The sequence below is a fragment of the Copadichromis virginalis genome, linkage group LG14, assembly GCF_057382275.1.
Source record: "Copadichromis virginalis isolate Kocher_CV1m ecotype Utaka linkage group LG14, C_Virginalis_male_GT1.1, whole genome shotgun sequence".
Lineage (NCBI taxonomy): Eukaryota > Metazoa > Chordata > Actinopteri > Cichliformes > Cichlidae > Copadichromis > Copadichromis virginalis.
The window spans coordinates 33,807,742-33,929,637 of record NC_140631.1 but is presented as its reverse complement, the minus strand read 5'-3'; the positions used below and the strand labels follow the sequence as shown (position 1 = coordinate 33,929,637).

Below are 121,896 nucleotides of genomic sequence, written 5' to 3'. Positions count from 1 at the left end.
TCTATGACTCTAACTTTGTCACCACAATGAGGTTATAACATTTGTGTTAAATGTGGATTAAATGCAATGAGGCTGTGTTTATTATGCATGTTTGTATCTGTATAACCTGTATAATCTGTATAATGGTTGTGTGGTAAAACCCCAGTAGATTGACAGTTTCTGAAATACAACCTTGAAGAGTTCAAAGTACCTTAAATCCCTGTTTGTCCACAATTCAGGCTTCAAATTCAGCTGGTTGTCTTGATAAATGGAGTGAGTTGCTGCCTCATTGTGAACAGCTGTACTTACATAACTGACTGTGAGTGTATATTGTTAGCATCGATGCTGTCTCTACAGACTCACAGAACTCTAAGTACTTTTTTTTTTACTATTAGTTCCCAGTACTGGAAAGGTCATCATGGCATTTCGGTTCAGACATTCATGTTTTAAGATTCTTAGTTTACAACTTTGGTCATCTCCTCCTTTTTTTTTTTTTTTTTCATGTAGCACCATCACCAGGCCAATTTTTTATCCATCCAAAATTTTGCAATATGACCTGACAAAATGTACAGCATTCAAATAAGTTACATTATTCAATTTTAGAACCAGGGCAGCACGGTGGCACGGTGGTTAGTGCTGTTGCCGCACAGCAAGACGGTCCTGAGTTCAATTCCACCATCAGGCCGGGGTCTTTCTGTGTGGAGTTTGCATGTTCTCCCCGTGTTTGCGTGGGTTCCCTCCGGGTACTCCGGCTTCCTCCCACCGTCCAAAGACATGCAGCTTGTGGGGATAGGTTAATTGATTAATCCAAATTGTCACTAGGTGTGAATGTTCGAATGAATGTGAGTGCAAATGGTTGTCTGTCCCTGTGTGTTGGCCCTGCGACAGACTGGCGACCTGTCCAGGGTGTACCCTGCCTCGCGCCCTATGACAGCTGGGATAGGCTCCAGCGCCCCCCGCGACCCTGAAAAGGATAAGCGGAAGCGAATGGATGGATGGAATTTTAGAACCAGAAGTACTAAAATCGTAAACAAAGAACATCACTAAATTAACACAGACACTGTGAGTGAATTAGCATTCTGATGGCACTTCTGTAAGAAGTACTGCTGTGCACAAGTGTGGTCTAACAAAGCTGCTAGCTGTAGAGTATTCCAAAGAACCTGGACTCATACAGTAACACATCTTTGAGTTGAAACAGCTAAGCAAACGGAAGTGAGAACGAATATTAAGCACATACAGATAACTTCATAAAACAAAAGTGGAGGCCATCTGTGTCTGCCTTCAAAGTCACTGCATGAAAGGACAGATGAATCAACAGCTTCATTGTACTTTAAATGTCACGCTTGATTAGGTTTTCTCTCTTCTGAACTGATCTTTTGAAACTTTCAGCACTCTAGCTTTATCACTGTTGTATAAATTTACATAAGGCCTGATTTTTATGCGACTAGAGCGATAATAAACATAAGCAATGTTTAGAAATGGCTGAGTGCACTTTTTGCTCATGAGTGACTAAAGCAGATGAAGGCAGCAATAATTGTACTAATAATTGTCACATTTCCTACTTCACCAACAACCCACTCATTATTTCCTTATTCATTAATTAGGGAAGGATTAATATAAATATAACAAAGCAAACTAAAATTGCTATTGAGATATTTAAATGGTTGCTTTAAATTTATTAACATAAAATATAATACCAAATATTGAATATTCCCCAATACCCTATCAGCATACTGTGTATTCAAATGGTTTGAGAGGATCTCTTGCACCTTCTTTAGCCTCTTTTCAAGTTTTAGAAAATCTAGTCTGTGACAGAAGACTTTTGAACCAGACTGGGTGAGTAAAATAAAGCAGGATAAAGAAGAAAAAAAGGTCCACGCGAGAAACATCCTGTGTTGGCATGGTAGGTTAAGCAAAGGGCTTTTACATGGAAGAGCAAAGCTGAATGCCATGCGATGCAAAAGTCAGTAGTGACCTTTCAGCACACATGATGGAAGGTGTATAGTCCAGAGAAGGGAGAGCCACAGGAGGGGGGCTGTCTATACTCAGATTTATGTGTGTTAGTAGTGCAGTATTTCCAGACTTTTCTTCTCTTATTAAATACTATATATCTGCAGAGCTATGCCACTCTGACTTACCCACACCTCACGAAATGGTTACATTTCATGCAGAGATGAACGTGAACAGGTGGCCATTTTTCTCTACATTCTGTGCCTGAAAGATAAACGAGGGTTAAAGCATGTGGGAGGAAATCTGACTAGTTCATTACACCATGCTTCAGGAGCAGTTGCTGTACCGAAGCACCTGCACATGGAGATGCTTTGCACTTTTTATTTCATGACTGGCTATGCTTGCACCATTTCAAAGCAGTAATATTATAACACACTGCCTGAATATCGAATAACTCAGGCAGGGTCACTACCCTTGGAATTGGAGATGCTTTACAGGTGCCACTGTTAGGATGGAAAAATTTAAAGGCAAAATTAGTCCAAGGGCATATACACTAACTCTATATGAAGTACCAGTGAAACCACAGGTCATATTTATTGATTCAAGTGCAGTATACAAATATATTATGGTCTGGCTCACAGGATTGCACCTTTCTGACTAATCCTGCAGGCATGTCACACCCCCGTGCAGGGTGTGATGCTCATACAGTTTCTGGAGCTAGTGGCGAAATCGCATATAATCCAGAACTCCTACTCTTATTTCACTTAACAAAATAAGCTTCTTAGAGTTAACGTTGTTGCTAAACCCGTGACTATCGACAGAGCTGCTGTCAGATTTGCTCAGACCCTTGTAACCTTTTAACAAATGCGTGCAAAACACTACACATTGATCATCCATGTCATTAGGACTTCAGTCTATACTGTATGTGAATAAATACAATTTTGAAAAGAGAGTTCCTCCAAGCACAATTTCTTTTATAGCAGGAGCTTTTTGAGCTACAATCTGGTTGGTTTTGAGCTGCTTGAGACTTCAAATATGGGACAGGAAACTGTATAATTTAAATGTGATGTGTGATTTTTGAAAGATGAAAATCAGGTCAAATCTGCACTTTGACTGAGCCATTGCACCACTTAGATTTTTTCTTTTTCACCCACGCTGTTGTAAAATTGCTTTTACAACAGCGTGGTTACAATCACCAATCAACTTCACCTGTCAGACAGATGGCCTCATATTTGTACCTAGAAAACGTTGGCATATAGAGTGACCCAGGCCATGTAACTGCAAATCAAGCCCAAATGATCAATCCTGTATCACGATACTTCACAGTTGGTTTGTGCTGGTATACCAGTTTATGCCAAATGTATTGTTGTGCGTTTTGGTCAAACAGTTTTCTTCTCTATCCACAGGACCCGGTCCCAAAAGTTTTATAGTTTCTTCAGATGAAACTTTGCAAACCTGAGTTGGGCTCCTTGTTCTTTTAGAGAGAAGAAGCTTTTTCCCGACAAATTTTTCAAACACACCACAGCTGTTCAGTTTTTTTTTCTAATTGTACTGTCATGAACTTTAAAATTCAAACTGAGGCAGAGCTGTAGCTAGTGGATTTTTTGCAGTTTCTCTGAGAACTGCACTGTCTGACCACTGGGTGAATTTGCTGGAACAGCAACTTCATTAAGATTGACAACTGTCTTGAATTTATTTCACTGGTGAATAATCTTTCTCAGTGTAGAATGATGGACTTGGGCCTGTCTAATATTTACCATCTTCATTCTCATGGATATAATTAACGCTGTACTCAGTTTTCCACATGACTGCATAGAATCCTGTGAAAACTTTCTTTTTCACATGACTGCAGGAAAACAAACCTCTGTTTTGCTTTGCTGCTTTGCATGATTCACAGTTCAAAATAATGCTTATTTATTTTATACAGCACTTTTGAGGAGCCCCTTGAGAAGCTAATCCTCTGTCTCAAAGAAAGGATTTTACCTCTTTTCTCTTTGAAGCCACCTTCTCTTTACTCCAACTTTCTTTTGATTGGCAGCCCTTGACAAACAGAAGACCTGAACAGCAGGTGGGTGGGACTGCCAGGCTCACAGCTAGGGATCTGTCCCTGGGATGACATTGTGCAGAGCCAAGAGTAGGAAAACCTGTGAGAAGCTGAGCCATTGGAGCAGGTGGGAGCTGAAGGTTTTGGTTCACAGTGATGAATTTAAGATTATAAGAGGGAAAATAAAGAGAGCAAGAAAGGCCATTTTAGAGATTTACTCTTGTTAGTTTGCAACTTATAATATTTTAGTGGTTTACAATCTAAAATATATGGGAACCAATGCACATTACACTGTACTGGAGTACTTGGGTGTTACTGGGCTATCGTGAGGAACATTGTAGATTACATATTTTTTTTGTATGTTTACCTTTTGCCCCAGCTGTTTGCTCCATGTTAATGCATTAAGCTTTGAAGATATACACCCTATGATGAAATTGTAGATACAAACACTCAAAAACACATGCACGCTTACCTCCTTATACTCCACTTACCTCTTGGACAGCGAATACCATCTCCCCCCACAAAGCAGACAACACGGTGTCCCATACTGCAGCCTGAACAGAGACAGCGGGTGTGTTGTTCCCCTGCCAATAAAACTGATTAACTCAGAGTGATAGTCTCGGTCTCCACTGCACAAACACACGTGTATGGCATTCCTATTTTTCTTTATTTCCTTTCTTTTATCCATTTGTTTATGTTGAGTGGTTATTTACTGTAATTGGCTGATTTTTTCCCCATCACATATATCATTAATTGCAATTTTGGGGTCATATATGCTTCTGTTTTGCATTGTTGCTTGATATTATTTTACTGTTTTTGTGTCCTTGCTACTGTGCCTTCCATCCATCTTTTGTGTAAGACAAATTTCCCTGCAAGGACAATAAAGCTTATTTGATATAATCTAATCTTCTCTTAGAGCAGGCAGCTGGCGGATGAGAAGCATTCGGAAATATTTTAATAGCTATCAGTAGCTCGACACATGACAGCATACTATTTATTTTACTGTTGGATCAGCTATAAAACCACTCTTGCATAACTGATGGTTAAGAGCTGGTAAGATTTTGACTTTCAACACTTGTCCTTGGCCTGCCTTTTACTGCACCTGCCTGTTTCCTGGCACATATGCACAAGTTCAACATCTCCTCTACCACCCGCTCTCTCTTTTTTTCAAGAGGCCCATCTCAGGCTCAGTATTGTAATTTGACACTGAATTTATCTTGAGAAATTGCCCAGGCTCAATCATATTATCCTTACTGTGCAGAGCTGAATTATACATATACATAAAAATAATTCATTTGCCAGACACGCCAACATTCATTATTATTTTGATTGTCTTATTCTAAATGGACAAGCAAACAGATGACTTCTGCTAAGGAACACTTTCTGAATGCATAATAATGCGTATATAATCAAATTCATTTAGATGGAGTCAGTAAAGCCTGAATAAGAGACACCTATGATGCATCTGTATATATGCATATATAAATTCCAGTCCTTATAACATGTAACATTAATTTCTGGCTGTCTATGTCTGAAACAGAAAGAGAGAGGGAGTGAAAGAGATGTGCATGGTCGCACTTTAAGGAAAGAAACATTAAGAAATCATGAGTTACCATATTAATAAATCTCCTTGCCCTCTCAACCTGACCTTTTCGCTGGCTGTAATTTTGTTAAAAGATTCAGTTTGGCAGATATTACATTTGTGTCATTAATGTGACCTGCAAGCATAAATTACTTGCAAGTCATCCTGTAAATCACTAGAAAAGAGGGGTCAGTTAATAACTCACAAAAAAGGAAGGAACACAAACATTATAGTAAGTTTTTTGTTATAGAAATAAAAAAAATATATATAATACAAAGTGACTCTACAGCCAACTTTACTGATAGAAAACAACTTCAGTGTTATACATGACAAATAAGCTATTTTAACTAATATGTTCAAGGTCGAAAAGCTACAATGCAACAACTTAAATATGGGTGTTATGTTTAAGAGCAGATGGCTCCCAAGGCTTTATTTTAACTCACTGCAACTGGCAAAAAAAAAAGTATTGTAACTATGTAAGAAGAATCACTGCAGGCACTGTTGTTCTTCTGAAGGGATGGAAAACAGGCTGACAACAAATGAGAAAAGTGAGTGATGATAAAAGCCTCAGCAGACACGACTATGACAGAGATATGAGATGAGATGTAACTGCAGCAGCTCTTTCATCCGCTCCACTTTGGTGGCCCTGATGGGCACAGTGAATCCCAGGAAGAAAATTCAACACCCTCTCCAACCGGAACCCTTTATGGTTCACAAAAGCTTCTATTCAAATAAAGCTTTATGAATAATGTGGCCATGTGTCTTTACAAAGATATGAGAAGACAGTGAATTTTGTGACAAGCTAAACCTTCTGTTCAATGAACGGCTTAAAAGGGAGATATAAATATAAATAGGTGCAAAAAGAGAGTGTGAGATCAAGGCCATAGTTATAATATATATCACAGATTCCCTCAATATTCAGATGGGCTCGAGATAGTTCTGCTCCTCCTTAAATGTACTGAGAAAAGCAACAGCAAACCGCACATCATCAGAAATTATCATTGCTTGATGAGCATAATTATAATTATAATAATTGCCATTATCAGTGTTAATACAATGCATTGCAGCCCTATGGGATGACTGCCTAAATGGTTTTACTGGCTAGCTTTGTGTAAACATAAAATAGAATATTCCTATCTGTTGTTAATGAGTCACTTACAGTATAAATGCTATGGTTTTATATATATAAAAAACCTTTTTTTCCAAGAAATGTATGTAATGTATGGTAACGTTAAACATACTTTTTGTTATTCTTTGCAAAATTTTCACTATAATCTCAGCCACCAGGGGGCAGTCTTTTCCTAGCTGGTGTGTTATAGTGTTTTTCAGATATGCGCTGCTGCTTAACCTTTACGTATTTTCAGATACTCCCGTTTGGAAAATGGAAACAGGCTTTTCCATTTTCAGACTGTGGTGGAAATAATGTGTTCTTAACATCTTGCATGCTTAAAAATAGGTTACACCGATTCATCACGCCATCTTGTGATACAAAGAGATATTACATCAAAATACAGCTCAGCCCTCGTTCAACTTGAGCTGATACAGCCCCAAAACAATACATACATGCTTTGAATATTAAGTCATGGCAGCTGTTTCTTTACATTCTTTCAATAGCTTAAATCATTTTAAAATGTAATTTTTAAACCCAGGAATTTACAATATATATCTTTAATTGTGTAAATAAGTGTTGTAATGGATTTTAACCAAATGCTTTTGGCAAAATTGAGGCAATGAACCATCACCTGCCTCCAAACATCCAGATATTGATTTGTTTTCCCAGCATTGACTCCATGGCCATCTTTCTGCAATGTTTCTAGTTTTAAAGCTGATGTTTCAAGCAAGGTTTTGACTCAACTCTGTAGACTGTACAACTATTACCTCTGAGGATCCTAAATCATGTCGGTTTTTCCAGTAAAAACTGGATTTTTCTTCAGGGGAGGTTACAGTTTAGGATTACCCAAGGTGTTTTGGTTAAATTTCTTTTAAAAGGGTTTGAGTATGTAACTTCAGTAGTATCCTGTAAAATCATTGATGCAAGCTTAACATGGCATTGGAGAATGTCATCCATCTAGTTCAATGTTTTAGACAAGCCAAAAAAGCAAAATTCACCACCTGACAAAGTTGAACCTGGCCAGAATATTGCTGCTGACATACTATTCTCAATTACACAGAGGATTTCCCTCCCTCTGAGCACAGCACCATTTCACCATCACTCATCACTCCATGTGTGGGTGAGTCCCACTAGGAATTTAATTTGTTTCCTGCAAATAGGTTACAATTCATAGGTGTGTTAGAGGATGTCTGCTTGAGTTATTGCACTGTTTCAAATGCCTGAAGCCATTAGACTTTTCATGAACTTGCACCAGCCCGCTGTGCTATTAGGACGGTGTAAATTTAGCACCTTAGTGCAGAAAAGATCTGTAAAGAGAGGAACATCTTCTGTTTTACAGTGTGCATTTGAGAGATGGTAATGAGTTTTCCTTTATTAACATTTCAGATTTTCATTAGCCGAGCGTAATAAATATCGAGCCTTTCATAACCCACCGGTCTTCTAAAGCTTTTTTGGCCGTTACTAGTCACTCCGAATGTTTTGAGAATGAAACATTACAGCTAATTTTTCAAGTTGGCAAACAGCCAGTAGAGGAAAAGTTTAATTTTTCAACTGCATGCTCAAGGTCTTTCAAAGACCTTTAATAATAGTCAGCAAATTACTTAGTCCACCAATTAATTAGGAGATAGACAAAAAATGAAAATGAATTGGTTTTGATGTTGTTAAATAATACATTTATTCTTAATACCTTCTTTATGTTAGTATGGCAATGAAATTGTGTGCCTGTGTCTCTATGAGGAAGGAGAACACCTTGAGAAATAGATGATTATGAAAAAAACCCACAATGTAAATAGACAAGTTTAAAAATAAGATGTTTGTCTGTTGTCTGTGCACAGTAGGACTCTTTTAAAAAGTAAACATTTTAAGGGCACAAATTTTCACAATGCTTCTGAGAGAATTCACGCTGCTTTGTAGCTGCACAGAAGAGACTGCTCATATTGTAGTTTTGCCATCTTAGTCATAGCATTAATTAACCTTTAACAACCTCATCATTTATACATTGCCCAGTTAGACTAAATCCTGCAATAGGTCCCAAATGAAAGCAAAAAGCAAAATATTTTGAAATATTAATGCCTTTATGACAAAATAGAGCACATTGTACAACATTAGTGATCATTGTAAAAGACACCATTTCTCCAAAGAAACGATATGCTCCTCTATAAGGTATTAGATTAAGATATAAATATACACATATTCCCAAATTTGACAGCAACCATAACATGCAACTCAGTCATGAAAACACTCAAATATTAAATCACGGACACATGCTCGCATGGTCCTTCTTTATAACAGCTCAACATCAACATTACAAAAAAAACAAAACAAAACATTTACATCTGTGAACTGATAATTTTCCCATCACTCGACATACACACACTGTATATACATATAAAAGTATTCATACAGGCTAGTTTATGTGCTTAAATTCATTATAGTTCAGTTTTTCCACTTTTCAGTTCATCTTGACTTGCTGTGAAGTCATCCTTAAGCCATTTGTTGAAGACAGCAATGGGGTCAATGTTCCAGTGTTTATGAAAAGAGATGGGCACCTGGTGAGCTAGGAAGTCTCTGGCATAGTCCTCTGGGCGTGCCTGAAAGGTAAGATTAAGCATGGTAATTTATATTTGGAAGCTGTCTCAGGAGACGTAGGAGAAAAGGTATGAAAGCACGAGTTTCTGTTCAGATGCCTCCTGAAAATAGAGAAAGTAACACTTACGATGTCTAATTATAGGTCATGCATGCTTGTGGTGTAGCGACTCATTTGACATTTAACTTTTTCACGATTGTGAGAAATGACTTAAAGCCATTTTGGAATATCAGAGCAGCAAATGCACAGGTTTAAATGCACTTTTGGATGTGAAACAATCACCTCCCACCTGGAATCAGCAGGCCCTTTTGTTTTATGTCAGACTGCACAGCCTTTTGTCCCCTTCTCCCATGTACTAGAGCAATACATGTGATTTTGATTGGCTCTAGTAACACTGGAATCTCACAAGAAATGTGTGACCTACAAAGAGATGTGCTTATCTATGAATGCATGACATGCCACTCTATAGGCATATTTTATGCCCACTGTCTGTGGTGCCCTGTTGGCACCCTACCTGTATATAGGTATATATATGCCTGCTATACTCCCTCACATGGTGAATAAAAAAAAAAGACAGACTTAAGACTGGAAAGAAGAAAACTGCATGTAAAGACGAAACATGAGTTATTTATAGATTATGAAATGTACATGACGAGATTTTATAAGTATATGTTTATACTCCTGGGGATCTGAGCAGAAGAATACTTCACATCGGGCCTATACATAAGCTTTTGGCAGATTATATAAATATCATCTGTCAATGTACACACATGATGTACACGTTGAAGTGAAGAAGCAGTAGGAAATTAAGTGGTCTAAAAACCGATTTAACACAGTTACATAATCACACATGGTATTAGCAACATTTTAGAGCTTCTTCTTCTCAACCATAGCTATGTTTGGATAACATCAGGCAAACAGCAATGTCATGGAAATGAGATGATATGAAAATGATTTTGCAAGGATGAACGATTTCGCTTTCTTCCTTTTTTTGACTGTTTGACCTAAACACACGCATCTGTAATGATGCCCGACCGCAGAAGCACCAGTGCAATTGTACTCTGCCTTGTTTCTGAAGGTGTCACTAAAACATAACAGGAAGACAGCAAGTCAAAGGAAAAAAATCTCCTGTTATTCTTTTTGGAAAAAGGCTATCTAGCTGTTTTGGAGACTGCTATAAGTCTTCCAATTTTTTTCTGTCTTGCCACTTTCAGCAAAGCATTGCTGGATAAAAAAGATCAATATCCTGTGAAGTGTAAATATGTTCTTATCACTGAGAAGGGTGGACATACCCTAGAAATCCCACAGGACTGCTTCTACCCACAGTAAGTCCTATTCACATGTTAAGCGCTCTGCTTGTCACCCGTAGCTTTGTAGCTCACTACTGGTTGCTGGTGGACATTCCAGTCTTATGTATTTGACATGCCGTGACATATCAGTCAACAGTATCCTCAACCTCAGCTATTCTCTTCCTGTGTTTATGCCCCCATGCTGTCACCCAACCTGTCTGCGTAGCACCCCCTTCATTCAGGCGTATTGATGAGCATTGCACGTTTATATTAGTGATGCTGTAATTACCGGTTTCTGATTTGTAAGTACAGTCCACATCAATGCACCCATAATTACAACTAGGAATTTTCTAAGAGCTCAGCTTACCTAAATGAACCAGGAGAAAAGGATGGTAAATATGAGGTTCAGACTGCATCACACTTTCAGAAGTACAAACTCTAATGTGGATGGTTTCACCGTTCACTAGCTTGAAATTACAGAACCTGTGATAGAAAATTACTTTAGCATATGCAGTGCCTAATCAACCAGAAAAAAAAAAAAAAAAAAAAATCCTGCGTAGGTGTACAGGGCTTTTGAAAATCAGACATCAGCCAGTTCTCAGTCTGCCTGCAGATGATGAGGCTGAAACACCTAAAAAGAAATGTGGCTTCCTTTGCACGGTCTGTTCCTTAAAAGTCATCACATATCTCAATGTAAAATCTCCTTTATCGTTATACCTGAAGAGATTTTTCATTAAAGAAAAAAAGATTATTGACATAAAAAAAAATCCTTATATTCTTCACACAAAAAAGAATGTATTGTGAGAGTATGATTACAACCTGGTGGAAGAGAGGACTATGTGTGACAGGAAGTCCAAGAGCATTGAGGCACATGCCCAGCACCATGTCATCTGGCGCGTCATTGCTGTAGCACTTGCAGCCACTCTTAAGAAGTCGCACCACAGCTTCCCTGCTGAACACCATACTGCAGCAACGCATAAACATACAAAAAGGCACGTAAAAGACACACATAACACACTTATCTGAAGTGTAAATGATCAATTTAGAAGGAATTTTTTTTTGCCAGGAAATTATATATGCATGCCTTTCCACTATCATTTTAAGGTCCATTATGCGTGTTTCATTCAACTGAGGGGGAGGGCAATAGAATAGAGTAAAATTATGAGCTGAGAGCGAGATGGGTTTTTTCATATAAATTGGCTCTGCGTAACAATGATGCGACAATTCAATGAAAAGAGAAACAATTACAGATGACAAAATGAATATTAAGCTGACAGAAAAATCGCTCATTGCCACTCAGAATGGGTCTTTTTTTTTTAGATATTATTCTTCAGAAAACTGGCAGCTATAGTGTTGTGAAGTGTCACAGCAACTGAAGTGTTCCTAAATGGAGTTTCTCACACAGCTCACTCACAGCTCAAGAGGTATCTAAAGCACAGATTTTGCCAAATAGGTGAGATTTGTGCTGTCGAAATAAAAGTGAACTACCACTTTTGCTTTTTGCCCACTTTATGATCTTACATCTGATGTAAGCAAAATGGCACTAAAATCAGATTTTTAATTAAATTCTGGGTGTTTTTCTTTCACCTGCTTTAACAACTGATGGCCATTTGTGATTCAGTGGGGTTTTATTTCATATTTTTATTGAGTTCTTTTACTGCAATGCAGTCTCCAAACTCATTTCCCTTAGGGGAGCACCACACTTTTAAACTAAATTGAAAGGGTTTATCTGTAAATTACAGATTACGTTTTTTTTATTACACACTTTATAGTTCCTCTGCTGCCCCTGAATCTTCTATCATCATCATTCCCAGAGCATTTGAGCAGTGAAACTAACTCACCCACCACCTCCTGTTATGTAACTGTAGCCACCTTGGCTCAAGCCATAGCCGTATCGCTCCCCCAGACTCACTGGTTCAGAGGAGTCATAACAGCTCAGCAAGACTTGCAGTCTGGGAATGCTGGAGGAAGCACAGTTCAAACTAATCACACACTCATCATCATCATCATACGCACATTCTGGTGCCTACACACCTAAAAAACTATTCATCTAGAGGGAGAATTAACTGCGCTCCCTCAGGCTATTTTAAACACCCAGAGGCTTCCAAATGAAGAGGCAACGTGACAGAAAGTGAAGCCAGCTGGACATGAAGTTATATGCTGAGCTTTTTAGATGTTTGATAGGATGGTAATATCTCTAGAACTCATTTTTACAAAGTGACTTCATTCCGAGCGTCTCTCTCTTTCAACCTTTTCACAGCTAAGACAGAATCTGGTAGAAATTTTATGAATAAATGTCAGTCAAACAGTCAGCGTTTAGGCCACAAAAATCCCAAACAAACACATTTCCAAATGACAAGAACATACCTGATAAGTGTGTCATCATCCACAATGAGGAGCCACTTTGTGTCCGGCACAGCGCTGCTTAGAAATCTTTGAAGAATTGCAAATGTTTTTCCACAGTGGCCTGCAAATACAGACATGCTATCAACAGAATGGCCAGTATGACTTAATCACATATTGACCATCTGGTTTACAAAGATAAATGACCCTGTTAGGAAGAAAATCACAGTTGGTATAAACAGTTATTTATATGCACAGATGCCTTCATGCACACAAACGCAGGCACAAGGCAGTAGCAACAAAAATTATAGTCATTTATTATTCGGACTGGATTTGAAAGGAGTGAAGCTAACCAATAGTCACAGTTGTTAACTACAGAAAGAGCAATGTTTAACTTAGGAAAGCATACGAGACTTGATTTTCAAGCTACGTTTAGATAAAAAGTAACTAATTAGAGTTTTATTCTCTCGATAGGGGCCTTTTCAGAAGGTAAGAAAAATAAGCACGACCATAGGGCTTTTTATTTGTAGCTTTTGCTTGTAGTTCTGCATTAACTTGACAGCAGTGAGGACTGTTTGGGCAAACAAAGAGCAGCTCTGCATTCTGCTCAAAGACACCTCAAAAGTATGTTTGCTTTTACATATGCATGTCAGCAACTGCACAGGTCAAACAGGTGATCGCACATGTAAAGATCTGTTAAAAAAAATGATTCACCTCTTCAAGGTTTGGATTGCACAGCAATGAATAAAATCCTCTCTGGGCTTTTCAGTGCAAAGATATGTCCTACAAAGCTTTGTAAGCAAAAAAAAAGAAAGAAAAAAAGAAAGCCCTTGTCTACATTCTGACATCTCAAAGAAAAAACAAGGTATGTTTGGAATGATGAGCCCGGAGATCAAACTTTTACTCTGGCAAGTTTGACATGACGGCCAGATGGAACAAAATTTTCTGCCAACTCCTGAAAAAACAGTGATGTGGAAGTAAACAACAAATACAAAGAAACCAAAGAAATATGCCCATCAGAATCCAAATATGTGCACCATCAGGGCTGAGAGCTGAGACATGGAAATCTCTGGTGGCAAGCATCACAAAGAATACTGAGGCCTTACTGTTTTATTTATAAGGCACCCAAGGTGTTTTTGCTGGTATCTGAATATAGAATAAGAAGGGACACCTTGAACTGCTGACAGGAATAAAATCCAAAAACACGCTGATCTCTGGTAATCTTATATCTAGTCGTGGGAGTTTAGTGAAGATCAGGGTCGTGGATAGATAGTAGTTTTCTTCTTCATGTTTAATGCAGTCTTTAGAAGAAAAGAGCAAACAACCACAGCTACATTCATATGAACATAATACTACAGAAAGTTTTGCTTTGGCCCAGCTTTGACATTTTCTTTTTACCCAAGTATTTGTTCATACTCGGCCGTGAATCGTACTCGTACTTGCTTGATAAAGTTCCTATGCCACTTTTCCATTTCAAGGTCTTGCATCATTCTCTGCCTCACTTGCTCAGACTATATACATTTTTAAACTCAGCCTGTTGAGTGTATTTTTCCATTTTCAAAATAAATGTATACTGTAAAGATGTGGGTTTTCCACCAGACTTAATATTTCTTTGTGGTTTCAGACAGATGCATGATGAGCTAGACAGTTCTGAGTTGGGTGGATACTTGTGTTAGATTTGTATTGTTGATTGTCATTTATGCTTAGAAATATCTACTCATATATGCTTAGAGTTGTATAATCAATGTCATGTTGGTAGAGGTTTGATCCTTAGTAGTCTGTGGAGACTTTGTGTGCATTCCAAAGTGTTCTGGCATTCACACCCACACCCTGGGAGCATGGGAGAGGTCGTACCTTCTCTTATTGTTTTGTGGTAGGATAAACGTATCTATGTCTGTTTTAGGCTAAGTGCCTTTTGTTTAGAGGAACTGCTGGACTTCCAGACCAGCAGGTTTAGGGAAGTCTTTATGGGGTCACACTCTGACCCCACACACACACACACACACACACACACACACACACACACGGTACTCTTTGTTTGTATGTAGGCGTCATATGTTAATGAACCTATGTATATTCATGTGACCTCAATAAAAGAGCAGTGTTACGGGGGAGCGGGCGAGAGCAACTGGGGTCAAGCGAAGGGACGGCGTTTGTCCAGTTCTCTCCCGTGCACGAGAAACATAAAGAACTTTGCTTTTGCTGTGTAATTAAATTGTCTTCAACGTTCCAGCGAATTGGTTTAAGCTACAAACCTATCAACTTGTTTTTCAGGACAATGCGAATGAATTAATTTTATGTCAGATCTGTTTTTACATTGGACTCTTGACAATAATTCTGTCTGCCAGTCTGTGCCTCTTTCCTTGATAAATGTGACGGCTTATGCTGCATTTCATTTTCTTTGTGCACATGTAAATGCACGATATGGCTTTAAGATTTGCTCCGAGGACACAGGCAACAATGTTAGTGATGAACAGACTCTTGACATATCGATGCCTGACGATGATGAACTTCAAGGATGCTCTCAGCAATCATTAGCATAAAGTTTGAGGCCTTGGGAAAGAAGAAGAAAGAAATGAGCAAAAGAAATGGAAATTAATTTTTTATGTACCGATCATCTCCTCCTTTCCTTAAGACAGATATATTCCTTTTATGTCTCATTTCACTGCATTCTTATCTAATAACGTAATGGCCACTGTCCTCATATTGATAAGTACCCGACACTGTTGCATATTTCTAAATATAGATACTGTAAATCAGTGAGGGTTTTTTCTGTTGTCGTGGTTTGTGGCTGGGGCAATCTCATTTAAAGTCTTTTACTAGATCTTTTACATCACACTGCAGAAATCCAATCTATCGTACATCCTCCAGGATGTAAATCCTATTATTAGTTCTGTTTGACTGACATTATGCACTGACAGTAGCTTACGTATCTGGCTATTTACCAGAATCACTGAAGATGCCCCTGCCTTGATGATGGACCGTGGACTGCTGCCATCACAGAAGGCAAAATTGGAAGGGAAGGAGGCACTTTCTTTTAGATTACCTGGGAGAAAGACTTTGCCAACACTGCCCTTTTGTGGACAGCTTCAATTTCAGTTTTTTGTCAGAGCACAACCAGCTGCAGGCCTGTCTGGTTGGCTGTCTGCAGACTGTGAATGGCGTCTTACCCTTACCCCATGTTCTATTGTCTAGAGAGAAATGATCATGAAATATCAGTTCTGCTTTAGGCAATAATTAAACAAATGTTCTTTAACATAAATGATCTAAATCTTTAGGTAAGATCAGATCCACTAGACTAAGGAACACTTCCACACTCTGCAATTAATTATCCATTTTTATTTATTCTTGCTTGCCCACTAAAACTAAGTCAAACTGTAGCTTTAGACAACCATTTACGTGTTTGATTGGAAGCAGATGATACAAATCTGTTATAGCGGCCTTACAATTTAATGACAACTTTTCATGACCTTTTCTAGGCTAGTGTAGATGAAGTCTACGTGTATACTACAGTAGGCAGCACCTTAGTTTTTACCCCTCAACTGTAAATGGCTGATGGTGTATTTTATATCTTGATAACGTGATAATGAGGTGATGGAAGACTTTCAAATTCATCCAACAGAAGCAGCTACTAAAATCTTGGATGGGTTTTAATCTCAGTGGCCTTGATCAGAGGTCAGCTCGAGTTCAGACGTCAGCTTTACTGAAAAACACCTAGCATTTGTTCACATGTATACCATCAGTACATCTACTAGGAGGCTGTTGGGTAGCACTGGGCAGTATCTTTTTAACACTATCAACAGTGTATTTAGCCATATTTATATTTTAGACTTTATATAGTGATCATGTTCCCTTGGTCTGAATGAATTTAGATGTTGTTCTGACTGGACAACCAAAAAAACATTTCAGTCAATACAACATTAATAATACATGATATGCTACAGTGTCTATGGTAAGAAACCTCCTCATTGTGGATAGTGACAAGCAGCAAAAGAACAAGTAAACAAAAAAGTCAGTTTCCAGATTTAAATCACATCTCCATCAATGAATTCAACATGACTGAGTAATGTATGAGCATTTTTACACTTTCAATTACCCCTAAGCAAAGCAATCACTCTCCATATACATCAGGTAGTGGCATGTTTAACGATTTCTCTTGGATTTTACTGGTTCTAAATCGATGTGGTTTTACTGTTTCAAGGGAACTGAAAGAGGATTACTCTCACTATAGCGTGGCCCTACTCCAAACAGATGTGCATTAGCAATGCATAATAAGTTGCTGAGTGCACTGAGGGGGCCCATGGGACTCCACTGTCACCTTGTTTTACTCTTCACACATACAACCTCCAACTGTACACCAGTTATGTCACCTTAAGAACTTGTGCATTTAAGACTTTACTACTATGAGATGTATACTTCTGCACTTTCCCCATCCGCATTAGTAAATTTAACAAGATGCAGGTTTGTTTAGGTAAGAATTACATATTCTTCTTGCGGAGTTATTTTAAACCCCAATGCAAGTCACAGAACCAACAGAGGCGTCAGCATGATAGAAATCCAGAAATCCTTTAATCTGATTTGCATATACCGTTTTTTTTCTTCTGTTGAAGTTTGACTTTAAAAAAATCAAAATTATTTCGGTCTGAAGTCTGAGAGCATTGACAGTGCAGAAGAACTATTTGTTTAGTGTTTGAAAAGCAAAGGCTCTCATTTTGGATTTGTTTAAGAGCAAGAAGTGCGTGAGACCTGCCACTATCTACAACGAGGAGGTGGAGATGAGGCGGCTCTCAAGTATGGGGGTTGCATATCAACACCAAACTGCACTGATAAGAGAGTAACTTTGCCAGAGAAGGTTGGCTTTTATTCTTTGGAAGGCTCAGATCTGCATCATACTAGTACAAATTTACTAGCAAGTACCCAGTGGCAGTTTACATCTATACAGCGAGAGGTTGCAAGAGACATCCTTGTTAAAAGTGCTAAGCTGCCTGGAGACAGTGACTGAAGGGAGGCACGGGTCTACACCAGAGCTCTGAACAACAAGTTTTACCTACAGTGGAGTTAAACTGGCAACAGCCAATGCAGCATCTTTTTAAGGTACAGAACGCGGAGTCTTTCGTGTCACTGTGTTGCCGATGGCTATGAGGTAGAATAATTTTTTTGCCCAAAGCAGAGAGTTTGTACCGTTCTTGTAAACTACCCTGGATTGCTTGGTGCATTCTTCAGGTCTATGTACTGTATATTTGTGCACGTTTCCCATTACCACACCCAGTGTGATGCATTCCATAATTCTATAACATTACTATGATTACGTTACATCTGGACAGGTTCTGTCATTGCAGATGCAATGATGAATTAAATACAAATAAGTAAGTTTTTGTGCATGTATCTCTAAAAGTTACAAATAAATAAATCCTTGATATAAAAATGAAGGACCATAAATAAATTAGCTGAGATATCTTATTTTGCAAAAAAAACAAAAACAAAACAGACCTTATTGCTCACACAGAAATGAAGGACGCTTAAGGATGAAGGTAGATGCAAAGAGTATCAGACTAAGCCATATTGAAAATACTTATCATTTCAGTGCACACTACATTGCATTTCATTTATTTATTGTTCTCGGTAGAACAACAATAAATATATCCATCCATCCATGTGTAGACCAGCTCTGCATCATTTAGCTCAACAACATCCCCCAGTTCCTCCCTTAGTTGATCAGCTTGGTACGTTGTTGGATTAAAGACCCTCCAGGGGGATTGCAAGGTTTTCAGTCCACCTGAGGATGTATTTTTCTAGCAGAGAAACCAGGTCTGCCCCAGAGTCTCTTCCCAGTCAATCAAGTCTGGTGCACCCCCTGCGGGAGCCTCCTTTGAGCTTTGTTACTAAGTGTAGCCAGTTGTTGTTAACCGCTGAACATCATCTATGCTACTTATCCTATCCAAGCTCTAAATGTAGATGCAATTGAAACACGTAAACAGGAATTTGAAACAGCTGATGTTTCTCAGAAATGAAAAATTATGCTCAAAAACTGTATTCTTTTCATTTGTATGAAACTTATCAAAACTGGTGTTACAAGGTGCTTCCCAGAAACATAGAATAAACAAACAAACTAAATGATAAAGCATTTTACATATCAGTCGAAATAGGCCACACTCGAGTGTAACATCAAAATAAGAATGAGAATGAAGTGGTTCCATTGTAAAGAACAAATTAAAATTAACACACATAACCTAAAGGTTAAAAGAATAAGATGCAAGTAGGATATAAAATTTATGTTAAAATGTATATAAAAAGCCTAATGATACAAATGAGACTAGCAGTGGTTTAACAGAAGACACAGACAAGGCCAGCTAGAGATCTTCAGGCAGATCATTTTACAACTGAGGAGCCCTAGCAGCAAATGCTCAATCACCTTTTGCCTTGAAGCAGTTGGTGGGAATAGTTAATCGTGTCTGAGGATCTGCACCTGAACTAGTTAAGATGGGAACATCACTTTGAGTGTATATTCTGGGGCCAGGTGGTGAAGGACTTTAAAAGTAAAGTCCTTCACCAAAAGTAAAAAAAAGTAAAATCTTAAAATCAGTTCTAAAAGTAATGTCAGAAAGCTGCTGCAATCTGAAGTCTAATCTAACCAAGAGAAAATAAAGGCATGGATGACAATCGATGAGTTTCACTAAAATGCAGAAGTGATCATATTTCTTAGATGGCAGTAGCAGGACTGGATGATCTTGCTTATACATGTTTCTTGAGGGTGAGACTAGAATTAAAAAGCACAACCAGGTTTTCGACAGCTGGTTTTACATAAACTCGTAAAGGAAAAGGGGGGATTCATACTGGGATGAAGCTTGTGTGACACAACAATAAGAATGTGTTTAGATTTAGAAAATTTGGAAAATATTTCTTAATATCAGTTAATTTGTAAGACTGGACTGGGTTTTGATTTTATTAGAGTGATAGAACAATGTGTCACTGGCATAGCACTGGAAAAAAAAACAAATGGGCAGGTCCCAGTACAGACCCCTGAGGGTCTCCACAGTACAGAGTAAGCAGCAATGTGGTCACCGTAGAAAAATTCTGTCTGGTCATCGAAAAGTTTTCATTCCAGATACACCTGCTCAGTGCTTTGTCCCCTTGATCAAACTTTTATGGTTTACTGTGTCAGAATATTGCAGTTACGTCAAGTAACATCAGAGAAGAACAGTGACTGGTATCAGCAGTTCATCTGTTACCTTCCTAAGCACAAAATCTTTACTGTGGTGTCTGACTAAACTAAACCTGACAAAAAACTTTTAAAATGTTCAGATGTAATGCTTCTAGAAGCTGTAGACAATTGTCTATACAAGTTTTGTTGTAATACTTGTAATCGCTCTTTAAGTTTTTCAGTAAGAAGGATTGAGGCCCGATTTTTTGATGAGTGGTTGCACACGGGCTGTCTTTAAATACTCTGGAGAGTGGACAAAGGACAGAGAACTGTTAAATATTTAAAGTAGAAAACTGTTAAGTATTTAAAGGGGCAGTGACATCCAAAACTTCAATTAAGCATGTTGGACACAGGTAAGTAATTATACAGTACAGCAGGATGGATTTTACATGATGTATACCCATTTTCAAAAAAAATAAAAAAATAATGGGAAATGGGTATAGATCTTATAAACAGCACTTGTTCATGAATTAAATTGGAAAGGAGTGCGAGCACTGAAACTGCTACATCGGTGAAATGATTAAATAAACCAACTTTAGGAAACCACCAGCTTTAAAACAAATATTTGGAACAAACACTAGTCATAAAAAGGTGACCTAGTATTTAAGTCCTAGAGATGGTAGAAGTCACCGGGGGATTATTGATTAAAGTGGTCAGTAGGTTAGAAAATTATAGTTCTTGGTCAAGAGAAGCTCATATCAAACAGAAGGCACAAAGCCAGTTTTCTAAAAGAAAAATATGCCTTACAAAAGAAAAACTGCAGCACACTCCTGCTGCCAACTGAGAAGAGTTTTATTCATGTCACTGTTTTACAGTAAATTGATTTTTATGCTGAAAAGTTGAAATACCCACTGACAAAAGTACTCCAGCTCAATCTGGTTCCAGTTCTCCTTAAATGTTGGATTTGAATCACATCCCCTTCATGTGGTGGTGAAAGGTGTATAACTTTTGAGCCTAATTAGCCAGTTCAGCCTGGACCAATATACTAGGCCAGTAAGTGTATCTGCCGGTACAAGTGATGATTGGTGTGATGAAAAGTGAGGCTGTGAAAGGATAACTTACCCCTTTCAGTATTTGGAACACCTAAATTAATGGTTGGTATTGAAGGATCGGCATGATCGCTGTAGTACTCCAAAAATAAGGCGTCCTTTTCCCAAGTCTTCTTTATCACTGGCACTAGAGATAGAAGGAGAAAAATCAATACAGTGTTCAGAGTTTCACAACAAGCAGACCTCATGTTCTGTGCAATGTTTTCTGACCAAATGAAAACATTCTGATATTCTGTGTTTTTAAAGTAAATATTTTATTTAGGGAGATGAATCATTAAGGATAGTGAAATGATAAACAATGTTCCCTTTAATCCTTCGACTTTGTTCAGATTAGATTAATTCAGTATGTACCGACACTGTGCTCTTTTGTTACTTGGGGAAAAGCCTCTTTTGATTCTGGCTTGGATGACTGGCTTTCAATATTTGATTAGACATATGATTAGTTACACCAAAGTAAATCACAAAACTTTTCAAAGTAACTTGTAAAATAAAGGGTTTCTTTCCTTTACTTTTACATTTCAGAGCTTTGACTCTGGGGATTTTTGTCAGGCCTCAAAAATAATTTAACTTCATTGTGCTTAATGTCCAGTAGCACTGTGAAACCTGCAGCTTTTGGCAGTGGAAAGGTACTGCAGATAGCAGATTACTGGATCTGTATTTTTCCATTCTATTTATACCCTGCTATCACAGGTAGGATAAGGCACAGTAGCACCAAGTTGCTGACTTAATTCTTGGTGTCAAAGGTCAGCGTTTTCCTCTACATTTTATTACGATAGGACTCATGAATTTTTGGATATTTGAAAGTTTCTGGGCTGTTTAATTCACAGAGTATTAATGCAGAGAAACACAGGATACCCTGACATCTACAGCAGCATCAGCAGCTCAAGGCTGTGTTCATCTCTCATAAATCATCAAAAATGAATCAAAGTGGCATGTTTAAGATTAAAAGAATAAACCAAAAAACAAAAAAAGTTGTGTTCAGTGCCTGTACAGGTTCTGAACTGATAAGAAACATCAAGTACAATCAAGCTCGAAGTGCACATGTATCTTACATTACCACATTAAACAGCTAAAGCAAACAAGTATATTCCAAAAGCATCATTCAGGTCAGATATTGACTGCTTTAGACAATCATTAGGTTAAAAAGAAAACTTTGAACACAGAGTGAAGCAGCAAACACAACCTACACATTGCTGTTAAAAAAAGACAACTGTGGCTCTTGAGGATATAAAATGGCATTTTATCAGACAAATGCCACTTAAACTGAAGCACACCAGTACATTAAAACACAGTTAAAGCAGAGACTGTGTTACAAGATGGCATGAGGTTCTGTAGTTCTTAAGAAGTGCTGTAAATATTTCATTAAAAGCAAATGAAAAGATAGAGGTGAATAAATTGTGTATCACAGTAAAAAATACAGTATTATTATACAACACTATCTGCATGCCACATTTCAACTGGTTTTTAAGAAGGGTAACATCCATCCATCCATCCATCCATCCATCCGCTTTGTCCGGGGCCGGGTCGCGGGGGCAGCAGCCTAAGCAAAGAGGCCCAGACCTCCCTCTCCCCAGCCACCTCCTCCAGCTTATCCGGGGGAATACTAAGGCGTTCCCAGGCCAGCCGAGAGATATAATCTCTCCAGCGTGTCCTGGGTCTGCCCCGGGGCCTCCTCCCGGTGGGACATGCCTGGAACACCTCACCCAGGAGGCGCCCAGGGGGCATCCTTGTCAGATGCCCGAACCACCTCAGCTGGCTCCTTTCGATGTGGAGCAGCAGCTGCTCTACTCTGAGCCCCTCCCGGATGGCCGAACTTCTCACCCTAAGAAGGGTAACATGCTTTTCTTTAATGTTTTACTTCATTCTATGTTTTTGTCAACTCATGTTGACTTTTTATGTTTTGGAGAGAATGAAAGCTATAGAAAACAACAAAACTGACTTGGTGGTTCTGCATTTATTTCTGTTTCAAATCAGTGCAGAACCACAAAAACGTCCACGTAACAATAGAGCTACATACGGATTTCTTTTTGTGGTAGTACAGGCTAGTTCTAGGTGCAACCTTCTTGTTTAGAAATCAATTTTACAATCACGATTTCATTGAAAGCAAGCCACTTCAACAATCTCCAACAAAGCACAGTCCTTTGGAAAATATGTAAGAAAACCGTTCCCACTAAAGGTGGAAACAAACTTGTTTCTCCACCTGAGGCAAAAACACACCGTTGACTACAGCGGATGATGTGTGACCAAATGCCTGGACCTAAGATCAGAGGAGCATTAGGAGGAGCAAACAGTGAATGGAACTAAACTGGTTAAAAAAGCTCAACCCAAAACACAACATGCAAGTTAAATGATGCTAGTTATTGTTAAACTGAAGTGTTAAGCAGTCAGTTATACTTGTAGTTAATGTTTCTAGGAAGAACACTACCCAGGCTACTTTTGTGCTTACAACTGACTTATGCTGTGTTACTGCTATTGCACAACAATGTTGCTGTTGCTGACAACAAGTTTCAATAGGTTCACACTTCTAACTAGGCAATGTGTCATCAATGACAGTAGCTCATAATTGAAAATACCCGTCTTTTATTAACACTCAAAAATGGTGATTGTTGTTCAGTATTTTTTTGTTTATGTATTGCAAATTTTCTTGCAACATCGTAATATAGTTTTGAGGCTCTATTTTCTCACCCCTAATGAGAGTTCATCCTACAGTATTTTATTGTCTTCGTATTAGTATTTATTTATTTATTGTCATTGTCAAGAACAATGAAATTGCGTTTGGGGCTTCCATACAACCCAAAAAAAAGAAGAAAATAATAAATACCCCTTAAAACCCAAGTGTACATATTTAACCCAGTGTGACTCCAATGCAATAAGACAATCCTTAGCAATAATGTTCGCAGAAATTCAGACTACAGAAGATTAAAAAGCCTTCACACTGATTGACATCTTAAATTAAACGTGATACACTTTCATGTCTCTTGCTTTACGCAGCTAAGCTAACCTTTGATGTCTGAATCTAATATTCATTTTCATCTTGTCTGCATTTGAAACTGATAATAGCTGCTTGGCAAAGAAAATGTAATTAAGGTAATTAGTGGAATTACTTTTGAGTGACGCCCTTTACGTATGGTGTTCAATTTGTCTGATCCATCTAAAGTTAATTTGAAATTTGATCTATTGACTTAACCCGCAACAGTTTTATCAGTTTAAAAGTGGAGTACATTTACTATAGATAGCTTAATGTTAGGGAGTGCGTGCCAGTAAGTGGCATTGCTGGATGACTGAGCATTTGGAGCAATAAGGGAGACACAGAAAGAAGTATAGCTAAAGGTATTTTTATCAGTCTAGACATAGCAGTGATGGAAAGATTTACAGAAAGAGTTTGCTCATACAATCATATAGGTCAAAGGTAAAGCAAATCAATTATGAGATAGCAAGAGGACAAAAATGTGTGCTGTATAAAGGGAAAATGTTCATCATTTCTGGATTTGGTATGAGAGGGAATGACTCACCTCTTTCACTGTGAAACTTCTTGCATGTTTTCACAGCAACAAATATATCTTCTTTATTTACAGGCTCCCCCTTTGATAAAAATAGGAGACATGAGTCAAAGACAAAAGCACACATATCACATATAAGTAAACCTGAAGCTCGACATGTATTGCAGCTAAATAGCTGAAACTCAGTTTCCAGACTATATTAAATGTCCAAGTGATTAGTGGGAGTTCATATCTTCAAAGTGAAATTAGAATTGGATTTTTTCTTTCATATGGTCTAAGGTCATTTGTCCTTCTAGTTGCCTTAGGTTCTCCTTTTGAAACTAAAGACAGACACTATCTGATAACCGTGCAGCATATTTGAAGGGATGCAGGAATGAATTCAGTTTTCATTTGTAGCATCTGTAGTCTCGGAAATGAAAAAAACAACAACAAACCAACAAAAAAAAACACACATGATGGGAGAGACAGAAAGCAATGAAAGAAAAACGAACATCTAAATGCAATTTAGCAATTTCTTTCTCAAAAACAATTCACTAAATCACCTTCAGACAGAGTGCATTAAAAATGTATGCCACATTAAAACATCATCAGCTGCTGAACAAACTGTCACTTTTCCAACAATATTAATGAAACAAAATGCTACGTAATGTAAAGATCTCTTGTGCCGTGAAGCCTGAGCTACAAATACAAAATAAAAGACACACAAAGTACATTTAAATATTAACGGAGAAAAGAGATTCTTTGCTTTTTTACGTAATGCATAAAATGTCAGAAACGAGTGAAAAATGCTCGTCACAATCTGAGCAGAGCTAAAAGTGGCCTCTTCAAACGGACTTTGAGTGGTCCAAAACATAACTTAAAAAATACAGACACACATACACAGAAAAGGAAAAAATAGACCTCAAGGATGCTAAGATTTTGTTTATTCTGTGTCTCACGCCAGAATAAACAAGGCTTCGTTGTTATTCGTTGGCCTGTCTTACAAATTATTTTGAAAACGACTGTTGTAGGGTGAGAATTTGAACAATCTTCTGCCCTGAAATGTTTAGCATTTTGATAGAAACCGCTCTACAATAAGTTTAGTTATTGCCTAAAATAAAAACAACAGGCTTTGCTGTCGTTGCCACTTGGGTTGTAATCATTTTGCCCTCTTAAATCTGCCTCTCGAGGCTCCTGATTCTTTTGTCGACGCTGCAGCCGAGTGCTGCTCTTAAGCCACTTGCCAATTTGTCTCACAACTGTTTCGTTCACTGTCCGGTTACGATGCATCCCCTCCTGTTCTGTCTGAATGGAAACTTCTCCCTGAATACTTATTAAACCTGTGACCTTCACGTTTCTCTGCCGGCTGCTTGGCTTGTTGTCCTGTTTTCTGTTTAAATGAATGTCGTTTTATGAGGATAGAAGTTCCGTGGAGAGGGAGGTAATAACCACATGAATATAAATCTGACAGTTTGCACTGCAGCAAACATGTACTAGACTCAAGACCACAAATGCACATACACTATGTGATTTGAATAACAAATGAAAAGATCAGATTCAATTTTTGTTTTTTCCGTCAAAACCAGGAGGGAAAATCATGAAAAATTAAAATGGAAAAACTCAGAAATGGAACACTCTCAGCAGCAAGCTCTGGCATCTCAAATTCAACTCGCCTCACCTTCTCCACAAAACTCGAGTCGCATCTATCCCAAACAATCACTTCTTACTAGTATTACTGATCAATTTATGGTGTGCGTGGAACCAACTGCTGCAGGCTAAAGAATATCACACCCTTCTAATAAGTTCACAAACCAAACTTCTCTCAGCTTGAGCAAACATCATACACTGGAGATCCTGTGGAGAATTTTGCTTAGAATTCAGCATAGCATAGTCAGTTGCAGCAAATCTAACCAACACAAAAAAAAAATCTACCCCAGCAAGTATGATTAAGCTTCAGTAGGAATCCTACTGACCTTACTTACATTCTGACCGAATCAATTTTTTTTTTTCCCCATTAGTTACACCCACTCACTGGCTCCCACTCAGATACAACGAAAAATAAAAAAAAATGTCCTAATGGAAGCTTATAAAGAAAACTAAAACTGCTTTCGTGTTTTGCATGTTTCCCCAGTGCAAAATTTAGACGGTAGAAATATCTGCTACAGATTCATGACACAATAAATGTGCGTGATGATTTATGTTTCAATGACAAATACAGCAAATATTCAAATATAATGCAAGCGTTCAGGTTAAGACACAGCTTGAAAAAAGGCATTGCGATGTTTGACATTTGACAGTAAATACATAGAAAAATATTTAGATATAAAAAAATACAGAATAAAACATCTGATTTGAATTTGGAAACAAACTGAAAGGATGTTGCTTTGCAATTGGCTGATATCTTAAATTAATTTGGCAAAACAAATGAAAGACTTCCGTCTTTTCTGATTGCACAGTATGTGGTATAAAAGCAGTACTTCACCGTGAAATGCCAGCGTGGCTCGGATTCAACCTTGGGCAAGAGGGCCATCATACATCATTACATGACTGCCAATACCTCACAGTGAACCATCCTCTGTTTTGTGCTGTCATTTAATTTTGCTCCCTTTTCATTTCCTGGGAATTGAGGACAATCAAACTGATCCAAATACAGAGCAGATACTCACACACAGTGGAGGCTTTTTGCTCACAGTGGTTGCACAGTGGCTGGCCTGGGGAGAGTCCTCTGGCACAGTACACAGCTCAGGAACTGCAGTGAGATGTGGACCCTTCCCATTGTCCCAGATATACAAGGCAACCTAAAAAAATCCAGAATCATGTGGTCAAGCTTATGAGTTATGGACAGAATGCAATCCTTAAGACATTAATGACTGATTAAAAACATAAACATGTGCTGCTTTTTGTATTATTATTGTCTTATTTTATATTATAATAAAAAGAACAGTTTAGAAAATTCCAGGAGCATATTCACTATTTAAGCCGAATAACAAAAAAGATTAAGAAGAGGAGAGATTAGAGGAGACTTGAGAACTGGTGAGTATTACTGCATTTCTTCCTGAAGAAGAAAATCTGGGTTTCAAGTTAAATATTCTGCATGGAGAAGACAGAGATGTTGCAGAGTAAGAATGTGTCATGAGATGTGACAGCTAGTGCTGCCTGGAACTGTCTAAAGTAGCAGAAAAATACAGAAACTGTAAACTTACCAGCAATGAACTGCTGCAATTCATGCAGCATATTACATGTACAGTAATATTTAAAGCACACATTTCATTAAACAAAAAAAAAGAAAGAAAACTCAGAATTCTATTTTTTTTTTTATATATATATAAGGTAGGTAGAAGGTGTAATATTTCTACTCAACTGAAAGAGATCTAACGGCACCACCTTTTTCAGTCTGAGCCAGATAAGTCTGATGTTCTGTTTACTCAACAAAATCCCTAGACGCCTCTCTGGCTGAATTTCAGTGATAAAAAAAAAAAATAAGAGCCTCAATACAGCACCATGACAATTCTCCAAAGTAATGAGATTTCACTTCAAGGTTAGATGAATTTCATGCCTTGCTCTTTTTGTGCAAATAAATTATAATGGGCTGGCATTGACTTGAGAGTGAAAAAAGCTGTTAGAAAATGGTTGCAAACCAGTAGGCTCGTGATCTCACTCCATGCAAAACCGCATGACTTGCATAGTATCTTACCTCATGTTTAAGGTCAATAGTGAAGTCAGATTTAAGTGGCTCCCCTTTCACTTTCTTTGCAAGCCTAAAATAATAAATAAGATTTTGAAATCAAACACACAGCAAATAAATAATAAATGTATGTGTAAATATACGTGATAGTGATGTAACCTTATTTTCTGAAGCCTGTATGAAGAATTCAGTTTTACAGATTTATTGCACATACTCACCGAACAACTAGGGGGATGCTTAAGGCCCAAGAGGCAGCAAAGTCTGGATATTTAAAGATGGAGGGGTTCTCTGCAAAGGCATAATGATGGATGATGGTCGATTCCTCATCAAAGAGGGGCTTACCCAGAAACCACTCCTGATAAATAAGTTTAAGAGACACATTTCACTATGTCACACATAAAAAGTTTTTATTGTTTTTCCCCATTAAAATGCTGTGAAACGTCATAAAAAGAAAACTTTGCACTTGTGGCCTAATTTAATTTTCACACTGCACGTCAGAAAATCTTTGAAATTATTTCCAGTGAATAAGTTTGTTGCTAACTGGGGAAATAATAAGATTTCTTCACTGAACAAAGTTCAAAGATGACAGATATTGTAGCTACAAAGGCTGTGATCATGGTTCTTGACATATCTGGTGGAAAAAGAATAATCTGACAGTTTTAGAAAATCCCCCTAGAGCTGAAGTAGATCGAGTTAAAAGGAATTGTCCAACAGTTCAGTAAACATATTCATGCTTCTGATGTAGAATTGTTAGGAAGATCAACACCATCCTCTCATATCTGTACAGTAAAGTTAGCTGCCAGTTAGCTTATCTTAGCACCACCAGGCCTAAACCCCTGCTACAAATCCTGCCTTTCATAAAGGCTGAAAAAAGTCTTCATGAAGTTTCCACTTTTTTGTGTTGTTTTATGCTCACTGTGAACATTACTTGTTTAAAGGTGTTTCTAATATGTTATTTGAACCATTAATATCAATAAGACAGACCAAACTGGGATGTGTCTAAACCAGAACGTCAATGCTGTACTAGCTTAACCAACTCATGAGCCATCATAAATCACAAGTTACTGTAATGTGTGAGAAATATAAAGAAAATGACACATTTTGATTGGCTGTATTGCAAAAATATAATGAGAATTAAAATTCACTAAGATATCAACGGGGCTCACAAACCCAGGCCACAAAGTAAATGGCCTGGATTTGTATAGCGCTTTTCTAGTCCCCAAGGACCCCAAAGTGCTTCACACTACATTCAGTCATTCACCCATTCACACACACATTCACACACTGGCGATGGCAAGCTACATTGTAGCCACAGCTGCCCTGGTAATCTGGTTGATCACCTAATAAAAGGATTCAAGAGTATTTTGACTGCATGGTCAGTAGTAACCATGGCCATAAAAAGCATGAAAATATGCATCAGAGTAGCACTGACTATATTTCTTCTATTAGCATAATGGTGATAAAAAGACCCCAACCCAACCACGCCTTTCCAATGTGGGAGTCAACCATTAGGACTACTCCATGATTATGACCAATAAGACCATGATCATCAGGAATACATGTGGTGGGCAACATGTGTGGCAAAGCAATATTTCAAGGAATAAATATAATTTGGTGTTTCTCTCGTTTTGTGCATGAAAAATGTATTTTACGTTAACAAGTTTGCTAAATGGTTAGTTCTGAATTTTATTCAGTACATCAGCAGTGGAAATGTGGTGAAATTTAAATTCTAAGTAGTGTTTGTGAAGGTTGTGCTGTGAAAATGGAAATGTCTCTAAAATGACAAATATGACATTAACCTTCAGCAGAGTATGTGTGAAAACCCACTAGGTCATTGCATGTAAGCTTCACTAAAATCTGACCATCACTCAACAGTAGCAGGAGTAGCAGTCTTTGGGAATGGTAGATGGATGATAGAGTGGCTACAGTCTGTGTAATTAAACATTTGCTTTTCTTTATTCAAGCCCAGCAACCCGTGGTCACAGGCTAGTGCACTCTTAGCGGCGGTCACAGCCCTGGATATGATCCCAGTTGCATCAGGAAGGCCATCCAGTATAAAATCTGTGGCAAATCAACATGCGGATCCAGCCACTGAGACAACCTCAGTAAAGACAACCCTCAGTAAATAAGGGAGCAGCCAAAACGACCTTCTTCGCTTCTTTGTTCGATTTAGTTTATCAAATAAATCCACAAATTGCAACTACAGTATATCACAAGTTGCACTGTGTTTAATTACTGTCATGCTCTGGCACCTAACTGGTTGAAGTTAATTGGAAAGTGGCAACTCATTTTTGTGAGGAGCCTTCGCTGCTTAAAACACTCTGATATGAAATCCAATTTTGTGACTTAACATGAGGCTGACCCCACTAAGCTATAACACCTGAGAGAGAAGAGTTTGCCTTTGGGCATGTTGTAATGAATCAAGTCATCAGGACGTTGTATCTGTTGCTGGCTTTGCTTTAGAATGAATTTGCGAAGATGTGTTCAATAATGAAACCGATCCCCAAGTTGGAAGTGAAATCCCACGCAGGGTGGAAATTGCCTTTTATGACAATCCAAGGGCACAGCAAAGCAAACTTCTTACAAACAGCTTAAATTTCAAAAACAAATGTTAAAAATGTGCCACATTTGTGTTATTTAAATAATTCATAAATGAAGAACTGAAGGAGAAAGTTATTTTGCTGAGCTCAACTAAGAGAAATGACAATTCCAATGCATGAATTTCTGGAGTGCTCATTCAATATTTATACTTGGCATACTCCACCAACCCATATAGATGAAAAATAATTTCATGAGTGGAGGGACAGGCCTTAAATTAGGTCTACAGCTGAGACTGGAGTGACATATCTGACAGGTTACGCTGTGAGCTGGTGGTGCTCAGTGCAGCTCGACTGTTGCAAAGAAGCTGCAGCCAACCTGATACTGTATCTCATATAACTGAAGCAATGATCGGCTAAGCTGGAATGAAAACAGGAAGCTTTGGTCTCACTGATGAATTTCTTAAAAAGCAAGAGAGAAAGCAATGGGAGAGAAAAAGACAGATGTAGATTAGGAGAAAATATTTTCTGCTTACTTTATTTTTGTCAACTTTTGCAAGGACTTTGATGAGAGCAATCAACTTCACGTTTGTTTCTTCCTCAAGAAATACAATCCATGAAGAGTTTTTCCCAAAGGAATGTGATAAGCTGAGGACACACACGCAGACAGAAATATATAGAGTTAAATAATAAAAACATTTCACTTCAGTCTACTCTGAGGAGATATCTGAGGCTGAGGCTCCTGACCCAGTCAGATCAAAGCAGTCACAACATTTCCCCAGAGGACAGAAAGACAAAAAAACAACACAAGCACACTGAGTTCTTTCAGGGAGGAAAGCCTTTCTATATAATGGTCTGGGAATATTCTATGCTACAAGTCTATGCCATGGATGATGAGAACACATTTAGATGCTGTTACACACCTCCCTAAAACAATCATAAGACATATTTTTGATTTTTAAAAAGGCTCAGGCATCCAGACAACTGAAGCTAATGCCTTTATCATGCTGTTCATACCGCTGAATACCTGTTGTCACACCTACATGCACATTAAGAAGGTATTTATCATAAAATGAAGCAATAAATCACCGTTACTGTGTTAGTAATGGCTTTTACACAAATGTGGCAACAAAATGTCCTCAAAACAGAAAAATTTACCTTCAAAATTTCAAATTTACACAGTAGAAATTGACAGAAGACAGTGTTTCTCATATGCAGTCCTCAGCACAAAGCTGAGTTGTGTTAACTGTTTGTTAATCACACCCAATCATTACCAGTTTAGGGATACTTACTAAGGCAGCAGAGGAAGGATGCTCCAGTCGCCTTCATTTTCTGATAAACTGTGAAGGAGCAAAACCACCGGCTGTTTCTGTAAGAAACAACACAGAAACGACAGATAAGAATTTCCATTCCCTCCATCAGTAGATTTTTTTTCTATATAAAGTTTCATAAGACTGATGTCTCTTGTTATTTAACATGTTTCCTTTTTTATGTTTTAGCTGATTTCCTCCAAATCCTACACACTGTACAGTTGTGTAAAATTTCTTGAGATATCCCTCATTTCTTTATATTTTAGTTAGAAAACAATTCAGCAATTTGTCATCATGGAAATGCAGTATTTAAGGCAAAGACAGAGTTTGCATCATTCTAACGAGCTTGGAAGTCAATAGTTTGATTTGAGCACCTTTATTCTTTAACACAGCCTGAACTCTCTTAGACAGGCTTTCTTGAAATTTCTTTAGGTAGTCTTCAGGAACAGTTCTTCAGGCTTTTTGATGGACATTCAAAGCTCTTGTTTGGATATTGGCTGCCTTTTGTTCTATTCTCTTTTAAGATGATCCCACACTGCTTCAATAATAATGAGGTCTGGGCTCTGGGGAGGCCAGTCCATGATTGATAGGTTTCCATTGTGTAGTTTTGTTTTGTTTCTTTTGTGTGTGTGTGTGTGTGTGTGTGTGTGTGTGTGTGTGTGTGTGGGTACTATATTGGCAGCGTGTTGGGCATGTCATGCTGAAAAATTGTGTCAAAAAGTTGCCAATCACATGCTTTCCACATGGTATTGTATGGTGGATCGAAATTCCGTTTCTGTTTTTACAGTTTTTTGTGTTTATAATTATGATAATTCCAACAATTACAAACCCCATCACCACTGGATGAACTCCCAGATGCCCTTAGACTGATGAGGCTTCGGCAAACAGTAGATGGATCAACTGACGGGTCAGATTTAACTCTCAGGTCCCGTAAAAAGGTGTTTGGTGGATTTTTTCCTATTTTCTTAGGGGCATTCATTCATTTCAGGTACCATTCATCTGATGTAGTTCATTTTTTAGATCTTCCACTTCTTCTTTTGTCCTCACCTGTGCTTTTTTTTTTTTTCTTTTAAAAAAAGGCACACTACACTATATGCCAAATTTTTAGCTAATACCTTTTTCAGGATCACCTTATTGGCGCAAAAATACAAATTTTTTTCCTGTCAAATTGTATTATCTTTGGTATTTTTCATAGATTCAGCCAAAGAAATGGGAACAAATGTGTTTTTGGCACAGGCTGCAAGTAACAAAATGCCTAAAAATACTATTTCAAATTGGCTCTTTGCTAAGTTGTCTGTTATGTGTAGAAACAACATGAGTGGCTTTTTTTATGTCTAAATAATTCATAGGTCAGCATTAAGTGGATTAACGAAAGAAAAAAAAAAAAAAAAGGTCAGGTACAAGGAGTGGACTGAAAATAAATGAAAAAGCATCCAGTGTCCAAAGACAAACTTTGAATACCTTCAAAAAGCCCTGAGAACTCATGCTTAAGACCAATTACAAGAAAGTATAGCTCCTTAGACGCTAAACATGAAAAACTGAACTGTGCATGACCAGCTTTGCATAATACTGTACTGTGTACAATTCTGCAAATCAGACTGGTGTGTTTTACTGTTCTGCACAGCACAGCTACTGTTTACTATTAATTTCAGTAAATCAATAAGTAAAGAAGTCAATGATTTCACAAAAATATTGTCACTTTGATGAATGCATTTGTTAAACTACTCTGCTTATAATTGGGTTTTTCAAGTATCTGGGTTGTGTTGCACATTAAAACCTCTCATCATACTTTCATGAATCTGGATATGCTCATTAGAATATTCCAAATTAAATCATCATGCTGAAGTTTTCCCAACAACGATGGTGAGAAATCAGGATATCAGAACGCATGACATTTCTGTCTTTTGAGATGGTCACTGTATCAGATCAGTTGACTGTGGCATTAGAAAAAACATGACGAAAAAACTATAAAACTAAGTCCAGAGCTGCTGCTGCTGCTACTTCCTGTCCTTACACTAAAATATATACTTTGATAAGAAAGAAATAAACAAGAACAGGATATTTTAGGATGCGTACAGTGCCTACAATCCCTTCTAAATAAAAATTTCCTTTTGAGTGGCCAGAGCTGAGAAATTGTGTGAGGATTGTCTGAGAGAGCCAAGGTTTCATTTCACACTGTGAGGAAAACAAAGCAGCAGAGCGTAAGACCCTGTGGTTCATTACAGCATGGTCCACTCATCATGCAGGAAGTCAGGGAGAACAGTCTCCTCTGAGTCGTTCTGTCTAGCGGCAGCATGTTTGATTTAGCTGATGAGGCCGACACTGTGTATACATATTAATCCTTATTAGTCAGCTGAGGTTTATTATCTCTAACCATATTACACACGTTTACTCTTAAAACGATCACACGTCTGACGTCTGCCATGTTTTATTAAACTGTTCTCTACTTGACATTTACACTATTGCTGTTCCATGAAAAAATAAAGGGGAAAAATAAAATCAAAGACGCATCATCTTCAGATAATAATGCAAATTCACAACGAGGGCTTTTTCTTCGAAGAGCTATCGAAATTCTTTTGATAAAAGAGGCATTCAAGGAGACCAGACAGATAGTTTTATAGCAGTTGGGTGCGAGCTGCAAACTGCTAATCAAAAGATAAGAGCCAGTCCTCACGAGGACATGAACAGGACACTGATTGCTTGCTGACTGGGAAGATAATGGGGGTCAGTGGGACCTGGCTGTAAAACAGTCATAGGAAGCTTTAACCAATAAGGGCTGGAGGAGAGAAAAAAGATCCAGAAGCCACCTGTAAAAATAAGGACTGCAGTTGAAAAGAAAACCCATTTTTCATACAAACAAATTTTCATCACTGTGGCTTCTTATACGCATGAATTGCTATTACAGTGATGAACAGGAAAGCATTAAAAACATGCATATTGCAATACTGCTGGTAAAGGTTTTAGTTTAATCGCATTTTGCTGTAGTCTCAGCGCGTCTCTGTGGATATAAGCATTGGCTAAATGACAAAAACACTATAAATGTAATGTGAATTTTCCCAGAAGGCAGAATGTCAGACTGTAGGAACATGGGCTGTGAACCGACACAGAATGCACAAGTTCCTGTGTGTAAATCAGTGCAACACAACCTTTAGGAGTCCAATGAGGAAAAAACAGAAATATCAGAAAGTTTCCAGTTAACTGACCCTGAAACTTCACATAATTAGAGAAACAGTGTGAGCTTTTAATTATTTAATTATCTAAAACAACATTTTGCCCACATCCAAACTTCATTACCAAAACTATCCAAGGTTATCTCTTTTCTGCATTGTCGTTGCTGCGTTTCTGTGATGTGCCTCGGAGGTGTGACTGTAGACATAGACAGCTGGTTATAACTTATGTTTGGCTTGGGATGATAGGCTGGCAGACAGTAATATCAATTGGAGTTTACATTTTATCCATGCTATTCGAACACCTTTTCTGCTTTTGTTTTGGCATATTTTTATTCTGACAGCAATTCAACAAAACAGGATCCTGCAAAACAGAAGCAGCTTGCACAAAAACTGGCACTTGATGATTTTAAGAGCTATTCTAAATGAAAATATTTTAATATGTTAACTGAAATTGGACCTCAGTAATAGAGGCTAGAGCTCTCTTGGTGATCATTTAGTAACTACTCATGGTGAGGGACAAATGTGCATTCCCTAACAGAAATGTGTATACTTTATCACTGGTTGAGGAAAGGGGTTCCTCCAGATTTCTTTTTTCAGGACATTGTGTTCTGTGTCCTGATTGGCTGTAGATCATTGTCTATCAATCTCGTGCTGTGTCTCCTGTACAGTACAGAATGCGTCCAGCTTGTCAAATTTACATAAATCTTCGATTGCTAGCAGTATGACTCTGAAGTGCTGTACTGTATGTTTGTAAGTTTCTCCCCAACAAACAACAATGTTGACGAAATGTTTTGCACCATCAAAGGCACCAGCCGGTGCCTTTGGTTTCATTCTATAATGCTGGACTTATTTTTCTACGATGGTTTGAACGTGAGCGTTTAAACAAGAGAGAAAAGTGTGAAAATGTTCATGCCTGTCTGAGAAAAGCATATAAAGTGTGTAGTGAAGGGTTTTAAAACCTTAAAACATCTATAATAATTGTAAAACATAAAGTTGGCTACTTTGCGAATTTCACCTATCGCGGGTTATTTTAGAACGTAATCCCCGCGATAAACGGGGGACCACTGTATAGTGCTTTTCTAATCTTACCTAGCACTCAAGCTACCTAGCACAGGTGAAACTGGTCTCAACGAGGTATATGATGCTGCACCGAAAAGCTCCTGCTTTATACAAACTAGAGATGGACCGATCCGATATTACGTATCGGTCCGATACTGACCTAAATTACTGGATCGGATATCGGAGAAAAATAAAAAATGTAATTCGATCCATTAAATATCACGAAAGCACCTCACAAAACTTGCAACACGCCGTAACTCACCTCAGAACGTTAGCACGTTGGAGCAGTATGCATCACGTGATAGAGCGGCTGTGGCATGCCGGACCTGTTGGTGGTCTGGATAGCATTTGGAGCTTCGCTAGCAACCCGGCATTTCATCTCCAACAAAGTTATCCCCGAGAGAAGTAAAGCAAGTGTGTAAGTCCATCTCTGAATGTTTGTAAAGCATTCCTGCGTTAAGCTTAACAAACGATATATGGAGCAACTGACTCTTCTTGCTGCTACTTCAATCATGAAACTGCTTAATGATCAGCTGATCGGCTTTTCTGTCGTGAGTCCATCTCTCTTGTTTGTTTTTGGCCCACTTTGCACCAGAAAGAGGAAACCAGCGGCTGAACAACAGCAGCACGTTTAAGCTTGATAAGCTGTTGTTAGAATTTATTTAATATTCATTTTGTACACCAGGAGCTGACGCCGGTCACTGTGCAGGGGCGGATCTAGCAAAGTTTAGCCAGGGGGGCCGATAGGGCATTAACAGCGAAAAGGGGGGCACAAAGACATACTTTTCTTTCTTATTCTCATTTAAAATGTCAAGCTGATGTAACCCACATAAAAATAAAAAGAACTGCACCTATAACTAAATCGGAATTTCAAATTCCAACCGGAGCGTGTCCATGAAGGCATCGTGACGCGTCGTGACGCACGCCACGCCGCGAGTCTGCACGTGCCTGTTGTGACCAATCACATTCGCGAGGCACCGATATATGCCTTCCGGGTTGTCGTCTCGAAAAGACGCGGGGGAGAGGCGTTAGCGGATGGAAGCAACAGGTACGTGGGGCGAGCGCTTTTTGCTGTCGTTGTTTTTTTTAGTAGGACACTGGTGAAGCAGGGAAGCCTCGAAGATCCAGGATGAAGTGTGCACATTTTAATGTTTTTGAATTAATTGTGGATTGCGTTCAACAGTATTTTGATACCGCCGCGGGTAGATGCGTGGGGGCTCGTATGTGACATCGCACGTAGTGAATGGTGAGTTGAGCCTGAATGTCTGTTTGTATTTGTAACCTGTATCAGTATGCCAGTGCTATCAGCTGATGGGATAGCTAAGGCTGAGGCCTACTACATTACTACTACTCTCACTTTACGTGGCTGTAGTTTTGTTATTTGAGATTGTTATTTATTTTAATTTATTACAATGGTTGGATATGTATTTGTTGTATATTGGTATTTTCTCATGAACTTTATTGTGTACACTGGAACTAAAGCTAGCTTGGGAAATTTAGATGAATTTTGCTAATAGTGGTCCTGTGATTATAGTGCAGGCTAGTGGTGCCCTGGAGAGACCACAGCGACACCACTACCTTGGATGGCGAGCTAGGCCCAACGAGCCAGAACCCCAGCTACAACTTCCTGCGGTCTGGTAGGAGGCTGCTGCGGCCTACACTCTCCCCCCCTGGTTTTCAGTCCCCCAAATCTTACTTTCGAGATCTCAGTCTTGGAATCTCAGTTCTGATCATCACACTTCCAATTTCAACCTGTTACAGACTGTCATACGCGTTGGACTTATATCAATTATGAAATAGCAACTTTATGGACATTGTCTGCCGGGGGTTGGAGGAGGTTGCTGCACCACTGTGCAGCGGATGCTTTACAAGCTTGAATTATGTTTTATCTTTTCCTGTCTGCAGATTTGTAAATATTGGTATTTGGTAATTGCACTTTATTTTCACTATAAATAATAACTGTAATCACAATATCTGTGGTTGTATGTTTATTGTACTTCACTCACCTCCTAGAGCCGAATCTGATATCTTCTGAATTAGCCCAACTACTCATAACCAACATAAATTATTTTAGCTTATGTACTTGCTACACTTTTAATAAATAATTATCTGACACCCAAAGTTTTAATTTGATGTAAAATGAATAGAAGTCAATTACTGTATATAGTAACTATTAAGTCTAATTTAAATACCCTAGTAAGCTATAGTACTGTTTCCTTTGGAAGGTACCATCTGTGCAGTCTGCAATTTTGTTGAAGAAAGATGTTGAATCTATTTAATATTTCTTGAAAAATAATTGATTTCTGTGCATTTTTTTTCACACTGCATCAAATTAAGGTTGATTACGTCGATTAAGCGTCATGAGGTGGAGCGTGAGGGGTGGTTCCCTATTTTTTATTTATTTATTTTTGTTGTTGCTGGGAGTTGGAACCCTATTAGTTAGGTTGCTTAATATTTACGCTAAGTACTCTTTAAAATACCAGAATAGGGAGGATGGTGTAGGTTTAAGTTTATTAGATTGATCAGTATTGCTGAACTATGAAATATTTTTTTTGCATACAGGTATAACAGAATAGCTTTAGTGTAGTTGTTGTTTTGAACTTGAGTATGAACTTATACAAAATGCAGCAAGATATTTTAAAAAAAACAGTTTTGTTGATTAAAAAACACTATATCGGATTCATATCGGTATCGGCAGATATCCAAATTTATGATATCGGTATCGGACATAAAAAAGTGGTATCGTGCCATCTCTAATACAAACTACTGGTGCTACAGTCACCAGTAGTTTGCAGTTAAGTTGGCATCTTTTATACAAACACTTGCAAGCACTACTGTCAAATGTGTGATGCAAACTGGAATTAGAGAATGTTCACCTTCAAAGTAAAACTTGCAATCTGAATTGTGTTGGCTGTAGTGGTATGACACAACTGTTACTCTGAAGGCCAGTCAAAGTGTGTTTATGTGGCACTCAGTGAATTAAAATGGTGAGTGTTTGCAGACAAGTCAGCGTCTTCCTAACAAACTACAGGGGACCGCAGCAATCCGCTAGTGACAAAAGAGATTTCTGGTGCAGCTCTTTGCAAACAATTTCCCCAGTGAGCAAAATTCCAACCTTCACTCGCTGCCAGTCAGTCAGGATATACACTTACTGCCATAGGCACTGGTCAGACTCTAGGGGTGTGTGACTGAGGCCTTACTTGGATGACTACTGTAGATACCTTATTAAGCTATGTTTAAGTCTGTCCGTTTATAGAGATGAACAGAAAAACAAAAGAGTGAAAGAATGTAAATTCTCATTCATGTCAGGAGCAAAAGTTTAGCTCACTTTTTGTGCTCTGAGATCCTGGTGGATGGATGGGTCAACACAGCGCCAAGTTTTTATTATGGAGCAAACCACTGCTCCTTCCTCTCCTTGCTCTAACAATAGTTATCGGTAGTTGCTTTCATCACTGCCACTATCACTCCCTATCATTAACCAACTACTCAAAGATGATTGTGCCTGGATTTATCCAAACCTAAACTATAGCAGCTTCAGATAAGAAAATGTTTTTTTCCATTAAAAATAAGAGATTTGTCGCAGTGAAGTAATTTTTCTTTGTCAATTTTAGCGTTCAATTAAAAAGGAATTTAAAAAGCTGTGCTATTACAGATACAGATGTCCTTGATTCATTTAGTGGACTTATTAAATGAGAATTATTTTGCTGATTAAAATTAAAATTAAATGCACAAGCAAAAGACTACATTTTATTAAGTCATGGAATTAAAAACTGAACACGGTAAAGGTAAACAATGAAATAAAAGGTTTTAATGAAAAAGAAATGCAAGTATAAGAGGGAAAATTGTTGTTCCCATTGTCCTCTCTCCCCCTTTTTGCATTTGCATTTTTTCCATCTGATATTTCACGCTTTATAAATTCTACTAGATTTTAATTTTGGGTTAAGTCATGTTTCATACAGACCCACATTAAATTTTAACGTGTTAACGTGTTGAATATGCAGCCTTTGTGTAACAGCAGCATTCATTCCCCGTGAGCTTTTTTTTGTGCATTTCAATCAAAATTCTGGTTTATCACAAATCTTATAACTCTTTAAAAAGCTGTTAAGCCTTTACTGATGTGTCTTTAAGAAGCTGCCGGCTCTGAAATTAGTTTGTGTAATTGCATTCAACAGATGCTAAAATGCCAGTCATCTCTGAGATCTCAAATGCAAACAGAACATGATGTGGCAAGTCTGTCTCGTCTCATAAAACGTGATGTGGATTAGTGTAACTAAATCTCATCGTGACAAGTCTTGTCATCTTGCATAAACTGAGGCCACTGTTTATTACAGCAAACATATTTTTAAAGTGTACCAGCTATTAAAGCATGCAAAAAAAAAAAAAAAAAAAAATCTGACCTATAAAAATTTAATTAGACATTAACTCTAATTTCTTATTTTTGGACTTTGTAATTCTTGTGGTGTAGTGTGCGCCTTTGGGGTTGTTTTCACACAAAGATGAGACAAAAAAAGAAGACAATACAGGCTCCAGTAATTTTCAAGGGAAGGGTTTAAAGTTGTTGCTGAAAAACTGATTGCTTTTTTAAAATGGGAACAGACTTTTTTGAAACACTTCAGTTGGGTTTTAGAGTAAACCACAGCACAGACACTGCACTCCTTAGAGTGATGATTGCCAGTGATGCTGGAAAATATTTATTGAAATGCCTTTAACAATGTTAAAGGCATTTCAATAAATGTCTTTGAAATGTATTATTATTTAGCATTTCTGGTCCACTTTTTTTTTTTTTTTTTTTTTTTATAAGACTTTTTATTTTCATTTTTTAAATTGAAGACGAACAACAAACAAACAGAAACAAACAATAAAAGACATTTACAGTTATGGGACAGAGTAGGTATCATCAACTAGCCAAAGCTTGAATGGCCATTATGACCAAAAAAAAAAAAAAAATTATATATATATATATATATATATATATATATATATATATATATATATATATATATATATATATATATATATATATATATATATATATATATATATATATATATATATATATATATATATATATATATATTTTCTCTCAGGAACACACTCTAGTGTCTTTATCTTTATCTTTCTGGTCCACTTTTAAAGTGATTTTATTCTTATTACAGGATAGGTCTTTTAGTGTAAAACCTGGCAATTCATGGTCATCCTCTATAAAAATGACCCATGGAGTACCTCAGGGGTCTGTCCTTGGACCTTTTTTTGTTCTCTGTACATGTCACCCTTGAGGTATGCCATCTGTAGATATAGTGTGAATTTCCATTTCGGTGCAGATGACATGCAGCTGCACATCTCTTTAAACCCCAATGACATTCATCAACTCAACATATTTTATCCATGATCAAATACTGGATGGCACAGAACCTCCTTTAATAAATATGACTGATGTAATCTTTACGTGAATCTTTATCTAGTGGTCCTGATGGAGCGCAAGCATATACGACAACACATCATGGGTGTTTGTCCATGAATTTTGGCAAATATTTTGTCACTTGCGACAAAGCTCCTTGGCTTGAACAGGCATGTCATCTCTATTGTCTCCTCATTCTTTATGGAACTCAGGAGACTCACCAATATCAGTTCAATTTCTAAAACTCCTTATACACATGTTTGGGTCAAGAAACTACAACAAACTAAACTACAACTTGTCTATAATTTATTTTTAAAAACGCCTCTCTCAGCTGAGGACGAAGGGTGACCAGGCTTTTCTGATAGGACACCCACTCTCTGAGACAACTTCCCTAAGGAGATCAAATTGACACACTCCCGGTCTTCTTAAATGTCTCTTAAAGACATGTTTTTAGAAGTGGGCTTTCTCGCTGCTTCCACTTTGAGCTAATTTTATATCATCTATCCATCTGTCCATCCGTTCACCCACCCATTTTCTTCCACTTATCCACTTTTGCTGTTTTCATTTAGAATTAAATTTTTGTGTTTTAATTGTCTTGTGCTGTAAGGTTTCCCTCTATGTATAAATTTCTTCTTAAATGTTTTGTTACATTTAGCTTGTATTGTTTATTAATTTATTTATTTATATTACTGTGGCAACACGAATCAGAAAAAATGACTTGCTCTAAATTCGGCACAGCTAGTCAATACTCTGGATACAAGATACACAGCATTGAGCAGGAGACTGAGACAATATTGTTTCCAACTCAGTGACCAATCCAAGAATACTGAGGAAGAAAAAAAGTCTTTTAATAGAATAAATGCAGCGAGTGATTAGATTCCTTTAATTGAATGTAATATTGTTGTTAGCAACACTGCATTGACTATTTAACTGAATAGATTATATCATGCATTGTACTACATTAAATCTACTCTGAATAGACTTGAAGAAAAAAAGCCAGGCTGACATAATGCTGATGTTCTTACTGGGAGTTTACAAATCCCTTAAAATGCTGAAAACAAACAAACAAACAAACAAACTTTTGATGATGATTATTAAGTATGTAAGTGGTCACAGTGATACATGTGAAAATCAAAGTTAGACAACTCACTGGATTTCCATAACAAATAAAATATTAAAAGCACATGAGAAGCTATTTCAAACTACACTTACTTCATACTTTTGACTAAAAAGTACTTTACAGGTTAATCTGAAACTACCATGAATTATATAATACTAATATTTAATATTTGATCTGATGAGCAATGAGTAACGTTGCAACTAGTAAACAATTAGCAAAGTGTTTATGTTTAAACCCCTTAGTGTGTAGATTTTAAATGAAAAATGAGTTTAACTGAATGTTATGACACCCTGCAGCAACATAAACAGAAAGAACTCATATTCAGATGAGACTGATGCTGAAAGCTGATGTCATGATCAACACATATTTATACTAAAATGTACCACCATAGGAAAAAGGCGTGCACATTGAGTCTTACCTTCGTAAAACCGCGTGCCTGCTTGAGCAAATCCTCTCTCCGTCTTTCTGCCTGCCTCACATGGAAGGTGTTGCTTTGACTCTGGATGACGAACACTATCTCCCGCAGGTCTGGAGGAACACAAAGGACAAAAATGTGTGACAGCTCACATACTGTGAAAAAGGATCATGGCAATCGATGACCTTCTGCAAGCAAGGCAAGATAAGAGCCACAGCCTGAATAACAGAGGTGACTTTTGCTAATATCCATTACTGGCCTGGTGATAATAACCAGGACATCAAGAGCTTAATTGGCTTGGGGAGAGAGTAAGTAAATGTCACATCCCAGACTGTTTTAGTTAATAAAAGATTAGCAGTCAGAAGTCTTTCTCTGAGGTGCTGTAACACCCAAAGGTTGACACAGCCCAGCTGTTCATTTCTAGCTGGCTTACACAACTGCAAAATCAGTAGAAATAAGTATTGTTCCAGCAATGTTAAGGCCAAGGTTAGGAGAAAGTGACTAGCTCAACAATGTCCGTTTGAAATCTGCTAATAGAAGCTATAGAATAGAATGCTGACCAGTGGAACTCTGGTAGATGTTAACTTATATATTATGCTTTGTATGTTGTTCAGTATATTTCTATGCAAAACAAGAGGAATTTCAATACACAGCAGTATATTCACAGTTTAAACCAGGGGCGATTCTAGGATCAGAGCTTTGGGGGTGCTGAGCACCAGGAGAGCTGCCCAGCCAGGCAAGATAAACTTTACTTGTCACAGAGACCTCGTCTCTGTCAGTCCCTGCATCCCTAAATGTCTCCAGTTGTCCTGAGTTTTCTCTGACTGTCTCCTTGGTGCATTTAAACCCCTGTTCCTCCCTGTTCTCGTTGTCTGTTGTCTGCATCTCCGTTATCAGTCATCATAATTTTACCATCTCTGTGAAAGTCTGCAAATTTCTTTATCAAATCATAAGATTCTTAAATTCATCAAGTCTCTCTGTGCCTGGGTCCTCGTCACAAAACAGGAGATCACTGTTTTGTACATTTTAACACAATTTAATGAGCATATGTTTCAGCCAGTACCTTTTGATTAGCCTTGTCTCGTGGTTTCTTGCCCTGTGGTAATCTTTATTCTGTTTTCACTGAGATATTTGAATGCTAATCAATAAATCAATATTCAATTCTAAAAAAATAAATAAATTTATCCCCACATTTGTGAAAGAAAAGCAAAACACTTTTTTGAAAAGTCTGTAACAAAACCATCAAATCTGATAAAGGTTATTTAAATGCTGCCAAAGAAGAATGGATTGGAATAAAAAAAATAAATAATACATATCCTAACCTTAATTACTGGGGGAGAATAATGAATGATGCTCATAGTGAGTAAAAAGTAAACTGAATACATTTTTTGGACAGAGATTCACTTTTAAAGTATATGTATAATATAATACAGATACATAAAAATACACTCCAAAAATAGAAGAGTCCTTTAAATGTACAAATGTACAAAATATTAATTAAAAAAATTATAAAAATGGAGGCAACTGTGCCTATGGTACAATGTATGAAAAGATCTTTACTGCAGATACTAATATGGCTCTGCAGATTTTTTATTTTATTTTAATCTATGTCACCTTCAGCAAATCTATCACTGAGTCCATGTGAGTAAATTGGTGACACACCTGTGGATGCATATAAGGCAAAACACAGAGCCTGTTTCTTTGAAATGGGAAAATCAAGAGATATCAACCAAAACACCAGGAAAAGAATTGTGGAGCTCCATAAGTGTGGCTCAATTTTGAATACAATTTGGTGCCATTTACAATTAAGAAATACAGATAGTTTCTCTCTTTACTCTTAAAGTTAACAAATATGTTTTTTTTATATTTATCAACCTAAAAAAATAAACATTTAGTCTGATTTGATGTTACAATTAAAAAAGTGTTTGTGTTTTTATCTGAAGAGTATGTAAATATCTGGTTTCAACTATTATTTGATGATGTTGGTGTTTGGTTTGATTGTCAGCACAAAGAGGGAGAGAGAGGAACAGAGAGAGAGAGAGGAACAGAGAGAGAGGAGCAGAGAGAGAGAGAGGAACAGAGAGAGAGGAGCAGAGAGAGAGGAGCAGAGAGAGAGGAGCAGAGAGAGAGGAGCAGAGAGAGAGAGAGGAACAGAGAGAGAGGAGCAGAGAGGGAGAGAGAGGAGCAGAGAGAGAGGAGCAGAGAGAGAGGAGCAGAGAGAGAGGAGCAGAGAGAGAGGAGCAGAGAGAGAGAGAGGAACAGAGAGAGAGGAGCAGAGAGAGAGGAGCAGAGAGAGAGGAGCAGAGAGAGAGAGGAGCAGAGAGAGAGAGAGGAACAGAGAGAGAGGAGCAGAGAGGGAGAGAGAGGAACAGAGAGAGAGAGAGGAACAGAGAGAGAGAGAGAGGAACAGAGAGAGAGGAGCAGAGAGAGAGAGAGAGAGGAACAGAGAGAGAGGAGCAGAGAGAGAGAGAGAGGAACAGAGAGAGAGGAGCAGAGAGAGAGAGAGGAGCAGAGAGAGAGAGAGAGAGGAACAGAGAGAGAGGAGCAGAGAGAGAGAGAGGAACAGAGAGAGAGGAGCAGAGAGAGAGAGAGAGAGGAACAGAGAGAGAGGAACAGAGAGAGAGGAGCAGAGAGAGAGAGAGAGAGGAACAGAGAGAGAGGAGCAGAGAGAGAGAGAGAGAGGAACAGAGAGAGAGGAGCAGAGAGAGAGAGAGAGGAACAGAGAGAGAGGAGCAGAGAGAGAGAGAGGAGCAGAGAGAGAGAGAGAGAGGAACAGAGAGAGAGGAACAGAGAGAGAGAGAGGAACAGAGAGAGAGGAGCAGAGAGAGAGAGAGAGAGGAACAGAGAGAGAGGAACAGAGAGAGAGAGAGGAACAGAGAGGGAGAGAGAGGAGCAGAGAGAGAGAGAGAGAGGAACAGAGAGAGAGGAGCAGAGAGAGAGAGAGAGAGGAACAGAGAGAGAGGAGCAGAGAGAGAGAGAGGAACAGAGAGAGAGGAGCAGAGAGAGAGAGAGGAACAGAGAGGGAGAGAGAGGAGCAGAGAGGGAGAGAGAGGAACAGAGAGAGAGAGAGAGAGGAACAGAGAGAGGAACAGAGAGAGAGGAGCAGAGAGAGAGAGAGGAACAGAGAGAGAGAGAGGAACAGAGAGGGAGAGAGAGGAGCAGAGAGGGAGAGAGAGGAGCAGAGAGGGAGGAGCAGAGAGAGAGAGAGGAGCAGAGAGGGAGAGAGAGGAGCAGAGAGAGAGAGAGAGGAACAGAGAGAGAGAGAGAGGAACAGAGAGAGAGAGAGGGGAAAAGAGAGAGAGAGGAACAGAGAGGGAGAGAGAGGAACAGAGAGAGAGGAACAGAGAGAGAGAGAGAGAGGAACAGAGAGAGAGAGAGAGAGAGAGAGGAGCAGAGAGGGAGAGAGAGGAACAGAGAGAGAGGAGCAGAGAGAGAGAGAGGAGCAGAGAGGGAGAGAGAGGAGCAGAGAGGGAGAGAGAGGAACAGAGAGAGAGAAAGAGAGGAACAGAGAGAGAGAGGAGCAGAGAGAGAGAGAGGAGCAGAGAGGGAGAGAGAGGAGCAGAGAGGGAGAGAGAGGAGCAGAGAGGGAGAGAGAGGAACAGAGAGAGAGAGAGAGGAACAGAGAGAGAGAGAGAGGAACAGAGAGAGAGAGAGAGAGGGGAAAAGAGAGAGAGAGGAACAGAGAGGGAGAGAGAGGAACAGAGAGAGAGGAACAGAGAGAGAGAGAGAGAGGAACAGAGAGAGAGAGAGGAGCAGAGAGGGAGAGAGAGGAGCAGAGAGGGAGAGAGAGGAACAGAGAGAGAGAGAGAGGAACAGAGAGAGAGAGAGAGGGGAAAAGAGAGAGAGAGGAACAGAGAGGGAGAGAGAGGAACAGAGAGAGAGAGAGAGAGGAACAGAGAGAGAGAGGAGCAGAGAGGGAGAGAGAGGAGCAGAGAGAGAGAGAGAGAGAGAGAGAGAGAGAGAGAGAGAGAGAGAGAGAGAGAGAGAGAGAGGAACAGAGAGAGAGAGAGAGAGGAGCAGAGCGAGAGAGAGAGGAACAGAGAGAGAGAGAGAGAGAGGAAAAGAGAGAGAGAGAGAGGAACAGAGAGAGAGAGGAACAGAGAGAGAGAGAGAGAGAGGAAAAGAGAGAGAGAGAGAGAGGAACAGAGAGAGAGAGAGAGAGGAACAGAGAGGGAGAGAGAGGAACAGAGAGAGAGAGAGAGAGAGAGAGAGAGAGAGAGAGAGAGAGAGAGAGAGAGAGAGAGAGAGAGAGAGGAACAGAGAGGGAGAGAGAGGAGCAGAGAGGGAGAATGAGGACAGAACAGAGGTGGAACAAGAGCAGGTGAGACACACATGTTAGTCAAATGGTTGTTTACCAAAAGTATCACCGTATCATAGGTCCTCATGTATCTCATACCTAGTGTTTCTTTTTAGGTTTGTTATTTTTCAAATTCTACATTTATTAAGTTATGCAGGCTTGTTTGCACAACAAGGCTAAATAATTATATGAACTTTTCTCAATCTAAATAGTGGACTTTGGTAGAATTAAAAAAACAAGTGTAGTACAGGTCTATGATGATTTTTAGTGCTACTATCATCTAGTTCTGATTCTGTCTTGGTTAAGTTCTAAGTAGTCCTGATTTTGAACTGTTGTAGTCCTGTTTTAATTCTGGATCAGTTCTGGGTCTGGTTGAATTGGGTGTTAGTCCGCATGTCTTGATAAAGCCCCAACTTTGTTCTGCCTCGCTGCTTAATTAAAAAGCTAGTTTAAGGTGTCCTGCATATGTGATATATATATTTTTCCCTATATGAAGTCATTCTTTTTTGAACAAAACTCAAAACAGAGCCTATTAATCTTTCAGTCATTTCTACCCCCCCTTCCCCAAATCCCACATGCATACTATCCTTTAGGGCTAAGCCCCGGGTGTGTCAAATGTCTGCCTCCGCCTCTGATGCTGACAACATCTTTAGATTCTACCTTTGTCGTCGACCCAGCTAGCTGCCGTTTGTGGAGCAGGGAAATTATTTTACTGCTATTGTTAAATAATTATCATCAGTACCATTGCATTAATAATATAATCTGCAGTATGATCATTGCTTTAACAATGTAACAGATAGCTTTAAGATGGCCTTAAGATGTTTATGATGATGTTAATTTTGTATTTCAGATGCAGTTATAACTATTGTGTACACAATGCATATCTGTGCTTATTTGAGTTGATGTTCAGGTTCTTTAAAGGTCTTAAGCTTCACTGACGTGACTGTTCAGGTGATACATGCTGAGGGAAAACTAGAACATAGAAGGAATTGCAATACATGCTTACAAAACACTTATATATCAGGTCATTTCATATTAAGGTTTTAGTAGAGGTTCTTGGTTAAAACATTTATTTAGTAGAAGACATACACATAGTCTCAGTGAGCCTCTGGTCTAGTGAAAGGTCAGAAGTGCAACAGGTGAAGAGGTGACACAAAGAGCATGTGAGGTCGTGACACACACACATGAGTTAGATTTATTTAGAGGAGAGAGAGATTAGTCATGTCTGGATTGGAACTGCGAAAGTGTCTCGGTAAAAGAGGAACCGTCCTTGTTGTCTCGGCAAGAAAGAGGAACAATTCACTTTAAGACAAGAACTGAAAGGTAGACGGAAAGTACCAGCCATGAAAATAGAAGATGATCTTCTGGGTTAAAAGTCATTGTGGTGTTGATCTGATCTATGTATAAAATGTATCTGTGACGCATGAAGGGGCGTCAGTAAATCAAACCCTGATGCTATAAAATATCTGTTTATGCTTTAGTAAGTCGAAGATTAATTCCTGTCTGTGTACAGATTATTCTTCCCACACGTGTGTATTCATTAAAATCATTGTTTGACCAAGACCTTCTGGACCAAGGGTGGTTTGTACTCTCCCTCCTCAATTTTGAACCTTAACACGTTCCTCTTCATTTGAAATCTATTTACAGGCTAGTAATAGTGACACAGCTCAGTGAAGAATGACATTGGCTACACAAAAAAGTCCATATAAACCCTGTGGCTCTCACGACCACTACAATCAAACTGAGACCAAAGGACCAGAGGCAGGGAATAAAAAAAAAAAAAAAAAAACACAACTAAAAAAAAAACTGTCATTTTATCCAGCTCTGTACAATTACAGCTGACAACTCCTAAATCCTGTAAGCTGTCCATCACATCAAATAGAGTCTGCAGCACCTGGCTGGAATGACTGTTACAACTGAAAATCTTCTCAAGGATTTAAAGCTCAGAGGTAGGTGAAGTAAGAAGGAGAAACTGGGGAGGTGTAAGAGTTATGGCCGGCACCTCAGAAACTTTGGACGTGCAGGGTTCTTGTGTACACGTTTACTTATTATGAGCTCAAACAAACAACACAGTCTGTGCCAAATAATTCTAACGTGCTTTATCTGTGTCCATTAGTTACTTATTTAAACAGAATACAGTCATAGAGAATACACTGCGTCTTGAATTCTAATTACCAGCAGGAATTCTCCAACAATGCTTTCCCAGATTTGTGAGAAAGTGTATTTTTTTTAGTCTTTCAAAACAAATAAGTAGCAGTCACCACTGACAGGTCTACAGTCTTCCCTTCGGAACAGTTGTGCGAGGAAAAAAGGGGAATGGCGAGTGCTGACATTGGCAGGATTAGATGGATTGCCTCCACCTCAATTACACTACTTGAACCTATTCCCATACTGAGTTTGGATATTAGCATCGGGGTCAGGGACAGACACTATGTCAGAGTACAGTATCTGTGTCAAATCTTTTTAATTAAGTGTCGGTGGGTGTGTCGCTGCTTTGCTCAGCTCATAACAAAGATCCCATTCATCCTGGAGCCCTAGTAATGGGGGAGATTACTTGCTAAATCTCAGCATGTCCATCTCCCAACAGATCTAACCTCCACTGAGCTGAGCTTACATAGTGAATACCCCTACACCACCTCTAAATGTCCTTCTGCTGAGTTCGCTAAATGAATGTGCGTGTACGTGCGTGCGCATATGGTTTCACATAAAGCAGTGCATTTTAAAGCCCCAAGTGAGGTACCAGTCTCTTGATACTGCACAGTACAGCAATAATACCAGCTGCAGGAGACTAACAGCAAAATCAGATAAGCAGTTTGCCAATCCCTCATTGTGTAGATAACACGTACCCTACGTCAAAGCAAAGGAGAATGAGGGGTAAAAAAAGAAACTAATTAAAACAGAATTCACTGCTCTCGAGTCCACACTAATGGGTTTCGATTAATCATCAAACAATGGAGAGAAAAGGGGAAGAGGAAAAATCCTGTTATAGTACCCCTCTTCCTTCGTCTCTTTTTTTCTCTGTCCTTCTCCTTTCAGGTAAAAATCACCTTTGTATACACTCTCGATACAATCGATACATCTACCTTTACGTAATTATAGGACCGAGATTTAAAACAATGCCTTCGGCGCTAGCACTTTTCACTGTGGAGGCAAGATTATACAGGGATGCCTCTAGGCTTAGATCTATATAGATTTAACTTGAGAAAAAGTTACGTGTTTTGTAAACGCACTGTGTGTGGTTTGTGTTTGGAGGTTTGCGGCTAGGTTGAGGTTGCTGGTGTGATCGCTCACATGTACGATTTCTAATTGATTGCTATATTGTTGCTGGGTAATTGTGCCAAGAGAGTCGAAGTGCTGGAGATGGTTGTTAGTTGTTGTGCTATCTGACAAATGGGAGGTATTTTTAGGCCCTATTACAGCGGGAATGTCTGACTGTTTCAAGGACAAAAAAAAAAAAAAAAAAAGCTCGGCATGATTTTCTTACTCTTCACAGCGTCCTGCAAAGTTAAAAAAGCATCCAAGTAGCCCAGTTTTCCTCTTTCCTTTCCTTCACATGTAATGCAGTTTTGCACTATTTAAATTAAGTACCAAGCCTGCTTTTTCTTTAACAGTTTCTAGTGTATTTAGATAGGATGTCAGATGTTTTCTTGGGTGTTTTTGGTCATGGTCATAGCTTTCAGAGTAACTACGCAAGTTTGACAAGTTGCATTTAATGGTTGTTTGGATGTGCTGCTTTCACAGCTGTCACAGAAAAAGTGCTATTAATCTTAGCAGTAGTAGCTGTATTAATAGCAGAATTGCCAGAGGTGAAAGTATGCAATCAATTCATCTATTTAATAACAGGCCCAAGATGTGACGTTGCACCCTGGTGCAAAACACACAACACAGTGCTTTTTTCTGCAGTTAAATTAAATTATCAAAGGATCCCTCTTGGCTGAAAATAATATGCCTTGAATGAAAGAGATTGAAGGTTCCTGAGGAGATGAAGCCAATGCCCTAGTCCCCTCGGTGCAGAGGATTTTATTTTGCCAGGTCGATGGAACTAGAAAGCAGTATTCGTTTATCTCCCCTCGTTCAGCATTCCACAGAGGCAACTCCATAGAAAAAAAAAAAGGACTGTATCAGCCTTGAAATATATTGGATGAAATGAAACACTGGAGAATTCTGCCTCCTCCTCTCTCTCTGATCTGATGCTTTTCTCAATTCATGAAACCACTCTTTAAAGGCCATCACCATCTGATCTGTGGAAAACTCCACAGGGAGGCTTCGAGTCTCGTGTGTACTCACAGCTTCAGCATCTCTGCGCATAAGAGGGTATGATCAGGCTGATTAAAGAATCAAGGCTGAAGTGTTTGTATTTCTAGGTATGCACACGGAAAGGAGGGCATACAGCGAGAGAGAGATACACGGCTGTATATAGATTGTGTTCTTCTAGTGGCCTGGCCGTGCTGTGTTGTCGCCTCACTGACACAAATCAATAGTGACACTTCCTTAGAGCAGGATTGCAGATGTTGCCAAGTGGCAGCGGAGCTGAGAGCCCACTGACCTCTAGGCTCTCCTGCAGCTCTGTCATTTCCATCAGTGTCACAGAGCAGGTGTGTGTAGTCAGTGGAACTGTCACAGAAACATTTCATCTCAGCCCCGAGTATTTCCATCTCCGCAGTCAAATAAACACACGTTCGAGGCAAGGGGCAGCAAACATATAGAAATATGCTTGTATGTTTGGGAGAAGATGGAAATCAGATCCATAGTGCAATTTCAATGACAAAAGTCGGCTAAGATCTAGAGGGATGGGCTTCTGTGGAGGGGGCCATTAGGCTGTTGTGGGAACAATACCACTGCCATGACAGATTCAGAGCCCTTCATTGCCAGCACATAGTGAGAGATGACAGAGGATGTCAATAGCTCATTTCCATACTCAGCAGGCCAAACCCCCCCATCCAGCAGCTGATTGTGCTGCTGTAAAACCTGCTACACTCCAGTGACTCACATCATTGGACTCCCCGAGACAAGATGGCCCAGAATCATCTATCTCCCAAAAAATCCCCTCCATCTTTCCCTTCCTCGTGTCCAAAACGCAAGAGACAAAATTCAATCGAGCAAACTGTGTTGCAGTTTTCTGTCCACACTAACCATGACCACCAATACCAACCAGGTCCAGGATTTATTATTCAAAATGAATACACCCTCTTTTTTTTTTTTTTTTCTCGGTTGAGTTTTAGGAATAAAAATTATTTACCTTCTTGAAAGATGATAATCTAGTGTGGCAAAGGCCCCTGCTGTAAGTAAAAATGATTTTCTATCACCCATCTTCCTCTATTAATACATACTTTTAATTAGCCTGCACAAGATCAATAGAGAGCATGGTGTATTTAACTTTTAGCTTACTGCTGAAAAGGTCAGCATCATAAATATCTCTCAATAAAACACAGGGAGGAAAATGCCAAAGTGGGGAACAACAGAAAGGGAGCGGAATGAGGAAGAAAGCCAGCAGACAACGATAGGGAGTCACTTGCATTGAAAAACAACAACAACAACAAAAGACTGGAAAGGAAAGACTGTGCATGAAGTAGAAGCAAGATGGGAAAGCCAAGAAAGGAAACAAGCAATCTTTTATAAACATTCTCTTCAAGTAGTAACACAGAAACACACAGAAATTACAACATGTAAAAGGACAGGCTGAAAAAAGCTGCATCCAACCTGTGATAATCACACTCATTAGAGGTTCTCTGGAGTTCCTGACCTCCATGGATAACTCTGCTAAAGACTAATGAGTGCTGAATGCAAACCTTAAACCTCACTTAGAATCAATAATTCAGGAAGCTCAGGCAATTAACGCTTAACAGATTCCAGGTTTTGCTTATGAATCCCATTCGTTACCCATTAAAGTACCGAATGAGTCGAGGATGGATTTGATATCACTTTAAAACATTTTTTTTTCTAATTTCTGTAAAGCTGAATTTTTGGGAATATGTTTGCTTTCATATCTTATTTGGCAATATATGCCACGACTGATTGCATTTCTCAGGATGGTTGCCTGCTTTTTAAATTACTTTTTAAATTAAATGAAATAAAGCCATCAGCTATGTTCAGGTGTTTGAGCGGGTTTTCCACTAATCACATGGCTAGAGATTTAATCCCTGGCTTCTCCACAAGTGTCCTTGGGCAAAATACTAAACAGGATGCTCCCGGTGGCTGGTGAGCACCTTGCATGACAACTGCACCTCCATTGTAAATATGTGGAAAAAGTGAACGAGACACAAAGCAGCAACGCAAAGGAGTTTGAGAACTTCTAAGAAGACCTATAAGTGCAAGCCATTTACCACTTGAATAAAGGAAAGACACAGACACAATAGAGCATTGTCACAAGCAAGCAGCAAAGCACTGTTTGTAGGGAGGGGGAAAAAAAAAGGAAAATAAGAAATACTAGTTAGAAAAAGGAGTTCAGTCAACATCTTGTGAACATTGATATGCATTCTATCTTCTCGCGTGTCCTCTTGGCCTGGAGAGGCTGAGCCACTGAATAAATATAATATAGCCGCATACGGGACAGTAACACAGCTTTCCTAGGATTAACGACTGCTATAGTGATAATTGGATTTAAATTCTGGCATTTAGGTTTTGTTCTGAAAAAGGAGATGTAGAATAGAGTTAGTATATAACCTCAACTATATAACAGTATACATTTAGATCCAGATTTAAAACACAGCTTTGGGCAATACACCTTGGATCTGCCCAATGCTGGTACATTCCCTGAAAAACAATTTAAGGTTATTTATTTATTATATCAACTTTCTAGTACATCGATTTAACATTTTAATAAACATTTTGAAAATGAAAGAAATATACTAGAAAAAAAGACCACACACAGATACTGGTGATGACCCAAATAAACAGCAAAGGTACCATTAGACTATATTAATGTAATTAATGATGTCTGTATTAAGGTTTCCATTCTATTCTTATAATATGCTGCTAATTAATGTGTCCCTAATAGAAGGGGAAAAAAGACAAAAGTTCAAATGAAAAGTTTTATGACTTCTTATGAAGTCAGTAATTAACCTCACACATCTCCACTGATGCTTTTAAAATTAGCCTAATAGTAAAGTAAGTAATGGATTACTATGGTTTAAGTGGTGACCTGGATAGATTTTAGTCAAAAACTGCCTCATTTAGCCATGTATGTAAGTTATAAACACTGCGTTGGATCTACCTAATAAAAATAATTGGAATTGGCAGAAAAGTTATTCTTGTTTAGATGTTTTACCTCCTGATACAGTATTTCTAAATGGCACAAACAATGCACGTGAACTTCTTTTGAAGTTGTTTTAATAGGAGATAGTTTTCTGTTTTTCTTACATGTATTGCTATTCATAACTCGGACTTCTCTGCTGTGCCAGTATGCATATAAAACACACGTTTTATCCATTTGATCTTTTCCTCTTTGAACTAGCAGTGTGATAGTGAAATGAAATGACTGAACTGATTAAGCTAGACAGATAAAAGGCCTTACAAGCTTTGGATTGTTTAATTGTTTTTGTCATGCTGAACAATAAATTTTTTTTTTTTTTTACTTCAATACAAACTGATCAAGAGAGAAAAAAATAAGATGAGAGACACAAACCTATTGTAATGTAATACAATAGTCTCATTTCGAAATTTGCTCACTTTTATCAACAAGTTGAAGACACGTCCTCCTGCCGGGATAGATTTATGATGGTACTTTGGAGCTTCAATGAAAGACCAAACAAAACCTTGGAAATTAATGTGCAGAACACATTTAACCGAGTAAAATGAAAAAAAAAATCAGATTCCATTCGGTGATAGCGCAGTGGGAGAGACTTGCAGCCCTGGAAACTGATGGGGAACATGCACATCTAAGCATCTATCTGTATTTGAACAGTTCTATACCCAGTGCATTTAGGTAGGTCACACTCTCAACAATTTAGTTATCTGTTGTTAAGATGTAGCATGCTGCATTTTTAAAGCACTACTTATTGCACAATATGGCCGGTGGGCTCACACTGTTTTTTTAGTTTTTGTTCCATCTATGAATATCTGTAGCATGTACATACTGCACATAATGCATTTACTTTATTTAAAGTCTGCACCCTGTACTCCCTCTGAAGAAAGATTGCTAAATGAATGACTTCTAATACCCATCAAATGTTACTGGGGCTTTTAAAATAAACAATCCAGTCAGACCTCCTGAAGTTTGCTGTATTGTTAAAACAAAAGGGAGTCTGGCTCTCCGTGATTCATCTTTTACATTCCTGCCCACAAACAACATTCTCTGCAGGCGAGCGTAGCTTTTCTGGTGTGACAAAGGGAATTACTATGGCAGTGCCAGATAGTGTAGCTCCATTTTTCAGATCGCTGTCTGTTTGTATTTCCTTTCTGTGCCGAGGTGCCAAATGAGAGCATTACGAAGTTGCTTTTGTGTGCTTTTGCGTCTGTGGTGACCCAGTTGAATGAACAGGCAGAGGTCCAGAAAGCGGGCTCCAAACTCCTCTGCAGTCTCCCGAAAATCACTCTCAGATGGTGATTGTGCGAGTCCACTGAAGCGTGAAAAGCATGCATGAGATCTTTTTATTTGCTCTACTTATGAAATTCCTGGTTGCTGTCAAGTCGTTGAAGAAAGATGGGACTTTATTTATGAAGTCTGCGAAACTCTCAAGATTAAATTTTCAAGGTACGCATAAGCAAAACCCATTTTACTATTTTGATTTTGCAGTACTTGCCATTTAAATTTCACACTGTCCAATATTACTCAGTTCAGGTTTTATTATTCATGATTTTATCAAGCAATAATGTCAATTCAATTCTTTCATCATACAGCGCTCTTTAAAATTGAACTATATTAAGCAATAGTTCATCCCTTTGGATGTCATCTGGAATTACGGGTTAGTTCTACTGAGTTAGTCTGATCTGAATTATCAAATACAGTAACATCAAACTACTGTAAATCAAATTGAATACAAGAACTCCACTATCAAAGACAGCAATACCTGTATTTATAATCAAGTACATACAAATATGAATACTTCTAGGAATGTATGGATGTTTATCATACTCCATTTGCCTATAAAATGAAATGTAGGTCAATTAATTGTTTACAATCTCTATTTTTATTAGTAAAGGAAAAAATTGTGCTTAGACTAAATATGATAACTATTTAGTCTTGTTCCATTACATGGTGCTGTACTATTGCTATCTGGTAGTTAAAAAAGCCAGTGTTCTCATTGCTATGATATCATACCATGCAAAAAAAAATGGTAGAGACACAAATAACTTTTACTGTGGTAAAGCACACAGTAAACCAATGCAACAACCTTTTTATTATCTTGTTATTATAATTATAGTGTACATTATTGCAGAGAATGTTCATCAGAGCATGACCTTCAGTGTCTGGGGCTGTTTGGAGTCAAATGTGAAGCCGCCAGCATGAGATGCTGGATTGCTGTATTGGGTTAGGGAAGGGTTGTTTCCCTAAAGAAGTTTTACTATACTGTTCAAAAGTAATGGTATATGGCAGCGTGACCTGGAGAGAAAGCTTGCTGTGGCTTCAGCAGCAATGCAGGTATTGTACAGGTTAGCAGAAAGGATAAGCTTTTAATCTTTTAGTTGATCTACACTCACCAATTAACATGTAGCAACTATATTGACATAATAGCATCATGCAACAGTTGCTACAGATTTCCTGGCTTCACATCCATGATGTGAGCCTTCCATTTCACCATATCCCAAAGTTGCTCTGTTATACTGGGATCTGGTGACTGTGGAGGCCATTTGAGTACACTGTAATGTTCAAGAAACTAGTTTGAGATGATCTGAGTTTTGTGACACGGTACCGTAACCTTCTGGAAACAGCCATCAGAAGATGGACACACTGTGCTCATACAGAACTGAGCATGGTCAGTAAAAATAGGCTCAAGTGTTTAATCGATGTCTGGTTTATGCTTGGTTTGATATTCAGCAAGTTTTTCACCATGTCTGCATGGCAAATATAGACAAATAGGTCACCTTGAGATTGACTGATTAGATATTTGTTCTATTGAGCAGTTGAAAAGATATACCTAACAAAGTGCCCAGTGAGTGTATGTTCCAGTCCTAACCTGCTCTCACGAGCTCTAGGTAGTTTTTGAAAGAGTGAGATCAAGCAGACAAAATTTGTGATAGCTGTGCTAAGGCTTAGAGATAGGGTGAGGAGCTTGTAGATGCAGATGGAGCTCAGAGTAAATCTGTTGCATGACCCAGACTTCACTGGATTTTATACATCTCATCTCACCCCAATGTTCCTAGGAAGTAGGATGTCTGAAACCCCCTGTATAGCCTCTACACCCAGGACCCAGCCAGAGATAAGTGGTAGAAAACAAATGGAACAATGGGGTGTAATGAATGGATGAAAAAAAAAAAAACCATCAGGCTAAAAGTAATTAAGTTATAATTCTCAGTTGTGGCTATAAGATTGAAACTATATTTGTTGACATATTGTCAACTAGTAAAATGACCTTTTGGGTCCAAAATAAGTTCCAGTCAGATCTAGAACTAAATCATTTGTATTTTTTAATTAAACATTTGAAATTACTGTAAGTGGTACACATAGTATATGTTGACTAATTTTCTTTGTGTCCTTAGCTGTATCTACAGCAGATAAGGACATACTGTTTAAGCATATGCTCCCTTGTCTGAGCACTGCAAGTACAGGATAATGTGATTCAGGTTTTCAGTTTCCCTCCTAAACACGAATTTGTTATTTTCCAGTTTCCTTCTGCTTTTAAGTGTTTTATTAGCAAACCACACACACACACAGAATATTAAAAATTATACACGCTCCACAAACACACAAGTTTTTTTCCACTTTCTATTTTTTTACTACTAATTAGGAATAAAAGACTTACCCAGCTGATTGTTGTGAATGACGTGCAAATCATCCTGGCTCTGAAAAGACAGAGAGACTTTTTAATAATTCAAATTGCAGTCTTCAAATAATGACCCACATACATTCTCTTCTTTGTTTTAACATATCATGTAAAAAGTGTCAAAATATGAATTGTGTGAAAATCTTTTTTCTTTTGCAAAATACTCCATTTCCTCTCGCTAATCACTAATTAAGACTTAGTGATACTAAATATGGAATCCCCTACAGGATATTTGGAAATATAATGGGCGACACCCCACGTCATTAGCCCATCCTAATTGTGTGGGTTTTGTGCCTGCAGCATTAAGCTCTGTGCATGAGGCTCAATTAAGGCATTCTGCACTGTTCCACCTCCAGAGCTGTCAGCACTGGCTGCAGACCATGGAAGGATGAGTAAATCAATCACAAGCCAGGGAAACTTTGAAGAGCTGTCTTTCACCTCTATCTTTCAGAGTAAAATTTTTCAGTCTTGGGGAAGATTGCATGAATGTCTGAGCTGTGCCTGTTTCCAGAACTCTAGACCGAGAGCTGCAGAGTATTAATAGATAATGACAAACCAAACCCTTTTTTGATTTATGACTTCCTCTAGACTAACAATCATTTCACTGGCAAGCTGATGCAGCCTTCAGATAGCTTAACTAAGTCATAAATTCACTGTCGGTGGGTGTGGTACAGCAGTTACAGGGATTCACAGTAGTTTGGTGGCATTTGCAAGAAGCAGGCTACATATAAATGTGCTATCTCAGCACATTTACAAACTAACAATTTCTAGATTAGAGAACAGCCCATTAATTTACCCACTTTCCTCCTGAACACCTTCCTATAACTGTTGTGAGTACACATTTATTTTTGTGGTGTGCACGTTTCCTGCACGTCCCCTCTGTTAATTGACCAAATCTCAAAATTGAGCATTTGACATGAGATGTAATAAACTGGAAAAACAAAAACAAAAACAAAAAAAAAAAACTGGCATCCATAACGCCATTAACACAGCAGTGATTTGTGTATGTGTGATGCTCTCTGTCTTTTCCTATTTTTTCAGGTGATCAGAGTTAGAGGCAATATATGCACAGGCAGACAAGATCATATCAGGGTGATTTGATTCAGTGGGTACATCAGCTTAATTGGACTCAGTAGCATTAGTCATGCCCACAAGGCTTCTGTCTCATCTTATCAGACATTACTCGTTTGAAATCATTTCGTTAGCTGAAGAGAGAAGGCACCTAAGGAAAAAAAAGCATCTCATAAGCCAGGAGAATCTGACTTGTTATCAGATAATTAGTCTTATAAAATCTATTCAACTTGAAAATATAGCAGGTTATTATGGAAGAGAAACTACTCAAAAAGTGGAGGTATGAATTAAAGGGGTGTAGAAATTGCTATATATATGGTGGTTGTGACAGAGGCGTGCCACATGCTTTTCACTCTGTCTCTCCCAGCACAACTTCACTCTGGGGCACAGAAGAAACAGTAAATCACTGCACTGTGACTACAAGGAAAAAATAAATCAAGACACCCATTATGACGAATTACCTGCTCTGTCAAACATTGCCAATTATATTGATTGTATGTGTACAAATGTTTGTGTGTATATAATGTGCACATGAAAATGATTTTTACACAAGCCTTAACAAGGCCTAATGCTTTGTGACACACTTTAATGAGAAATTTCAAAATAGACCCTGTACCCCTACACCAATCTAAATCATTTTGTAATGTTGTGTCTTTTTTCCATTTTAAATCAGTTATTTTGTTATGAACTCTTGTAATACAATCTGTGTTGAGTCAGAAAAAAAGGAGCCTCCTCATTTATTTTATGTAGACCACTGTTTTGGCACAGCGGGGCTCCTGACGCAGCTGCCTCTGGCCACAAATATTGCAAAAAAAAGAAAATCCACTGGGTCATCTGACAGCAAAAGCTGAACATTTCCAACACATCATCATCATCCAGCGAGGGACTGTTTTGACTGTTCAATCACATGCAAGAGCACGTTCTTGGCATATTCCTTTTCTCAGTTACCGATCTCTTGTAGTGACGGGGTAGAAATTGTTGCTGGTACAGCTTCCTAGAATCATGTGCTATTGCACTGTGAAACAGCTGCACAGCATTTTACCCTCTGTTTAGCCTTCAAACTCAGCTCCATTACTCAACCCGGAATTTTCGGCTCACATTTCATCTTCTCACCTGCACACGCTGTAAACTCTTTGTGCTTATTTATACAATGTTATTTTCAGCTCTAACACCTGCTTAAGCTACCTGATGTACTTTCTTGATGCATTTTCTTTTATTCGCTTACTTCAGCAAGACATTGCTTTAAACACGATTATTTTTACATAGAGTATCTATTAACCTCCAGTGAATGGTGGATTTTCAAAAAAGTAAAAAACACAACAAAGTTATGTCAAATAATCTTCATTTAGCATAGAAAACCCCAAAACACTAAGCAGAATGAGAAAACAACGTGCCAGACGTTAAAATCTGAATCTTTTTCTGTTTGTTTTTTTTCTTATACTACTTATAGGCGCATTGCCATCGCATTGCGTTTTATCTCTTATCAATTGACACATTTAAAAAATAAATAAATAGTTGACAGAATGAAAATGAAACCTCAGTGAAGCTTCAGCTCCACTGAGAAAAACAAAAACAAAACAAAAAACCTACCAATAAATACAGGCATCAAAACATCAAATCTATGTAGGACAGAGAAGGGGAATATAAAGTATATTAAAAAAAACAAACTCTTAACTGAAACTATGAAAAGCATAAAATGTCAGATTTCTATCATGTTTTGAATATGAGGTCTGACTTTTTGTTTTTAATTACTTCATTTTGTTTAGCTCTCTTCTACTGCAAAGGTTTAATGCCACCTCACTGCTGAAATAGAAGTTGGAAAGCAGTCAGTACAATGTGGCGTGAGTTTCATTTTCTTTTGAAGGTTGTTTTTTTTTTTTTTTCAAGCTTGTGCAGATTGATCAAATTCTGGGTTGTTGATGTTTAACTGGACTTTTTCTTTCAAAGACGTCATATTATGCTTTTCTTGAGTGTATTTTACATATTGTTTCTGCATGTATAGAATGGTACAAGGTTAGAAGTCTATAACAAAGAGGATTATTTTCTCCCACAGAAAATGAATTTAATTTTAATCCATTACTGATGGCATCATAACATATGAGATATATTGCAATATATTACAATATTTAAATGTGTGGCTATAAATTAGAAGTCATAGTCATGAGATTAAAATGATATGATGGTTTTATAAAGTGTTACGGGTGCATAAATATTAAAAATGGCCCATTTTGGTAGGTGGTTGCCAGGCAACATGATTGTGTCATTATATTTAATGCATAATTCAGGTTTTTTCAATACAAATGAATTGTTACTGTTGTGAAATTAAAATGATGTAATGCTTTAATAAAATGTAAAACATTATTCATTTTAGCCTGTTGGTAGGTGGTTTGACATCATAATATCTGATATAGATAAGAACCTTCAGGGACCTAACATGTACCTGTGTGCCAAGTGTGGTTGCTGAAGTCTGGATTGTGTAACAAGAGTTGTGTGGACCAAACATACAGACAAAGATTTTGTGTATTACAGTGAGATGCCTGCTTACTAGTTAGAACAGAGGATGAGCAGAGCAAGCGCAATTTTCTTCAAAACAAATTCCTGATTTATGCGGAGCAAAGAATCAGTGATTAAAATTACGTTTCAACACTGTTACCCGCGTTTTTACTGTCTTCTCTCAAAGGCTGCTGCCTGAACCAGGCATAGTTCAGTGTTGGATTTTTGCAGCAGTTCCCTGGTCTGCAAAAATCAGAAAAGAAGGCATTACATAATGGATAGCTGGCTGACCAATCAAAGCAGACTAGGTTTAATACGGAGGCTTTAGAGAGAAAGAACATAAAACAAAGCGTTTCCGACAAACGGTGAAGTGAAGTGCTGCATGCACGGTAAGAATAAAAAAAGTTTTTTCAAATAGGAAGTGATGTCAACCAATTCCAGAAAACCTCCAGAATAAATTTATGAACCTACAAAAGAGCATATTGTGGCCTCTTTACAAGCTTGATCTATTACCTGCATGTAAACAACATGGAAATAAAATCTGCTTCAACAACAAATTTATATGGTGAAGAAATGAGTCATTGGATTTTACCTAAAATTCCTTTTAAAGCCATCTCTTTGGTTTCACTTCATAAAATCCCTGGGTGACACAAGGGCTACAAATCTTTCTTTGGGAAATGATCTCATATTCCACGCCAGAGTGAACTCACATCAGGTCTCATATCATTTTTACTATTACTGAGAGATTAATTAGTCTCAGCTCACAGAATCCGGCTCTTCTTAGCCTTCTATACTTTTGCACGCAGGTAAGGCTCTTCCTAATCCCATCTGACAGCAGGCTATCTGCCATTTGCAGCAGGAATCAGACACCCATTGGTGTTAAAAAGAAATTGCTGAGAGTCTATACTGTCCATCTGAAGGGGTTAGTTTCACCATCCCTTGAGCGCTTTTGATCTAAGACACCACAACACTGATGCAGACAGACAGAAAGATTGTGCCTCGTGTAGTGTAACCTTAGAACAAAGGCAGCACCGCAGTAAAGGTACTCAGAGGTGTACATGTGTAAACTGAAGAATGATCCTCAGCCTACCTAATGCGATTGTTACGTAATCAAGGACACCGCAATGACAACCTTTTGATCCCTGTCTTTTATTTGGATGCTCTTCACATACACACAAAGACGAGTTCCCGGCCCTGTTACGGCTCTCAGTCCCCGAGGACACAGACGCTTCACTGACATGAGTGACCCGTCAGGTCAGATTAGATTTCTGTTTACTGATGGCAAGCATGTTTCAAGGTTGCAGGATTTTCTGGATTTCGACATGTGGAAAATGTGTGATGTTCAGAGAAGCTGATGTCTAGAAGGACTCTGAGCACCTTAAGAATGTGAAAGGTTGGAGATTATATTGGTCTATATTTGTGTTAAAGCTGGGTTCTTGTGTTTTTGTGTAATTTTACACAAAATTATAAAAAAACGTTCAGAGTATTACAACTAAAGTAGTATAAAAGGAAATATTGTGTTTAGGCTTTGGCCAATCTGACAACTTTTATACTAGATACAGTGATGCAAAGCAGAACACATTCACCAAAAATCTGCATGCAAAGTCTTAGTATGCATATGCCTGTGCTTTGTGTAGCTGGAATGGTTTAGAACAGCGAGTAGGAACTAGTTCCAGGAGGAGGGCTGTCTATTTTAAAATTGCAGCTTTAACTATAAATTAAGATGATTCCAAATTGTCACCTTCATTTTATGGATGCTTTTAGAGCTATTGAGCGGTTTAAGAATCAAAACGTCTTTCATATCCCTCCCCAATTTTAGGGTGTCCAGAGAACTGACAGATTAAAATTTTATTCTCTGCCAATTTTTCACACAAGCAAAACTGCTAATGTGTAATGACTTAATGAGTTAAAACGTCTCCTGTCTCAACATTAGGAAGCTATTCTTTTCAGGTTTTCTTCCTAGCCCCTTTCAGCATTTTGTTGACAGCAGTTGAAAAGTATCATATCAGGCCATAGACATTGCTGTTACTGATGCCAAAAATTAGTAAGCACATGCATGTTATGATGTTCCATAGAAGCATTTCAAATAAGAAGGAAAGACAAATGTCTTGGTCAACACCTCCCATGAAAGCGATACTGATCAACCATTCACTTAATATTTATTACTATTAAAATAAAAGTCAAATTTCAACAGACAGCAAGGTGACATTCTTAAGTGTCTGGCACTAATAAATAAGAATGACAAAACCTAGAATACATGAAGTTATATGCACTAATATAAAAACATAAAAGATGCATATTTTCACATTTCAGATGTTGCTTGACATTTATTTATTCTGGGTTTTCTTTCATATGATGGCTCATGTGGTTAATCAACAAATAGTTTGAGCTCAAGAAAGACAAAACACAACAATGAATTCATGCAACAAATATTGCCTACATAGCCAAAGCCAAATAAAGCTTTCTCCTCTGAGCCACGGAGCTCTGTCGTCGTCCAAAAAATATTAAACATGTCAGTGAGTCCACTTGCACTGGCTGACATGTTCTTTGCTTATGATAAACACGCTGTGGTTTATCTTGAGTTAGTCCCACATGCACCATCCTTCTGCAATACATTATAAATATGCACCACATGAAAATGAAAGTAGACCTTAACACAGGTGCTTCTTATTCCTGTTTGAGCTACATTTGCAAAAAGCTAAAGTGCCCAGCTCTTCAATGAAATTATTCAACTTTTATGAAAAATGATACTATAATTACTTGTGACGTGTTTGTACTTAGTGGGAACCACTGGGTTTGGATCACAGAAGAAGTAGCAGAAGTAGTCAAAGTACAAAGAGACTGAAATGAAAGCGCCTACACAGCAATTCGTTATTTATTGCAAACATTAAGTAATATGAATGTTATAAACTAAATTATAGTCGGAGGACATATCCCACAAACAGGCCTTCTGCTTTCACAAGACTTTTTGCTGTTTTTTTTACTTTCTCCCACAATGCCACCATTGTCAGGTTGATGAGTGCTTCCATTCATGCACCATTTGTATTGGTCTGTTGCAGTGGAAGAAATAATTATTTGATCGCCTGCTGAATTAGCAAATTTGCTCACTCACAAACAAATGAGCAGTCTCTATTTTTATGGTTATTTCATTTTAATGGAGAGAGAGAAAACATCAACACATTGCAAAAAAGACATAAATTGAGTGAAATAAGAATTTTAATCCCCGAGCAAAACACGACTTCATATTTGCCAACCCTTGTTGGAAAGCACAGCAGCCAGATATTCCTGGTAGTTTGTCACCAGTTTTGCATACATATTGGGAGGCATTTTGGCGCTCATCTTTATAGAAATTCTCTAAATCCTTTAGTTTTCTTGGCTGCCAAATGGCAACCTGAACATTCGGCTCCATCAACAGATTTTTCTATAGGATTGAGGTCTGGAGATTGTCTGACCACTCCATGACTTTGGGTGCTTCTTCTTTAGCTACGCCTGGTATGTTTTGGGTCACTTTCATGTTGGCAGACCCATCCATAACCCATCTTTTAATGTTCTGGCTGAAGGAAAGAGGTTCTTGTTAAAGAGTCTACAGCACATGGCTTTGTCAATTGGCTTCTAAGTGATGAAGTCATCCTCCATGCCTGACTGTGGATTTGGTGTTCTTTGGGTCACACTCAGTATTTCTCTTGCTCCAATCATGGCAGGTTGAGTTGATGCCAAATAGCATTATTTTGGTTTCATCTGACCACAGTAATTTCTCAAAAGCCCGCTTGGACTCAGTAATTCACTGGCAAATTTAAGACAGACTTGTACATGTGCCTACTTGAGCCGGCGACCTTGCGAGTGCTGCAAGATTTAAATCTATTATGGTGTAGTGTGTCACCAATAGTGTTCTTGGTGACTGTGTTCCAACTGCCTCCGAATCATTAACAAGCTCCTCCCATGTAGTTTCTGGGTGATCCACCAGCTTCTTATGGTCATCTACATTCCATGAAGCAAGATCTAGCATGGAGCTCCACCTCTTTGTATTTCTTCCTTTTCCAAATAATCATACCAAGAGTTGTCACTTCCCCATCCATGGCTGCTCAGCCATGGAAACCCATTCCACGAAGCTCTCTGTACAGTGTTCTTAGGCGTGAATGTGAAGGCCCGCATGTAGTTTGGAGGTCTGTAGTGTCTGACTCTGGCTAAAGTTGCCGACCTCTGTACTCATGCGCCTTAGCTTTAGCTGAACTTGCTCTGTGATTTTACGTGGCCTAATACTTTGCGGCTGACGTGCTGTTGTTCCCATTCGCTTCCACTTTGTTATAATACCACTAAAGGTTGACTGTGAAATATTTAGTAGTGATGGAATTTCACAACTGGATGTGTTGCACTTGCCCAGTACCACACTGGAATTCACTCAGCTCCTGAGAGGAACCCATTTTTCACAAATGTTTGCAGTCTGCATGCCTATGTGCTTGATTTTATACACTTGTGGCCATGGAAGTGATTGGAACACCTCATTTCAATGATTTGGATGGGTGAGTGAATATGATTGATTGATTGATTATAATCTGTATGCCATAAGGGAGCCAGAACTTCAATGACATTCAAACCATGACTCAAGTCAATTCATCTTTTATATAATGTATTTTCAAATGGATAGATGGATAGATAAATGAACTGATGGATGATATTTTTTCTGGATTTTTGATTAATATTCTGACTCTCTGAAACTACCATAAAAATTAGAGACTGTTTATTTCTTTGGAAGTGAGCAAACTTAGAAATTTAGCAGGGGATCAAACAATGATTGTCTCAACTGTACATATGGTTTAGTAACTATAACACTGTATAGACCAAAGACTATCAATCTAAGCAATGTTTGAGCCATTTTGAGTAAAAATATTTATATCGAACCAAAAACATATCTAAGCCTTACAATGAATCTTCTGACACATTTTCATTACATTAATAGCATATTTTTTGTTGCATTTGCTAAATTACAGAGCTAAAAAGTATATATGTTTTTTTTTAACTTTCAGTATTATTTTAATATCAAAAAAAGAGGAATAAAACTGGAGCAAAAAAAAAAAAAGATGTTGTTATTTCGATTCTTCTAATGTGACAACATTTGCAATAATATAATGACAGAAAGATCTTCTCTCTGCTTCTGCATCAAATAGAAGTAGAAGAAGTCAAATCACCGGGACTACCATGAGAGATTCACTTGATGTAGATTTGTTCTGAAAGCCCTGGTACTTAAGAAGGCACAGGCAAAGTGTATAGGGAGATTTAAAGCAGGCTGTTGTTAGCTAATACTGAGGGTATATCACTGCATGCACCCTTAATCATTTTTACAATTCAGCTAACCAAAATAAATGTAAGTAAGTAATTATATGCATCAAATCAAGTAACTCTAAAATGTAATTAACTGGCATAAAGTTATAGCTGTATCCCTAGCAACAAGCATCATGGATTCGATTAAGAACAAGAGGCTCAGCTTTATTAACAATCCAAAGTAAAAGTAAGAATGAAAGAATGATGCCACTGAATATAAATTTCACATTTGCAAGGTAATGAATTTAGGATGTTAAATTACAAAGGGATTAATATTTAACTCCTGCAAGCCGGGTTTAATTTTTTTTCTTTTTTTCCTTTTCTTTTCTAGAGACACCGGTCGAGTCTGAAAAGGGGTCTTTCTTGTCAAAAACACAGCACCGATTTACTGAGCTAATAGTTGAAGTGCATTGTTGATTAATCTTTCCATAGGTGACCCGCTGTGTTGGTTTTTGCCCCTGCCTCCTTACCCGAACTGATATTGAAATATCAGGATGAGTCTTTTTTTTTTTTTTTTCTCATGTTACAGAGTTTAAGGTGCATTTTTTTCCCCAAACATACACAGTATTTAACTCCTAAACTTTTCCGGAGATTTGGCTCGTCTTATTTGGCAATAATACCGATCTATTGTGTTATTATTCATTTTTTCTTCTATTTCTCACGCAGTGAAATAGTTCAACGAGGGCACTTTTGCTTAGTTTGAAGACTGTTCTCTGAGGGATTTAGCTTTGCTTTTCTAAGCACTGGAGAACTGTTGCCAACACAGACGACCAGACAGCACAAAATTGTTGACAGTGGTCCAAATCTGGTTGCCTGGGGCAATGGGCAGCTGTTACTGTCAAGCCCTGCTGTGTAGGTTATTCAGGGTCACACTATGTTCCGTGGCCTCTTCATAACATGCCTGATAAATGTTTTTGACAAAATTTTACCAATCAATATTTAGAAAATGAGATCAGTCACACAGGACTACACATTTCTCTTTATTATTTTAACCAACTCCTATGTATCTAACAGGTAGACCTACTGTATACCAGTAGGCCTACATACATTAAGTTGTTTCTCAGCCAGTGCATTTTACACATGCTATTTATACCAAGACAAAAATGGTTAGACAGACTCTAGTTTAACATATTTTTCCTTCCATTTTCTGCGATGTCTGCTACACATAATCCCCTCGTGTCTGTGTTTACATTCATCCAATGAGCTGATACACTTCTGCAACGTTTCTCTCTGTAACATCCATTCATTACCAACAGTAAGAGTTGTGGCAGCTGGTCAGGCCGGGTGGGAAAGGTGGTGGGCGGCACAGCTTTGTGAAACGGGAAGATGGAACAGCCATATGAGACTGTGGATGTTTGTATCACTGATTAGGTCTTAGTTTTGGAACCATTACAATCCTAATGATTGTGGCCTATATCTCGGCATAAATTAATCAGAATATTGTTAGTCCTCTGATGACATAGATGGAGGCCTTGTTTCTGCACAGCTAATTAAAACTCCCCATTTTAAACCATGTCTGGATAAAGCAAAAATGACACCATTTGATCAAAGACAGATGGTCACAGTAACAACCACACAGCAGCCAGCTACACACAAGAGGCACAGACTAAAGACAACAACCCACATTAACTTTCATACAAAACTCTCCTTCTTATCTTACTTACAAACAAGAATACTACTTATCTTAGCCCCAGCTTGTTCCTCTCAAGGCATACTTGCCATTTGGAAAAAAAAAAAAACCCAGAGGACCATTTAAAAACACTTTCCACTGTTATTAAGAGTAACTAGATGAAGATATGTGGGCTTCTATTTAACAGCAGTGTTGTATTTTCTTTTAATCATACTTACTGATTAATTAGCTTTTGAAGAAACTGGAATGGCTACTGATTGATGGAACATTAAAGCTATTTCTATATCATACCGTTCACGGTAATACCGGTGTAATTTTGGGCAAGGATAGGAAAATGAAATATCGCGATAGAATATGGGTAAAACGCGCATGTGCAGTGCCTATGTTTACATACGCACATGGCGGCGACGGAGAATGAGAAGAGCGAAAGTGGATCGTTAAATGAAACGGATGAACCAGAATTGGTTTGTAAAAAGGCTGCAACTTCAGTGGTGTGGAACTGGTTTAGCTTTCGTCCGTCAGATATACAACAAAGCACTATTTTTGGTAGAGCATGCTAGCGGGCCATCGTTATTAACCGTATTGTTTGGAAAATACAGCACACTTAAAATCAATCCTTTGATTTTTCTGAAAATCTACAGTGCCCCTTATGTATGAATTCTGGTTATGTTTACTGACCTCGAAACAATTTTATGTTGTACACGGCGCTCGAAAATCTGTCAAATGTTTTAGTACGACTTTGCTAAGCTACGAACCCGCACCGCTTGATGGATTGTCGGAGCATTACGGCTATATTAGGCAGGCGCCTCGCGGAGTGATACGTACTGTGCTTCAACATAATATTACTGTATTGGGTGTGTATAACCTCTTTTTAGGTTTTGTTGATATTATACATGGTTATGCTGAGGATATGTTGGCCAATTTCCACTGGAAATGCCTTTTAGTTAAACTGTCAGCAAGGAATTTGCACTGCTACATTTTTATATAACTTTAATGCACATAAAAAACAGCTGCTTGTTTAAGTGAAAATACATTATTAGTGCAAAAACCCCATCAAAGTTGTGGAGTTGTAAAGTATTTTGTCTAGTGTCAATTATATCGTCAGTTATATCGTTATCGCAAATAATAATAATAATAATAATAATAATGGATTGGATTTATATAGCACTTTTCAAGGCACCCAAAGCGCTTTACAATACCACTATTCATTCACTCTCGCATTCATACACTGGTGGAGGCAAGCTACGGTTGTAGCCACAGCTGCCCTGGGGCAGACTGACAGAAGCGAGGCTGCCATTTCGCGCCATCGGCCCCTCTGGCCAACACCAGTAGGCAGTAGGGTAAAGTGTCTTGCCCAAGGACACAACGACCAGGACAGAGAGCCCAGGGATCGAACCGGCGACCTTCCGGTTACAGATACGCTTCCCAACCCCCTGAGCCACGGTCGCCCCAAAATTTTCAAATGTATATCGTGATAAATATTTTTGGTCATATCGCCCTGCTCTACTTCCCTATTCACAAATGTTCACCACAGCAAGTATCTTTGAATGTTTGATTTGGCAGATTTTTTTATTTTATTTATGCCAGATACCCTCTCTGGTACAACCCCAAAGGGTTTTGAGTTGGCAGTATTTGCTTATTTGGCAAACATGTAAACCACTGCACTATGGAGCCATTGCTGAAGGATATAAACACAAAAAAAGTCACTGATTTGTTTAGGGTTTCATTATCTGTAAACTAACAAAACAGTATCCGTACACTACAGTGACAGCTTGCTCCTGTAAATAAAATAAAATAAAATAAAATGACTTTTTACCTGGGATATTAAATCATTTTTCTCCTCAAAATCTGACCCCAAACAAACATTCTGGGTAGAAACACTTCCAGTCCAACGAAAAATAAAGTGTCCGCAGGAAAACTACGAACACCCTTACTATTTCCAGAGAAATTAAGAGGGTAAGTAGCAACCAGGTGTTGCTAATCAGATACATTTTATCAACTGATCATCTGCAACCATGACCACCATTGTAAATCCGGAGGTTTTAGAATTCTGCAGCATTCAGGTGTATGTCAACACAATCTTTTTTAGTGGACATCCCACTAAAAATCTCCCCTTAAGGTCAGACCGAGTAATGCTCAGAGAATTGTAAAAAACCCAAGAACTACAACTCATGCTAAATGTGAACGTTTCTGCAACTACAATTAGAAAAAGGAGAAAGCCTAAAAAGCCTAAAAAGAACAGGGTAGAATAAGAAAAAAAAAGAAAAAGATCTGAACAAACCTCAAGACTTTTGGAACAATGTCCTTTGGACAAGCTACACCAAACAGAAGATGTTTGGCTATAATAATCAGCATCATGACTGGCAAAAACCAAACACAACATATCAGTAGAAATGGCTCATACCAATTGTAAAGCACGGTGGTGAAGTGGTGGTGACTTTGGGCTTCTTTGTAGCCACCATCACTAATACCATAAAGTCTTTGTATATCAAAGCACTCTTCAGTCAAATGTGAGCCCATCCATCTAACAGATAAGATTGACTGAAACTGGATCATGCAACAGGACAGTGATCCAAAGCACAGCAGCAAATCTACACCAGAATTGCCGAAAAAGAAAAGAATCAAGGTACTACAATGGCCCAGCTGAAGTCCATACCTCTGATTACAATGCAGGACTTTAGGAGAACTGTGCATATATAAATGTATGCAAACTTCAATGAACTGAAGCAATGTTATAAAGATGAATGGATATGAGAAACTGAAAACAGTCATACAGAAAACAATTACTTCCAGTTAATGCTGCTAAAGGTGGTTGTATAAGCTACTGAATCTTGGGGTGTACTAGGTTCTTCACAGACCCACACAGAGTCCTTTGAAAGCTGTCATTTTCCTTTCCTTTTCACATGACTGTAATTGTGAATGCACTTTAATTAGCTTAGGAAAATCAGAAACTGCTTGTTTGTTGTATTTTGTCTCTTCTACCTGTGCTTGGTACCTGCAGTCAATTAAACATAGACAATGACAAGCCAGTCAAAACAGATTACGTTTTTTTTTTTTATACATGTGATTGATAACATGACTGATGACTGATAGTATTCTCTTTCAATATACAGGGAGTGCAGAATTATTAGGCAAATGAGTATTTTGTCCACATCATCCTCTTCATGCATGTTGTCTTACTCCAAGCTGTATAGGCTCGAAAGCCTACTACCAATTAAGCATATTAGGTGATGTGCATCTCTGTAATGAGAAGGGGTGTGGTCTAATGACATCAACACCCTATATCAGGTGTGCATAATTATTAGGCAACGTCCTTTCCTTTGGCAAAATGGGTCAAAAGAAGGACTTGACAGGCTCAGAAAAGTCAAAAATAGTGAGATATCTTGCAGAGGGATGCAGCAGTCTCAAAATTGCAAAGCTTCTGAAGCGTGATCATCGAACAATCAAGCGTTTCATTCAAAATAGTCAACAGGGTCGCAAGAAGCGTGTGGAAAAACCAAGGCGCCAAATAACTGCCCATGAAAGTCAAGCGTGCAGCTGCCAAGATGCCACTTGCCACCAGTTTGGCCATATTTCAGAGCTGCAACATCACTGGAGTGCCCAAAAGCACAAGGTGTGCAATACTCAGAGACATGGCCAAGGTAAGAACGGCTGAAAGATGACCACCACTGAACGAGACACACAAGCTGAAACGTCAAGACTGGGCCAAGAAATATCTCAAGACTGGTTTTTCTAAGGTTTTATGGACTGATGAAATGAGAGTGAGTCTTGATGGGCCAGATGGATGGGCCCGTGGCTGGATTGGTAAAGGGCAGAGAGCTCCAGTCCGACTCAGACGCCAGCAAGGTGGAGGTGGAGTACTGGTTTGGGCTGGTATCATCAAAGATGAGCTTGTGGGGCCTTTTCGGGTTGAGGATGGAGTCAAGCTCAACTCCCAGTCCTACTGCCAGTTTCTGGAAGACACCTTCTTCAAGCAGTGGTACAGGAAAAAGTCTGCATCCTTCAAGAAAAACGTGATTTTCATGCAGGACAATGCTCCATCACACGCGTCCAAGTACTCCACAGCGTGGCTGGCAAGAAAGGGTATAAAAGAAGAAAAACTAATGACATGGCCACCTTGTTCACCTGATCTGAACCCCACTGAGAACCTGTGGTCCATCATCAAATGTGAGATTTACAAGGAGGGAAAACAGTACACCTCTCTGAACAGTGTCTGGGAGGCTGTGGTTGCTGCTGCACGCAATGTTGATGGTGAACAGATCAAAACACTGACAGAATCCATGGATGGCAGGCTTTTGAGTGTCCTTGCAAAGAAAGGTGGCTATATTGGTCGCTGATTTGTTTTTGAATGTCAGAAATGTATATTTGTGAATGCGGAGATGTTATATTGGTGTCACTGGTAAAAATAAATAATTGAAATGGGTATATATTTGTTTTTTGTTAAGTTGCCTAATAATTATGCACAGTAATAGTCACCTGCACACACAGATATCCCCCTAAAATAGCTAAAACTAAAAACAAACTAAAAACTACTTCCAAAAACATTCAGCTTTGATATTAATGAGTTTTTTTGGGTTCATTGAGAACATGGTTGTTGTTCAATAATAAAATTATTCCTCAAAAATACAACTTGCCTAATAATTCTGCACTCCCTGTAGGTACATTTTTAGGTTAATGTTCCTCACGGTTTCATTCAGACATTACCTCGATTGTGATAGAGAGGATATTGTTGTTATTCAAGATTAGAAAGTACATCAAGTTATTTTTTGTTACTGCAGACAGCAGTCTGCTGTTCAGACCTGTGATAGACTGAAAGTGATGTTTTTTTTCCACAAAGTTTGATCCAGTGCTACTGTGACTTTTATAAGGACTTAAGACCTGAAGCCAACACATTTAGATGTCATCTGATTAATGGACTTAAGTGCACATCTGAAACAGGCTTTAGGTATAAGCTCATTTTGCATCCTTTTTTAACATTATTAATAATAACTTCTAAAAAAGTTACAGTATTTTTGACCGTGAAAAGCAATGATAATGTGATTCAGACAAAGAGTAATTGGGCTACTAAGAATTAAGATTAAATGCTTTTGGCTAATCTATAGCTGCATGTGTGTACACAGGTTTTCCCCAAACATGAGATTTCCAGATATAATAGATAATGTTGGAGCTTAATGCAAATTAGTGTGTAATATCTGGGAACTGCTGGTACTTGGGTTTTTTCCAGGTGCTGTGGGATCTTTGAATGAATATTGACAGCATTCACAAAGGTTTGTTATCTCAGAAAAAATAATCATTTTTCCTGAGCTGAGGTCACTGCAGACGAGTTGAAGCAATGATTCAGACATTAGACGTCTCTTCTTGAGTTTGATTTCTGCAAAGCAACTGCCCAAGGTGAAGAGAATAGGAATAATAAGAAAAACTCTTTTTGCTTCTAGTGACAGCCGTTTAGGCTCTACAGATTAATTCTGGCAGAAAAACAACAACCTGCAAACGCTGGGGAAGGTGTTATTGCTCAATCTAACACGGTGAGTCAAATAGTGCTTTTTTAAGGAATCACTTTTCTTTATCTTCAAGACTAATCATTATGTCAACCACTGAAATGTACTCAAAACTTGAAACCTACAAAAGACAAAAAGCACTCTTCTCTGCTGGTCACAGTTGAAAATAAGTGGTTGTTATATTTGTTATCTGGATTACTTCACAAAGAAACTATATCATTTTGGAGTAACTGGAATGCTTGTCCCAACCTTCAGAGAACACCATGTCCCATCCTGCACAGTGTACATTCATACTCAAGAAAATGTTTATATTATATAACTTTGTGAAACTATACCACTTAGTCTCAAAAACACATTAAATAACTCATTGACTCACAAAGATGCACTTTCGGTTACATTTGTTCTGCTTGTCTCCATGTGTGTGGTGACTGCTCTGTGCTTTCCCCCCCACATATATTAACACCACCAGAAGGTGATGCTGACCCTTTCAGAGTGGAACGCTTTCAGGCTGGGTCATGTATTTAATTTTAGAAGTGTATTCATAACTTGCAAAGCCTCAAAGTCAAGCATTAGAGAAATGCTTTTCACTGGCTTTGCAGGACCATCAGCAGGAGGTTTGTTCTCACATTGTATAGTTATCTTGCATCCTTCCTCATGAGTCCTCAAAGTACACACAATCAAGGCACTTGTGCTTACATAAGCAAATGTGTAGTATTCTTGTTGTTTCTGAAGCCCTGAAGCGACAGATAATCGCAGCACCTGTGCTTGCCTTTGCCACCTTCTCCAAGTCATTTTCAGTTCAAACTGCTGCAAGTCATCAGCGGCTTCAGGCCATCTTCAAAGGAAAAGGAGGTGGGGAGGGGGTCGATATGCAAGCCACTGACTGTGTTGAAAGATGACAACTGATTACGCTGATATTTACAGCTGCAACTGTGTTTCTTGAATTACATATGATGAGTCTCTTGTTGCAATGGTATAATCAAAAAGCTGATTAAAGCAAAGTATGAATCAAAACTTCTTCTTCCATTGGAAGAAGTAAACAGTAAGCAGCAGTAAAATTGGTTGTAGCTTCTTTGCATTCTGATATTAGCATTTCCCATATCACACACCACACGAGCCGTGCAGATTTATTCGGATCTGATGAGCACAGCTGTTTGAAGTCAGTTGGGGAATCCTCTTTCATGCAGCAGCAGATCTTCTGAGCTGACCATTTGGTCTGAAAATCATGTGAAATACACTCTGAAGAAGTAATTTAGTTAAAAGGCTTACTCTACTAAATATCTATACCAGGGGTATGAAACCTTTCTGATGACGAGTGCCATTTAAAATTTCTTCAGAAGTCAGTGTGCCATATGATTGCATTAGCAATAAATTTAATAACGCTCTATATGAACAGTTACACACTATATAGAACCACTTTATAGAATTATATTTGTTCGCAGATGTTGCCAGCTATCAGCGAATAGTTATCAGCTATTTTGAAACAAAAAAAAGACACATTTTATCCATAACAAGAACTCCATAACAGCAAATGAACTGTACAACAGAAAATGCAAATGCTATTTATGGTCTCCTCACAACAATGATAAGAAAAATTAACTGGGCCAATATGGCATGTCTGTTAATACACTCTGATCTCTGGTCTCCCACTCAGAGACACAGGTCTCCAAGTGTCCAGCATTCAGACGGCTACCTGAGGACACTCATGAAAATCTGCTCACACAGATATGTAGAGCTAAATACTGTCAATAAGGCCTATGCAATGTTCTGAAGACAGTTAAACTTGTCAGGTAGTGATGTCCAGCAGGTGAAAATGCAAGCTCCATGAACACGCACAGCTGTGGATGTTATATGTATGATTTCTATACATTTTACGTCAGATAAAAACTATGGTTGTAAGCTTCAGATAATTATTTAATAACAGCTAGACATTTTAAATGAGAATTAGAAAGTATTTCTTTGTGTCCCCTTCTCCCTGTTAATGCCCTACCTGGCCCCCTGGCAAAACTTTGCTAGACCCGCCCCTGCATAGTTACCAGCTGTCAGCTACATTAAAAAAAAAAGGATCCTGGTGTTATTTGTCTCTCAGAAACAGTTCATAACTTCCCTTCAACTCATTCATGTCACCTTAAAGGTAAACCTGTTTCTCCATCACCTGTCCAGCTCTGATGATCCAGTAAGGACATCTCCTGGTTTCATCTTCATGTTTCCCTCTCACCAGATATACAAACCGACATCATGACCAGCAGCTTTTACAGCTGTGGCTCCAGCAAACATCAGCTGATACTAGAAATTAATATTAAATAAATTCTAACAACAGCTGATCAAGCTTAAACGTGCTGCTGTTGCTTAGCGCGACATCCGCCGGTTTCCTCTTTCTGGCGCAAAGTGGGCGATAAACAAACGAGAGAAAAGCCGATCAGCTGATCATTGATCAGTTTCATGATTAAAGAAGAAACAGGAGAGGGAGGGGGAGGGAATGAGAGAAGAAGAGGCAGTTGTGCAGTGTAATGACAGAATAACTCCAGCTTTGTGTCTTTTTCCATTCTAGCTGAAGTACGGGACAAAATGTTCCTTTTCACCTCAACACGAAACACGTAATATTTTCTCTCAATGCAGGACGATTCCATCTTTTTACGGGACGGTTGGCAACTCTACTAACTAACCTTATGAATTAAATAAAGTTCAACATCAGTAACATCAAAGCACCTACCCAGCTGTATAGAAACTCTGTCATGCTAGCATGACGGTACGAGCAGTACAAGTTATTGTAGCTGACTGTAAAAAGTCAGCACAACGAAAATAAACTCCGCCTAAACTTGGTTTATATCTGACCCAGATAGACAGCAGGTCATAACTTCTTACCTGAAGTTCAGTTCACCTGACACTCCGACCGGCGGCTGTCTCAGGTCTCTGCTCCTCCTGCCTCCCCTTTCTCTCATCCACCTGCTGGCCTCCACCACTTGCTAATTTTACTGAATCTGAGGAAGCACCGCCATAGCCACCACCAAACAACTGAGTTATTTTTACACACCGACCAGCATCTGGCCAATCCACCACCTTTCATTGTTTATACCGCTACAAAGAAAAAAAAGTCACCGGGCCACCGAGCAAATGCCCAGTATGCCCGATGGCTAGTCCAGCTATGGTCGTGCCATCAGTTAACCCTTCGCGTGCCACAGTTGGCACGCGTGCCTAGGGTTGCCGACCCCTGATCTATACAATGGCATTTACACATATATTGCTTCTGAAATTTCTATTGGATATACTAATTAGTATTTGCTTATTTTTAGTGGATTCTTTAAGCACTTCCTGTTTTTGCACTGATGAGGCCCTGTTAATGATCGGAACCATTTATTGCACAATAACAAGTGATTACAAAAACATCAACCAAAAATAAATAAATATGAACAAGAGAATCAGGAAGCAAAATCTAAACTGCAAAAACAACTCATTTTTGATGTAAAGCAGGAAAAAAAATTGTTGTTTCTTATTACCCCTGCCACAAAAAAGGCTGTACAAGCACTTTTGTAAAATGTCAATAACTATCAGTGGGACAAGCATTTAAAATGCTTTATTCATAAACGGTATAAAATTCCAAACATTAACATTGTTTTCTTACTCTTTGATCATTTCTAAGGATATGTTGCAAAATATTTTATGTGTGAGTGACCTTCAAGCCTCCTGCCACAGCCCTGATCTATATTTTATGACTTTTCATAACTAAACTGGAGCACTTCCATGACCTAAAAATTTGTATTCCGTTCTAATTTGTTAATGTTGTTTCTCAGCTCGGAAGATCTAAAAAGGAAATAAATAACCTGGTTCACATTTGACCCGAGTTACACAAAACACACACACACACACACACACACACACACACACACACACACGCTAAATACAACAAATGTACATACAGAAGGCAAAGTGTCTTTATGTCTGAGAAACCTGCTAAAATTTTCTAAATGGTAAATGGATTTTATGTAGTGTTTTCCTATTCATTACACACTCAAAGTGCTTTCCATTATAATCAACATTCACTTATGCACCCACACGTCAGTGCATCACTTTTCACTGTAAACATGGTCCAAGGACACTTGGACGTGCAGCCTGGAGTAGAGGTTATTGAACCACTAAACGTCTGAGCAGTGGGTGACCTACCCTGCCCCTTTAGCCACAGCCTATGCAGTGGGCAGTGAGTGCATTAGGAAATTCATAGTATGCTGGGAGTATAAAGAGATCATGAGCTTTCAAAACCATTAGCAACCTCATGCAAGGGTAAATATAGGAAAAGACAGAAATAAATGTTGAGCTGTTTCCCCGTGCTTTTTGCAGACATTTAAGTGTATGAATAGATTCATTGCGGCAGTTTAGACATAAAGGAACTCCATAAACTGGTTTCTCTGCTTTTATCATTGTGGCATGATTCACAATCACGTCTTTTTTTCAGCACATTAGCAATTTTATTCCTGATTATCTTTTTTTTGTTGTAAAAACTCAGCTCTTTTCAGTGCCCCCAATGGGTTTCTTCTCCTGGGTGATTATTATATAAATCGTTTTACTTTATCACTTTGATGGGCAGCAGTGCCAAATGGTTCCCTAGTTAAAAAAGGGGATCATGATTTGAATGAGTATCTTTTCTAATAGATACCTTAATAATTTGATAATTTTATTAGGAAAACTGCCTTCTTTTTTTGTTTAAATTGGATGCCAATAGCTTATGCAGTTCTCACGAATACAATCCAACAAAGAACCAACTGTTTTAGGGTATTTATATTCAGTTGGATCACACTGGAGGTTTAGTTAAAAACAATTTCTCCATCATTTATAAGAACATGGGGGAACAAAACTGAAAAAGTGTCAAACTAAAAGAGCAAAACTTCCTCAGCAGGAAAAGAATTAGTTGACATCAGTAAAAAAGTAAGACAGTAATTTGCCGTTTTTGTGATGCTAAGCACCTCTGCCAGGAGGCTTACTGTCAACATCTTCTCACACCAATAAGAAGTAGAGCAACTGAAAATGTTAATTATTTATCACACAGCAACTGCAGACTACAGAAAGTGCAAGAGCAAGAAAACCACACTGAACTTGCAGAAAATCGACTTTGTGCTGAGCAAATCAAACTTCTGATCTAGAGGCCAATATGGGTTCAATTACAAAAACATGGCTAATTTGAGCTGGTCAGGAAGTGGAGGCTTCCCGACCAACTGAAAAGCAAGAAACAAATGATTAACTACTTACAATACCTCAGTGTACTGACAGTGTAAGGTTTCAGGTATCATATCAAGTTTCATTTTCACATAGGAAACAAAGAATAATGGGGGTCAACTGTTTTTCTTACCTGTGTGTCTTTTCCTGAGCTGCCAGCAGCAAGGTGAACTGAAACAATGGAAAAAGATTATGTTATTCCAAATCATCCAGCAAAAAGAAATAAAATATTCAAAACTGAAACAGTCTCCTTTGTGCTTCAGTCTTCACCATCTAAAAGTTGTCATACAAATGCAACACTAAAAGAAAACAACTTGTTTATTATTATTTGTGGACAAACAACATATTTAAAAGGTATTTGAGGGTTTTCTTCCATTCGGAGTTGCTGCTGGATGTCTAAAAGCGTACGGGACAATTTCACCATTCGAGATTATAATTAGAGCCTTGAGAGCTTCTATCCAATTACATTGCCATCGATTCAGAGACAAGAAAATCTTCTCAGAAAGGTTCTCAGGATTTCAAATCAATACATCAAAAACGGCAGCGTTGCTGAGAATGAATTAATAAAGCAATTTATATTAAATTACACTGCCTTCACTCCCACATCACTCAGCTTTAAATCTGACTTTAATTAGATGATCTAACATAAAAAATTGTTAAATTTCCTCTGCTGACTCACTGCACTGTGGCCATTAAAAAGGTCAACAGAGAGTTCAGATTAAAACCTAAAAGCAGCAGATATGTTTTCGAGCTTCAACCGAACCACTATGTAATATCCAAAATATAGGCTCTACAGAAAAGATATAACTATCTGTATTTCAGAAGATTGATACAATCTCTGTGAACCACTCTGCAATAATTTGGTCAGATATTGATTCCAGCCATAGTAAGGAAACCCTTAACTTAAATTATTTAACAAGCACAAAAAGTCCATTTAAATACTTCTGTCTGCAAAGCCTGGAATGAAGCTGCCAGATCAAAACGAGTGACTGCTATTATTCTTATAATGAAAACACTGAAAATAACAGTGGATGCTGACACTTTTAAAACTATCTAAAGGAAATGAAGGGATTTTATTTTTCCTAAGAATGGAAGAGAAGGTCTGATTTTTACTAGTTAGGTTTTCTTGCATTTAAAAACATAAATAAATTCTGTTTCCTGCTACTGTTTACAGCAGTTCACAGTTAATTTAAAGTGCTTGTGTGACAAGGACAAAATGAGACAAATGGAGCGAAGACAGAAAAGATGATGCTGATGAGCTGTTAAATCAACCAAACATGAATGACATTCAAATAATTAACAGAGAAACAAAACACAGCACATAGTGTCTTAAAAGAAATTCCACAATGACTCAGCAGTGACTTTGTTAATTAGAAATAACATTAGTACCATTATATAATAGTGCAGAATGAACCATCATGCTCAACTTTAAGGCTAATGTGAAAGAAATTACTTAATAATGGTTTCATTTCCTGATTAAATACTTCAGATAAAATGGGTATAAATTGACATAAAAAAAAAAGCAAATAGATAAACGCATGTGCAACAACATTGTTCAGTATAGGAAAAAAAAAATCGTGGATAGCAACTTCCCACTGAATAAAGAAAAGCAGTTATTTCAAACATTGCTGAACAAGGTCAAATATTTCCCTTTGGAGTGTAAAATCATGGTGTCTGCAAATAAAATGGATTTCCAGTGTGTTTCAGGCAGCTTTTGTGATGTGGTCCATGCTCATATTTCAATGAATATAAAGAATGCAATGTATTGACCAGCACTACTGACAAATCTTTGATTTTTTTAGACTGTTATATTTTACAGGTAACTCTCTCTTCAAACATTTCCCACAAAAAGAGTCTGCATCTAACAGACACAGGGTGACCAAAGAAAAAGGTAAAAGAAAGAAGAGGGGGAGCCTGATCGTATTTATAAAATGAGAAGCTCAAAATAAATCTTGCATAATGGGAATCACAATCTGGATTAAACTGCCTCCTTTTTTCTTCATTATACACAAGAAGCCAGCAAAACTCAATTTTGTACACCCCCACCCCCCTCCCCTCACATCATTATCTGATATCTGTATATCCTAAAAGCTATGTGAAGTTCACAAACATAAAGCGAGAGCCAGCAAAGCTTTAGGTATGTAGACACTACACACGACATCATGATATTGTATTCTGGTTTCTGTTGTTATTAAAAATGCAACATTTGGTATGAAACTGGGCTTCCTACAGGAATACATACAAGTTAACAATACATTCTGCTACCTCTGCTCAAAATTCCCATCTTTTCATGGCTCACCCTGGAGAGGCAGAGATGCACAGAAAGGAAGAGGGGGAATAACTCCATACATAACATCAGGAGCGGTGACTGGAGCACCTCCATCTCATTGCTTCCTCAGCCTGCATAATCAAGTCTGTTGTTTCCAACCGTGTTTTCAATTGAGCCACACTGAGATGAAGTGGCTTTGATTTCAGAAAGTCTCCAAATTCCTTTACACAATGACGGCGCTGAATGGTTTAGCTTTTAAACAAGCCTGTGCAGAATATACGCTGTTGTCATAATGACAGAACATGTCCAGTGCAATTATCAAGGAAACGCTGCACTCGGGTTTCATCTTAGGCGAATCCAAATTCAAGACTGACAAAGAATGTATGCAGAGCAGCTAGATACTTTATTAAATTCAAACAGGTTGAAGGGTTCTACTGAGAGCCATTTCCTGCTAATGAAAAATGGATTCATAGTAATTAAACAATGGCTTGCTTGTTTGACAATTGGTCAGTGTCTGACTTTAATTACTTCCAGCATTTAATGGGCGCTGAGAGAGCTGGGAAAAATAGAGACACCACATGAAAAGTGCTTTGAAGTAACTAAATCGTATTAACAAAGGCAGTTATTCAGGTGTATTATATTAACTTGAATGCAAATTAGCAATCAGTGTCTGCTTTAAAAGAGCTCTGATAATCACCATGTCCATGTGGGGTATTCAAAGCAACATGAGACAACTAAGGGCTTCCAAATAGACTGAATAGAGAAAGCTCTGAACTGCAGCTGCAGTGGTTCAAAAAACAAAGTTATTTAATTTGGCAAAAACAATAAAATCTAAAATCCTGTTAGCTTCACAGTGCTGATGTATGTGGCAGGGCTGCCATCCAGAAACCACTTTTGAGACCAGCGTGCAAACACTGCCAAGCTGAGAGCCATTAAACATGGATTCAGCTCTTACCAACCTCTTCTGAAAGGCCATCCATAGCCCTCCTCTTTACACAACAACACTACCTGGCACAAGATGTTGTAAAGTGGCTGGTGAAAAGAACAAACATTTAGGAAAATGAAACATGAGAAAAAATGCACGAGTATTTGTCTTGAATAACACAGGTGGGGAAAAACATACTGCTTTGTTTTCTAATGTTGGCCTATTTCGATCATTAAGTATCTTCAAGTTGAAGACAAAGTTAATTTTCATCCTGCTTTATTAATGTTAAATGTTTTGAAAATGTCATCACGACATGAACCAGGCCACAGCTTTTTTTATCTTCTTCTTCTTTCAGCTCCTCCCTTTAGCAGTCGCAACAGTAGATCATCTGACCCCATCACTTGCATCTTCATCTATCAGTCCAACACTCTGCATGTCCTCCTTCACTACATCCATTAACCCCCTCTGTGGTCTTTGTCTTTTACTCCTGCCTGGCAGCTCCATGTTCAACAGTACATGTCCAAACATCAACCATGGCTGTCTAACTTTGTGTCCAAATCACTTAACCTGAGCTTCCCTTCTCGTTTCTATTCTGCAATTCATTTCAACTCTGCCACCTACGGCTCCACCTACTGTCTTTTTGTCACTGAAACATCTCCAAATCACACATCATATCAGGTTTCTGTACAATTTTATAAACCCTCCTTTTCATAGTTTCTGCTATCCTTCTGCTAACGCCTGTGTGACTGCAATCTACATCCAAATCCCATCATACCATTTAAGTCCACTACCAACATCCCCTGATGAACCTCTGTTGGTAAGATCAGTTTTGCCATTCATATCTAATAGATGGGTTGGAGTCAGGGTTACTTCACAGCAAATTAAAAGAACAAATTATAAATATGACAAATGTTAGGATCCCTTTCTACTTTTTCTTTTCCCTCTACATTAAAAATCTGATCCCTTCTGGTTTCCTACTTGTGCGGGCAGACTTTGGCGTTGATTGTGTCTAGGGGTGGTCAATAATGCCTCAAAATTATATCACGAAACTTCAAGAAATTTTGTGATAATGATATTTCACACAAAAAAAACAAAAAAAAAAAAACAAAAAAAAAACAACTGCACAACATTTTATCAATGCCTGCACCTTGCAGGCAGCAGCATTTATGAGTGCAAGTAAATGAAGTGCATTCTCTACCCTTCTTTTCCAATGAGTTACTGTCACTGATGACAGACTACCTAATTTGAAGTGTGAATCCATTGAAGCAAGGTCCCAGCAGCAGCAGCATTACAGTACAATAGAGGTGACTCATCATGAGTCAAGTGTAAGCACAAAAGTAGTGTTTCCCTTGGAATTTAAAATAAAAGTCTAAAATAAAAATTTAAAATAACTTCTTAGCACTAGTTTAACAATAACTAAAGAAACTTCATCTTGCTTGATTCATTGCTTTTCAACTGTTTGAACTGGTATCATATACCTGGCCAAACTATATGGAACAGCATCAGTAATTTCCTTCCACCATCTTCTCTTCCTGTCACATAAATTGCAGCTAACAAGAGCAGCTAGCGATGCTTGGTTGAGTCATTCGTTTAAATTTGAGTCGCATATCACCACCTGTTAGTTTTTGCCTCTAATGGGGAAACAAGCTTGTTGTTTCCACCCTCGATGGGAATGGGGACAAATGGTTGCTGGCAGTTGCTACAGTGGGTGAAATCAGTCACAAAAAGTTATATGTTGGTGCATCAAAAACCTTTTTTGCAGATATTTCTGTCACTGGTGGAATTTGGACACAAGTCGATCTGCTAGTGACCAAGGCAATCACAAGGAGGTTTTTGATGCAGCAACCTCTTTCACCTAGTGACAGTCAGCAACCACTGGGGCAGCACATCAAGGGCGGTTATGATGAATTTTCATCAGTAATGATCAATAATAACCCCAGGCTGAAGAAAACTTACCATAACTTATACGTGAGGTAAGATGATTTCAGGATGCCAGCATTTCTCATTGAAAAATTATAGAACTTAGCAGCAACAAGAACAATAAAAGCTATTATAAGTAAATCTCCTCAAAGGGCTGGCACAGATGGCACACAGTTTCACACACAGTTGTAATAATTCATTTGGTTTATATTTTTTGACAACTGCTCTGCAAACTGTTCGGCATGCAAGATGCAGAAGCTTCATCTGGGATTGTGTCATATTAAATTTAAACTTTCTCTCCCAGCTCGAGCACCACCAGCAGCCATCCAAGATCCATACTAGCAACACGTAATCGAGTTAGAGCTATGGCGCTCACTCTCAGTGCAAATGTTTTATTGTTTGGTTGGTTGGATTTTTAAATATATAAATGCTGATTACATTAAATAAACGTTATCATACTTTTGTAGCAGCTTTTAATCATGAAATTATTATTTGTTTATACAGCTTCATGTCTCGTTCACAGACTGTCTCAGATATATAAAGATGCCAATGTACTAAAACCACCAATGCTATAGTGGGTGTCTCCAAGATTAGATTTTGCCAGAATGACACACAAACACATGCACACATACACACACAAACTCACAAGGTGAAAACAACAACCAGACAGCTGCAGACGGCTCATATAGCAGATTAAGATGCTGTATTCCGCAAATATATTAAAAAGTAATGGACAAGGACAATGCCATACTCAGCAAACATAAGTTGGACCACATCCATTCTTTAACTTGACCTTCATTTTGTTCTGAGCTACAGATCTGTCAAGTCCAGCGACTGTGTCAATATCAGGCTGCAGACATTTAGAGTGACAGGAAAAATACAGGAAACTGCCTTTGTTGTGGGTTTTTTTCTAATGAAACTAAGTGTTTCCAGGAGCACATTTTGCAATGATGGCACCATATACTGCACATAAAGATGTGTGTAGCCTTCCAACACGATTTTATAAGAAAATGACCCTACCAGATCTATAACATCAGTATACACATTCCAAACTAACCAATAATTTCAATAGTTTTAGGTCTATTTTATTAAAATGTAATGCTCATATTTAAAATTATGGTCCCACATTAAATGACAAAGCAGGGTATATTTTTAGGCATAGCTACTTTTTGACTGACATGTCACTACCATATGAGCGCAACATCACAAAACATGTTGCCAATGGGAGCGCAAAGTGTCCAGGTTATCTTGCAACAATATGCAAATGTACAGGTACACAGTCTGCCAAAATGAGAGCACATCAGGTGGTCAAACCCTAATGAAACAACAAAAACAGTGGTATAGTAAGACAGCATAAGCACACATTTTACAGTTGAGTTTCAACAGCATGCTAATCGATATGTTTCTATATAAGGGTGAAGTCTTCTGTCAGAAAATTGATGGAGACTGTGTTGGGTCTTTAAGGTTTTGAGCAGTGGTCGTCTGCTTAAATCTCACAGCTCAGGTAGAGTAACAAACACATCTGAAGTATAAATCTTAAATCCGTGTATAACAGGTGATCAGCAGGATACACAGAAGAGAAAGAACAAAACATTTTTTAAGTTCAGATCCTGACTGATCTGCGAGTTAATAAGGTTGCTATGCCATGTGCTGAAATGTATGCATGTTGTTTTATCTGCCTGCCACAAGAGGCTGCAGTTATTTATTAAAGTCAAAGGAATTAATTTGATTTGCTGTGGGCAGCAAAGAAACATTAATAGCTATATTTCTACAGACATTTCATATTAGAGAGGAGTAAAGATAAATAATACTAAAATAATGGGAAAAACAAAACATGAATGCGATTTGTGAGTTGCATGGCCGAGTGTGTGTACTTGTGAGTAAAGAAACACACAGTTTGCTCTGCAGTTTTTCTTGTGGACTGATATTGGAACATGAAGCACCCCAACAACTAATTCTGGTGCTTGCATTACATCCATAGCACCTATGCTAGCATTTGTAAACTATTATCCCCCCTCTCTCCAACACTAATATACAAGTAATATCAATATTAAGGACCAGAAATACATCAGATCCAAGCACTGAGGATGGAGACTCACTGAAGAGTTACACGACAGAGGCAAAACTTTGGCTTTCTGCTCCAGGTGTTTCACTCACGCCTTTATTCTCATAACATCTCTCACTGCCATTCCTACTAGAATTAATGCTTCAAGTGATGACTATCACTACAAAAAAATATCACATGCTTTTATTCTTTGCTTTCAGCAGCTGGTAGTTAATTGCTGGCTGCAAGCCTTAGTAGATTTTCTAACTCACTGAATCCAAGTTTTGCACTCTAATAGGGAAACTCCCACAAATACATATGCAGCAGCAGAAATAACGGTGTCCACGCCTTTCTGTCACAAAGATGCCAAAACTAATTTATGCTGGTGCAACCTGTTCCTTAAACTGGCCCTGTGCCTTTTTATTAAGCTAAATTGATGTTTTTAAATCAACAACCTAAACAGCTAAAGGACTTCTAAGCACCAATTTGTCACTTAGCCAAAATCTCGTCGTTCATTGTCGATATAGTCATATCTTTTCGCTCCCCCTATGGGATAAGATCTGTTCCAAGACCTGCGAGAGAGTAATCATGAATCCTAATCCTCCTCACCATGTGAGCTGTATGCCTTCAGTCACTTCTAAAAACCCAAAAGTGACCACAGCTGAAGGTCAGAACAAAGACTATTGTTTAAGAGCTGGCTCAGCTCTCCTTTCTCCCCATCATCGCCCACTTCAATCTCACAGTCCTTTTTACTGTCTCTGAACTGAGTCATCCTAAGGTAGAGGAATGGGGAAAAAATTTTGAAGATAAATTGGCAATCTGTCACTTAGACACATGATGAAAAAAACAAACAAATAAAAAAACAAAAACCTTTAAGAAGCTGTTTTCTGGATTGCAATGAAAATGTCAGCAACCAACAAACCAACTGCTCGTGTTTAGACAAATTTTACAGTAAATAAATAACTAGTGTTTTAAATTTAATTGCTCTAAATTAACAGCACAGTTTTACCGGCTTCTCCAGCCACAAGTGATAAATGTTGCTGTTCACCAACAGCATAAGAAAAGCTGAATCCACATTTTTATATAGCTCTACAACCCCATGTATTGTACATCACTGCACTATCTCTAAGTCAACAAGCAATTGCACACTCTATGGAAATACTGCATGTACCACAATTGAAATGCGCCCCATGTGGACCCAGAAAATGCGCTGTGGTCTCAAACTGCTGGTCCCGACTGCATCACACTCAATGTCAAACCACTTGAGTGCACATCAGAAATGACAGTTGGTTGAGGCTCCATGGACAACATCATTGAAAAACAGCAGAGGTGGCACCCTAATGTCACCAAACTGGCTGTTCTCCAGACCTCGGCTGTACTTCAATGTTAGGTCCATGAATATTACATACAGGGGGAGCAGACAAGCAGCCTTGTCTGAGTGTGATGCCCAGCTAAATGTGCTTGACTCAGGGCCAAATACACAAACAGAGCTTTCACCCGGGCACAGGGTCAATTGCAGCAGACACCATGGCTGCTCATACTGCCCAGAAAGTAGTGCATATTTTACATCACACATGCATTGACTTGAGGACTTTTTCAAACTGCTACGGTTTTGTTTAATGTGCAACATCCGCAGGTAGGCTTCAAAGCAGCACTTCCTTCTTTTCCAGTTATTAGGAATTAATTGAACTGAGACAAGGCTTGATTTATTTACTTATTTATTTTTGCCAGAAATAAGCATCCAAGGAAGGAAGCTGATCAGAAATTATATGTGATATATGTTTCTCCTTTTTCTAGTGAAATTCTACAAAATAAAAAGTCATGAACATATTCATGTTTGGAATAAGCAAAGCAAAGCAAAGAAAGGAACGTAAAGCAGCGGCTAACTGTAGGTTAAAATCTTAATTATCCTAGGTCGAATCCAATTAATAATGAATCAGTAGTACTGAGAATGACCTGTGGTAATGCAACACATTGGCAGATCCTTGTGTATTTAGCTATTTAGCTTTTGTCACCATGACAATTTTCAGTCCCAGTGAGGCAAGCAGCTCAGCATTTATCTCATCTCGTTCAGGTGGACCTTCACCATGGTACACTGGGCAGATATAATATTGGTCACTCAGTCCAATTCTCTTCCCAGCTGCAGCCACAAATTGTGTGCTGCAACGTCCATGTCACATCACTGAATATGTGACTGTATGTGCACGGAACATGTACACGCAGAAGAACATGCACACATATGCTAATGCAAATATACGTGGAGCATGCTTAGAGCATGCATTAATTCGTGTTAAACCAATTCAACTAAAAGATTTAACATATCAATTAAACATTTATCAAGTTAAGAAATCAACTTCATTGAGGGAATTATGAAACAATTTTGCCAATATTTGTGCTACAAATTAAAAACTATATATAGTCAAAGCGCAAAGATATCCTTTCACTTGTTTTTCAGTCTGTGGACATAATTTCCTTTTACTCTCTTACAGCGACAAAAATAGGAACAAGTCATGCTTTTAACTGTGGCTTTTGTTTAATCTTCTGCATTTGTTTTTTAAATTCCAAGCGCACATCCAGGGCGACAAAGAAACCCCCAACTTAAAGCTTTTGGGCGCTGTAGCCTGAGGTGCATTGATCCTCGGGCTTGACTCCTGTCGGTGCAACGTCGATATGTCAGGGAAAAAAGCAGCCCCGCTTGTCGCGAGGGGGGGGGATTTGATTTCAACAGAAATGCCACGAGAGAGCTTCCAAACCCTCTCCTCTGCCGTTAACTCTAATATAAACTCATTGGTCTACATAAAGCCACATGGCACCCGGTGAGTGCAAATCGCCTTTAAACTCCTCAGGAAGTTGAGGCGGATCATGGTTCCGCACTTCACACTTAAGAAAATACACTCGCAGCTCGCCTCTTCGCGCTGTTGGCAAAACTGTATCAAGCGCAACACTGTCCCTTGTTTCCAAACAAAAATCAGCTTCGCCTTGAAAAACGGAACAAACTGTTTACTGTTGCCGGGATCGTTACGTCCCTCACAGCTGTCTGGTCCGAGCCCCCTGACTTGAAGATTAGAAAGTAAAGTGAGTACTTACAGAAAGAGAGGAAAAGCAAACAGCCTGCCACTTTGTGACCGACGTGTGGGCTGTTCGACAGCATCCCGGGAGAGTCGTATTTGAGCTGTGTAGGTGGTGGAGGAAGCTCGCAGAGCATGGGCTTTCTGACTGTTAAAAAACAAACAACTGGGCTTTTCCTTTTCACGGAAAACGAGGAGTAGATCTATGCTCCGGCAGGAGGCATCGCCACTTTCTGTACGAGGCGCAGGGACGCGCTCTGCTGGCGGGATGAATTCACTGAGCTCAGCTGACAGGCTGCCCGGCCAGATGGTGGAAAAAAACAGAAACGCTTACTGGAGGCTAACTGCTGCTACCTTCAAGTGCTCCCGTGAAACTCCCGACTTAGCTCTAGAGCTGGAAATACATCTTACCGAGCAGTCTTTTTTTTTTTTTTTTTATCAAAACGTGTTCGAAAAGGTCAATGTAGGTTTATCAAAGGTTATAATTATAATTTTAATTAAATGAAATAAAAAATAAGCCATGAGTTGCTTAAAATTTAACCCATAGCTCCAACTAAAGCATAGCAATAATTTTAGAGAATGTAGTTCCAATTCTACTCTGGAGATAACTGTTCAGTTTTCTCTACAGTTATGTCACTTCCTCCCCCCACAGTAAACATTTGTCATGTCTTACCAGAGGAAATCACACGGGCAACTAGTGACATGAACTAATTGGTTCCAGTTATGCTTTCTTATAAACCATGCCATTAGGTCAGCTTAGATAATTGCCGGATCCTGGAACTGGGACGCCTAAGTAGGATGCAGCTTATTGTTGAATTTCATCGAATGGTTTCCTTGCTTTATGTTGAAATATATTCCTGGAAAATGTCAGTAAGAGGTCACAACTTACATTCATGATAATAATGATGTGCAGATCTGCTATATACAGCACTGCAGACTGTTGGTTTTGCACATAAAGAAACCACAGGGAGACATTTATCAAAAACTCTCCACACTCACCCAACACTTCTTTGTAGATTTTTATAGATCCCCATAAAGCAGCTGTCTCCATGTTTCTGACTCACATTTTGCAAAGCCTTCATTTTTCACGTTGTTTTTTATACACGCCATTAGTTGTTTTGTTGTTGTTGTTGTTTTTTATTTAGGTGCACTTGTTCAGTTATTTGCTAATGCACATATCTTATATCTCAAATATCAGTTAAGACTATTTAGGCATATATTCATATATGACCTGCTGAAGATCAAAATGAGCATCAGAATGGGATTTTTAGTGACTCTGACTCTTGTTGGTATCAAACAGGCTGCTCTGAGTACTTCACTAACTGCTGATCTACTGAGAATTTTTCAAAAGAAGAAAAATCAAGGGAGTAGCAGTTCTTTGGGAAACTGGGTGAAAAGGCCTTGTTGAGGTCAGAGGAGAATGACTAGAATGCTTCAAGCTGATGGGAAGCCAAATAACTCAAATAACCACTCGTTACAACCAACTGAACCTAAGGCAGATGGGTTATAGTAGAAGAAGATCACTCTGAGCACCACTTATGTCAGCTAAGAAGAGGAAACTGAGGCTAAAATTCACACTGACTCACCAAAATTGGACAAACAGAAGAAAGAAAAAATGTTACTTGGTGTGACGAGGCTTGATTTCTGCTATGGCATTCAGGTGGTCGGGTCAAAATCTGGTACAAACAACATGAAAGCATGGATCATGATGTCTGCTTCCAACAGGATAATGCACCATGTCATGAACTCAAATGATCTCATACTAGTTTTCTGAACACTACGGTAAGTTCACTGAATTCAAATGACCTCTGCAGTCACCGCATCTCAATCCAAACAGAGCACCTGTGGGGTGTGGTGGAACAGAGATCGTGCTCATGTATACACAGCTCACAAATCTGCAGCAATTGGGATGCTACCATGTCAATATTGACCAAAATTTGTGAGGAATGTTTTTAGCACCTTGTTGGATCTGGGCCATGAATTAAAAGGCAGTTCAGAAGGCAAAAGGAGATCCAACCCCCTTCTTTAGCTCTTTCAATGTCATGATAGCGTTGCGCATCTAGTTTACTGTTTCCATTTTATTATGTCTTACTGTTTCCTGCTATGACAAGAAACGTATATCTAGTAAAACACCTGCAAAGTCAATGTGCATTTTCGCCTGATTACACTTCTCCTGAAAAGACTCTGGTTCCTTCATATCTGGAGTTAATTTGAACTTGTGAGAGTGGGACAGCTTACACCTTTATCATTCTAATTAGGAGACAGTGGATTAGTTACGTCATTAAGTCCCAGCAAAATGTGAGCAGGGGCCTAATTAGCACAATAACTTAAAGCCCTTATGTGCTGGGTCTGAAACTGTGTTATGTCGTAACCAGCTGCATAACCATATTACTTTGTTCTATTGAGAATATGGTAATATTGAGCTTCTTATGGTATGGTATGAATAGCCAAATCAATAGCTTTCTGTAGCCATGTCAATATGTTGTAAAATGTGACATTATGGGAACAGATCTAAAAATTGAGGGGACATTTTTGCATCCGAAACAGAAGCTTAACTAACATTATAGCATGTTAGCTATATTGCATTTTAGTTGTTGTTGTTTTTTTTTTAAAGTTTTTTTCTCTTGTATATGTTTTTCAGATTTTTCTCTTCATTTTTTTCATCCTTGGAAAAGGAATGCTTTTCTGAGGGCTGCATTGTACAAATGTACAAATTAGGCATCTAAGATCAGCAGTAGTTTAATTGTTTTATTGTTGTTTGCTTATTGGGGAAAAATCACTGTTAAAACTAAGACAAGTAATGAAAATCAAAATGTCTTTTTATCATTATACAGAAGAATAGGCCCAATTGACTTTGAATTTCAATTGGTGGCATCACCTCTGTGCTCCAAACTCCATAAATGCTACATTTTGGCAACTGGGGTGGCTCAAATTCACTGCTTTCTGTTATTCATCTTTCACGTGGGATGTGAGAAACACGCTTTTCAACATCCTGTGAAGGCAGCATTCATTCAGATGCACTTTGACAGATCTGTCCAGATTTGTGACTATGAACACAGCTAGAAACAAGAAAATCAGGACAGTGTCTTGTTTTGTTTTTTTCCCTCCAGTGACAGTACATGAAAGAGCAAGTTGTGAACAGTGACGGTGACTTGATTTTACAGAGACAAAGTAGACTTGACTGGTTTCTAAGTGCTAACATAAGAAGCAACTTGCCCCCAGTCTACTGTTACTGAAGTTACTACATGTTCTGTCTATATTAAACATTAAATAACAACATTAACATGTTTTTGTGTACTAAATGTGTAACTAATGTGAATTTCTGAGAGCTTTAACCTGTAATTATAATGTTATTAACTATAAACACAAACTATTATACGATTTAATAGTTACTGTAATCAAAAACCCATCAGATGTGCATAACCTCCCCTGGGTTTCTCTTCTAATTATTGTTTGTTAACCTTATATTACAAACCCTCATACTTTCCCAGTAAGAGAAGGACTGGGGACTATTCAGGTCTGTCTGTGTGAATGCGTGTGTAAGAAAAAGGATGATGGATTGCAGGTTTTAAAGTTCTCCATGGATATTGTTTCTACGGCAGTCCAGAAGAAAAAAATAAATACCACAGTGACAATTTACTTGATGAACTACACACTATGCACACTATCTCAGTCCCTCATTTTTCATTTTATGTCACATTTCATTTTGTTTTCACAAAGTTGACTCTGTCTACAATGGTGCATTCCCCTTACTTTTACCTGAAATACATGCAGCAATTCCTTCTAAAATATTGCAATCCACGCTACTTGGTTTATACAGGCAGGTGACAAATTAAAACCCCTGACCGCTACAGTGAAGTGATTTGGTGGCTCTTGGAGCTATTTTACTAAGAGAATCAGGATCCACTTGTCCCCTTAGAGGGAAATCAATACAGAATGGTTGTGAGAGATTAGCCTTTATCCTGTGATGAAACATTTCCATCCCGATGAGTGGTCTCTTCCAGGATGATGAGACTCCAATCTATAGGGGTCACTAAATGGTTTAATAAGTATGAAAATGTGATGTGAATCACATGGAATGTTTTGGATGTATTAGACACATCTTTTTACCACAGTCACTAAAACATAAAGATACTTTCTGTTTTGTTTTGTTTTTTTCCCTCAATTTGCCATTGTCTTTATTCTGATAAAGGTCTCCATCTTTGTTATACTTTAAGCAGGTGTCTCCTGTTTAGACTCAAGGATCAGATAGATCCTTCTCCTTCATGTGCTCAGAAAAAACAAAGAAGGGCATTTAATGTAAACTGCAATGCTTTATTTCTAAATGATAAGAATAAAAAATCTGAAAGCAGACTTTTATTAAGAAGACAATGTACAGTACTGTGGATGGGGTAATTTATTGAAATGCACTGACATACGATGTATATGTTTATACAGTGCTATTGATCTTGAAAGTCAATATTGAACCTTTATTCTTCAAAACCGCCTGAACTCTCTTAGATAAGCTCTCCTGTACTTTCTTTAAGTAAGTAGTCTTCATGAATAGTTCTCCAGGCTTCTTGAAGGACATTCAAAGCTCTTCTTTGGATGTTGGTTGTTTTGTTCCATTCTTTGTCAAGATGATCCCACACTGCTTCAGTAATGTTAAGGTTGGAAGTCTGAGGACATCAGCCCGTGGCTGATAGAGGCCCATTATGTGTTTTTCTATCCAGGTATGCATTTCTTCTTTGGGATTATTGTTACGCTGATAAATGAAGTCATTGTCAGCTAGATGTTTTCCAGATGGTACTGCATAGTGGCACTTTTTTGTGTTCCCAATTCTATCAATTTTGACAAGATTCCCAACAACACTGGCTGCAATTCTGCCCAAACAGATGGTTGTAGACACTCATTGTAGTACCTCTTTCTTGACCTCCATATATATATATATATAAATATAAGAACTAACTTCAGGTATGGCCCCCACAGAGCCCAGATCTCAACATCATTGATTGTGTCTGGGATTACATGAAGAGAGAAGGATGCAAGGAAGCCTTCATCCACAGAAGATCTGTGATCAGTTCTCCGGGATGTTTGGAACAATCTACGAGCCGAATTCCTTCAAAAACTGTGTGCAAGTGTACCTAGAAGAATTGATGCTGTTTGGTCACACCACATATTGATTTGATTTAGATTTGTCTTTTGTTAATTCAGTGCACTTTGCTGATTAATGAAAATAACTGATTAACATTTCCATTTTTGGAAGCATTCTTTGTTTACAGCATTTTTCTCGCCTGCCTAAAACTTTTGCACAGTAGTGTGTAATTGTTTTCTACATTCAAAACAAAAACAAATTATTTGTTTTTGTGACAGGCAGCTAACTAAACACCTAAAATACAATTAAAATTGGTTCTTTGCTATGGCACTGGTTCTTCCCTTGCACTGGGTGACTTTTTAATGCTTGAATGATTCATAAGTCAGTGCTGTCTTTTAACGACCTTTGGAAAGCCTGGAGAATTACTATTATTATTTTTTAAAGGCCACTTTAAAAAAATTACAAAAGTCTGACTTCTTGGAACCAAAATATAAAAAAATAAGGGGTGGATCAAGACTTTTGCACAGTACTGTATGTTAGTCTGATAAAAAAAAATAATAATAATCATGAATAATGCACATATAAATCTGCATATACATATACATATATTTTGGTTAAAAATCTCATTAAATTGTGCAAACCAGAGTTCTGCTCATTGAAACCACATTTTTTTCCTATGAATTTGTGTTTTTCCCCAATAATGTCAAATTTTCAACCAAACAACAAAAGGAATAAAGAATAATATTAATGAATTCATGTTTTCGCATACTCTCGTACATTTAAATATTTACTAGCCAATTATATTTTGGTGACTCTGAGTAACTGATTCATGATGTAAGAGTAAAAACAGTGGAAGTGAAAACAGTAACGTTTTAGGTTGTACCTAAAAGTATGAGCTATGAGATGTTGTAAAGAGAAATGTCAGGTGATCATTCCCTGTTGCTTTGTCACTTCTCTCAGAAAAATACAGGAGTGTGTGGGATCTGTTCTTATGAATTTAGATACTAATTATAAAGTACAGAGATTTGAAAAATAATCATCCTTTGGGCAGCAGACCTTCTAAGAGGTTTGCTGTCTTAATATTCGACTAGGCTATAAAAATAAAATTTAGCATGTTTCTTTTTCTGTTTGTTCAACACAAAGGTATTTTTTGAAAAAATCAATAGCTAAATTAGTTTACTCAGTGACACGGAAGAAAATGTCATCTTAACAGTTTAAAGTCATGAGTGTCAAAATTCAGCAGTGTTCCTTCCTACTTTTCTTGCTTACTTTGCTTTATGTCAGCGATGAGATCAAAAGTGTTTCAAAATAGAAATGAGAGCAGAACTAATTTTTGTAACAGCAGGTGACCTAGCGTCCTCCTGAATATGAACAGCTTCACATCTTCCATAAATTTTATAAATCTCCTTTTGGGTGAACTCGTGCTGTCTTTGTTGGTTTAATGAACTTGGTTTGATTTTCCTGATGAGAGAGTCAACTGTATATGATTACATGAGGCCTAATTGTTTGATATTATTTCATTCTACTGTATTTTCCATGTTCTGTCTTTAAAAGTATTGGATGCTGCAATGACCCAGTTTCCCAATACTGGCCAATACAGTTTCATTTTTTTTTTCAGTTGACTCAGTTCATCAGTGCTGCTTATGATAGGATCAATAGAAGCGAGGGAGAGGTGAGGTGGTTCACTGGTGTGTGGTGGCGCCACAGCATCAAAGCATTTCAGAGCGGAGTGGTTCGATAGCTTGTTAGTATGCCTGACAATTTCATCGCAAAGTCTGAAATGCAAAAGAAGACACACTTGCTCTAAATTTAAATCTCCCACTTTTTTCAGCTTAGACTGAGTTAAGACTTGCATTGCATATGTACAGTAGTCTTTGCCATAAGAATAGTTATAACTCTGTAACACCCAGCCTTCTATTCCTTTCAGCAAAATTTGCATCTTTTTTCTTCTTCTTTTTGCAGGGGAAGTGAAAAAGGCGGATACTGTATCTTGCACAGCTCAGGTAAGTTTTTGTGAAATAATGCAGTTCACCTTTAGTTCCCCTCTATCCTCCTCAGTCATGTCGGGATTGATTGCATGAGATAGACCTGTTTTTACATTCAAAATTTCATGATCTGGCATACTCAGTGGATCAGTCAGAACCTCAAAGGGGACACCAGGATGAATCCAAGATGAAGAAATGTGAATGCTCCAGCTCTCAGCCTGCCCAAAGGTGCCTGTGGGGAGGGAACTAAATGATCAGTTTTGATATTTTACCAGTTTGCACAGCGTGGTGCTGAACACAAGTGACATGGCCAAAACTACGGCTTCTTAAAATGTCACAATGTCTGAATCCATTTAAAGTCATTTTTCTGCAGCGCTATCCAACTGGGCAGCAGACCTAAGAGGTTTGCTGTCTTGTAAATAACAAAAAAAAGGGAAATTCTTTTTTGAATTTTGCTTTCAGTTTTCTGTGCAATTCAGTCAGTGGATGAAACTTTATTAAAATGCATCTGGCTCAAAGTGGTGGCTCAAATTGAGTTTTAGAAGGATATTTATATGTCTCTGTGATGAAAACTTGATATCAAACACATTTTCCTAAGGACTCCAGCTTCAGAAGGCTCCCACTTTACTGTTTTCCAGCTGGTTTGTTTAAACATCCTCTTCTGGTTTGGAAAGAAGCAATTACAATTCTAGCCAAACTGTTACAGCTCTTCTGCTCCAGTTGCTGCCACACAAACCAGCACGAAACCAAACAGCAGGTACTGCTTGTTTAATTACTAGTTTAAATTATACCTAATGGGTATTTGAAGCTGAGAGAACATATACATAATACAGAAAGAATTGACCCCCGGCCCCTCCAGTTGGTCAGTAGAGCCATGTCTCTCACACTGAATTCATTAACATTAATGCTGTTTTGTTTAATAAAGTCTAGAACAGGAGGATTGACATGTGCAAAATGTCACCTACCTATGAATTCTCCTTGTGTACTCCAAAGACGCACCGTGTAGTCAGTGGATGAGGTAAGCACCACTTGATCATTGTCAACAATGTGCAGGCTGGAGCAGAATAAAGAGACATGAGATGAAATGGGAGAAGGCATTTCTGGAGGAACACACTAAATCATCTACCCTGTTGGTACGTAAGATGGCAGATGCATCGTGGGCAGCTTCTCACCTATACTGATTGTACGTTTAAGCCCTTCCCACATGCAGTCTCTTCTATACTTTGTTTATGTACTGCAGCAGCAGGAAGTTACCGGTAAGCTGTTTCTGTTGCTGCTGCTGCTGCAGCTGCTGCTGACACCTCAGACTGAGAATGAGTGGATTCACTAAGGATGTACCCATGAGGAATTTTAAGCATGCAACTAACTAAAAGTTAAACACACAAAGAGTCTAATTCAGTCAGGTCCACTATAGTCAAAAAAGGGATGGCATTTCCAACTGTAGTAATTTATATTTCATGGCATGGCTCTTTTCTGTGCCTTCCTACACTTTCAAATGGATACATATAAAGCCAGAGCTGGGGAGAGCAGCAGCAAGACCTCTGAGCAAAAAGAGCAGGCACCAGTGATAACACATATGACACTGATTAAGTCAGACACAGCATGAAAAGAGGAGCTGGCCTGGAGGTGGGTTGCAAAGCAGTTTGCAGATACACAGTAAAGCAGACTAAAACATCTTAAATACCATGTCCTATATGAAATGTGTGAATTGGATCCTAGGAGAGTGGTTCGTGTGGGCTGGCACTGATGTCAGCTGCCTGGCTTGAGACTGAGCTTGATTTTGTGACCCACCTGAATTAATGCTATGCTCTATTTCTGTATTTTACATACCCAGTAACTGTGTTGGTGTGGGCACGCCAAAAGGTTTCAGCTAAAGGAATAAAGGAAAAAAAGTGTCCTGATAAAGACAATATCTAAATTTCACCATTTGCCAAACAAAAGAAGAAATCAAAGAAAAAATAATATACTAACCTCTTAGTGATTTCTTCTCAGGGTCTAGCTTTTCCATGCTGTAGACATAGATGTAACCAATTCTGTCAGCCATGTACAGCAGAACATCCTTCTCTGCTTTGGCCAGTTTTGTTATCTTTTGTTGAAATTTGGACTGAAAAGTGCAGATGAAAATAAAAATTGGAATTTACTTAATACTTCTGTACAAACCGATCCCTGATTATTCAAATTCATTATTTGATAATGGATCTCTTCAGCTCAAATGAACAGAAGAAAAGGAACAAAATCAAACAATAACACTTATCTCCCCCGTCGTGACCAAATGTTACCTTCCCCACCGAGGGACTTAATAGCCTACATTTCACTGAATAACGTTCCTCTTCAAATAATATAACATATACATAATAGAATAAAAGCTGTGTTGACTGTTAACAAAAAATTGCAAGTATGCGACCCATTGATGGTTGGTTAATAAACACAGGTGAAGCCAACAACTCTTTTGATTCGGAAGATTTTTTCAGGTCATTTGTGTTAATATTTTTGTGCTGCTTCTTGTGTTATTTGGGCTGACTTTAGCAGAATTGCTTAGGCACACATTGCATTTTATTTCAGCTTTGAGGAGGTTGGAGAACTGCTTGGATGTCCTCATGTTCACCCACCTCCCAAAGCAAGAGGCCCTGCTTTGCATTACTTAGCTGCAAGGAATGTACCTGGGAGTTTCTTAAAATCTAGAGCTAAGCAAAGAACATGCAGACTATATATTATCTTGATTTTTATTCAGCTGTTTTAACGATAAGAGAAAGAAAATAAGTATTCCTTGATTGCCAAAAGGGAAACAGGAAAACATTGCAGAGTAAAAGATCTTACAGCTTTGAAGCTGCTAACAAACTTTCCTCTGCCGAGCACATTCCAGAGATTTACACAGCCTTTAAGAAGAGAAAAATATATAATTAACATTATAATGGAGGACACTGTAAGGTTGCACAAGTGCAGTCTTGCTTATTAGACCTGTTTATAGCACTGACCTTCGGCCCCAGATGACAGGAGAGCTGTAGTTGAGGAAAGCTCTTTTAAATAGGAATCCTTCAGGAAAACTATGCTTGGAACACTCGTATCCAGACCTAATTGAGAGAGGGAAAATGTGAGGCAAATGCAGTGATTTGATCACATTAAATTTCACTTTGAAGCTCCAAAATCACCTTTAACATCTTGCTGTTCAGCTACAATGGGACTAACAAACCGACACTGTATACGTCCAGAATCCACGTTCCACACTATAATCTCGCCATCAGAGCTGCCAGTGGCCACAAAAGATGGGGGACACTGTGCCATACAAAGGATGTCATCCTTATGGCCATTTTTCTGTAGAGAGGCAAACTGTTAGTCTTGGTACAATTGCAAAAAGATTAATTTGTTAATCCTAAACCCAAAACTGCAGTTCAGTCTGAGTGATTCAGAGTAATTATCCATCTTTACACAAGGTAAAATGCATAGCTTATGGTTATATATATATATATATATACAACTTCTTCAACAGGTTTGACCAGCCCACAACCCCCCCACCCTCACCTTCACTACAGAGTCCAATCCCCACTCTCCTACCTCCCTCGCTTCCCCCCTTCCTGACACCATGACACCCCCCTCCTCCAATCCCTCTCTCAGCAGCAAGACATCTCCCCCCCTCCCCTCTTCCCAAACATCTCCCAGTGTCACAGTGGATCAGGTCAGGAGACAACTGAGGAAGCTTCGCCCCAGAAAGGCAGCAGGCCCAGACAAGGTGTGTCCTAGGATGCTAAAGGCGTGTGCTGCTGAACTTGGGGAGCCGCTACAACGAGTCTTCAACCTCAGTCTGCGACTGGGGAGAGTGCCCGCCCTATGGAAGACATCCTGCATCGTCCCGGTCCCCAAAAAGAACCGGCCCAATGAGCTGAATGACTTCCGACCGGTGGCACTGACGTCACATCTTATGAAGACTCTAGAGCGGCTCTTCCTCAACCTCCTCCGACCACAGGTACAACATGCCCAGGACCCACTACAGTTTGCATACAAGGCGGGTGTCGGAGTGGAGGATGCCATCCTGTACCTCCTACACAGAGCCCACTCACACCTGGATGGGGGAAAAGGCACGGTCAGGATCCTGTTTCTTGACTTTTCCAGTGCCTTTAATACCATCCGGCCCTGTATGCTTCAGGAAAAACTGAACAGGATGGAGGTGGACCCCTGCCTGGTGGCTTGGATCTCCGACTACCTCACCGACAGACCACAGTACGTCAGGCTGAAGGACATCACGTCTGACACAGTGGTCAGCCGCACAGGAGCACCACAGGGAACTGTGCTGTCCCCTCTTCTCTTCACCCTGTACACCTCTGACTTCTGCTACAACTCTGAATTATGCCACATTCAGAAGTTTGCAGACGACACAGCCATCATGGGGTGTATCTGGGATGATCAGGAAGAGGAGTACAGAAGTCTGGTGAGGAACTTTGTCGCATGGAGTCACACAAACCACCTGCAACTCAACACCTCAAAGACTAAGGAACTGGTTGTGGACTTCGGGAGGTCTAGAGCAGGTCCACTGCCGGTTCAGATAGAGGGGGAGGAGGTGGAGGTGGTCAACAAGTACAAGTACCTCGGGCTGTGGGTGGACAATAAACTGGACTGGTCATGCAACACAGAGCACCTGTATAAAAAAGCCCAAAGCCGACTGTACTTCCTCAGGAGGCTGAGGTCTTTTAACATCTGCAGGAAGCTCCTGAGGATGTTTTACCAGTCGGTGGTTGCTGGAGTACTTTTCTATGCTGTGGTGTGCTGGGGGAGCAGCACAGCAAAGAGGGACTCATCCAGGCTGGAGAAATTGATCAGGAGGGCTAGCTCTGTGGTCGGCATGAAGCTGGACACTCTGGTGACAGTGGCAGAGAAAAGGACATTAAAGAAACTGATGGACATTATGGACAATGCTGGGCATCCTCTGCACACGGCCATAAACAACCAGAAGAGTCTGTTCAGTGACAGGTTGCTTCTCCCAAAGACAAGAACTAACAGACTTAAAAACTCCTTTGTCCCACACGCCATCAAACTGTTTAACTCCTCTCTGGAGGGGAGAGGGAGGGGAAACAGGAGGACAAAGGAGGGGGCAACAACTAAGCTGTAGTGCCTCTTCACCTCACTGTGCAATACCTTTTGTGCAATACTTTTGTAAATAGTCAACAGTGCAATAGACTCAATACTTGAAATGTGCAATTCACTTGTATTTTTATTTTTATTCCTATTTATTCTATTTATCCCCTTCGTATATTTTATTTATATTGTCTCTGTATTTATATATATGTGTGTGTGTATAACTCTGTAACTTCTGTCGGTGCTGTGCTTTTTTGGAAATCGAATTTCCCAGAGGAACCCACCCGAGGGATTAATAAAGTTCTATCTAATCTAATCTAATCTAATATTTATGGGGGTGGGTGCGTGGGGGGTATTGTTAACATATATAACAAGTACTATATAAAAATTTAAAATATCATGTCACATTTCACCTCTGACACTTCATTTAAGGGCAATAGACTGAACGGAAGGTCAAAGTGATTGCAACACTATGTTCGATCAGTAAAACAATGTTCTATTTTTTTGGGATTGATAACACACACACACACACACACACACACACACACACACACACACACACACACACACACACACACACACACACACACACACACACACACAGACAGACAGACAGACAGACAGACAGATAGATAGATAGATAGATAGATAGATAGATAGATAGATAGATAGATAGATAGATAGATAGATAGATAGATAGATAGATATGGAACTATTAATGGGGATTATATACACATACACATATGTTATTTCATTGTATTTCATTATCTACATTACAGTAACGGCTTATAACTACTTAAATACATAACAATTTGAATACATGCACATGTTTCTGAATAAGTACTATTTCTTTTGGAAACCAACCTTTTTTCACTTGATTTTTTATTACTAAACACATTTACTAAACAATGAATCCTACACATGTACTATATACACTGATACAAATCATATACGGGACCTCTAAGAGCTAGCTTGATTAACTTATGTCATTTCTCAGTTCTTTCATATATTAAAAAAAGAAGAAAAAAGGAAACAAATTACACAACTAGCTCAATTTGAACAATATATCAGTCTTCTCATTTAACTCTGCGTTATTGTGAATACTTTGTAAATATTGCCAAAACAATTCCTGAATCTTATCAGCTTAGAAATGATCAAGAAGTTTGTGCACCTCATGGAATACGTAAATGCCAGAAAGGTCAACTTCTGTTAAGCAATAATTTACAGGAAATGAAAAATCAAAGGATTAAAGAGCTGGGAGGAATCAGGATGGAGAATATTTTGAGTTATTTCAGGCCTAATATGAATGTCAAAGAGCTTTCACTGAAGTCTTGATTTTGCCTAAAATATTCAAGCCAAATATGTCACACATGGATTAGCAACTCATTTGATGTCAAACCCCTGAGCAAGCAGACAAGCCAAACATTAGTCCTGCTGCTGTACTTCACACACTGATACAAAGTGATTCATCTCGTTCTTCATGTGCCTATTTCTCACTGCACTCAACAGGAGTGATGCTGCCAATGTGTAACTGTATACACCACTAACCGGGAAAAGCAGATGGCATTTTGAACTTGGATTATATTCCGTGCCAAAGTGAAATATTTAGCGGAACTAGGTCATGTTTTTAAAGTTTAATGAGATGCAACACAACACTGACCATCTGGAGGAACTGAAAAATTCACACTGAACTGGAGGCTCAGTGGGTAATGGGGAGGAGAGCAGTACATATAAAACAACCCATTGATCTTCCTCCTCCAGGCCATTAATGAAAAACAATTTCAAGAGAGCCCGCTGTAGATAATCAAAGGGGTCACTTTTCTTCTTGGCCACTGTAATGTAGCCTTTCTGCTCTGTTAATGGGCGTCTTTGAGGGTGAAAGGAACCATGAGGCATAATGAAAGAGATGGAAGGGCATGGGACTTGCTTCATCCAATGAATCATACGGCATTAATGAGAATCAGTTTTTCTCCTGCAGCTCATGTATGCAGAACTGTGTCCCGCTGTCAGAGATAACTCCACCAAATTAGTCAGGTGAGATCAGATGAAACAAAAACTGTAATTTATGAGCTGATATTTGAGGGGGTTGATTACGCAGCTTTGAGAGCACTAGTCACTTTCAAAAAAAATGGAAAGAAATCTGAGCACTTGGCAGTTTTACCTGGTAATGAAGTCAGGATTCGCTTGGTCTGCGGAGGCGATTAAATGTTTAGTGTCCAAAGCAGCATAATTTGTTGTCTCATCATATCCAAATATGATGGTCAATCAAAAGAGATTATGTTGAGCTTTCCTTTTGTGTCTTATAATAGAACAAAACATACTTCGGAATTTTATAACTACATATATGTCTCCAAATGCCATTATATAAGAACATAGAGTCCTTGTTTATTAATACACTAGAAGGTGGTAAAAGAACACATCTTTTCTGATTTTTCATTAAGAAAAGATTGCATTTTAGTGGTATTGCAATAACAAGTGTTTTTTCTTTAATAAAACTCTTGATATAATTTTATGTATACACAAAATAATAAGAAACCTTATAAGACACTGTAATATTGGTGTTCAAGGTCTGCATTCTGGACTAAATCAGTGAGAGAAACATCATTTCAGCAGAATCTCAGATTGTGTGGAACAGAGCGTGCCATGAAATACAAGTATAGGTGACAGGTTAGAGTTCAGCTGCACTGGAACTAAGACCCAAAGAAGTGATGTGAGGACGCTGATGTGTATGGAATAAAATTAGTAAAATGCCAGCATAATTAAGTATTGTCAGACATTTATGAGGACAATTTTATGAGAGGAGTAAAGGTGGAAAACTGAGGAGAGGAGAGTGAGGCGGGAAGCAGTGGCGTGTCTAGAAAATTTTTGTTGGGGGGGCCAGGTAGGGGCACAGATTTGGAGAAGGGTGGCAGATTTAATTGGCAGATAATGTTTAAAAAAAAAATTCTACCAACCCTTAACCATAATTCAATAATCCTATAAACCTAATAACCAAATGCACTTTTAACTCTTATTAGAATGAGATTTTAACCACTACGGTGCAAAGTTTTTAGATACTGCGTTGATAAAGTACAAGAGATACAATCAGTGCTTTGTCAGTGTTTACTCAGCATTCAAGGACATCAATATTTGCATAGTATTTTTACTGACATATAGTGCACATATGTTTTGGGCAAAAACATTTTTGAAAATTAAAATACGAACATTTGTAACAAACAATTGACAAATTAGCCAGTTCCAATGTAAAACTTTATCTGCCTGTTAAAAAAAGAAGATAATCTTCTCACAAACTGGTGTTTGATTTTGAAACAGGAAAAAAGTGGGGAAACAAATGAAAAGACTAACATTTGAATAAAACCTGAAAGCAAGTAAATACTTTCTATGCTGCCTTATGGTAAACTTTGCTAATATTGATAAAGAACAACACTGGCTGATGATAAAATACAGTCAGCTGGCATGGTGACACTGCCAGTATTAACCTGCAGGGCTGGACTGGGACAAAAAAATTGGGCATTTTTACTACAGACCGACCCACCAGGTAGTAAAGCCATAAAGCCTTTGAATGAAAACAAATGCTGTTGTGACAGTGATGTACAGTCTTGTTGGTATATGTATGATTTCTATACATTTTACGTCAGATAAAAACTTTGGTTGTAAGATTTAGATAATTATTTAATAAAAACTAGGTATTTTAAATGAGAATAAGAAAGAAAAGTATTTCTTTGTGCCCACCTTTCCCTGTTAATGCCCTACCTGGCCCCCTGGCAAAACTTTGCTAGACCCGCCCCTGCACAGTTACCAGCTGTCAGCTACATAAAAAAGGATCCTGGTGTTATTTATCTCTCAGAAACAGTTGATAACTTCAACTCATTCATGTCACCTAAAAGGTAAACCTGTTTCTCCATCACCTGTTCAGCTCTGATGATTCAGTAAGGACATCTCCTGGTTTCATCTTCACGTTTCCCTCTCACCACATATCTAAACAGACATCATGACCAGCAGCTTTACAGCTGTGGCTCCAGCAAACATCAGCTGATACTAGAAATTAATATTAAATACATTCTAACAACAGCTGATCAAGCTTAAAAGTGCTGCTGTTGTTTAGCGCAATATCTGCTGGTTTCCTCTTTCTGGCGCAAAGTGGGCGATAAACAAACAAGAGAGAAAAGCTGATCAGCTGATCATTGATCAGTTTCATGATTGAAGTAGCAACAGGAGAGGGAGGGGGAGAGAATGAGAGAAGAGGCAGCTGTGCAGCATAAAGACAGAATAACTCCAGCTTTGTGTCTTTTTTCCATTCTAGCTAAAGTTCGGGACAAACTGCGTCTCTTCTCAGCTCAATACGAAACGCGTAATATTTTCTCTGAATGAGGGACCATTCCATTTTTTTAAGGAGCCGTTGGCAACTCTACTAACCTTATGAATAAAATAAAGTTCACTATCAGTAACATCATAGCACCCACCCAGCTGTATAAAAACTCCAAGCTGGCTAGAACGCAGTATGAGTTATTGCAACTGACAGTAAAAAGTCAGCAACATGAAAATAAACTCCACCTAAACTTGGTTTATATCTGACCCAGATAGACTGCAGGTCATAACTTCTTACCTGAAGTTCAGTTCACCTGACACTCGGACTGGTGGCTCCTTCGGGTCTCTCCTCCTGCCTCCCCTTCCCTCATCCACCTGTTGCCTCTGTGGAAGCCCCGTCATAGCCACCACCAAACAACGGAGTTATTGCTACACATCGACCTGCATCTGGCCAATCCACCACCTCTCATTGTTCATGCCATTACAAAAAAAATAAAAAATAAGTCACTGGGGATATGCCCGATGGCCAGTCCAGCTATGTTAACCTGCAACCAAATCTGCAGCTCCATACAGCAATGTTACGACTTAGATTATATCTTATAACTAGTGATGGGACGTTCTGTATCGAGGCTTCGGAGCGTGTGTCGAGTAATGGAGGGGGCGTTTCCGCGAAGCGCGTATCGAGGCTTGCTTCATTTATGGGAGGAGCTGAAAATGATGACGTCCGAAGCCTCGCTGCCCGGCTGTACCACGTGACTGGTTCATGAAGTGGTTCGAACTTTGCCGCGAGATATGACAGCGATATAAACCCCTCAGACTTCATTCAAAAATGTGGGTGTTTGATGGAGAGTTGCGGTTAGTGAGAGTTTGGAGACCGTATGGAGGTTTATGAGAGTGAGGAAAGTCAGGAGAGAATGGAGCCAGCTAAGAAGAGGAGGATGTCCTCCCCTGTGTGGGAACATTTTGATCTTATTCCTCCCAACAAGGTATGTAAATTTCTACAGAAGATGTATTTTCATGATACTGATGGTGCAATACAATTTATGTTGAGCTGTCTTGACTTTTGTACAAGGTGAAGTGTTTGCTATGTGCCAGGGAGCTGGGATATAACAGCAACACCTCATCCATGCTTAGGCACTACAGAGCTTTGCATGAGAATAAGGGGGACACCGATCGTGGAGCAAGACCAGGTGAGCCATCAAATGCAATGATAATATAGGATGCAGTAATGTTACTAAATGATATAACAATATTATACAACTGTTATAAGTTACGTGTGTGATATTTATATTTGTGCTTTATCTTTATTGTCTTTCCTCAGGAGAACAATCTCAAATAGATGAAGACCTGGTCAGCATGGTGATTGAGGACTCCCAGCCATTTAGCATTGTGGAGGACAAAGGATTCAAAAGATTTGTTAAATCATTAAATCCTAGCTATGTTCTCCCCACTAAAAAGGTCATAAAAGCAGTGAAAATTTAGTTTTTACAGAATAAAATGTGAACAGGCAGGACTGAGGCTCAAAGCCTCAGTGTGTAGCTGTCCATACCTCAACGTTACAAAAGCACAACTACTGTCCACACCCCAACCACACCTCACCTCACAGTAAATGATCGTTTTCATTTCAAGCATTTCCAAATAATCATTTCCCATACTGCCACTATAAATATACACAGTATACTGCCATCACTACAATATACATGTTTTACACACTCCTTTTGTTGTTGACATTTACAGGCTGTGTGCAAAATGCCACACTCTTCAAATTCATGCCAGCTATTATTTTTACGTCCAGTAGGTGTCCTGCTAGAGCAAATGAAGCTTCATGAAGCTTCGCGTTGGGGTGAACCAATTGGATGAAAAGCTTCAGTGCTTCATGGGGCTTCATCTGCCCATCACTACTTATAACTCATAACTCTTATGTTAGCTGCCCTCAGTAGCATACTGTCTGAAATATTCCACGGCTGCAATAATTCTTTAAGTGTTATTTTTTTCCTTGGTATTCTAATTTCACCGAAGTTTACTAAACTCAACAAACTTGATATTACTTACCGGGACATTTATTCTGTCCTCATTTTCTTTCACCGAAAAATTGTTTCCTGCAGTGCCATCTTTCGTGCTTGGCTCTCCTACCTTTGCTAACGTGATGCGCATAGCGCAGAAGCGATGCTGCATTCACTTACACTCGGATATCTGAGCGTCACCGTGAAAACATAATCGGACATTTGATATTTGATTGAATTTTATTGTTTTGCCTTTGGGGTGGCACCTGGGGTGGCCAGTCTGGTTTGGGGGGTGGCCTGTGCCCCCCCAGGCCACCCCGCTGGACACGCCATTGGCGGGAAGGGATATTTCACTGCTTGAGTTTAAAATCTGTCTGCAGGCAATGCTACGCAGCAGGGCAGAGATCAGGGAAGCTTTGTTACCCATCTTTCCCTCTGAGCTTTTCAGCCAGTCAGCAAAAATTATTCTTTGGACTTTCATAAGACTATGGTATTCTTTATATGTCTGTATAATATGAACACAGGGGCAGTAGGGAAGCTTTATTTTCAGTGTTTGTAGGTGCAACAGTGACTGAGGCAAAGCATGGTCAGGACTGGCCCGGCAGCCCCTACTAAATAATGTACAAAGATGATTTGTTCTGTGACAGGAAGGATAAAATGCACCACGGTGGGTTGTGTAGCATTCTGATTACACAGACAAACCTAAGTAGGTACTGAAAAATCAGATGCAGGCTTCAGCTTGTCTAGAAATACAAGAGGTAGGTGTAGCTATTTTCTTTTCCTTAAATATAGCAATGCCACACTGTGTCAATTTTCCGCATTTAAAATTTCACACAAACGTATGACCAGCAAAATGCTGTGGTAGTCCAAGAATTTACACTGGCACATTATGAGAATGCATTACAATTGTTGTATGAAAAGCATTTTAATGGTCAATGTGATTCAATGTTTTGTATACAACCAGGTTATAACAGTTATTATAAGATTATGTTCATGATCATGTGCATTGATGTATAATCTCCAATGTATATTTAAAACAACACACTGACTTCACAATGATAATCTGACACAATAATAATAATCTGTGATTCAGCTAGATAGACTACAACTCTAGTTTTTTAATGTGTTCCACTAGACTCACTTTGCCCTTTTTTCAATTTAGTACAAAAGCCTGTGCTTTGGCTGACATCAGCTTCACCTAAAATACATGTCACAAAGGAACACAAGCTCACTCAGAGGGCACTAAACACTTTTTTAAAAATGTTTTTAACTTGAGCTTCTGTTGTTAGACTTGTTGTTGTCAAAAGAATATTTGTAGTAGTGTTTGTAATTACCAGATCATCCTGCCATGAAGCCTGTGGCCTCTGGACATGATGAAGATCCTCAGGTATGTCCTGACAAAGTACAGACGCTTAATCAGAAAAACAGGGAGGCATTTTGAATTTTTTATATTAGCAATACCTTTTTTTCCTTCATCTTTAAAACATCCTTTAAGGATAAAACATGTCATTAGACATGGGATTAAAAATGTGCATCATTTTTTCTCCTTCATTTGTCTGGTTTTATAAAACAATTTTAAGAAGGGCATATGTGATATGAACCGTCTTTATTTTCTATTTCAGAATGGAGGTTAGCTGGTAATAACAGTGTAAACAAATCCAAATAGGATGCAACATGATGGAAGGATGGAGGAAAGAAGAAATAATTGGATGGGGATTTCTGAAATACAACTGACAGATAATACCTTGAATTCGTTCATTTCTTTTGTACTCACTGGGTAAATGTCAATCTTCCGGTCCCTTCCCACTGACATCACATAGCTTCAAACATAAATTGCACAAGCTCAGCATGGATTCAAATTTATTCTAAGCCAAAAACACTTCCAAATATCACATCATTACTCACAAATTCCTGTGGACTTGGAGAAAGATGCAGTCACACACCTCACGACATTCACCATCTACAGGGAGAAAAAAAATTCAAAGTAACTTTTCAATGATCAGATAATTTAATGTTTCAAACTTTCTGAGAGAGAAAAAGAAAAAAGAAACCCATGCCTTTCTTTAATGTCTTCAGGCATAGACCATTGTTGAAGTTCCAGATCTTTAAAGATCCATCTCTTCCACCAGTGACGAGTCTGCAGACTCGAGAACATACGATGTGAGAATGGCATCTTATGGCAATGTAATATAAGTATGATAAGGTAGTGGCTTATTATATTATATAAAAGGTGACACTAAATATTGTATCATACCTTCTCCCTTTGGGATCAAATGTCAAACAAGTGATAGAAGACAGTTCGTGAGAGCCACCAAACTCAAAAAGTTGACACCCAGTGTCAAAATCCCAGACTCTCACAACCTAAAACCAGTAACAGGTCAGGTTTATTAAACACTTGATTTTCAGAATATCTAATATGATGGTGGTGTATGTGTTTTAACAGACACTGGAATCATTATTAATAGAATTCCTAAGGTGGTTAACATGTTGCAAAGCAGTAATTTACTCACAGATCCTTCAGTGCAGCTGACTACCTGACGAAACTCCTTACTGTAACCGCAGCACAAAACAGGCTCATTATGAGAAACAGTGAAGTGGCGGTGAAGCCGCTGCCTGACAGAAGAAAAAGATAAGAAGATGAATGAAATGACTAGAACGAGATTAGTATTAAGGAGACACAGTCATCTCTGCAAAAATAAATCTCCTATAAATCTCATGTTCAGAATGAAAGTAGGATTTTAGTTTAAAATCAACAGCTGTATTGAACTTCAGAGCATATTGGATCCCCTCGCTAACTGAGCTCAAAGGCATGACATCCTACCTTAACTTCAGAGGGAGCATAGTCATACAGTCCGCTGCAATATACAGAGACTTCATTGCAGGGGAATATGCGCATGCAGAAATATCACCATGAATCCGGCTTGCTTTGGGGTCTGCTGTAAACAGGCAACACTGATCCTGAAGATGCCAAATCTGAAGTAAACAGATGAACAGCAGTGAAAGACCTCACACTGTTTACTGTTTATCCTTTTAATCACAGTATAAATTATGTCTTATGAGAGAATAAAGTATACTAGAGTTATACATTTATGTGAAAAATAAAGTAAAATATTTTTTACATCTTACATTTAAATACTATGAGTTCAATAGTTCGCAGATTCACTTTTAGTAGCAAAAACCTGAAGTAATCATTTTCTGTATTACTTGATCAGCTTCTCATATTGGTGTGTGAGAAATTGGTGTGCAGGAATTTTGGCCCACTCGCCATTGTGATACCCTGATTACTTTCTTTGTAGATTTGTTGATGTGTCTGGGATAACCGTCCTGCTGCATAATCCACTTTAAGCTTCAGCTGTGAGACAGATGGCCTCAAATTTGTCTCTAGAATACTTTGGTATACAGCAAAATGTATAGCTTACTCTATGACTGTAAGGAGCCCAGGTCTGGTGCAATACAAGCCTAAATCATCACCCCTCCACCACCATGCTCGACTGTTCACATGAGGTGTTTGTTCTAATATGCTGTGTTTGATATTTGCCAAACATAGCATCATTCACTGTGGCTAGAGAGCTCCACTTTGGTTTGGTGTGTACAAGGAACATTATTTCAGATGTCTTGTGATTTGTTAAAATGCAGCTTTGCAATCCTAAACCATGTTGCTGTTCTTTGTAGAAAGAAGAGGCTTTCTCCTAGCAACAAGAACGGTCTTTTTTTTTTGTTGTTTTGGTTTTTTTTAAATAATTGTACCGTCGTGAACATTTCATATCCTAACTCTGACCTGTAGTTTCTGAGATATAGATTTAGGAGTTTTTCTACTTTCTCTGAGAATTGCATGGTCTGAAGTTGGGGTGAATTTGTCTACTCCTGGGAACATTGATCATTGTATTAACACACAATGATTGCTCCAAATCAGCAAACTCAATGATGATCGGTCAATCAAGTGTGCTTCATTAGCAGCCCAGGCCAACACTAACGGGGCACTTACTGTTTCACAGAACAGCATAGAAACTTTCTTTTTGACGTGATCGTATATACAGGCTTCTATCAGTATTATATTGTACCACTGAATCCTTATTATTATGGTTCATCTGTAATCATCTATCAAGTAATGTGATACAATTGAAACTCACTGTCAAATTTAAAATGTAGTGGACTAAAAAGAAAAGTATAAGTATCCCCACTGGAACATGGTGGCACTAAACTGGCAAAGTTAACCTTATATCAAGTTTTCTAATACTGTTGGAGAAATGCACATGGGCTTGATGACTGTACAACAATAAGATTCACAAATCATTTGTATAATTTGGAAAACATAAAATCACACGTAAAACATAAAAATGAGTCATCAGTCACTTTCACAGTGCAGTCTGTTGAGACAGAGAAGATTTGATTGTCTTCTGAGGAGATGCGGATGGAGATGATAGGAGCAGAGTGGCCTTTCAAAATACCAGTTGGTTTTCTAAAATTGAAATTGAATCAGGTGAAAAAATGATTGTTTTTTAAAAACATGATACTTCAAAGAACAAAATCCTAGTGACTCTAGGTCCCTTACCCAGAATAATGTGGATTCCACAGGCGTATAAGTTTATCCATGCCTCCAGTAATCAGCAATCTGTGCTTCTGACAGAGGTCAAAGGTCCTGACACCTTTGTAGATGCTAAAGACAGTCTGATCACACGATGCCCGGACCTGTGGTGTCCAACTCAGCTGGATCTTCTTGGATTTACCTTCATAACAGGTCTCTTTAATTTCACTCAGCTGTTGCTCAGCATCTGTTAAAGGCAGCAGGCAGCCTCAAGAAGGAAAAAACAAAATAAAACATAGACAATACACATTTTATTTAGGCTTTGTGTACAAGCATCAATCAAAACATTCCTTTTGCACCAACGGTAAGTCATTATCAGAATAAATGACCAAGTCTGCAAGTGGACATGCCCACATGCGGGGTGATCACGCACACAGACAGGTGGGAATAGATTGGTGAATTTGTGATAGATGAGTCATCATGAGTCATTTCTCACAGCTATCCATCCAGGCTACCTAATGTTCAAAACTGTGTTTAATTACTGAACACTGCAGAATACAAAGGAGTTGATTTTTTAAATCTATTTTTTAACGACCATCCTAAGGATGCGTGATTTTCAATTTGGTTCTCTCATTACAGACACTGTGTATGCATCCAAAACAGACAAGTAAATATGTACATCCAAGTAACAACAATAAATGTATGATTTTCTGGTATTGTACTGAACATATTATATAGGAAAGACGGAAATAGAGCTGAACAGAAATTACCTATAACAAGAGAAGAAGATTCTTCATTTGATGAGGAGACAACAACCTGAAGACTATGAAAATATTTATTCTAAATTGGGAAAGAAATGTTTCTGTTTTAGGACTTTCATTTCATAATATATGTCAAATATCACACCATGACCAAACCTCAATATATTTCTTTGTATGGAGCATAACCACAGAAAGGTAAAACGTCACCTGTGTCACCCAGTCATGATGAACCTTCCATCTAATAAAAGCCAGGTTTGGAGAAAGAACTGCATGGTTAATTGATATGTTAGGTATAGTTTCAGTCTTTGGCAGTTTATTCCATAACCTATAAAAAGAGATGTGGAGATGTTCAGTCATGCCTGAAAACCATCAGACATTCAGAGATGCAACTTCATGTAAGTTATGTATAATTAGGGGACACATAGAATCTGAGGTATAATTTTAAATCACATAAAAATAACCAGCAACATGAAGTTGCCAATTTGACTAATATTCTCTATTACATTCTTGTTTACAGATTATCATATTCTCGTTTACAGATTGTTGCTTTATAATTTGAATTAAATGACAGCAGTAGTAACACTACTAGTAAAATACACATGTTTTAATCCTCCGTGAAACAGTCTAAAAATAAACTCTCAAAAGTGTTAAAAAGTGAATCAAATCAAGGTAACTTACCTTTAAACTGCATGATAATTAAAATAAAACAAAATAAATTAATAAAAATCACTGAGTTAAAAACCAGCTGGCACCAAAAGTGACTGATGATAAAATTTCTTCACTTGGCTTTTATAAATATATAAACGTTGAAAATTAGACGGTGCTAGAGGAAGCAGTAAATTGGATTTACAGTGTATGTAGAGGATCCTCCACTGATGATCCATATTCCACAATCAGTGGAGGATGAAAAACTGACCTTAACTTTAAAATAAATTAAAAAAAAAAGAGAGAAAAAGAAAATCTCAAGAAAGCAAATCATAATAGCCATCTTATAATAGCCTCAGTATTGCAGTTACCATGCAACTGAAGTGGTGTGGGAGTTATTGTAAAGTGGGTGATATTACTCAGTAGAGCATCCCAAACTTTTAATTGCTGTGTATTATGCAGAATCACCAAACACATTTTAAATATATCTTGTCTTCTGAGGTATTTCTTTTTAACTTGCAAATTCTTTTTGATCAAGCAAGATCACAATTTGGGAGAAAAACTAATACTGAAGTACTGACATATGATTGTCTATGAATGGTTAATGCCTCTCCCAGGCTTTTTTTGATCATCCAGTAGTGGAGAAAATCAGAGGTAATACTTAAATTTGAATAGCCAAAATGTTTTGCTTAAAGTCACAAAAATATGTCACAAAAATATCTTCAAATGCATTCATAATATATACAGAAACAAAACTTGAATTTAAGTGAGTGTAAGTATTTGAAAAAGCAACATTACCTGAAGGTATCTCCAGCAGAGGATATTAAAATAATAGTCACACATCCCTGAGAGACAAAGCAGTTAGATCTCTGCCAGATTTTTGTTTGATAATTCAATCAGCTTTTAATAACAAGACCTACTTCAGAGTCTCCATACAGAACACAGCATTTATCCTGGCCATTGTAGCTATGAGCAGAAAAACAAACACCGTGTAAAGAATTCATTTAGGTAATCATAAGACGATGCTAGCGTGAAGAATTGCTGCTCACCTGTAGTCCACTGTCAGGGGTATTGTTTCTAGTTCACTGATCTGACAATAAGGCTCCAGAGAGAAAAGGTTATAAAGCTGGAGCTCTCTGTCCCTGCACAATAGTAAAGATATCTACATAAACAAACTTAGCAGAGCCCAGGACCTGTAGTTAATGAGACTAAATTTTATTTCACCACTTCTCATTACCCTGTCGCGATCATCAGCTTGTTGTACTCGCTCATCAGAGCAAAGTCACTTGCCCATTTTGACTTTGTATTTGTTGGATCTTCATTCTGTGAAAATTAACAAATACATTAAAAACTCATATTTACAAAATTCAAGGTCACTCTGAAATGACAATTGACCTGCTGTTCTGAGTTTGCTGTTTGTTATGTTAGCTAAATAATATGAATATGCTACAATCACCGTTAGAACAATTTTAAAGGTTTAAATGCTTTTCAAAAAAATTTTTTTTATTTAAATGCCCTCGTCGCTGATGTGCTGCATATTCCAGTATCAGTAATTATTTCCACAGTGTCACAATACCTGCCTCTTTTAGGAATTTACTGGTCTTTTTAAAAATATATACACTTACAAGCTGGTTTGAAAGAATGTTCAACAGGAACTATTTAACCCAAGGCTGAATGCAACAGACTTTAAAAAGTCCATCCATCCATTCGCTTCCGCTTATCCTTTTCAGGGTCGCGGGGGGGGGGGGCGCTGGAGCCTATCCCAGCTGTCATAGGGCGAGAGGCAGGGTACACCCTGGACAGGTCGCCAGTCTGTCGCAGGGCCAACACACAGGGACAGACAACCATTCGCACTCACATTCACTCGCACATTCACACCTAGTGGTAATTTGGATTATCCAATTAACCTATCCCCACAAGTTGACTTTAAAAAGTCATCAGGAAGTAATCATGGTGTTGACAGTAAGCATTCAGGTAAATGTGCACAAGCTGAAACATACAAACAGGTGTTTGGTCTTCTGGGGTTTAAGTTCAGGACTCCAGTGGCAAGCACACCCGTCTTCTCGCACTGTTACGATGGTGCCATCATGAGTAGACTGGATGTTGACGATAGGAATCCCGTGATTAAAGGAATTCATGGTGGCTGGCAGAATGAAGGCCACCTGGTTGTTGCGTCTTGCAGTTTCCTCCTGCCCTTTATACTGCTGCAGCATGTATGTGCAGAACTCACCCTGCATCACATTATGTTGTGTGTTAGAAAAGCCAGTGTTCTTCTGTATATTATTATTATTACAATTGTATCAGTTCTTTAAGGAATTATTTTTAGCCTTTTCTTTACTAACCTAAAATTTTGCAATTAAATTAAAGGTCATAATCCAATGTCCAGGGAAGATACATTACTATTACTGCACAAGGTGAATATATTAGTTTACAGTCAACCTAGGGCTAGGAGCACTCTGATAATTATTAGTTATACTTGGTTCACAAATCCCCACTAGCCAAAGTAATTTTACTGCTGTCTAGCTTTTGTTTTTTTTTAAATTGCATAATCCTGGTGTTTACATACATGGGAAAGTGTTTTGAAGGGGTGTATGCTTCACAAAAAAACATAAATAATCTCACCCATGAAATCGTCCCTTTGCCTAAATAATCAATCTTCTTAAATAACCCTTGAATCTCCATGTAGGTCTGTGAAATTTAAAGAGTGGAAGAATGAACTGACACTTTTCTACGGTAAATTCTTCAGGCAATTTCCTTAATTGTAGATAAAGGGAAATACAGACGAGGCAGATTTTAAAAAAAATTCTGAGACAGAGATGCAAAAAGAGGTGTGATGCTATCTTACTGCATTAGGTAAATCCAAACACTTCTTCATCATAGGTCCAAATTTGGCCACATCAATGTATCTCAATCCACCTGATTCAAATTCCTTTGCAAGAAAAAACAATTTAAATCACATTTCAGAAATGAATAACCAGACAATACATTTTTTTAAAAAACAGAAGAGATCACACAATACCTCAAATGCTAGTTTCAGTTTCTCAAGGGTCTCAAGTGATATTTTCTCATCAATCTTAATCAGAAGGAGGGAATTGTGAGTTATTATGCAAGGCAACCTGGATTATTAGAATAAATCAGCATGGTGAAAAATAAAACAAGTAATTAAGTGTAATTGGCAAATATGCTACTTCCATTTTTTTTCACTCCATTTAAGCAGTTCTTAAAATCTGAGTGCTAAAAATGCAAATTAAAAGGATTTTTTTTTTTTATGTATATATTTATTTTACACTGAACCATTATCAGCACATATGATTAGGGCTCAACCTCAGAGTATAATTACTATCTGTAATGGTCACCACAGGCACCACCAGCAATGTCATGTCTCGAAGATGCTTCCACAAGGCCGGATGGCAGGCCATGCTCTCTGTGTTAATGGCCTATCCTCAGATTTTCCATGGTTTCCTAGCAACTGGTCCCTGATCCATGAAGCTCTTTGATCGATCATTAATAAATAACACGGATAAACAGCCTAATTCCTCAAGGATGAAACTAGGGTTGAGGTTTCCCCACGGTATCTCCTGAACTGGGGAGATAATTGTTTAATCAGTCAGAGTGATGGAAGGACTAAAAATGTTCACATAACCTCGACTGCTTTGCAGATCCCTTTATAAGAGATGCATAACTTTGAACTCCTGAGCCTTTTCTGCCTAATCTGTTAAGGCGCACTGCTCATTACATTAGCTAGGAGTCTGACTGACATCTGCAACTGAAACCCACAAAGTTGAGCTGCTGCATTTGCACCAGCCTCCCACATAATTCTATCATTTTTGTCAGCTTGAAAGCTTGAATTTGAATCTACTGGGGACCTTTTAAGTAGTTGGCTCAGCCACAATGTTTGTTTTACTTTGGCCTGAAACATGGCCATCCTGGGCTCTGGGATAGATTGTCCTGCCCGATGTGCTGTCAGGGAGCAAGTAAATTGATCATCAACTTGATTTAAAATGGCATTTTTGGCATTAGCTCACATCCATGCTGCTACTGGTAGGATGTGCTTCAGCTGTAGTCAAGTTTAAAAGCTCTTCGAGATCTGTAACATGGTCTGTAAAGTCAAGTTCAGAACTGCAGCACTCTAGTGACATCTTCAGGCTAAATGTAGCAACTCTAGAAAAGAAAGCTCATGGGCAAGGGGTGAAAATATATAATGATGTTATCCCATCTGGACTTTGTTCTTGGAGAGATGGTTTGGTTAACATTTATTCACTCATTTCATTTCGCATTTAGCTTGATATTTAGATTTTTACCTTGAGGTTGTAAGTTGAATTGATGAGGTAATATTGCTGTCTCGTGATTTTCTCATTATCTCCGAGTGTGACAGAGTGCCTCCGTCTGCTCTGTTTGAGCAGCTCTTTCACCAACCAGTCAGGCTGTTCTTTTCCATCCTCGCTGTCAGTCAGTTGTCTTGGTACTGAAGAATCATCTGCTTTCTCATCCCGATATCCCAGCCCAGATGTGTTTCTTGTCCTCTCCTCTAAACCACTCAGTTCTGAGAGGATGCTGGAGGATTTGATATATGGGTAAGTAACGTTTAACCTTCAGTTATACAAGAAGGGACTTATTAGAGGAATCAAAATTCTCACATGTTTGAAAAAGAAACATTAGCGATGTTGCATATGATCTGTTTAATCCTAGGAATGTGATTATGATTCCCAGGTGACAGTGCTTCCTGCATTACAGGATAACTACTAAGTACTACCACAGATGGCAACACAAGCCCCATGACTACAGCAAACATTTTGTAACCAAGACTGAGAATAAAGCAAGGCTTCAACTTTTATCACTTGTCTAGACATTTAAACTCTGTTAGAGCTGACATTTAAAAGCAATGTGATTTCCAGTGGCGGCAGGGTAAACAATAACAGAGCAGATTACCTGTGTACATGTTGAGTCTCTAATCTTCCCGAAGCTGAAGAAGAGCGAACCTTTTTCCCCAAAGGCATTCTTTTTAATTCCTGTATCTTAAAGGTTGGTGTGACGTAAAAGGCACATTTTAGTGTTAAACATTTCTTCAAAGAGACCTCCAAACAGACGTTAATCAGTCAGATCTTACACTAGCTCACCTGATACTCACTTATGCATTACACCTGAACAGAGCAGGTGGCCCCGTGGTAACTAAGACACCAAAAGTGACAACTGAGACTACACAGCTTAAAACAAGACCCAGTGCTTGCAAAGAATCAGGGCTGTGACCATGTAAACATTGCAAATGGATAGAAATAAGCTATTGAGATATTGTTCTGTATTTTAAACTACTGTGCCACATTTTAACTTTCACTTCATTTAATTTACATTGCAAACCTACAGTTGCTAATATGTGTCAACAAAGGTTAAGCATTTTTCTTTTATTGTTATCAAGCTGTATAAGAATTGAGTTAAGTCCGATTGGGGAATATATTTTATATAAAACTAAGAGAAGCACGAGAACATTTGATTATTGGGCACAGACGTTAGGTCACAATATCACGCACACAAAAACTAAATCAGCAAAAATGAATTCTTTCATGTTTAATTCATAATATTATTGTGCTGATTTTACAGACTGAACTGAGATTACATAAAAACACAAACAGCTAATATAAAATGATGAAATTCAGTGAGGTCCTGGCCAGCTTGATCTCCACTCTGGCGAGTCTGAGTTACGCACAGCTGCTGGAAGTTTATTGACTTTCTCCTTATTGTTTGGACAGACATCTTTACTCAAAACCACTTTTAGAGCCTCCTGCTCTGTAAAGCCAAAAGATAAAAACCAACATAAGCACATCTGTCAAACCACAATCACTGAACAATCTGTTATAAAGCTAAAACATCAAAATAAATAAATAAATAAAATAAACTGGTGCTAACCCCTTTTAGGTAAAATTCTGTGTAACTGCTCCAGCTCCTGGGGTGTCAGAGACTTCATCACAGATGTGACAGTATTGACTGGCTTTCCGAAAAAATGGTCATAGGTTGTTACATTAGCACGATTCTTCTGAATCTGCAAGTTTCTTGGTACAACAGTGGGAACTGTAACATAGACAATCATCATCTAATACACTGCAAATCACCAGAGCTGCTGTTTACATGCATCTTCTATAGTTTTTGAGTAGACAGTACCTATACCGGGGCAGGTCACATTTGGATCTGTTTTGCAACAGCGAGAAACACTGACCATGAGTTCAGATTTTTGGTTTGGCTGGCGATAATTGGCCCTCATCACAGTGTCAGTAGAGAGTGATATGCGGTGCCTGTTGTGCATAGGTGCAAACCATCTGGCTGCTTTTTCAGTGTCATTGTACTCTGTCAAGAAGAAAATACCATGACAAAATGAAAATGAATGGCAAATGGAAAATGAACTGTAGAGAGAAATGTCATGAAATGTTATGACATCTGGATGTGTGTGCACAGATGTAGTCAGCCATTCTGACAAGTTCTCGTACATGAGATTGACTGAAAATTGTGTACCTTGAGGTGTACCCATGAAGTCACATTTGTAAGTGGAGAGGTACTGTGCGGTTAGGGCCTTACGGATCTCACCCTCAGAAGGGAGGCATTTCAAAGGGAATGCAATATGGTCAGAGTTTCTTGCAACATCCCTTGGCAGCCTCCACATCATGAAAGACTTGGGGGAAAATAGCTTAATTTAAAGGTTACAATACACTGTGAAAGGTCAAGCATGCCATTTCACTATAAATGTAAAAACTGAGGGTTGGTGCCAACCTTGCTGGGATGCGGGTTATTTCTCCTCTGCCCTGAGGCTGTTCCTGTACGAATGCATTCAGGTTTACAGGCAGGCTTCCAGCTAAAGTCCTTACTGTATATACTTGAACCAAAAGGTCCAGACTGTGAATATGAGTCTATCAATGACGTTGACAGGGGCTTCCTACATAAGTACCAGCACAGACACATAATTACACACACAACCATGCATAATGTGTATGCTTATTTAGAGCCTCATAAGTCCATGATTTTACTTACAGGAAAATATCTGCAGCTGAACTTGGCTGGTAGACGAATTGCCTTTTGTGAGTTGTTTCATATGGATCCCACCACTGTTTCCCCCCTGGAAAAAATACTACTATACTGTAACTACTTTTTTAAGTATTTCAATCACTGTAGACATGGCACATCTAAAGCTGAGTTCAAATTAAACTTTTTGATCTACATAGTAACGACAGTATAACAAAGGCTACTGTATACCTCTGTAATGTAACTGTGCTTAAAATAAATGTTACTTTTTGATCCATTAAAATGTAGACATGTACTAAAAAATTAATCTGTACTTCTAAGTTCTGTTGTTCTCTGTAATTTTAATATTATCCAGATTTTGCTTGAAATATTAACATGGACTTGGACAAAAATCACATAAAACAAAAGCATACTGGAAAATTTACTGTTAGTCAATTTGGTCAAAATTGCCACGTAAAACATGAGTAGTAATTGGTGCATCTTTTTAATAAGAGAGTATAAAATGGGATATTGTGACTGTGGTGCATGTGCTTGAATTATAAGGATTTGTT

At 38.4% G+C, this 121,896-nt stretch overlaps 4 protein-coding genes across 4 annotated transcripts in view; 1 reads left to right on the top strand and 3 right to left on the bottom strand.

The window, feature by feature from the left end:
* Positions 1-8,720: 8,720 nt before the first annotated feature.
* Positions 8,721-90,302, bottom strand: b3glcta (beta 3-glucosyltransferase a). Its single transcript, XM_085430548.1, has 15 exons — positions 89,992-90,302; positions 79,880-79,917; positions 58,507-58,546; positions 43,312-43,421; positions 32,129-32,205; positions 31,373-31,484; positions 28,518-28,654; positions 28,309-28,372; positions 27,281-27,412; positions 24,648-24,717; positions 21,149-21,262; positions 12,910-13,009; positions 12,384-12,503; positions 11,362-11,506; positions 8,721-9,257 (listed from the first exon to the last, which is right to left on the bottom strand). The coding sequence occupies exons 1-15, from the start codon at positions 90,107-90,109 to the stop codon at positions 9,096-9,098; spliced, it is 1,539 nt and encodes a 512-aa protein (XP_085286674.1). The 5' UTR covers positions 90,110-90,302; the 3' UTR covers positions 8,721-9,095.
* A 6,725-nt stretch (positions 90,303-97,027) lies between these two features.
* On the bottom strand, positions 97,028-110,222 carry wdr95 (WD40 repeat domain 95). Its single transcript, XM_085478877.1, has 9 exons — positions 110,184-110,222; positions 109,744-109,803; positions 100,181-100,343; positions 100,007-100,102; positions 99,849-99,907; positions 99,003-99,135; positions 98,862-98,901; positions 97,997-98,085; positions 97,028-97,263 (listed from the first exon to the last, which is right to left on the bottom strand). Exons 1-9 carry the CDS (start codon positions 110,220-110,222, stop codon positions 97,046-97,048), a joined length of 897 nt encoding a protein of 298 aa, XP_085335003.1. The 3' UTR covers positions 97,028-97,045.
* On the top strand, positions 107,043-107,916 carry LOC146694407 (uncharacterized). Its single transcript, XM_085478876.1, has 3 exons — positions 107,043-107,392; positions 107,479-107,596; positions 107,728-107,916. Exons 1-3 carry the CDS (start codon positions 107,285-107,287, stop codon positions 107,886-107,888), a joined length of 387 nt encoding a protein of 128 aa, XP_085335002.1. The 5' UTR covers positions 107,043-107,284; the 3' UTR covers positions 107,889-107,916.
* A 9,765-nt stretch (positions 110,223-119,987) lies between the features above and the next one.
* Positions 119,988-121,896, bottom strand: part of tex26 (testis expressed 26) — a 5,156-nt gene continuing 3,247 nt past the window's right edge. Inside the window, exons 2-7 of the mRNA XM_085478745.1 lie at positions 121,355-121,439; positions 121,097-121,259; positions 120,842-120,998; positions 120,494-120,676; positions 120,242-120,403; positions 119,988-120,121 (exon numbers count right to left, since the gene is read on the bottom strand). Coding sequence (XP_085334871.1) covers positions 119,988-120,121; positions 120,242-120,403; positions 120,494-120,676; positions 120,842-120,998; positions 121,097-121,259; positions 121,355-121,439 — 884 coding nt within the window. The remainder of the gene's footprint in view (positions 120,122-120,241; positions 120,404-120,493; positions 120,677-120,841; positions 120,999-121,096; positions 121,260-121,354; positions 121,440-121,896) is intronic.

Excerpts from the sequence above, each read along its gene's own strand:
- b3glcta (XM_085430548.1), bottom strand. The coding sequence starts at position 90,109 with ATGCTCTGCGAGCTTCCTCCACCACCTACACAGCTCAAATACGACTCT. Across the intron at positions 79,918-89,991 it reads TTTGCTTTTCCTCTCTTTCT|TTCACCTTGCTGCTGGCAGC; the intron begins GTAAGTACTCAC and ends CCATTGTTTCAG. Across the intron at positions 28,373-28,517 it reads AGCATCCCCCTAGTTGTTCG|GCTTGCAAAGAAAGTGAAAG; the intron begins GTGAGTATGTGC and ends TTATTATTTTAG.
- wdr95 (XM_085478877.1), bottom strand. The coding sequence starts at position 110,222 with ATGTCAGTGGGAAGGGACCGGAAGATTGACATTTACCCA. Across the intron at positions 100,103-100,180 it reads TGAACAGCAAGATGTTAAAG|GTCTGGATACGAGTGTTCCA; the intron begins GTGATTTTGGAG and ends TCTCTCAATTAG. Across the intron at positions 98,902-99,002 it reads TGAGAAGAAATCACTAAGAG|CTGAAACCTTTTGGCGTGCC; the intron begins GTTAGTATATTA and ends TTATTCCTTTAG.
- LOC146694407 (XM_085478876.1), top strand. The coding sequence starts at position 107,285 with ATGGAGGTTTATGAGAGTGAGGAAAGTCAGGAGAGAATGGAGCCAGCT. Across the intron at positions 107,393-107,478 it reads ATCTTATTCCTCCCAACAAG|GTGAAGTGTTTGCTATGTGC; the intron begins GTATGTAAATTT and ends CTTTTGTACAAG. Across the intron at positions 107,597-107,727 it reads CGATCGTGGAGCAAGACCAG|GAGAACAATCTCAAATAGAT; the intron begins GTGAGCCATCAA and ends GTCTTTCCTCAG.